Consider the following 130,100-nt stretch of genomic DNA (forward strand, 5'->3'; position numbering starts at 1 on the left):
AGGAAAAACAAATGTGTTTAAAAGTTAAGTTACCATGGAACTAAAGGAAATATTTTCTACAGCTAGAAATCTGACTGAGAGACAGTACACAAAATTATAAACAGGCAGTTCTTCCTCTGAGGGTGTTTTAGTCAGCTCGGCTGCCATAACAAGTCACCACAGACTGAGTGGCTTAAATGACAGAATTTACTTCTCAGAGTCCTAAAGGCTGGGAGGTCAGAGGTCAGGGTGCCTGCACAGTCAGGGGCTGGCGAGGCCTCTCTCCCGGCTTACAGACAGCCGCCCTCTGCCTGTGTGCTCACATGGCTGTTCCTCTGTGCGAGCTGTGCTCGTGGAGAGAGAGAGCATGCTCTCTGGTGTCTCTCCTTCCAAGACCATTGATCCCATCGTGGGGGCCCCACCCTATGGCCGCATCTAACCCTAATCACCCCCAAAGGCCCACCTCCAAATACCACCACCTTGGGGGTCAGGGCTTCAACACAGGAGTTCTGGAGGGGCACAAACATTCAGTCCACGGCAGAGGGAATCCTCCAGAGATTAATACTGAGGTAGCTTCAAGTTCACATTCTTTTTTAAATAAAATATTTAGAAGAGTCCCTTTGCTAGATGATATAATACAGAGGACACAGTCCTGGCCATCAGAGAGACATGTTCTTGTGGGAGAAGACAGAAAATTACTACAAATCAGTGCAACAGAATTCTAAGAAAAGTGTATGCTGGCACTTATTCAAGTGGAGGGGGGACACAGGAAGGGATCTGAGTCTGGAACAATCAGGAAATGTTTCTAAAAAGAAGTGAAACTTAAGCTGAGTGTTGGGGAAAATAAAGTAGAACTAGTCAAGCGTGTGGACCACCACGGCGTGGGGGTGCTGGACACGTTGCCCCCCACAGATGAAGGGGTGAGGCCAGACAGGAGGCTAGAGGAAGGACACCAGTCTCTAACATAGTTCCTGAATTCTCACCCTCAAGAGAGATTTATGAGCTGAACTGGACTGAATCGGTACACCAGGCTCAGAAGTTTGAACTTTATCTCAAGGACCATGCAAAGCACTAAATTTTAAGCAGAGAGGAACAAGAAACGACTAATGATTTAGAAATATCCCTCTGGCAACAAAGTGGAAGAGAATGGCTTAGACACAAGTTTGGAGAATGGAGATGGATAGCCAGTTTACAGGTTCTCCTAATAATTCAGAAGAAAAATGACGAGATCCTGAACTAAAGCACAGACATTTATTAGGAAAATAAATCAGGTACGTATTGTCAAACAGCCACTTGGCTATGGGAAACTCTGTAGTCAGCTATAAACTGTACCTGGCTCAGGTAAGTCACTGACAGAACAGGTGTCTAAGGCAACCGTGTATCCTGGTTTGTCTCCGACAGTGCTGGATTTCATTGGTCATCCTGGTACAATTACACGTTAATAGCACCCCTTTTGTCTTCGGGAGTGTCCCAATTTGGGTAACAAATTATCGAGCACCCCATAGTCACCCCCTCCCCCAGCTCCCTGAATTTCTGGTCAGAAGGCCCTACTTTAGACATCATTCCTTGGATCCCTTTTTCCTTCTTTTTCAGATGAGTTCACCACCTTGCACCTCCTAGGCCATACTTTCAGTCACCAGAGCAGTAAGCTGCCTCTTCTCTCTGGATCTGCCTTTTTATAAGATTCTTTGGGGGCCGGCCGGTCCCATGGCGTAGCAGTTAAGTGCACGCACTCCGCTGCTGGCGGCCCAGGGTCAGATCCCAGGCGTGCACCGACACACCCCTTGTCAGGCCATTCTGTGGCGGTGTCCCACATAAAGTAGAGGAAGATGGGCATGGATGTTAGCTCAGGGCCAGTCTTCCTCAGCAAAAAGAGGAGGATTGGCATGGATATTAGCTCAGGGCTGATCCTCCTCACAAAAAAAAAAAAAAAAAAGATTGTTTGACAGTTATCCAAATCCCCTACTTCTGGCCACAGAAATTCTATGGAGGAGACACTTCTGTTCTGGATCCCAAACCTGTTTCCAAATCAGCTGCTTCTCCTCCAACTCATTCTCCCTTCAGCACTGGCTGAGCACCCTGGCCTTTAAAGTCCTAGCCACTTCACTGAGGGCTACACTGCCCTTCACTGCATCCTCTTGAGCCCAAGAATCGCCTAAACTAAAATGTTAAATTCCTTCCCTACTCTGCCGCACACTATCTACCTGGTCGTCTATGGCCAGAGTCTCCAACTCCTGTCACACACCCCTCACCTTCTCCACCGTGGTCAACCTTTACTGGACGGTGTTAGTGTGTCACAGGCCCTCTGCTCCTTCATTCAGACTAGCCAAAATGTAAAGAGGAGTTGTTTGTGTGGTGGGACCACATATAATTTTTATATCTCTTTTTATTTCTCCACTTCTTTGTATAGTTCAAATTTGCTACAATGGGTATTTTACAATGAAATAAAATTATTTAAAATAAAACAAGTCTACCTCATTCCCTTCACAAATTTGGACCACTATTTCCTCTCACCTTCCAAGTCCCACTAAAGGTACTTATGTTACGACCTATAACTTCCCGTTTACAATCAGATTTGGCTAGGATAAAAAGCTAGCCATTGTGCCAAGCTCTCTCTAGAGTTTTCTCATGAATTGTTTGGAGAATAGCTAGCAATTTGAACATAATGGCAAAAGAATCCTATTTCTGACAGTAAATATTTTTGATGCCTTGCAAAAGTTAAAAAAATTTTTTAAAAGTTTAATGGGAGGCCAGCCCACTGGCATAGTGGTTAAGTTTGTGTGCTCTGCTTTAGTGGCCCAGGGTTCACTGGTTCAGATCCCGGGTAGGGACCTACACACCGCTCATCAAACCATGCTGTGGCAATGTCCCACATACAAAATACAGGAAGATGGGCACAGATGTTGGCTCAGGGCCAATCTTCCTCACCACCCCCCCCCCAAAAAAAAATTAAGAGAATGGGTGGAGAAAGGGAAAATATCAAAGAGGTAAGAGTAGGTTACACTGGAATGTTAAGCGATACCTAGAGATCAGAGCATCATCGTGACTGTCAGAGAGGCAGCAGAATTCACAGACCACGGAGGCTGCAGAAATGGAGCCTGGACGAGAAAGAGCAGCAAATACACTAGAAACAAGACCAGGAGGCAACACGGCGTCCAACCAACAGGACGTTTTCAAGTGTGTGTATTGAATCATCTTTGTGTAAATTGATCACAGCTGTGATAACAATGTCCTACAATACATGTTTGAATATCAAATGATCAAAACCAGGACTCTTCAGTTTGTGCTCCGAAGCTACTGCATGGAGAGAGGAGGTGGCATAAGGAGGTACACAGGTAAGTCCCCTTCCCACTCCCTCAGCCAAGGGCTTTGCTACCTTAGGAGATAAAATATGTTTGAAAGCCACTGACCTAAATAACTATGTGTGTGTGTATCTGTGTGTGTGTATGTACACCAAGGGGTATGTATAACCTAACTTTTCATCTGACATAAACATAACTAAATATGGGCCACCTCAGCATATCAATCAGTGATGCAGGTTTTTGTCCTTGATCACAGGAAGTAGAAACATTTTATTGGGATGTTAAAAGTGTCTCTTTTTAATAATCTCCGATTCACGCTTCTAATCCATGTACAAATACACGTGGAAGCTTAATGAGCATACCATAAATAAGGGGTTTTAGATCCCTCCACTAAATAAGTTCCTTGAAGACGGGGGTCCCCACCCTCCCACTGCCTATTATGGACTTCACAAATTGGATGTTCAATAGATATTTCCTGGTTAAAAAGAAAAGACAGAACAGACTTGTAAAACACACAGGCAAAGACATTCTTTTGTAAAACCAAAAGCAACGTGTTTGAAGAGAAATATGTCCAGGGTTCAAGTTGAAATCCACAAACAGAGAGAGAGAATGCCAATTAGCAGGATAATGACTTCGCTTAAGGGCAGAACTGTAATAATGAAGTCTGCATACCACAGGCCGCTTTACAACACACGACCGTCTTAGGATGTGTAAAAACAGACCACGTCACAGTGCTCTGGCTTTATGTGAAGAGTCAGACCAGCTCATTACCTTCCAAACAATTTTGGTGAAAAAATTTCTCTTCCCAACCCTGCATTTTCTCTTTATGTTAAAACACACACACACACACCCTCTGAACCAAAGAGGCAGGGCTCAGCCTACCCACTGTCTCTGTAATGCCATTGTACATAATGACAATCACAAATGAGATGAGAGGCCTATCTTCGTGCAGTCTGCAGGAATTAAAAAAAGGCAGCATCACGGTCGTGTTGACTGGGGCACACATCGGACCTAATATCTCACTTGAAATTTTAGAGCACCAGGGAAAACAGCACCTGCGGTGATTTTGTGGGTTCCCCGAGAAGGTCAGATGGAGTGTGAACTTGTAAGCTCTGGAGAACTATACAGGGAAGACAGACCAAACTTACACAGGAAATGAAAGAGCCAGCTGGTGTCAGCTGTTTATTTCAGGAATATGACTGATGTTGTGAGGGGAAGGGTATAAGCCAAACAATAACTTGGTGATTGTTTCTCCAGCGTAATTAAATTCGTAACTGTAAATTTTGCATGTTGTTGTTTTATAAAGCCTTTTTAAAAGCACATAGAGTAAGAGAAGAGCAGCTTGGCTGCCTGTGGATAATTTTACTTTGATACCAGTTTGAATAAAACAAGAACCCTTTGATGGATTTATAACGTGACAGTGCAATTCGGGCATGGGAGGGACTGACAGGAGAGTGGCATGTAGGCCACGTACAGTGAGCACCACACCCACAGGGCCGCCTGTGTGGAAAGTGATTGAACAGGATCGTGGAGACATCAGCTCAGTGACACCCTGGCTATTTGTGAAGGAGAATTTCTCGACAGGTGGCATGAATCCAATCTGTAACCTTCAGTTTTTCATAATAATTTCACGAATTTAAAACACTATTCTTTGAAAAGTGCAGTCACCACAAATCTGAGATCACACCATATCCAGTACAGCAAGACACAACAGCACAGCCGGAGCAGCTGCAGAGTGCGGACAGGTGGGTAGTGACGTCCACCATGACAGGGCCAGGAAGGGTCGCCACGGGAGCCAACGCCACCATCCTGCTCCACAGTTTCCCTCACCCCGAGTGGTGCTGTGGGTTACTCCCTCCATACGACCCTCGCCATGAGTTGTCAGACTCAACACTTGTAAGTCTCCCTCCTATTCCTTTATCTCCACAAATTATTTCTCAATCCTCTTTCTCAACTTCTCACACTTCCAGTGTCCTCTCTTGAGAGCAGGTTTCCATCCTAGAATCAAGTGTCATCTTCGTCCTAATCACGGGAAATGATGAGGAGTTATTCACTTTCCTTCAATAAGAATAGTGTGAGAAAAGGATGTGAATCCAGGAAAAACAAGCACCAAGAGAGAAGAGTAAGTAGTCCCTTGAAGGGGGAAAATCCACCTTTATCCCCTTAGACAACTTCAGGTGCAAATCTGGACAAGGGTAGCCACGGTCCACGAGTATTTAAACACGGCCATAATATTGCAAAATAAAATACAGCTAATCGTCATAGATGAACACACAGGCTAGTTACCTTCAGTGAGCCTTTTCCCGAACTTGAAAAATGGATTTCCAATATTTACCATTAGGTTGATTTATAAAAAGCTCAGAGAGATTCTGGACCAGAAGTCCAGTGTCCACTGAAAACATTCATAGTCCTGACTTCCTTTCCAAACCAATGTGAAGGCTGCACAAGGTGAGCACAGACTTCTGTGCTGAGTTTGATATTCCAGAATGCTGTTTGTGAGAACTTAACAGATCGGTGAGACTGTGGGGGCAGGAGGTGCAGATTCTAGTGACAAGTGTGTCTCTTCTCCATATGGCCTTCAGGCGATGCCTTACTTCTTATGTTATGTTCCCCACTAGAGTTTCAGAGGCCCTCTAGTCACAGAACACACAGTGCTGCGACAAGCAGGCTGATCTCAGACAGCTGTGTACACCTCTTGTGCATGGGTGACAACTAACAGGGCACAGTGTCCAAGACTGTACCCACCAGTATTGGCTTTATTTATCGTGAATGACAAGATTTTTCCTGGCCCTATAAGTCGATCACCAACAACTACAGTGAAGAGTAAACAGCACACGCGTAAGAACAGAGAGTGATTTCTGCTTGAGAGGCAAGAGGAAGAGTCGGGTGCATTTCCAAGAACATTCCCAGAAGCATGATGCAAACCAGAGTAGGAGGCAGCCTGTGGTGGAGTGGGTTTGAGCAGCTGGTCCCCACCACTCTCCTCTCAGTCAGAACTTTTTAATTGCCACTTCCCTTAAGCCACATGAGAGTCTTTACAGGATTCTCTCAGCTCCACGGATTTCTATTCTTGGGACTGGGTATAAAGCCAGAAACTTGAGGGGACTCCTTCTCTTTTCTATAAATCACCAAGTAGACAAAAAGTGGGGCCCATTCACCACTTTTCTCTTCTCAAAGGCTTAATGTACATGGCTTCATCCCATGAGTTATGGGGAGAAGGCTTAGGAAGGTTGGCTGACCTCAGTAACTCTCTTTATGGTTTTATTGAAGTTAAACAGTTACGGTGGGCAGGTAGCAGATCTCCAGGAAGAGGGCCAGGAGAAAACGACAAAACCTCTCTGTAGAGGTCCTGGTCCTGACACACAAACACGGAACCCCAAAGAACAAACAAACCTGCAAGGTCGCAGTTTGATTCAATAGATTTATTCCAGAATCACAAATACAAAAAGTGATTAAAAGAAAAGAATAAAGTTTCTACGAGGATGTGTTGAACACAAACAGCTCTTTCATTGTGTGTAATCCAAGTGAAGTTTCATTATGATGGAACTATTTAACTTCCTGTACTGCTGTTCACCTCCTTAACGCTTCATCTAAGAATAACAGCAATTCAGACAACCAAGAAATTATCCACTGTGGTTTCTTAAGAAAGGTGAAGCTCTTTGTTGCTGAAATGCTCGTTTGTGTAGTGAATGACTTTGGACTTGCAGGGCAATGTTCACCTGATTATGTGGTACAATTGTAGGGTATGAGTCTAGCAGCAATGATTAAATCTTAAAAACAAATGTGGAACAATTGCTCAAAGAGCATGCGAAACTCCTTTGTGATTAAGTTAAGCAGGGAATGGAAAAATGCTGTATAAGAATCGTTGCTTTGCCAGAAATTTTTCTGGGAAAATCAACATATCTATCTTAGAAATCACAGCATCTCTAAATTGGAAGAGACCTTGGATTACATTAAGGGCAATCCTCTTTGGTGGAGGACCACTTCATTCAGGTTTGCCTGGGATTTTTCTGATTTTAGCACTGCAAGTCCCAAGTCTTGGAAAACTCCTCAGTCTTGGGCAAACTGGGATGGTTGGTCACTATATACTTTGGATTCATAAATCCCCTTGATGACTCGACCTACAAGAGACAACGTTCACAGGGTTCTATTCCTGATCATGAGTCAAAATCAGCATCCCCATCACCTATCCTTATTCTGTCATATGTAGCAAAATAAAGTGCATTCCATCGTCTGCCTGGTGGCCCCCCTGACTGTCTGAAGACCTCCCCTCTCCATCCCTCCATCGCTCACTTCCCCACTCCACTGTCTCTCTTCTCTGGGGTAAACTGACCCAGATCCTTCACCGCTTCTTGAGTGTCCTTGTTCACTGGCGACCCCATGACTCTCCTCTGGGTGAGCTCATCTGTCCCTCAAATGGTCACGTCCCAAACTGAGCTCAAGCTTCCACTCCCTCCTGAGCAGAGTCCCTGAGCCCTTCCCCTGTCCTGGGTGTTGTGCTCCCATGTGGACCAACGGACATTCCATTAGCTCTTTTGGCCACCACATCACACTATTGAATAACAGGACCATTTATGTCAACAGAAAGTCTCAGAGATTTTTCACAATGCTGTTGTTCAAAGCTCTGCCAAATATCACACATCGATCCCACAGTGAACCCATTATCCCAGCTCATAATTCCAGCTTTGGATCACAATTCTGTCACCCAAATCACTCACTCCCCTCCCAGGTTCATGCAGTCCGCAAACGTTTTCTGTGGGTCAACATCTGCAGTCATTCAAATCGTCGGCAGGATCAGGGTGAAGACCAGGTCACTAGTCAGCACACAGCTATTTCCTGCAAAAAGGCAGGTGTTCACACGGGTCCTTCAATTTGAAGTACTCTCTAGAGCTTTCCCTATTTCCAGATTTTAGAAGGGAAGTTGAAACCAGGGGAGTGCAAATACACCACAGCAACACTTTCTTCATTTTCATCCAGCAGCTTCCTTCTCCTTCACCTTAGGCCACAAAGACTCCTCCAGGCACTTCCAAACCTCAGTCAAGTGTGTATAACGGAGTTCCCACCAGGAGCCTGGCCCTGAGTGGGCTCAGCAGGCACCGAGCGGACAGCGTGTCCCCGACTCATCCTTCCCAGGTGCACAGTGGGGTCTCACTCGCCCACCCATCTGAAGTCAGGCATGGCCAGGTGACTTGCTGGAGCCAACGACACACATATGGAAGGACCCATTGCTCCAGCAGAAGCTCCACAAGGCAGCTGTGTGGTTTGTCGTGTGTCCATCCCACTGGTTTCATCAGGGAAGCGGGAGTCACGATGAAGCCTTTCCTTAGCCCAGGTCCCTGAGAGAACGCACGACCAGAACCCCTGCTGCCCACCCTGGATGCACGTGGAGCAAGAAATGAAGCCCCTGAGACTGTGGACGCCTGATCACTGCTCAAGGACTCAGCCTGCCCTGACTGTCACCCTGAGGATGCAGAAGAGAAAAAGACCCCAGTGCTGTTTACAAGGAGCTCAGAGAGCAGCTGAGGAGACAAATCACACCCACAAAATAAAAGTAGGGACTATGTTAGCAAGGAGTGAAAAGCTAAACTGCAAAGTAGAGAAAATGAGCAAATAAGATATGGTGCGAAAGATGCGTCACCAAGACGACACATTCCAAGGGTATGGGGAAGGGGCCCAACATAGGCTCACGGTTCTCAGAAAACATTTCATTTCCGTGAAACAAAAGAAAACTTAGGATTATATAATTTATTGAGAAGTATTATAGGAAATGCTTCTACAAATATGTTGACTCTTCTTTTAACTATAATCTTAAGTTATGGGGCCACTTGAAGTCTATTTGATTTTAGCCTTTTCAACAACCAGCACTAATAAGGCACTTAGTTTATTTAAATGGAGGTATGATAGGTCTCGGTCCTTCAGAAATTGGCAGATTTAGCACTTTATTAGAGCTAGAAGGGTCATCCTTTACAGGAGTTTTATAGGAAGCTTGGCAGTTTTGGTAATGCAGAGAAAACGGAGCAGATCTTAGTACCCACTTAAAATATGATTTACTTTATTTCACAGAAAGAGCCATTATTACAAGCATGAAGGTAAATACTGGCCTTAATTGAATACTCAAGATCCAATATCAATTTCGATGATCTTGCAAAAATATGGCCTTTTTTTCTTTTTAAAATAAATTCAGCCTCTCTTTTCTGTCCTTGTACAGGGATAGAAGGATTTGGATAGTAATCAGAATAGTCATTCACTCATTCAGCAGAGATTTACCAGGCACCTACTCTCTGCCTGGGACTCCGCTGGCTGTTAGCTATTGATTGATGAGGAACAATCAAGAGTCTGTCGTCAGAAAGCTCACAGTCCGGAGGGGGAACAGCAGAGCATGGGAAGTGGGGGGACTTTCTAAGCAGAAGAAACACGTGTGTTCTCTGCCCTGAAGCAGGAAAGGGCCCTGAGTGTTCCAGGAGATCTAAGTCCACCACGTGTCAACCCAACGTGGTGAAGGAAAAGGATGGTAGCCTGAGACAAGGTTGGAGCTGGGTCGTCAGCAGACCACGTGGGCCCTGTAGGCCCTGCTAGGGATTTTTTTTGTCATTTTTCCCAAAATGTCCTCAGAGTTTTGGACAGGGAGTGCGACACACAATTTCCATTTTAAGAAAGTCACTCCTACTGTGTGAAGAGTGGATTGATGGGGATTAAGAGGAACTGTTGTAACAGCCCAGGCAGGAGATAACAGTGACGGGGATTGGGGTGGGAGCATGATCTGTATTTGAAGTAAACGTTCAGGAACAGGTAACGGGATGAATGTGAGGGTGACAGACGTGTCAGAGAGAACGCCCAGGTTCTGGCAGGAGCAACTTCTGTGTTTTGTGCCATGAGGAAGAGAAGAGGAGGGGCCAGACCCAGGAGACGCCCGAGTGAGGCTGTGGAGCAGCAGGTGGATCGTCGGCCTGCGGCTCAGCAGAGCAGAGTGGGTGAGAGAGACAGACGTGGGGGTCACGAGCTTAGTCTCAGGCTGTGCAGAGGTTCGAGGGGTGTAAAATGGCTGGGGTCTCACACAACGATGGGAGCGTGGGTTACAGGACAGGATGGGAATGTGGGTTTGGAAAACGTGAGCAAGATCAACAAGAGTTCTTGGAGCCAAGAGGAAACTGAGTCAGAAGTCTAATGATTTAAGAAAATAACTAATTCTTAAATCGTTTGATTCAACTCCAGACCTACAGGAGAACATGGAAAAGTCTACACCAAGACAGTGGCCTCTCTCTCCTGTACCCCGCCCCACATCACAAATTAGCTTCATTTTCAACTTTTCTAAGTTTCGTCTCCCACTCAATGACTATTTTTCAAAAAGAATGACATTTTTATCACTTCACAAGCTTTTACTCCCCAAGCAATCTTGAGTAGAGGAATGCTCCTCAAGTACCAAACTGTGACGTGTTCGCCAGTCCACGGCAAAACGAGGAAACCGGAACCACGGAACAAACATACGTCATCACGAGGTGGCCAACCACCGTTTCCTGGGAAAGATGCCCCTTTATTCTGAATTAATGTCAGTCCTGCCCTTTTAGTATTAAACCATCCTTCCTTTTATGAAACAGTGGTGATAGGAGACATTTTTAATGTCCTTACTCGGCAAAATAAGAATCAATAATCCAATGTATGACTCCCTTTTTTTAAAATTGTACCCATCTGTGAAATCCAAAATCAGGAGACAACAAGAAGAGAGAACAACAAAGTGCCCTAGAGAAGCATAGCTCTCGGCTACGCGCACTCCAGCTGAACAGCTCCCTCTGGGACACAGCCCGGAAGTGCCCAGGATCCACACTGGAGCCTCCGCAGACGTCGCTAAACACCATGGACATCTGAAGCTGTTTCCAGACAGTCAAAACCACAAATGTTAGGGTGGGTGCCCTTTGTCGCCACAGCTGAGTCACCGTGCAAAGGCACAGCAAGTCCTGCGCTCCCCTCGGAGCTGTAAACAGGGCCCAGGGGAGCTGGTTTCTCTCTCTTGAGCTCTTTGATCCACGAGGGATCTCGATGCGATCAAATCAACCTCAAAGAGACTGTGCTGGTCATTGGACAGATCTGAAGACGATCTGGGGAAGACTTGCTATTAAGGAGTTATTGGTAATTTTGTTGGGTGTATTAATGTCGTTAAGAAAATATTCTTAATCTTTAGAAATGCATACTGAGATGAAATTTATGACATTTGGGATTGTTTTAAGATACTTTAGCAAAAATGAAGTAGATAAACCAAATACAGCAAGCTGTGGAACACAAACTCAGATGATGATGATGCTACATTTCATTCCCTCTTTACTTTTATGTATGTTTGAAGTTTTCACAACAGGAAGTTTCCAGGAAGGGAGGGAGAAAAACTACCCTCCAACAGCCTTATCATCATTTCATAGTGAGCTTAAATGGAAGGAGGTGTTACGTTAAGTACACGAGGAGCCCTCAGACCCAGGGGCTCCAACGCCCGCTGCCTGCGGAAGCCTGTCGATGCCTCAAGGTCACACGTGGAGACCCAAGGACAGCCAACCAAGAACAGCCAACTGGGCCTGAAGCCAGAGCCATCGGTCGTCTCCTCCCCGCGCTTCGCCTTCTCCCCGTAAAAGTCTCTCCGGATCCTGTGGGTGGACGCTCCTGACACCTCCGGATGGCGCTGCCCGGTGAGGGTCATGGTTGCTCAGATAACCTCAGAAAATGTTTACCATGCCCCAGTTTCTCTTTCAACAAAAGGCAGGTGGGTTAAGAGGAAGTTTGTGAAGCCCACTTGGGTTGGTCTCTGTGATACGCACCCTCACGGTTCATGGTCCACTGGGGTGGCTTCTATCACCAGGGCTTTAGCGAGGAGGGGAGGCAGACTCAGGTTAAATCTCTATTTCCACATGGAAACCAGGAAGAGAACTAATCGGGCCATTGGAACTATTTTGGCTGCTGAAGTTCATCTCTCAGCAGACTAAAAACGAACCAATTATGCTGACCCCTAAGGGCTGTCTCTCAAGCCTGGGAGGCGGCATGGGCACTGCTAGGCCTGTATCCTCTCCTCCAGGCCCCTCTGTACCTGCCCTGCGCACGGGCAGCTCCCAGCGCCCTGACCCAAGCCCGCTCCATTTCCCGCCACCCAGGTAAACAAACACAGATCCTGCCCCGGGCAGAGACGGAAAGACAGAACTTCTGTCATCACATCCAGGAAAGGGCAGGATGAACCCATAAAGCAACCAATGACTCCAACAGCCACCTAGAGCCCCGTGACACCAAGGCTCTGTGGAGGGGCAGCAGATTCCTGCTCTCTTCCTGCACACCTTCTGTCCTGCACGGCCAGGCTCTCCTCTTAAACACCCCCTTCTTCACATTTCATCCCTGCTCCAGAACAGTCATGGGCGTCTGTGCCTCAGCCCAGCACGGTGGCTCTGAGGGCAGGCTCAGAGCCAGAACCGAAAGAGTCACATCTCGGCCACTTAGTTGCTGGGTGACCCGGGACTGGGCCTTAACCTCTCTGTGCCTCAGTTTCCTCCTCCTCCCTAAAAACAAGGATAATCCCAGGGCCGCTGAAGATGAAATGTGTTAGCTCAAGTGCGGCACTTGATAACGTTGGCATCACTACAATAATCCCAGGCAACTCACGCGACTACTGACCCCGATGCAGGCAGATCCCCGTCCCCTTCTCTCCCCGCCTTTGCCTGATGCTCTTCTCAAATACTCTCCATTGTCCCTACAAATCCTCCCCACCTGTCACAACCCAGCTGAAGCCTCACCCCGTCCCCACGGTCTGCAGCTGCAGCCCCTCAAATCTCCTGCTGGCTTCTGAGGTGTTTAAGTGTAACTTCCACCACCTGGACATTTTTAGGAAATGAGTCAATAAGTAATGCTCTCATCAGAAAACAGGCAGCACCTCAAAAAGACAACCACAGGACTATTTATGGAGCAGTGGGCAGGGTTAAGGGAACACAAAGGGACCAGCAGCAGGGTGCAGCCATCCCCCAGGCCCGAGGGGACGGGGAGCTGCTCCCGGGAGCCAGCGAGAGGCCTTAAAGGAGAGAAACAGCCACTGCCAAGCCCCAGGGAACAGGGGGATCAACACCCAACCTTTGTCTCTGCCACATGCACAGTCTCTCACAGGTCATTCCCGTTGGCCAGAGCCCAGGCAGAAGCCAGTCTCCCAGGGATGCAGAGGAAGGTGGAGAAAGGAGCTGGAGGGCAGATGGACACTAGTCAGCAGACAGTTTGTTCCGAGCTAATTATCACTCAGCGGGGGGGTGTGTCTTCCGCCTTGTGGCCCTCACACGTGGGCCTCTGCAAGAGTCACCGTGTGAAAAGGAAAAAAGCGTGGACCTTGAAACCAGAGGCCTGGGTTAGAATCTACAGCCTGTCATCTACCGGCTGATGACCTGAAGAAGGTAATTCAACCCTTCCCTGTTCTCTAACTACTACTACAGTCCTTAGGGCTGAGGCGCTAGCTCGTACACTTCTATACCCAGAAATGCTGAAAAATCAGTAGGAACTGGGCCGGCCCCATGGCGTAGTGGTTAAGTACACACGCTCCGCTGCTGGCGGCCCGGGTTTGGATCCCCGGCACGCACATTCGCACCGCGTGTCAGGCCATGCTGTGGCGGCGTCCCACATAAAACGGAGGAAGATCGGCCGGATGTTAGCTCAGGGCGAGTCTTCCTCAGCAAAGAGGAGGATTGGCAGATTTTAACTCAGGGCTGATCTTCCTCACAAAAAAAAAAAAAAAAAACAGTAGGAATGTGCACCTTGTTGATAGAAAGAAGGTTTCTGTGAATTCAAAGTCATTCTCAGCCACTTCAGGATTTGTACGGTCTTTGCCTTAAGCTGGCTTGTCTACTGAGGAAAGCAGGAAGATATCCAAGGACTCAGACTTCAGAACCTTGCAAGTCACAGTGCAGTCCGGCAGCGTCACGGTCACCTGGGATCAGGCTCCACTCCCCCGTCACTGGAGTCTGAATTAGCAAGACCTCCATGTGATTTGTACGCACATTACAGTTGGAGAATCCCTGCTTTTGAACTAAAAGGAAACCCAGAGACCATCTAGATTCTGGTTACACCACCTCATTTTACAGCTGAGGAGCTGATGTGCAAAACAACATCAGTTATCCAGACACCAGGCAGATGCTGCCCCTTCACTAATCCTACGGGCCTTTCCGGCCCCTCAACCCCTGCTACTTCCCACATTATAGGTGAAGTGGCTAACTATTCCCCTGCTCTCCCTTGCAGCTGCGAGCAGCTACACGATGGTTCTGACCAGCGGCATCGGCTGGGAGAGTTTTCTGTAAGTCTGCTTTCTTAGGAATGTGAGCCAGACAGGGATCATCATCCTTCCCTGTTCATTCTGCCTGAGTAGCCATGCAGTCTGGAGCTGAGATGACCGTCTTGTGACAATAAAGCCACAAACATGAGGGTCAAAGGGCCACAAGCTAAGGGCTGTGGAAGAAAGACCCAGGGAACCTGGTCCTGAAAGACATCATCAGCTGGCGGCCGAGTCGAGCCAGTAACTCCCTACTTTAGCCTTCTTCTTGTGTAAAAAAATAATCAACCAACCTCTTCATGTGAGATGTCACTTGTCGAGTTTCCTGTTACTTGCAGTCAAATCCATCCCACATAAGGTCACACGGCGAGCAAACGGCTGAGCCAATATGAGGACCCAGGCCCCCGATGCCCAGCCCAGAGATTTTTCCTGTGCCTCCTTCACTCATTAAGTCAGAGAAATCTCCTTCCTGACTAAAGTTTCATGAACCACATGGGATCCAGAAGGACAAGTTCTCGTGTGAGGAGGCACCTGGGCAGAGGAAGAGACACGTCATATAAACTCCTGTAAAGTTGACAGTGAGATCTTCAGGGCAGACAATTAGTTTCCCTCTAGAAATTCTACATGTGTGTGTTTACCCAACTTTTACAAAGGGAGACCATGAAGAGAGGAGGGAGTGAAGAGCGGACAGATCTTCATTGCATCCAAGAATCTCCACTGACCATCTGTGGACCGCGTGGTACTTGATACATAAAATTTAAATAAGTGCCAGGTACAATTGCTGTTCAGTGGTGCCACCAGCAACGGTCACGATGATTCATCAGGTCTACACATTCCCTTAATACGGACTCAGTGAGCTGTAAAGACATGCATGTTTGTCTAACCACAGGTTGCTGTTACCAAACTTACCTTTAAAAAAAATCAACAAAATAAATGGGCAAGAATTCATTAAGTCAGAGAAATCATAATAGAAATGAAACGGATGGCACACCCAGAAACAAGAAGACCTCTCAGCAGCTAGCCTGCCCATCAGAGGAAATGCCACCTCTGGCTGAGCCCAGGGGAGCTTCTGAGGACGACAGCCATCAGGGAAAGGGCAGTGAAACCAGCAGACTTGCCTCCTCCCCGACACAGAGGGGCTTCTGGAGCTAAGGAGGGTCCCAGCTGGGCTCCTGCCAAAACCAGTCTACCATTTTCAAGCAAGTAAAGTGAGTTATTAGACACTGACACTCATGAGCATTTGGTTTTTGTAAAGCTACTTCTAACAAAGCACTGTTCATCCTGGCTGCAGCCTGGTCACCTTGTTCTGTCCCCCACTTTACAGACGAGAAATTGGGAAGCATACTCAAGATCACACACCAACGAGGAGAAAGAGAAAACTCCACGGCCCCTGTAGGGTCGTACCCTGCTTCTCTGACCTCACGCGACCCTCTCCCTCTGTCTCCTCAGCTTCGGCCACCCTGGCCCGGCCCCAACACCCTACTCACTCCGTGGCTATTCTTACCTCTTCATTCTGGTGTCAGGTCAGAAGTTATCTGTTTAAGAAGTCTTTCCCTCACCCCTGCCCCAGACTAAGCATCCTTTTGACAAGCTCCCACAAGGCTGTATACTTCTTAGCACTTGCAACTGTCATTAACTAATCAATTGGTTGATTGATTAAATGAATTAGATAATGATTTGTTTACTCTCTGATGTTGGCACCAAGGGGTGGCTTGGTGTTATGCTGGTGATGTCTTTGGCCGCTGGACAGTCTCCATCAGCTTTCCCTTATCATCTACCCCAAATAGACAGATGATGTGAGAGGATACCAGTCACTAAGCAACACAAAGCCCCCTTGAAGACAAATCTCTACGCCACTCCCTTCCTCTCTTAAAACCAGACTGAAGCCCCTATTCCCTCCATGTAGAAACTTTAGAACCATTTTTTAATGTCTTTCATCTGCTACAGTAAGAGCTCTAGGAAGGCACGGACTATGTCTTGTTCACCCTTGAACCTCAGCACCTAACACAGAGCTCAGCACGTGGTAAGCAATCTAGTATTTGTTGAGGGAATGAATGGATAAATGAATGAACGAATGACTTAGTCCTTCCAGATCAGTGCTTTCCCACATTTCACTCTGCCTCCTCCCAGGAGAAGGCTACAGAAACTGTCGCTCTGGACATTCTCTTCTTCAGATCTTAGATGTACAGCCTTGGAGGGATCAGGGGCTCGGACAGGTGCAGCCCTGACAGACAGTTCTTGGTTATGGCTTTAGGAAGAGGATTCATCCCACACTCAGTGTCCTCCAGGGGGTGCATTCCCTCAGCTGGCAGAAATGCTGAAATGCTGGAGGTGGCAGGGCTGAGCACGAGCTTCCCCGCTGCCAAGACTGAGGGAGCCACGGCACCGGGACCCCACCTCACGTCTGCAAGGAAGCAGAAGCAGGCCCGGGCTCCCCTCAAGCCGTTCTCTGAAGAGAAGAGGGAGAGCACCCAGACCCAACACAACTGACTCTGGGGGACAGAATGTTTGAGGGCCTGGATGACCTTCTCTTCCTCCAAGCTCTCAACGTTGGGAAGAACAAAACTCTTTACGGCCGTTTTCTCAAAATCACTTGGAGACACTGATTTAAAAAATAAACAAGAAAACACAGCGATTCCAGGACTCCACCCCAGACCCACTGAATCAAACCTCTGGGGCTGATCCAAGAAATCTGTGTTTTCAACAAGCTCTCCAACAAATTCTGATGCTCAAGTCTGAGACATTCTTAACTCGTGAGTCTCCTCTCAACCCAGGGCTTTCAGAGGCTGAGCACCGGTTTCGGCCAAGCAGGCCTGGGAAGAAGAGGAATTTCATGCGACTACATGAGAATCCACCCAACCTAGCCTTTTCACATTTTCAAACTGAGCATAAAAGTCACCACCAGTGGCAAGTGGCCTGGATCGTGGCCCCTTCAGCCCTCCCAAGCTTATCCTTATCACTGTCAGGGTGTCTCTGACCTGCCAAAGGGAGGGGAAAACTAAAGGATTAGGACCTGGGTTTTGTCTCTTAAAAACACAGTTCAAAGTGCCAGATTAGATCTGGAGGGCACAGGAATGCGGTGGTTTGTCTTTGTTTATTTTGAGGAAGGGCAGGGACATTTGGGCAGCTAAATCCCAAAACCAAGACAGAATCACAAAGCCTGTTTCCCAGGTGTCTTGTCTCTTGTGAGCGGCCCTCTCAGTTGACGCTGGCTCCAGACCAGCCTCGTGCCAGAGCAGAATCCCCGCGAAAAGTGCCCACTGTCCGGGGGGCCCAGAGCCGGGGCACAGCTGGTCCAAAGTGCTGACAAACCTCGTGGACTCTTTTTTCTATAAAAAAAGGACACTTCTGACAAATTGATGACAACCAGAATCCCTCTCCCCAACACCTCGAAAAAGCACATAATACCCAAGATTTTTCATATAATTTCAGGGGTGCACAGGCTCCCTGGAGCCCACCCACGGACCTCTGCCCAGGGACCCCAGACAGGGAACCACCATAAATAGGATGGGGATTAAGAACCTGAAATGTCTAGGGTTTTTGATCAACCCATGAGGAAAGTCAAGGTGGGGATGGGTCAGGATGGAGAAGGAACAAGTTGTATGCATTCTTTTTATTCATGTTCTGTTTGTTAAGGGAAATTTGGCAGAAACGTAGATATATGCAATATTTAATTTTCTGGTGCTTTTATTAATCTAAATTAATTTTGTTATTTTAGGGACATTAATAACTGATTATATAGAGTTTAATCTACTCATCAAATAATCATGCTTGGTAAATTTAAAGGTATAATCTTCAAGACAATTAAATATTTACTAGTCAAATTTACTTTAAAACATTTTATATTTGTTGTAGGGTATGAAACTTCTAGACTTATTAAGAATATAGGTTTGTGTTTTGTGATTTTATAAAAAGTACCCCAAAACTGTAAACATTTTCTTGGAATAGAGTTACGTCTCTTTTTTTTTTTTTTTTTTTGGTGAGGAAGATTGTCCCTGAGCTAACATCCAATGCCAATCCTCATTTTTGCTGAGGAAGATTGGCCCTGGGCTAACATCCGAGCCCATCTTCCTCTGTTTTATATATGGGACGTCACCACAACATGGCCGGACAAGCTGTGAGTCAGTGCACCCCCAGGATCCAAACTCGTGAGACCCGGGCCGCTGAAGTGGAGTGCACACGCTTAACCGCTATGCCACCAGGCGGGCCCTGAGTTAGACTTTTTGTTAATCCTTTGTCCATCTCAAGCTCACATGTCCATGAGGAGGACAGGTTCTCTTCCCCTGCATACTCCTGAGACTTGCCTCTCTCCTATTTGTTGGAGTCTTTTGGGTAAGCAGCGTCAGACACTTACAGGAAGCTCCCACCCTCACGGGGTCGGTCAGCTATCTGCCGGCTCTGTACTGAATCTCAGGAGTCAGCCCACCAGCAAAGGAGGTGCTGGCTCTGTCCTCCTTTTCCTGTAAAAAGGTAGTGGCTCCCTGGACGTTGTAAGCCTGCATCTGTACCATCTGCCGTTGATTCTAAGACACACTTTTCCTTATGGACCACTGAGAAAGAGCAAACGCTGTCTATCAAACTAGGACACCATGTCTTCACCACAGTCCTCCGCAGACACGCAAGCCTCTCGCTGCTTCGACGTTCCCTTCGCCCATCTGAGATGTGTCTGTAGTGTCTCCTGTCATTGGCTGGCTGGTGATGGGCCCCATCGTGGAGCTCAGTAAGTTTCTTCTACCTGAGGGCTGGCTCTTCCTCTCTTAGGTTCCAGAAAGCACTGGGTGTTGCTTTGCAAAAACTATGCAATTAACGTGTTCATTCCTCCAACCATGCATATCTGCCTCACCAATATCCAATTAAAGTCCCGCTGCTCTGCCTGCGTCTTTTTGCACACATGATAATTTTTCTGTCTCTTTTTTTCTTGTGGTGAGGAAGATTGGCCCTGAGCTAACATCTGTGCCCATCTTCCTCTACTTTATATGTGGGATGCCGCCGCAGCATGGCTTTGCATAGGTCCGCGCCTAGAATCTGAACCCTGGGCCGCCAAAGCGGAGCGTGCGAACTTAATCACTATGTGACTGGGCCAGCCCTGATAATTTTTCATTTTCATGCCAACTTACAGTGTAATCTCTTTGAGGACCTTTGAAATGGCAATTCAACTCAACACCCACAGTAACAACAATGCACTTAATTCAGCTGCAGCGATGACAGTACGAGCAGCTGTGGCCAAGTTTGGGCATATTAACAACCGCACCTCCACTGAGCCAAGCGGGCACCACCAGCTGGTCCCCAGCCATGCTGGGAGGTGGAAAATGCGCATTCCAGAACCAACGAAATATGGTTCCCTTTCCCCACCCCGTCCCCCCGTCTGAACATCGCTAGCAGACCAGCAGCCATAACTGGAATGAAGAGGAAAATAATTTCAACTAAGAAGAGGATAATGGTAAAAAAAATTGAGAGTCTTTTCACTGCCCGTAATGTTCGGACTCATCTCCGTTACTCTGTCTTAAAGTGAGGGACTCAAAGCTCTCTCTTCCCTGCTCACCGGCCCAATGCCACGTCCTTTAACGTGCCCCCAGGGGCAGTGTCGCACTACACCTTTCCTCCCTCAGCTTGTCTCTTTCTTTCCCTCCAATAACCTGGAAGGGGAAGCAAGTGACCGACTCGTAGTCCATCCACCACTGCTGGTACCACGACTTCGAGTCTATGATAACATTCCTTCCTCTCATTTTTGTCATGATTCCCCTTAACAACTTCATTGAGTAGTTCACATGGGAAGAGACTATGATTTTTCAGATGATGAAACTGGAAAAAAAAGCATTGAGTGTTGGCGGGGACACCAGTGCCACACTCAGCTCCCCCATCTCTCTCGTGTCAGGACCCCCGCGTGAAGAGCCCACAAACGGAAGACATGGTTATTGAGGTCCCGGAAAGGGTCTCGCATCACAAGCCCACTCTCAAGAGGGAAAGGACTTATTGTGGACTCCTAGAAGCTGAAGTCTGCGGAGACATGTCCAATCTAGTAAATACTCACTAACAAACTGCATACAGCACCACAGGGCAGGATGCTGCTGGAGACTCGAGGACGACAGTGGCGGTCCTGCCCCAGGGACTCGTCATCCAGACTGTTCTCAGTCTGAGACGGGGAAGGGGCAGGGAGGGCACTGACCCGCTTATGAATCAGGCGGCACTTACAGGCCCCAGAAAACCGTTCCAGATCCACACACACACACGACCCTGCGAACAGTTTCCTGGGCTTTGTAGAGCTCCTGGACACTGGCGGAGTCGCTCGTGTGTCCCATAGCATCCGGCCACAAAGCACCCGTGGATGAGCTTCTCCTCACGGTTAGTCTGCCCAAGAGACCACGCCAGTGAGGCAGCTTCAGAAGGAAGCGACCGCCTGCCTCGGAGCTCAGGTTTGCTTGATTAACATCTGACCCCCAGAGAGGAGGCTCCTCCTCGAGAGGCTGCGGACCCACCTGGCAGGGACATCTCCAGCCAGGGCTACGGCTGTGGGAGTTTCTGGCGTTTCTGAGTCGGCCGGTGGTTGGGGATTTTCCAGTCTTTTAATTCTCTGAAAAGCAACCAGAGTCTTCATTTTAAGTCAGGATGTGGAAGTGTCACGAGTTGCTGGGGCTGACATCCGGGACGGAAGCACCGTCCTGGCTAGAGCCAGAGTCTGCATATCACTTAAGGACACAGACACTCCGGCTCTTCCCCCATTAACTGGTGACTATGAATATGGGGCTTCTGTTCTGTCCTCCTTCCTCTCCTGGAAAGGGGAGAGAGGTCCCATCCTGGCTTTTCTTTCTGACCATCAGGCCAGAACCACAAGGGTCTGTGGGACTCTGACCTTGTGGCCATTTTCCTGTTTGTCATCCCTCTTCTGTGGGTCCCTGTGCTTCAGGGGACCCTGCAGGGGAGGCTCAGACACGGCCTCTTTCAGAATTCTGCCACTACTACAGTAATAATAGTAATAATCCGTAGTGCTTTGGATACCTCCACTATTATTGTAACTTGATCCTCACGATCCCCCAAGAAAGTGTATCGGTCAGACCCCAGCAGGAACCAGACGGCACAGTCAAGGAGTTTAGTTGGAAATTGTTTAAAGAAGGGACTATTTACAGAGAGATATCCATAAGAGTCCAATCAGGAGAACAGAAACTACACCAGTTATTTCAATAAAAAGAATTAGTTTAAAAGAGTAGGAGATTTTTATAGGAAGGACCCAAAGTAGTCGAATTAATAGGGACAGAAAGCAGAATGGCGGGTGCCAGGAGCTGGGGGTGGTTTTATGGGGACAGAGTTTCAGTTCTGCAGGATGAAGTTTCACAACAACATGAACACAACACGACTGACCTACACTCAACAGTGGTTAAGACAGTAGATTTGATGTTATGTGTTTTTTACTACAATAAAAAGAAAAAAGGGTTGTTGATCTGAATGTGTGAAAGGCACACGGAGGTCACCCAGAAAAATACCGTGAAACAGCAGCAAGCATCCAGGGCGAGAACCAGGGAAGAGCTCGGGTGTCCAAGCCCCGAGTTCAGGGTGCTGCCTGGCTAGTGCAGCGAGCACACGAGGACGAGGATGAGGACAGGCCAGAGCCAGAGAACAGCTGGAGGCCGACCCGCTGCTGCTGCCACTGCGGAGGGACGGGCTGTCGTGAGGCGACAAGCCAGGAGGAACAAGCAAGGAGGGGCCCAGGTCCCTCCTCCTCGGCCGGCGGGCTCCCTGTCACACCCCCTGTGGGCAGAACTGAGGGTGCAATTTGCAGAGTCCCAGCCCAGCACCATGGAGCAGGGCACAGAGGGTGAAGAGCTGAGCATTAGCTTAATAACGGCCCCACGGGCGAGGGCAGTTAAGGGATTGCTAAACAAGCAGCTATGGGACAGGGGAGGTGGCTACCACGCAAGCCTAAGGCAAGAGGGGAAGAAATGGTGGTACCTGAAGGTCGTCAGGGTCATGGCCAAGGGAGAGGGGCTGCGTGGGAGCTGGAGCCCCCTGCCTGATCCAGGGCTGAGTGAGGAGGGAAGGGGCAGGGGTGGGGGGGGGGTAACCCCTGACCTCTCTCTCCTCCCACTCGCTGAGCTCCTGAAACTGCACAGCTTGGCCAGACAAAACTGGAAGCCGGAGGCCAATACGTTTAACATTCACTTAATGAAAATGGAACCTATTATATCCATTTATCTGCATCTTCATCTCCCTCCTAAGGCAACAATAACAAAAACAATGAATTAGGCATCTCCCCTAATTAACACAGATCAACTCATTCTTCCTAATACACCTAACAATAACTTCGCTTGAAGGATTTTATGTTAAGCGTGAAAAATTGGTAACATTTTTCAAATCTGTTGAATGACTAATATATGCCACAAAAATACTTGCTTATTGGTTTTCACAAACACCTGAACGTAAAGAGCGGATTAAATTCTTATCACCTCCTTTGCTTGCCAATGGTTGAGAAATCACTTTGGCTTCAGGTTCCTTCTCTAAAACAGGAATGATAATAATACACATCTCATAGGATTGTTATGAAGATGAAATGATAAAAAATTGGTGAAATAATTGTAGAAAGGTTGGGTTTTATTTTCTATTCCCGTCAGTTCTCCCTGGATCTCAAGGTTCTTTAGAGCAGCAGCATCACCATCATCACCACCATCATCCCCACTACCTTCATCATCACCATCATTCTCGTCACCATCACCACCATCACCATGAGCATCACCTTCATCATCAATACCATCATTCTTGTCACCACCACTACCACCATCGCCATCATCACCATCATCATCACCATCACCTTCATCGTCACTACCATCATTCTTATCACCACCACCACCACCACCACCATTGTCACCTCCACCCTCACCACCATCATCGCCATCACCATCACCTTCCTCATCACTGCTATCACTGTCTCCACCACTGCCACCACCACAACCACCATCATCATCATCATCACCTCCACCATCACCATCATCATCTTGTCACCATTGTCTTCACTAGTATCATTATCTTGTCTCCAGGTCCTTGCCCTTGGAAACTTCAAAATTTTATGGAGCAAAAAATCTTCTTGGAGGGAGACAAGATGTGGGATTTGGAGTCAGGAGGGCTGTGTGGAGCCCTGCCTCTGCTACTGACAATTTGTCAGCTCCTGAGTTTCCGTTTTCTCACCTGGTAAGCAGGAACAGCTACCTGCCTCTGCTGAGTATTCTCCCTTTGTCCCTCCGAATCCATCTCTGCCCTTTGCTGTTCTATTCTGTGTCTGTGGAGGATGACCTTTATGGACTGAATTGCCTACGCTCTCTCGTTGGTGTATATGGTTGCATGAATATTGACAGAAGATGTAGAAAATATGTACACCAAGCTTAAGTTATCTGGATTAAGGGAGAGGAGGGGTGGAAATATTAGGTAAGAAAAAAAAGATTAGAGCAAAATGAAAAAATATATTTACATCTAAAAACATTATGCTAAGTAAAAGAAATGAGACACAAAAATCATACCTAAGTATGACATCATTTGTGTGAAATTCTAGAAAATGCAAACTAATCGGTAGTGACAGAAACCACGTCAGTGGTTGTCTGGGGCCAAAGGTGGAGGGAGAGATTGACTGCAGGAGGGTACGAGGGAACTTTCTGGGGTGAAGGAAATGTTTGGTATCTTGATTGTGGTGCTGATTACGAGGTACACACATTTGTCAAAACTCCACTACCTGTACTTCAATGGGTACAGTTTATTAAACTATGAAGTTGATTAAAAAATAATCATGGCATAATATAAATGGAAGACATATCTCATAGCATTCTGGATGTAATATTACTGTAAATCTGCACAACCTGAACGTACACACAAGGACCAGAGCTGACCTGGCCCGAAGAGCGTTCCCAGAGGCCTCCTACTATTTTGTGTAAGCGAAAAACAGAAGACGTGAGCTGAAGAGGGCTCCTGAAGACAGCCTCCCAGCAACGCCAGACTCGCTGACGAAGGTGCCTCCTATGGAAACAGGTTTAGGAGTGCTGAAAGGAACAAGAGGAAACAAAGAAAACTCTGTAGGGTCCTGATGGGTGTCTCATTGTAAAATAAAGAGTTCTATGCACTGAACTGTTGAGTTATACTCAGGCTTAGAGGGAGGAGGGTGGTCTCAACGCCATTGTGGCAAATGAGTCTGCTAACCTGCCCAAATTTCAGTTTCTTACTTTACAAACTAAAAATAACACTAGCCTGCCAATACCAAGTTTTTAAGACCCCAACTGCTACTGAAAAATAACTCCAAAGACATGAGAAAAACGTCTATTGACTCAAACACAAAACGTGTTGGACTCATCAGCCTCATGCTGCTGGTCAGGAGATTGAAAACAACATAATCAGCGCCCTGAAGCTACGGAGCTAAGCAGAGTCCACGCTCTCTGCCGGGCCGGGGACTCTCATGTGGCTGAGTCCCAGAAGCATCTGCGCAACTTTAAAAATCACAGACTCCTGAACCCGACCCTTGGAATGTGACTCGGTGGGCCGGGGAGGCGGCCAGAGCCGTGTGAGTTCCACAGGTGACTCGGACAGTCAGCTGATGTTGAGAACCGCTCTGCGAGGCCCTCGCCGGGTTTCTTCATGCAGCCCAGCCATTCCAACACAGCCTCTCAGAGCCCCCTCCCCATTCTCTGGCATCAAAGAAGTTTGGGGTATTCTTTCAGCACCATCCCCCACTCCACCACCTTAGGATCTCAAAGAAGCGAAAAGCAGCTTCCTCATCCTGAGACTGGACACACCTGAACTAGGGTAAAGGGGACAGCGAGACTAGGTGTTGGGGACACAGGTCCACGTTCCACTAAAAGGACTTAATCCGAAACACAATCATTTTGTATCTTCTTTTCTACCTCCTGGGTACTGGTGGTGTTAGGTAAGAGATGGTACCTGAGAAGCCCCATTGGCGCCTTGTACAATCAAGGCTGAACGATACAAGACAACTTCCTGACCTGCCTGTGACCCTACACGTTGGCCTTGAGGCCCAGGCTTCTCAGGAGCAAGGCAAATCGGCTCTTCACTCATTCTTTCAAAAAAAAATTTATTGCCTGCCAACTATGTGCAAGCTGGGGACACTGTGGGGACAGACAAGGTTCCTTCGTCCCTGTCTTGCAGTCAAGCTAGAAGAGACAAACACGAAACAACAGAACAAAAGACGGTGTCAGATTACCATCACTCTAATGCAGGCGTTAAAAGTATGTTGTGATGAAGAGTAAAGGCAGGAGGCAGGACACGGCTGGGCAGTGAGACGGCGGGCAGTCGGGGAAGGCCTCCCTGAGGGGTGACATCTGGGCTGAGTCTCCAGGAGAGGAAGCTACAGCATGCAGGGCCCAGAGCGGAGCCTGCAAATGGAAGTGGGACAGCTGAGGTGTGGCGGGAAGCAGGTGACACCCAAAAGGGACTCTGTACAACAGAGCTGAGTTTATGAAACTAGCAAGAGAGCGCGCAAGACCCCAGGGCCACCCAAGGAGGGGGAGGCAGGAGCGCTCCTGGGCTGATGGGGCAGAGGGAGGAGGGGCTGCCAAGAGATGAGAGGCCCAAGGAGCTGTGGGCCTCGGTAAAGGACCGAGGCCAGCCTGCGGTGACAGAGCCGGGAAGGAGCAGGAGGAATAAACACCTTGGACCAACATCTCCTCCCACCCTCTGCTCTCCCGCCAGTGCTCCCAGTGGCCAATTCCAACAGGAAACGGTGGGAGCGTCCACTGATGAATTCACATGGTCAGCACAGGGCACAGAAAAGGTGAGAAAGGGTGCAAACTGGTCTGGAAGGGCAAATGGGAGGTATCGACCTAAACAGCAGGTGCAAAGGCCTGAGACGGGACAGAGCAAAGCTTGTCCAAGGAACAGAAGGGCCGTGTGCTGAGCTCAGAGGACAAAGTACAGGATGAGGGCAGCGAGGAAGAGGCCCAGGTCGTGGGGCCTCAGATGCCATGGTGAGGTGCTGGTACTTCATTCTGTGCCCGACGGGGAGCCTTTGGAAGGTCTGGATGGGAGACATGTCAGTGTCTCACAATTTTCAGGCCTGCTCGCCTGCCATGGGCGCAGGCGCTGCAGGAGCAGGAGGCAGGAGGCAGCCGTGCCGCAGGGCGGCCCAACTCCAGCCCGTCAGCCCTGCTGGCTCCCAGCTCTGCGCTCAGGCCTCGGAGAACAGAGGAAGGCCTGGGGATACCACAGACCCTCGCTCGCCCTGACTACCTCTCTGAGTTTATTTTCATGTGGTCACCCTCCAGGTTGGCCAAGAGGCCCTTCACAGAGACTCTGGGAGATGTCCCAGTGTCCCTGATGTCCCAGTGTCCCCAATGAGAGGCCAGGAAGGGGCCCTCTGCCTCTGTGTGCCTCCAGGTATCGAAGAGACCTCTCTCTCTCCCAGGCTGCAGCCCCAAGGGAAGACCAGAGTCCTAACTCACCATCTACCTCCTCTGTGTCCTTTCCCTGTCTTCCTCCTCCAGAAGTCTCTCTGGGCAGAAGAAAAGGCTTCAGGACCACAGGCCCATCTTCTGAGCTCCAGCCTCACCAGTGAGCATCAATGGCAAAGAGTATAAACATTTCATACATTATGGCAGAAATTTATCATCTAATCTTGCAGTCTTGATCCTTGCTACATAAATGGGAACTAAAAACATTTATAAAATCCTTTCTCTCTCTACAAAGACTAGCTTTCAAGCCTATTGTCTTTCTGCAGAACTCTATTTTTGGAACATCAGAAGCCAAATCTTAACTCTTTCTTTCTGTTTGCATTCTTTTACCCCCTCTCTGAGCAGGTATATTCAAGGAACAAGAGAAAAGCACATTAACTTTTTCCAAACCACTGCCATCATTACACCTGTTAGGAAGCTACCTTAATGGCCCTGGTGAGAGAGAAGCGGAGCCTGCTATCTGGTGGAAGTGGGGTAGAGAGAAGGAGGGAGAGAGAAGAGCAGGCAAGTGTAGGAAACACTTCAGAAGTAGAACTAACAGAATTGGCTGATGGATTAGATGGTAAGGGGTGAAGAAAATGGGAACCCAGGAATGACTCCTAGGTGAGTACAGACACATGGTCCATTTTACTGGAATCGGATGCTGGGAAGAAACAGGTCTGGGGTGGGCAACGCCCAAAACAGGATTCTGTTTTGCACCTGGTAGATCTGAAATTCCAATCAGACACCCAAGGGATAACGTCCAACAGCCCACTCAGAAAGGAGGCCAGAGACCATGATGAAGATCAGGGAGCCAGCAGTGCACAGACGCCATGTACAGCGCGGCTCACGTAGGAAGACAGGCTCCGTCCGTGCACAGACCGCACCAGGGCTGGGGCTCCTGCAGGCCACCCCACGTCAGGACAGAGGGAAAGTCCTCACCGACCCCACCCGCCTCGAGCAAGCTCTCAGATCCAGTGCAACGTTAAGGTCCGCACTCAGGTACCACAAACCCATCTCGATTTTAGCATTAGCCACAGACGAGAGAAAAAATGTGTATGTTGGAACTAGGTCATCATTTTTGTACAGGCTTTTATCCCAGAGAAAGTAACAAATATTTATTTGGGATCTGTCATGGTGGAGAAACTCTCTGTGCCAGCCGGAGACCAACAAGAAACTCTCGATAGCTCTGACTTTTCCATCAACAAAAGATCAGCCCAGAAGCCACCCTGAGGGAGGCTCTCTTCAAAAGGACCTATGGTTTCCTTTCCGGCCACACACTCTAACATTTTTGTTGCTGGATAGGAGTAGGAAAAAGAATGTGTAGGCCTCGCTAACCTAGTGGGGGAGAGGCAAAGTGGAGCCATGGGGCGAGGGGAGTAATGCTATTTACAGACAAACAGCCCCACCTGCTGAAACAGATGTCCATCTGGGCTCCTTCAGTCAGGCTTCTGAAAGAGCAGGCACCTCCTCTCTGTAAGGCAAGGAAGGCTGACAACCAGAAGACAGATGAGCCTCATAGGGTTTAGGGAAACCTATGCGAATGTCACATCAAGAAACCAGGAAAATAGAAAATGATGAAGAGGACATGATTCTTCAAAATCTACTGTTTATGTAGGTGGGGGAGGGGGAGGAGGGGGAGGGGGAGGAGAGGAGAGAGAGGAGGGGAGGGGAGAGAGGGAAGGGAAGGGGGGGCAGAGAGGGGAAGGAAGGGGGGAGGGGAGAGGAGGGTGGGGAGGGGAGGGCAGAGCTCTTTTTCAGGAATTCTTGCTACTTAACTATAACCCTCTTCCTCCCTCTGGAGGTCAAGGGCATGAATAACATGTCTGTATTGTGATAGAAGTCACAGCTTCATTTTTCACTGCATCTTTCTTCTCTACTTTAAAATAAGCCAGTATTAAAATAAAAAGAAAAAATAAAGACAAGAAATTAAAATTCCTCTGGCTTTCTGGCACTTTCCACGTACTCTGAAATCTGAAGCCCCAGAACGTGGGGGTCTCTGTAAGCAAAGGCAGACCCGCAGCACCAGTCAAACGGCTGAGACCGGCCTCACAGAGGGCAAGGCCCCAAGTCGCATTACCCGCCTCATTCTGTTTCTCCAGACAGCTCCCTGTTTGCTGTGAAGACGGGCGGACTCTGCAGGACGGGCTTTTCCTCACAGCAGTGTGAAGTCTTTCCGGAAGGACATCATCTGGGCCTTGTTCCCAGTTTCCGTATTTTAACAGGACCTCACTGTCGCCAGGCAACTTTGTACTCGGGGTGTAGGCGCGCACACAAGTTAAACTGCCTCATAATTCTGATGACTCTGCGCTGGCAGCAATCACAGAACTACAGGTTGTCCACCTGGATCCAGCAGCTGAATTCAGGAGACATTCAAGGAGCCAAACACAAGGACCCTTAGTAGAGCCAGTTGCTCAGGGTTTCCACACGGCGCTTCAGAGCCGCATGGCGACTCCCGGAGAAAGTGTCACTTCAGCGCAGGATTTTATAGCACGGACACCGCCAGCCTCTGCGGGAGGAGCAGGTCTCAGAGCTGCCGGTTCGGTTTGGGTGACGGTGTTTCATAAATACACGGCTAGAAGGTAAATTCCTCTGGCTTTCAAGATTACTGGTGCAGTAATTATTCTTTCAGAAGAAAAACCCCAATCGGCACCCTCAGGCAATGAATAGACAGCATGAGACAAACCACACCATGACAAGGAACAAAAAGAGCAAAGATGGATTTTTTAAGGTGATTTCATGCAATTTAGTATATGATAAAAGTGACATCTCAGCTCACTGGGGCAAAGATGGACTTGTCAATAAATGGTGCCAGGACAACGGGGAGCCATTTAGGTAAAACGGTAAAATCAGATCTGCATGTCACCTCATACAAAAGAATAAACTCAATGTATCAGATATCCAAATGCAAAAAATAAAACTATACAAGAACTAGAAGAGTAAATTCCTCTTCAATCTGAGTGTAGACACAAAGAGTTAAAATACAGAGGCAATAAAAGAAAAGATTGATCATCTGACCACATAAAAATAAACATAATGCATGGCAAAAAAACACCATAAACAAAGGCAAAAGACAACTGATAAACTGGGGAAAATATTTGCAATAGACCTATCACTAAAATGGAAACAGCTCTTGAGAATCAAAGGAGAACGGACCACAAACCCAGTAAAAAAGGGGGAAAAGATATGAAGAAACAATTCACTCCTAAAAATATAAAGCGGCCCTTAAATATTTTTTTTTTAAAATGTTATAGTTAGAGAAACGTAAATTAAAACAACAGTGAGATACCACTTCTTATCTATCAAAGTGGCAAAAACTAGAAAGTATGATCATTCTGTGGGGAAATACTCTTGCACACTGCTGGTGGGAATGAAGATGGGTACAACCCTTCTGGAAGGAAATTTGACAATACTTAAAAACTTACATGCACTTAACTTTTGCCCCAGCAATCTCACTTTCAGGAATCTACTCTGAAGATAAATCTCCAACAATACAAAATGAATATGCACAAGGTTATTCATTGCAGCACTGTTTGTAATTGCAAAATATTAGAAGCTACCTAGATGCTCAATGCCATACATAGGAGAGTGGTTGCATAAACAATGGAGTATTATGCAGCTATAAAAAAGAATGGAGATCTCTGTGAATTTACACGGAGCAACTCTCCTAGGATGTGTTACATTTAAAAAGTAAAATGCAACAGAGTATCCATAGTATGCTACCCTTCATGTAGGATGGAAGGGGATATGAGAATACACAAATACATTCACTGTACAAAAGAAATGCCAAAACGCTAAACCACAAATTAATGAGACTGGTTGCCTACAGAGAGTGAGTGAGAACAGGGCAGAAAAAATGGGGAAAGAGAAACAGAGTAGTGATGGGGGTAGGGAAACTATTCTGAGTATATTTTGTTTCAAATAACTCTGACTTTTAAAACCATGTAATGTTTCACACACCCCAAAAATAACCCCCAAAATAAATAAATGATTAACAAAAACTATGAGGTGTGGGAACAAACAGTAACGAATACACTTAACTGTGTTACAGATGAAAACTATAACCATGTGAAGGAGGTGGGGAAGCGAGAGCTCTCCTAGGAACAGGATTTGGACTACCTGCTGTGAAAAGCAGCAGAGACAAGAGGAGCTGTGCACAAAGTCTCCTTAGTCAAGGTGTTCTTCACGGGGTACAGTTAGCAATTCTGAAGTCATCTTGTGTGAATACTGGTTTTGAACCAATAAGTAAACATATTATGGACAACGGGAGCCAGGTTTCTCAAAGAAAGACATTACAAATAAGGAAGGGGGCGGGGTGCTGGAACGCATCCTGTAGTATTGGACTGGAATCGGAGATATCAATATGAACTCGTGGTTGTTAACATGCGTCCAGATGGATAGCTATAAAAATGTGTGCATGCATGGGTAAATATACATACATGTATCTCCTGGCTCTATGCTCTGAGAGGGCCAGAAGCAATGAGCACACCCAGCTCCAAGACCTCGGTTTCTAAACACCATTCCCCAATAAATGGAACCAAAGCTCATGGAGAAACAGTAGATTCCGAGCCTGGGGCAGGAAAAATAGAAGATGCACCTGGAACATCTTCTGGCGCCAGAAAGTAAGGAAGTGCTCAACACATAGGGGCACGCTGAAGGGACACAGGCGTCAAGTGGAAGGAGCTCCCAGCGGCCCAGGCGGGAACACTTGGATCAACAATATACATATGACAGTGATGGACTGTACTTGTGAGTCCAACTTAATAAAAATAAATTAGCATTCCAATTAATAAATGTGGAAGGAATGAGAAAATAGAAAATCACCATTTGGTAAACATCATACCTAATAACCGTTGCAGAGAACATCTGATAAATAAATGAAAAGCAACAGGATATATTGGACTACACGAGGAAGCCATTTGATGTAAAACTAACTCATTCAGCCTGACTTTGTTTTTCCAAAAGGGCTTGACGTGGCCTGTTGAGCATGCATTGAACATCTGCTTTAAACATTTACTATGTCCCAGACAAGAATGACGCCCTTAAAGACAGGGAGGTAGCTTCCCCCCATATTGGCATTTCATTAAGGATAAGCATCTCTTCCTGGAAACTGAGGATTAATTACTGACTTGCTGTGCTCACCTTGTGACCACTGACCTGCTGACCACCGACCTGCTGTGCCAGCTACGCACCTCATGACAGCAGTAAAAGAGATAGTCCCGTCATATGTGACATATGCTCTTTATTCCACAACGGTATATAACCACTCTGTATACCCCAGTTCTTTGGTGCCCTTCCTTCCCGAAGGAAGGAAGGGCTATAGTCCTCAGACCTGGCTCATAATAAACTCACCCCAATTTTGATCTATAGATTGATTATGGATTATTTGCATCAACACATCAATGGATGATAAAATCAGTAGGCAAAGAATTATAAGAAACAGGATATTTGCAGAGTCTCAAATATCTCCCTACAAGATACTTACTAATTACAAAGGGGAAATTGTCACCTTGCAGTGCAGAAACCCAGCCTACAACATCTCAGTCAACTGATCCAAGTGGACATCACCAGAAATAAAACACGGCAGCATCATGTCCCCTGATGTGAGGCACTGAGATGGGCACAACATGCCTATTCTCGCAAGAAAAAGAAACATCCCACTCTAATCATGAGAAAATATCAGATAAACCCAAATTGAGGTCGAGTCTACAAAATAAGTGACCAGTACTCTCAAAAGTGTCAGTCATGGGGCCGGCCCGGTGGCACACAGTTAAGTGCGCCCACTCTGCTCCGGCGGCCCGAGGGTTCGCAGGTCCGGATCCCAGGCGCACATCGACGCACCGCCTGTCAAGCCATGCTGTGGCGGCGTCCCATATAAAGTAGAGGAAGATGGGCATGGATGTTAGCCCAGGGCCAATCTTCCTCAGCAAAAAGAGGAGGATGGGCAGATGTTAGTTCAGGGCTGATCTTCCTCACAAAAAAAAAAAAAAAAGTGTCAGTCATGAAAGACAAAGAAAGACTGGGGAGACTACAGACATGACGGCCAAATGGAATGCGTGAGCCCGGATTAGATCCAGGACCAGAAGGAGTTCTTCAACGTTAGTGGGAAAACTGTACAAATTTGAATAAGGTTTATAGATTAGTTAATAGTAGTGTCAATATTAATTTCCCTATTATTCTGTTGAATAAGTGTAAACATGAGAGAAAGCTGGGTGCAGCGTATATGGGAACCCTCTGTATTATTTTTACAAGTCTTTTCTGTGAGTCTACACTTATTTTAAAATAAAAAGATTTTTAAAGGATTAAACAAACAGTGGTTCTGTGACGTGAAAACGTCCACGTGGCACACTTCTGAAGGGTAGGACGGGTGCAACATATCTTACAATTACTGGGTCCAACTCTGCAGATACTAGTGTGTCAGTTCTGTGGGAAGAATGCTGGACACCAGAAAAAACATGAGCAGAACAATATTTTGTTTAAAACATCATAAAATAAAATACAGCCTGCTTGTCTGTTGAGCAGATTTGGGGAAAAAGGAATAACAACGTGCTATTCGTGCTACTTCTCTTTTCAGAGATACAACCACAACTTCCTAGGCAGTAAGTGGCCACTACATGCATGCCATGCGCTCAGAATTGGGCTGGGTCCTAAGTTCACAAAATTTTACTGGACACCTCTTATGCACCACTGTAAACCCTTCTGGTCCCACCTCTTGGAGTCAATGCCTGCAGGGCTAGCCTGAACCAACAGGAGGCAGAAACAATGGATGAGTGCTTCCCCGCTGTTTCCCAGGCAGACAGTTCTGAGACACATTTAGAAGATCCCATCAAGACTGAGCACTAGTCACCCATGGGAATGGACAAATCAACAATGCATCACTCCTTCCCTGTTCAGTTCCCCTGACCCCTCATTCCTGCTCAATGGGGTCCCTTCTGAACAAGCTACCTGCTCACAGTCTTTGTCCTGGGCTCTGCTTTGGGGGTGGGAGGGGAGAGCAGGGCAGGGTAGGGTGTGGGCGAAGGGACGGTGGAGACCCAAGCAAGAAAAAGGTACAGGCTTGCCCTCCAGTACAAGCTGCAGACACAAACATGAGCAAGATACCAGTCAGTAGGAAGTTATTACCAAGTGCATAACAGAATCCTAAAGACGTCTGCAAATGAGAACTCTACCCAGAGACAATCTGTTCTGATGGAGGTAGACTGTGAGGCGACCCTTGAAGGAGGAAGACGCTGAGACAGTGACAGAATAAGCTGAGGGGACACTCCACACCCATGGAGGGACAACCAGGAACCAAAGCGAGTCGGTTTCCTTTGTGCTGCGCGGACAACGGACTGTCCGAGACCTCATCAGCACCATTACGGACTCCGTGTAGGTGAGCCCCTAGAGAAGGCCCTCATCAGCCATCAAAAAGATGAAAAATAAAAGCATTTGATCTGGGAAAGAAAAAGATGTATTCCAGGTTTGTTCATATGAAATGTAAGTGCGATACTTTTTTTAAGGGAGAGATTTCTTTTGTGGAATACCAGATAGGAAAAATTTGGTTTATTTCTACAAGGAACAAAAAACCAGAGGCGCCTAAAAGAAATACAATCCAGCAAAATTTTCCACCAATTTGTTGGTAAAAATAAATTCGGCCCTATTGATACCTAAATGATTTTTAACAAAACGGCTGTCTAACCATTTGTGCCACCACAATCACACTATTCTCCTTCTGGGACACAAAACTTTTGTGGCTCTCTTCTGTCCATGTTTCCTTTCCTTATGGTGATGTTTGTTTGTTTTCTTTAACAGATCTGTTAGCTACTTCCCTTAAGAAGAAAAAATAAGAATTGTGAACTAAGGCTATACGGTTAGCCAGTGCCCAAGTCCCTTGCCAGTCTCTGACTTTTCAGTCAGCTGGAAAAATTGTCAACCACCAAGCATAGCGTGTCTTTAACCTGGTCTTCGAGAAATCGGCAAGGTTGTGAAGATTTCCAAGAGAGTTGCTTCTCCTGGGATGAAGGGCCCCTCCCAAGGGTGGTACACACACCCACAAGGGATTTTAGTGCAGATGAAGAGAGTAAAAATAATGTTTGAGTTAGAGTTTACTCTTCTCGCCTCCACATTTAACACACCTGATGAGAGTGACCTTTAAGTTCTAAATCCCAGCCTCATAAGACAAGTTTTCCTCTATATGTCAAATCACGTCGCTTTCATTTATCTTTTCCAGTTTCTCAAACTATGGGACCCAAGCTTTTAGGAAACCTAACTTCCACACACAGTTACATAGTTTGTGCACTGCACAAACGCACCTGGCCAAAGGGGATGTGAGGGCCAAGAAGGGTCGGTCCCAGGAAAATGCATGAATATAAATAAATACGCAATACTATACATACTTTCAGGGGATCCGAAACCCTATGAAGCCCAGATCACAAATTCAGAACCCCCTCCTCCATTCATTTCTGTCCAAATAAATGAGGTTCGAATTCTGTCATACTGACCAAGGATCTGTTGCTGAGTCAATCCCACCTTAGGCATAAAACTAATAACAAAGGTGTCGTTTTCAAGGTAAAAGAAATTTTATCTTTACCAAGTGAATTAACTATTTTGTCTTCTGCTACAAAACAAAGATTTTTTTTTTTATTGATGTTTTAATGGTTTCTAACATTGTGAAATTTTTGGGTTGTACATTTTTGTTTGTCCATCACCATATATATGACTCCCTTCACCCTTTGTGCCCACCCCCCACCCCCACTGCCCCTGGTAACCACAGTCCAGTTTTCTCTGTCCATGTGTTGGTACAAAACAAAGATTTTTATCCAAATAAGATCTGAAGACAATAACTCGCGGTATTTTCTCTGCAATTTCTCTTCTGCCCCATGAAAAGGTCACTCTCTGGCCTTTGTAAATTTAATAGAGAGCTAATATTATGGAAAGTATATCCAGAAGTAAAATTCTCAACATTTATAACTTTGTGATATCTACTGGATATCATTTTAAAGTTTCACTAAAATGGGTAGAATTTATCAATTGAAGTTGTCAGTTACAAGAGCTTAACTGAGCGGAATGACACAGGAACATACCCTTAGATCACATCTTCATCTGTCAAACCCAACTGATTTAACAAGAACATCTGACAATAAAAGGGAGGGACAAAAGCATGGCACAATTTCAGGATGCAGCTGCAAATCTAAACTCCGTTCTGTGCTTGTGACGTCGTCACCCCTAGGCTTCAGTATAAAGAAGGCCCCAATGTGACAGCTACATGATCTTCCACAATAAAAACGTATTGTTAATCTCTGATTTTCTCAAAACACTACTCAAGTGATGATAAAGAACTGTTTTTCTTTAAGTGTAAACCCAGAATACCAAAAAGAACAGGAGAGTACTTCTGTTTCAGGCAATTTAGCGGAGGGGGCAACTTGAGAAAACTCCTGCGACAGATGCCCAAAAGTTCTGGATAAAATGGGTTTTTTTAGTCTCTTTAAAGTCGTGGCTGGGCAATTAATGTCCAAAAATGCCCAGGCCCAAAATGAACAAAAACTTGAATCCAGTGAGACAGCTAAGTACAAGAGCTCCTGCAGACCGCCGGCGCTCCTGCCCACCCCTGGTAGGCTGGATTTCTAGCTTTCTGGTCTTTATACAATCAGGGCATTGGAGAAAAAGCCTAGGGCCTAGGGTGACAGGTCAGATGAGATGAGGCCCGCCAACAACTCCCTCAGAGATAAGATAAACACAGAGGAGACAGTAGAGAAATTGCCTATTTTACCCAGCTCTGGAAGAAGGGAAAGTTTCCTCCAGGAGTTTCTATCCACAACCTGGCCCTGCACACGAAGACAAAATCTATACCACCGTCAGGTGTGAAAAACTCCAAGGTGAGAATTTAGTTTAAAACACTCCCAAGTGACTAGCAGAAATAAATGCAAATCGTAGAGGAACATATCTTAAAGCCACGCCTCCAAGAATTTACAGATAAGGTAAACATGAACTTAAGATCAAAACTCCTTAAGCACAAGGGAACAAATCAGCACACAGGCCTGACCCCGGACAGAACACCAACAACCACATCAGACTCCAAAGACTGGAAATAATAACAATGAATATATTTAAGTATAAAAAGACAGTACTTAAAGTATGAACAGGCAGATTTCATGAATGTCTAGAAATTTAAAATATATAATTGAATTTATATTTTAGGTTCTCAAAAAAGAGATGAAACAAGATTAGACATGGTTGAAGAAAGAATTACTATTGAAGATAGTTCTGAAGAAATTATTCAGAATGAAGAAGAGTAATAAAGAGATGAAAAATTAAAAAAGGGAATTTAATAGATACTGAGAAAAGAGGGAGAATGTTGAACATACTCTAATAAGACCATCAGAAGGAGCTAACAGATAATATAGGGATGAGGCAATATTCAAAGACATAATAGCTGAAAATTGTCCAAAACTGACCAAAGGCACAAATTCTTAGATTCAAGAATCCTAATGAATCCTAAAAAGCTTAAATAAAGAGATTCACACCTAGACACTACAGAACAACAAAAGGCAGATCTTAAATGCAGCCAGAGGAAAACAGATTACCTTAAAGAAATTAGTCTAACAACTGGCTTTCAAAATTCAGAAGACCTACTCCAGGAAGAAGTAAAAAGGGCCCAAAAAGATGGTCCATGATACAAAAACCAATGGCGAGCAACATAAATGGAAAATATATAGAAAAATCTAAACTAGTATTGACTGTATAAGGCAGCAACAACAATAATAATACCTAAATTGTGGGGTTAAATATAGAGAACTAAAATAAAAAATAATAGCATATAATTGGTGAGATAGACAAAAACAGTGATTAAATTTTGAATTTAAGTTAAATATGTTTGTTAGAATTTTTAGGAGAACTGCAAAAAACTTAAAATAGCATCATATTCAATGGGAAAGATGGAATTGAAAAAAAAAATGTTTAAATCTCCATTAATCCAAAAGAAAAGGGAAAAATATGTACATAAAAAGCAGGACACTTACAAAACACAAAATAAGATGGTAGAAAGAACTCCCAATATATCAGTAACCACAATAAGTATTCAAGAACTAAATTCTTTGGTAAAAGAAAAGGTCCATATCCAGCCACCTGTTTTGTAAATAAAGTGTCACTGGAAAATAGCTTCACTCATTCATTTCCAGATCTTCCAAGGCTGTTTTTGTGCTTCAACAGCAAAGTTGAGCTTCTCAACAAGGTCTCACTCTGGGTTTTCCTAATTATCATAAATCTTTCTGCCTATTTGTACAAGAGTGATTTGGACAAGCTTTTACTGTTCTGACTCTATTTCATGGAAATCACTAGAGGCCAACAGCTTACTACAATCTTCCGCTTGACTAGTGGCAAAACCTACTGACCCGGCAAGGGTGACAGCTATAGCAGCTAACCTAGTGGAGGCTTCTGCAGACTCAGGTCAGGGTCGTCTTCACGCTTGATGGCCTCTGATGCTGTACGATCTTTGCTGCTTGCTGGAAACACACATTTCTTAGCAAGTGGGTTTACCTCCTATGAAATTCTATTATTGTTTCTCTTCCACACATCTGCATTCATTGTTATCGTTGTGTGTGTGAGAGGAAGATCGGCCCTGAGCTGACATCTGCCCATCCTCCTCTTTTTGCTGAGGAAGACTGGCCCTGAGCTAACATCTGTGCCCATCTTCCTCCACTTTATATAGGATGCCGCCACAGCATGGCTTGACAAGCAGTGTGTCGCTGCGCGCCCAGGGTTCCGAACCGGCGAACCCGGGGCTGCTGCAGCGGAGCGCGTGCACTTACCCGGCCGGCCCCCATTGTTATATTTTAAATGCTGCTACTCTTCTTCTATTACCTGGAGAAGGGGAAACTCATGACTGTTTAACCTGTGTGTGTGAACAATCTACACTCCAAACTGATTTATTAGGAAATCTAGACTTAAACTTCTTTGTTGATGGATCAAATCTTAAGACTTACACAGAAAAATATCAAGAGAGAGACTATAACAGGTCTCACTCCATCTCTGGAATACGACGCCTTGCAAGAGGCAAAATTTGCCTAGATGGCAGAACTCATTACACTCACGAGAGCTTGTGGGTTACTTAGAGGTAAGACAACTGATATATAAACCGAGAGCAGATACACTTTTGGGGTAGTCCAAGATTTTAGAATGCTTTGGACACAATAAGTGTTCTTGATCTCAGAAGGAAATCCAATTAAGATCAGTTAGTAGATTAAAGAACTTTTAAATGCTCTAATACTTCCTAATGTGCTGCTGGTTATTATAAAGGTTGGAACTCATGCCCAAAAGGGATAACGCAACACTAAACAAAATGCTCTGGCTGATTACTGTGCGAGACAGGCATCCCTTGCTAAGATCCTAGCATCCATGAAATCCCAAAAGACCAAACCCTTGGAGAGGTTCAAAGAGGCTATTACAGAATGCCAGCAATTAGATCCAGAGTCAGAAAAGAGGTGCTGGGAGAAATGATGCAAATCTTATAAGGGTCACCTCTGGCACTCTCAGCATGGCATGCTGTAAAAAGTTTACATGAAGATACTCACCACAGTGGCCAAGGAGAAACTGGCCACTATACTGAATCAACATTGGTGTGTGTATTAGTCAGGGTTCTCCAGAGAAATGGAACCAGTAGAATATATATAGATATAAATATAAGAGGAGATTTATTATAGAAATTGGATCGCATGGTTACGAAGGCCAACAGGTCCCACGATCTGCTATCTACACACCAGAGAAACACGACAGCCAGTGATATAATTCAGTCTGAGTCTGAAGTCCCGAAAACCAGGAACTCTGATGTCCAAGGGGAGAGAACAGCCTTTCTGTTCTATTCCGGACCTCAAGTGATTTGACCCAAACTGGTGAGGACAAATTTTCTTTACCCAGTCTAGTGATTCAAATGCTAATCTCTTCCAGAAACACCCTCACAGACATGCCCAAGAATAACATTTTACCAGCTCTCTGGGCAACCCTTAGCCCAGTTAGGTTGACATAGAATTAACCATCAAAGTGGGGAAACTTCACCAAAATTGCTGGTGGTGTCTCTGATGCATGTTTCACGTCACCAGCATAACCCTGGTTAAGACTGTAAAGATTGAACATGGACAAAAGCGCCAAATGCAGGTCCTCTTTGAACATCTCCAAGTGGATTTCATACAAGTACACCTGCTATGGGTTTTAAATAGGCCCTGGTCATTGTTTGCTTATTCTCAGGATCGACTGAAGTCTTTTTCGCCAGAGAGCTCTGCTTCTACAGTAGGAGAAATATTACCAGACTTCAGGCCCCCAACCTGGGAATTCAAATCTCTCTCTCTAGTGACAGGGGCACCAATTTTTCTGGGACTTATCAAAGAGCTTTGTAAAGCCCTACCACTTACTCAGAAAGTCTGCAATCCATATTGCCCCCAATTTCCAAGACAAGAAGACAGAACAAATGGAATTCTGAAGCTCAATTTAGCAAAGGTCTCAGAGTCTCAAAGTTCTATGGTCTAAGATATTCCCATTGGCTTTAATGAATCCTCTGGGGTTCAGCAACTCTTGCCTTATGAATAAGAAACAGGTCTGCCCAGGCATCTAGGAATATCACATCTGATTCTAGGCCCCACACATCACTAGCAAGCAGACATGACCAAGTATTGTGAGGGGCTCATGCAATACACCCAGTCTTGTCATCAACAGGTATGAGCAGCCCTTCCTCAGAATCCTCCTCAACCTTGCACAACCTAAAACCCAAAGACTTGGTCTTCTGGAAGAGACAGTTTACTCAGGACCTGGTGAAAGCACACAACCAAACGAACTGTGGGGACTGCACACATTTTCCTTTGGGAGGAGCCACCCAGCTTCCCTTGGTTCCATTTCCCTCTAATGAAATCAGGTGATTTTCTGGGTAACTGGACTCAATTGTTTTATTAGGCAACTTTATAGATAGTGAGCAACACAAGGATAAGTAGCCAGAAATCTAAAATCCCTTATCACACCATATCTAGAAAAAAAGACTCCTGTCTCCACCAAAACTAATACTTGGGACCTTCTGTGGGAGCTAGCTTTTGTACCTGAACTTTTACAGATACAGAGTTTGGAAGAGAACAGGGGAAGAGATGGTACACATCTGGAGGCTGTCTCACTTTATCCAATTTTACGGGTAAAACACACTATTTCTTTCACTTTAGATCTGCCTAATTAGTGGTCCTGACAGTAAATTTTATCACCTGGAGCCAGACTACTCTTCATAAGTGGCCCCAAATCATAAAAAAAACTATTTGATAACCCCATAGGGGTATTTTGACCAAAAACAGATGACGGGGTGGCCAATGATGACTAGATTTGTAAAACAATTAGATCTGTAACACAAAAGTCTATTGGCTACTACTACTTGCAAACTGGACAAAGGGTTGTTACCTTGGTAAACGGACACCTGCCCTCAGGATAGTCTGACACCATCTCGGGTCCATTCTGACTCGTCAGTTTCCCCCTTAGAAAAAGAGATTAGAGGGCTGGCCCCGTGGCTTAGCGGTTAAGTGCACGCGCTCCGCTGCTGGCGGCCCGGGTTTGGATCCTGGGCGCGCACCGACGCGCTGCTTCTCCGGCCACGCTGAGGTCGCGTCCCACATACAGCAACTGGAAGGATGTGCAGCTATGACATACAACTATCTACTGGGCTTTGGGGGGAAACATAAATAAATAAAATTATTAAAAAAAAAAAAAAAGAGATCAGATAACTTAACGAAAAGAGAGAAATTGGGCCTTGATCTGAGAACTGAGACCCTAACACTCTCTGGGAATTCTGAGTTGTTTTTTCTTCTCTGGTCTCTTCACTTCACTTTACAAGGGGCCTAGAAGCAGGGAGACATCTTACATGCTACAGGTCAGACAAAAGCAGGAGAGCTAGACAGAGCCTCCATGGCTATCAAGTTCCACAAGGAACGCCTCATCCTAGAGGTTCAGGAAACTGAATCAAATAAGATCCCATCAGATACACTACTGGCAACTTGAGGGGCAGCATGTGCTGTTTTAGGGGGAAAATGGTGTGCTTATATTCCGGCAGACTCTATGGCATCTTTAATACTAAAGAGATCTGGAAAGCTAACAAAGAAATCACAAAAGTGGGTAATTTGGCTAATAATCCCATATCTGGTACAGCAGACTCATCACACTGGAAATGAAATCTGTTCTTCTGGGTTAATCTGGGCACTCTTGGCTCCTGGCTTAGAAGAACTCTACAACCTTGGATGATAATCCTTCTCCTGGTTATTTGTCTGTTATAAAGGGGCTCAGATGGGTGATGCAAGGTTTAAATGCTGCTATGCAACTGCTGTCCCATCACATGCTTAAACAAATGACCAACGAAAAGGACAGAAAAACCCCATTGATGCCACCACCTGGGAAACTTGGTACATGATCAGGACGCCATCAACAGCAGTGGAGACCTGGAATAAAGGCTGTGAAGTCACATCCCCATGGTGCATCCTTCAGCTCAGGCCAAAGAATGACAAGGGGTGACAGTGAAACAGTGTGCACCCACACAGCTTCCTGTCAACATCAATAGCTTCACCATTCACCTTCTTCACTCACATGGCATTAATATTCTAGGAAACTTTCCCAGAATGCTCTTGCACATAACTTTATTGTTCGTTTCAAGAACTTCCTTAAAGTCATTTATCTGAACACTAGACTACTCAACTTACCCTCCCTTCTCAGAACAACAGATTGCACCGAATGACTGTTTACTTTTCAAGATTCACTGTAAACTCTAGTCCCAAATTTGTCCAATCATAAACATGCCCTCAGCAAAAAACTCACCTTAAACCAGACCCCAAAAGAACTCAAATAACCTGCCTTTGCTCCCCCTCTCACCAAGACGTTCCTAAGACTCTGTCAATGTAGTGACTGTCCTTACCATAGTAAGCAATAAACTCAGCTTTGCTTAATCAATAGGATTACTTTGGTGTCATTTCAGGAAGCTAGCATTCAACAATAGAGTAGGAAGCTTAAATTATAAAGTATCATACAAAAGTCCCATATAAAAAAGTCTGCAGGAGGTGGCATGCTACAGGAGAATTTACTATGCTAACATTCCCCTCAAGTGTACTCTGAAGAACACTAATGCCTTGGGATGTTTAGAGGTGTTACTTTTAACAGGGGTCCTATATTCCAATAAATCTGGGAAATATCAAGTTGAACAAAGGTAAACTAGTGTGGTTGGTAAAGGGACTCAGTCTGCACTATGAACATTCAGGAGGAACATTGTCTACAGGCTTTCTCAAACTCATTTCACCATGAGGATCTTCTTCAGACACATCTGGTGGGACTAGTGTTCTACAGAGGATAACTTGAGAAACACTGAATTCTGCTCAAGTCAGCGATCCTAAGATCAAGTCTTAACTCCTCTAGCAGGTCTCTTGGCCTCTCTAAGTATGTTTCCTTATCTATAAAATAGTAACACTTGCCCTGTTCACTTATTAAGGTTGTTGTGAGAGTCAAATGAGATAACGCTTGTGAAAGCCCTTTGTAAACCCTAAAGCAATACACAGGAGTGCAGTGCTTTTAACGCCACCTCACATGAGAGGTGAGGTTAATCCACAGGATCATGGGAAAGAGTATCACTAGCGAAATGAAACAAGAAGTATTCTAACCAGAGTTGTTTTGTGCCAAGTTGGATAAATAGCACCACTGGATCTTCCTCTGGTGGTCTACCTCAAGATCAGTGGTAAACAGAGCTGAGTGAACATATTTGGCAAACATTTTTCAAGCTGCCGTAGTGCCGAGACACTAATGGGATCCATGTGAACATCACTTGGGCACTTCTCCTTGTCCCTATCCATTTTATAAGATGCTTCAACTAGGGGAAAAAAAGAAAGCCACAGAGGGGCTGGCGCAGCGGCATACCAGTTAAGTTTGCGCACTCTGCTTCGGCAGCCCGGGGTTCGCAGGTTCGGATCCTGGGGGTGGACCTACGCACCGCTTGTCAAGCCATGCTGTGATAGGCATCCCATATAAAGTAGAGGAAGATGAGCGTGGATATTAGCGCAGGGCCAATCTTCCTCAGCAAAAAGTGCAGGATTGGCACCAGATGTTAGCTCAAGGCTAATCTTCCTAAAAAAAAAAAAAGAAAGAAAAAAGAAAGCCACAGAACCCCAGTATGCCCCACTGGTCTTTATGCCTTAGCACCAAGCATCAGGTTCAATCTGATCTCCCTATACGAACAGGTGGAAATGTTACTGAGGCAACTAAAATTCGAGGATAATCATTCACCTTGATGATCCTATCTTTTCTCAACATGGACACATAGAAAAATGGGATGACTATGGCATAAGGGACACAGGAATACAAACTGTCCCCCAACAGATCTCCTATAAGCCAACAGCCCTTTTTGATCCAAGACTTGGGTCCTATATAACAACATGAACAGGGCATTTAAGTTCACAGTTGTAATACACGGCATGGCTTTCCCAATCTCCCCACTCAGAGCTTTGTGAAGTAGGAAGAAATCGACTGATTGAGACCTGAACCTTTACTTTCTATTTGTCTCCATGAGCTGTCTAGTGAAGAAACTTCCATTTACTCATCTCAGACCACATGAGTGGTTCCCAGACTTCCAAATTTTATGGTCCAGTAAAATTCTCCAAATTTAGGACACTCACAAGAGACTGTCAACTCAACTTTACTGACGTAAGGTCACTTTTTAAAATCTAGCATTTTTAATTTTAAAAACATGTTAACAGGTAGGATATAATCTCAGAATAAAGGATAGCCCTTTAATTTAATGAAAAACTCACCACATTGTCCTGTTTTGTGTACTATAATTTCTCTCTAAGCTTATATACAAGGGCGAGAACAAGGAACACATTTTTTTTGTGCAATTTGCATATCCTCAGATCAAAAATCAGCCTGAAGGCTGCGGCTATTTAACAACCTGAATTCATACATAAACAGTGAATATAATTAAAAATTTTTACACATAGTATGTAATTGCAAGTTACCAAGTAGTTTGGCTTCTCCAGCAATGAGGTGTCAAAGCAGGCACTGACAGAGAGCTCGGAAATCACATCATAAAAGTAATTGCATTCTTGACAGGTCTGTAAAATAACACTACAAAAATGGTTCAAGTTACAACGTAGTCACAGTTATTAAGCAGAATTAATTATTCAACCAGAATCCCCTTTCCTAAACATGAGATTAAGAAACATAACACATCAAGCTGTTCGCATGTGCTAAGTTACAACTGGCATTTTCTCGTTTAATCTTAAATCTCATTAATCAATTAATCTTGACAATAAACAAATAAGCTAAAAAGAGAAAAAGAAACATTCCAGAAGACACAAACACACCTCATCCTTTACTTCCTCCCCAAAGGGGGACAAATGGCAAATTCCTTCTTAGCACCTTCAAATTTGTATTGCTCCCATTCTCAGTAGAAGACTCAAGTTACTGTCAAAATTAATACTCAGGAATTTGCTCACTCAACACAAAATCCAAATAAAGGATTTAAAAAGCCAAACCAGGCTCTTTTAGGCTCAAAGCCTGATTTCACACTGAACATCTACACTTGAACTCAACACACTCTTTTTAGCTTCCAGAATTTCACTACCAGGTAGGTTTGCAGCACATGCCTGGCTCGGCCCATGAATTAGCGTCAACCACATGTATCAAGATTAACTCTTTTCTTCCTGACCTTGGACTGTCACCACGAGAAAAGTAAAGCAGAGCTTGAAGTGAGTGCTCAGATGATGAAACAGACATGGAACTGAGCTGAACCAAATCAAGACATCACTGTTCACAAGTCCAGAGAGGTGACAGCCACACTGATACTTTAGTTTCAAGTGACTGAAAAGCCATACTCAAGATGGTTAGATAACAAAAATTATCTCAAAGAACAAGATGTCCAGAGGTAGGATGCACTCCGCTCCATCAGGGCGCTAGCTTTACTTCTCTGAGATTCTCTTGGCTCCACCCTCCTGTTTATTCGCTTCATCCTCAGGCTGTGAGATGGCTACAGAATTTCAGCATCACATCCAGAAAATGGCAAACTCCAAAAGAAAGAGACCTTACCAGAAGCCCGACTCCTCACTGGCTCAAATTGGACATGTTCACCGATCATGTCAATCACTGGTTTGGATTACCATGTGTCTTAATAATCAACTCACCCCTCGTGAGCAAGGATGGCGTCAGTTTCCCCTGAAGCGCATGGCTGCAGAGCACAAGACGGAGACTTAGTATCTGGGTCCTGCTGCGAAGGGTGCAAATGTTGGGGCAGAGAAAAGGCAGGAGAGCCTTTTTCTCTCCTGCTCCCCCATCTCAGCAGACTGAGATGGGGGAGCAGGAGACACAAATTAGTGCCAAGTTGTGAAACTCGTTTCATTTCATAAATACGAAAATCAATGCTCAGAGGTGGCAGTCATATTCCTAGGCAGGGCAGAGACAAGACTTGAAGCCAGGTCTCTCGGCCTCTGTCCAGAAGTCTCCCCATAACACTACGCTTTGTCTCAAACTAACAATGAGTTTCAGGACTCAAGGAGTTGACAACCAGGTTTTAGAGACAACATATGAATGCAGTAATTATCTTGTTATCTTTAACTCAGAAATGACTTTCTTCATAAACTGAGTTCTAGAGATGTATTGAATTGCTCAGTGTCACTCAGCTGATTGGTATAATAAATGCAAAAGAAATATTACCAGACAGAATATGATTTAACTGCCAGAGGATGGATGTCACACCATCATTTATTTATGAAAAAAACGATTGTGGGCCATAAGGAACTTAGGGATTTGAGATGGGTCTTGAACCAACACACGGACCACGAGGTGTTCACGGAACAGCAGCTGATTTGTTCAAGTCGCTTCAGGAATGTTAGTTGGGTTGGGGCGAGAGAGATATAGTTAAGAGCCTTTAAAATTTCCAACCAAGTATATACTTGATTCGGTGGCACCAGAGAGACATCTAAAGTTCAGACAGTTTCTCAGGAATGCCCAGGTAGCAATATGTTAAATCTTCCTAAGTACTTGAGTGGATATATTCCAGTCTACTAGTAACCTCACTTCTATGACATGCTTTATTAAAAACACTGACACCAGGAAAGTTTTTAAAATACGCTTAAGTTATCCTTCAAAGTGAAGTATATCTTCACTGAATTTAAGACTATGACTCTCTTAATTATATGTAGATTTAAAAGAAGTTTCAGGGCCGGCCCCGTGGCTTAGCGGTTAAGTGTGCGCACTCCGCTACTGGCAGCCAGGGTTCGGATCCCGGGCGCGCACCGACGCACCACTTCTCTGGCCATGCTGAGGCCGCGTCACACATACAGCAACCTAGAAGGATGTGCAGCTATAACATGCAGCTATCTACAGGGGCTTTGGGAAAAAAGAAAAAAAGGAGGAGGATTGGTGATAGATGTTAGCTCAGAGCCGGTCTTCCTCAGCAAAAAAAACAGGAGGATTAGCATGGATGTTAGCTCAGGGCTGATCTTCCTCACAAAAAAATAAATAAATAAATAAAAGAAGTTTCAGATAAATCAAACATCTATTTGGTCAATTGACTTCTATTTTCATTCTCAGGATACAACCAGGCTGAGTTGTGGTACCACAATGAAAAACAGGCTTACAAGTCACGTCACACGGCCCAAGGCGTGGGGGAGGGACAGCAGATTCCATTAACGGCCACAACACTGCTGTGATCACCATTTCTCATTAATGAGTCAAAATAAACCATCAAGAGAGGAAATATTTTAGATACGTTCAAGTATATCATTTGACCTTACTACCTATATATTATCAAACTTCCAATTTAAATCTATTGTTCTAGTTGAAATGGTTTTAAAACAAATGCAAAAGTTGCTAGATGTGCGATGCTAATATATCTAAATCTGCAAGTAGGATATTCAATTCAAAATTTTACTTGTAGAATTATACAATTACTCAGTAGGACCACTCATTTAAATTCCATCCCAAATCAATTATCTATTAATCAAAGATCCACATCAAAAGTAATTTGTCAATCATATCTCAATAAAGCTGGAAAAAAATTAACTTAGTGAAAGAATTCTACCTTAAACTATCACGTTAAATCAGAACATCCTTGGTAACCCTAAAATGAGTTTAAATCTTCATTTGAAAATGTTAATCTCACCACAACATAATCAAGTCCAGAACTATGCCTTTTATGCCCTGGGCTGAATAAGGACACAACTGCCCTGGGAGATCTGCTTTCAAAGCATCGTTTATTGAATAACCTTGATTCTTCAGAGTACCCAATATCACAGACTGTAACTACTGAATTCTGACATTTCCGAACAGTCTTTGTTGCAATATTCTGATGAGTGAGATTTTAAGAATTTAAAATTTATATTCTAATTTAACATACAGACTGAATTTTCAGTACTTATACTGAAAAAAAGCACAAGATTTGAAATTAGAACTGGATTCAAACTGTCAAACTTATTTCCGCCATAGCTCACTGAGCCCGTTCACCTGGAAGATGAGTAATGCTTACTATCATATGCTCTAGTTAGGACTCAATGAATTATGACAGGAAAACAACTTAGCACAATGCGAGCAGGTACTCAGGGAATGGCAGCTATCATTATATACGCAGGAATCTTCACTGTAACTTACCAGTCTTGCTGATTATTTCTACTGGAGTGATCACATTTTATAACACGTTCACAGTGGAGCTGAACGATCATGGGGCAGAGTTCTCCAAGATGCTGACACTGCACTTTATTCCCTCTTAAACCATTTGTAGCAAAGCTGCCATGATGAGCCCCCTGACACCAATAATGGAAACACAAGGGGTCTTTAAAGATAAAATAATCCCATACAGTGTCTGTGAGCCTCTGATGTGACAGAAATTGATTATTCAGCTGTCTACAGCGACAATCCTGAAGAAATGCAATCTGTTTTCTGAAATATCAGGTCTCCACCTGTTCAGCCTACTTTTAATTTTCTGTATAAATAGTATTTTCTAATTACTTAAAAACTTGAAATTCATCATGTCATGTATACTAGAAGACTAGCAAATAGAATGCTTGATTAACGAGCACTATTTTCCTCTATCACCTCAAGGAACAGAAAAAGCTGTGAGACTCTAGCCTTGATGACACACACCAATGACATTTACAGCGACAACTATTGATCTGAACATTCTTAAATACAAAGTAAGCATTTCTAAATATGCAAATAGAAGTCACACTGTCTTCAGGTTTAGTGAAGTGCTTACAAAAGTTTATTTTGTGCTTAAAATATTTTTCTAAAGCATCACAAATTTATTACACATCCAAACTCTTCAATGATAGCACAGTCAACATTCTGAAGGACAGGCCTGTAAAGAAAACTGTTGTACATGTGACACTGTCAGTCTAATGGACTCACAGTAGCAGGATCTAGACGCACAGGGACATTACAGACATCGTCTATCACATAAGGGACAGGTATTCGGTCTCAAGTGTTATGGGTTTCCCCCTCTTGCAGCTAATACAGTTCCCTATTACCACCCCACACCCCCGCCCCCCATAAGGTGAAAACTCTGTTCTAACTCTTCAAGGAGTAGAAGTACACTCAATGTCCTAACCTGCTGCTTTCCACCTGTGAACCCACAAACAGAAAGGACAGCAGGACACAGAGTTTGTCCTTCCAGAAACATGAGAATGCTGTGATGTTTAAACATCAAGCACACTGACTGTACCATCAATTAGGAGCTCTGCATACATGAGGACAAATACACACTGAAAACATACACTGTGAAACGCTTTCTCCTGAGTAGACTGTAACTGTATTTTATATCAAATTAAGCTTCTGTGAATCTTCAAAATGTAAAATACCAAGGCTTTTCCACAACAGCAAATAAAAAACAGACGGTTCACTTTCACATCCAAAAAAAAAGTTCAAGTAGATGTTCAACAAGGACAACGTAAAATCTGAAATGAGTGGCCAAAATTTTAAATTATCAGTAGATAACTCTTCAATTTTAAAGATCCCTCAGAACACTTCAGTTTGAAACAAGAAAAAAGTACTATTTATTAAAATACAAAAAACATTTCCAGGAAATTCACCAATTTAGAAAATGAAAAATGTAACCCATGGTAACAAAAGTACAAATCACACACCGGCACAGGAGAACAGAGGTGGCAATGCCTGGACAGGAACCAGGACCCCCCACGCACGAAACTCTCTCGGTCAGCACACATCCCGTGTCATCCTGTGCAGAAGACTGCAACAAACCAACATCACTTTATTAGTCGCATAATGTAAAAATATGAGGAAATTTTGGACTCTATCTCTAAAGGGACCACAGAGCTGTCACTGAAATACACATTTCTTGAGACAATGGGCAAAGTTCCCATTTATGGGAAAGATGTTCTTTTTTTCACACAGTGAAACTGAAAAAAATTATATCAAATGAGAAATTTTTTCTCCAAAGTAATCTCCTTAAATAACTCAATAATGCAATATGGGAAATTAATTTTTCAACTCAGACTTGAAACAGGTTATTATTAAACAAACATACACATCTTATTGCTTGGCACCAGATTTTTCAAAAATTAAACTGTTTAAACCACCATGCTGTTCTTAAACCCAATTTCAAACTTTTTTACGTAGTACTACTGTTATTTTCTGAAGGTAGACTGTTCGACCTAACGACAATCTAGACTGAACCCAGCGATGTACAAGCAAGTCACAGTTTACTTCAAACGAAAAGAAACAATCAACCTTCTGTTTCTGTCAAAATCCTATCAAGATATTTATAAAAATTAACTAGGATTTATCTGTGGCCAGGGAAGGACCCACAGAACGTTGTCTGATGGCATTCTGCAGAAAGTCTGTGTTCGTTCCTTCTTTGCTTTCAGCTTCCTCTTCTGAAACATCATCTTCATCAGCCTCTTGTTCCTCCTCCACTTTTTTCAAAGGTTGAGAAGATTCTGGCCGTAATTTTTCTTAAAGATAAAGACCAGAAATGTGTTTTGTTGATGTATTAAAACCAGAGTAAAATCAATACACAATTCATAGGCCCATAAATGCCTTGGCATTTACTGATCACTCATATGTTGGATTTTCGAAAGAAAAAAGTTTTCTTCAAGAATAAGTGATACCATAAAAATAAAAACTGGTTTGGAAGACCCGTTTTACTTACCAAACTCATTCTAATTACCTACCTGTTCATGAACTGAATTGAAATTAATGAATCAGAATTAACGCTGTGAATACGGATGCTGTAAGAAAATATACTGCACCAAATGTAACTATCTTGTATTAACTTCCTATGAAATCTTCCAGTTAGTAAGTATACTGAATCAAACTTTAACTCCACCATTGTTTTCAGCTCCCAGGAGAACAGGAATCAGAATTTACAGCTGAAGGTTAGATTCCTACCCATGCTGTTTTTCACGTGGTTTGATAAATGTGCTTCCTCTTCCCCACATGTATTTTATTAAGGTAAACAAATGAGAAAATATACAAATCTTAAGTGTACAGCCCAGTGAATTTTTAAACATGTACACACACATATACCCTTTCTATGTTTTATAAGGCATGCTGCTAGTTCCCTCAAACTTAGAACACACCACGGTACTGAGACACAGCGCACAGAATGGGGCCAATGAGCTTTACTCTGCTCAGTGATTCTGGACTGCCCCTAATCCTAGGCAGTCCCGAAAGTGGGGGAGAGTGGGGTAAGGTGGAAGAAGTCACCACGCAGTGGACAGTCTGTGTCTGGTCTGCCTGTGTCCGTTTCTTGGGTCCACCGCCCTTCCCTGTGCTGCATCCCATCTGTTTGTGATGAGCACTGTAGTTACAGCAGTGGTTCTCCACCAGTGCGATTCTGCCCCCAGGGAACACTGGCAACGTCTGTACAGGCTGTCACAACTGAGGGGTGCTACTGGCACCCAGTGGGATGCTGCTGAACATCCAACAATGTATGAAAGACAGTCTGCCACAATTAAGAATCATCCAGCCTAAAAGGTCAACAGCAGCGAGGCTGAGAACCCTGGTTTACAGTAATTCTTCCAAGAAGTGAGCCCTTTACACAGTGGAGTGCACAGAATTTTTCCGAAAGGTGGGTGGGTGCAGGGAGAAACTGCAGTTCCTTCTTGCTCTGGGATTCTGAGCTGTGGCTTTCTAGAATCATTTTATGCTAAGGACTGGAAAGAGCAAAAAATGGAGCAAAGACATGGAGAATTGGACAATTCAGAAATATAACATCATAACAACATTTGAGCCCCAGGATCCAGCCAACTGTGCCCTCAGACTTCCCTGCTACAAGAACCACTAAATTCCTATTTTGCTTAAAGCCAGACTGAGTTGGGTCTTTCCTAGCAACTCAAAATCTAAGCTGAGCACGCAAACTGGAAAACAAATGATGTGGCCTGCTACAGAAGGGACCACATCACACTAGTGTGGATCAGTATCTACCAGCTGTGTCACAGATTACTTAAAAGACAAATCTGTCGTTAGGTTTAAGGTTTTTGAAATGAAATAAATATAAAATGTACACTCACCAACTTTTAAACTGCCTTTTAAGTAATCTGTGCTTACATTTTTTTCCTACAGGTCAGTAGCCCTTGGTGGGTAAAACAATCCCCTCCCCTAAACACGTCCCTTTTTAGTATCGATGCAACAATCTAAGAAATGAAGAGATAACCCATCAGTGGTTCAACAGACAGGCTCACGGTTCGGACACCTGCACAGATTCCACTCCAGGAGTTCTGACCTCAATAAATCCCAAGTCACGAAAGGCAGTGTTTAAGGAGGGTGTCAGGCCCAGAGTCTGCCACCATTTCTGTGATCCTGGAAAGACAGCTGGTCTCTCTGAGCCTCAGTTTCCTCAACCACGAAACAGGAAGAGTGTCACTGATGCCGCCCACTTTAGAGAGCCGCTGAGAAGCAGACGGCACGACGGAGAGTTCTCACAAACAGCTCACAGGAGGGCTGCCATCACCATGTAATTTTTAAGATTAAAAATACATGACTGGTAGGTAATTCTATTAAGACAGAGAGCAGCGAATACTTCTAGTTATATAAACTCATCCTGTAGTACAGCACAGGGTCAATGCCAATCCTCAATCAGCTACGGGAACTGCTCTTCCAATATCCTACCAGAAAAACTTAGACTTGGTTAGCACACAAAGAAAAATCCTCCAGTGTGTCCCTATAGTAATGAATTACTCAAGAGTGGAATATAGTTAACTTTTTTGACTCAAGTATATTCAAATGGATCCATGAATACCATAGAATTTTCAAATAAATTGATATCAGATCGTATTAAATATCTATAAGTTATATAGCAATGTTAAAATTCTCCACATTATAAATGCCAAGAAAATAACTATGTTCCGAAATCCACCGGGCTGTCATTCTTACATGAAACCTATACCCCCTCCCGCTACCAACACAAACCAGCACTCCATATGTAGAAACCTAAGCTGGAACGGCAATGAAATCCCGTCCCAGAAATGAAGGGGATAAACATTCACAAACATACTTACTGGAAGGGTATGGCTGTGGTCTGCGCCTTTTTGAAGGACAAAGGCAATCTGCCACAAAGATCATACACTGCAAAAATAAACGTAAGTAAGTCTGAACGTATAGTATACAATAAAACTAGTGCAACTACATTAAATTGTCAAATTTTAAAATATTTTTCTGCCTAGTACTCTGAAAACGAAGTACTCACAAGTCCTAAAAACAGCCCAGAAAGCAGAGTTGCTAAAGCAAAAACTGTATATGATCCCCAAACTGGTAATCCAAGGTCTTCAATAAAATAGTTGTGCCAAGTCTAAAATCAAAAGAAAAAATAAACTAAAAACCTGATTGTTTTTTAAAAAATGACAGTGTCAAAAATGTTTACTGGAAATAAAGTGTTAGCCCATACCCGGATCCACATGGAGAGCTGGAAGAGTGCTGACATACTGCCCATCCTAAAACAAGAGAGAGATGACTGAACACTCAGGAGGACGCACAGCTGTGAAGCACAACACGTGTGTGCATGTCGGCATCTCCTGTTTGTACTGTCATTTCCCCGACACCACAGACTTCACTGCTGGCATCAGTCAAGATTAGTGAGACATCACTGATTTCAAGCCTGTAATAGGAAGGCTCATTAATGAAAATTAAGTTTCTGAATTGTTGTCACTATGTGATGTCCTCAGAAATAACACTTGATAATTTTTTTTCCTTTTCTCCTACTGCTTTGACGTTAACCTTTTTTCACCTTTCATCTGATGATTTCTCCAATAACACTCTAGTAACAGATGACAAGCTCTATGGACCCAGCTGGTTAAAGTTAGGCTTATGTAAGCAAATGGTAGCTCTTATTCACCCTTACGACCCTCCAAAGAATGAGCAGACAAGGGGGGCTGAAGGAGGCCTAACAATTACCCCCCTTTTGTATTAAAATTAAATAAAACTTACAATAGTATTAGTTTGATATAGTTTAATGATAAACAATTACATAGGAAATAAATGCTAAGTCATCATATAAATAAAGATACTTATTTTCACATAATTAAACCCAAGTAGTTTAGATGGGCAGTTACAAAAAGGTATCCTCCAAAAATGAGATGGGTTTGTGGGTTCCCAATTGTCTTTCCTCTAGCAGAAGTGTTGCCACCAACACATAAACCAATTCGCACATAAACCAAAGCTCCTGCGTGCTGGATGACCTAACCTGACTGCCCATCACTGGGTGGGTGGACCTGCTGGGCCAACACTGAGAGTGCCCCTCACTCAGTCCACCAATAAAAAAGGTATGGACTGCTGCCCTGAGGACTCAACAGAGACTTACAAGCAATGCCCTTCCTCTACCAGAGAGGGTAAGCTTCATTTATGAGATGAGATTTCAAAGAATAGAAATCAGTTACATTTCCAGTTCAACAGAAAGGGACTTTAACCGTGTTGCTTCTGTTGTTTAAAATGCACAATGGGCCAGGAACAAGGAACTGAAACATAAGCACTGTGCACCTCACTGCAGTCTGCACTAATCACACTACCAGGAACACTGGGCGCCTGAACTGGGCTGGGCTGGGGCTCAGTGGGGGAATTCTGACAGCTAAAGGACAATTCGATGCAGAGGCTTTCTCAAGAAGGGGGGGGGGGGAGCGGAGGGGGGCCGTGCTAAAGATAAACTTCTATTTCAAAGTCCTGCCTAGGGCTGCTCTTTTCCCACTCCCAGAATCCAGAGCACTTTTCCCTCCTACACTCCTGGAGTCCCGACTCCCCCATCCTCCAAGGGCAAGCATGATGAGCAGACAGGAAGAGAGAGCTTAGCCACAGCAGGATGAGTCCATGGTGACCTCAGCAAAACTCACTATTCCCAGAGGTCTCTCAAATGACGCTGAGGACTTGCACCCCAACGGCTAGCCGGAAACATGCTTGCTGTCCCCAGCCCTTACTGCTCCAGAGCGAGCTACTATGGAGAGATGCGTCTACCCTCCAGCTGTACAGGAAGCTCAGCATCAGGGTCACTGCGCATCACACGGTTCAGTCACCAGACAGGCGGAATGACTCAACCACATGAAACCGGGACCTGAAATCTAAGCGGCATGAGTACATACACGTTTGAGGGCTCTCATTCAAACATTAAGCTCACAGGACAGCTTCACCCCTTACACTGCCCACATGCTTAGGGGGATTATTTAGTGTTTAATGATCAAATGACCGTATCTAGAGTGAAAATATTCCTGGAAAGGCTTTCAACTTAATTCTGTAGAATGCCTCCTTCTAGTTTAACAAGGATCCAAGTATCTGTTTGAGCTTGAAGATAAAGTCAAACTAAAAACATCACATAGTAAATCTGAATATACCTTAAGAGTCCAGGAATTAAAACTCAGTATGAATGCTTTATTTACACGAAATATGGTTAACTGTTTCAATTAATCCTGAAATAAAAAGACAAAAAATCCCTTATACTTACAGAACAGAACCAGGACCAAACCATGATGAAATGGGTCCAATATTCTTCCACTCTTTTTCACTTATGAAGTTTATGAAGTCCTTCTTAGTCCTCGGGCCCTGATAGCGCCTAAATTCACCATCTTTACAACTCAAGAGGATCAGAATTCAATATTAATCAGCACCAAATAAACTTTGTATGTTTTGCTAATACTTCAAGCTCATTTTACAATCAATCCTAACATTCAAATCATTAGCAATGCACAATAGCAAATTATGCTAATTACCTATTCATGACACCTTAGCCCCAAATTTAACTAAACAATGAGGTTATATTTTTAAACAATCATAAGCCTTAAGACTGTCACTCTTCCAAATAATAAAACTATGAAACACAGTAAGTAGTTAATTATATGTCAATTATATCTCAATAAAACTGGGGGGAAAACACAGTAAGTATATCTCAGCAAATCACTTTAAGCCTTATGTGTAACATACACGTGAAAGGGAAGACTACAAGAAAGACTGGAGAATTGTGTCTGGCACTTATTATTAGCTATTGTTAAACTCTGGGTTAGAACTGAAGGCATTTTTCTGGTGTCTTCGGTCACGACTGCCTCCTCTCAGCCACCACGCTTTAAATCAAGGGAGGTATCTGGTGCAGTGCTTCCCTTCTGCCAGTTTCAGTGACTCTTTTAAGCCTGCTCTGCGTTCTTCCTGACGTCAACCTCCTCCTTCCCATTCCCAACGCATGGAGTTCTGTCCCAGGGTCATAAGTGCTCTCCCTGCTCCCACACCTTCACCATTTCCCAACTACCTTCAGTAATACTGCCAGTCTAATCCTACTTCATTAACACTTGCATTTTTATCACTTACGTGCAAAAACTTTCAATAGCTCCCTCCTACCTATAGCCGGGCTGAAGGATCCTCTATCTACCCAGAGCCAAAGACCACAAGGAAGGCTCCACTCAAAAAAAATAAAGTTTTGTGGAGAAAATGGCATTTGAGCTGTTTTTGAAGGATAGGTAGGATTTCAACAGGCGGAAATTAGGGGATGGGCGTGATAAACAATGTGACTAAAAGGAAAAGGGCAGGATAGTCCAGGTTAAGTTCAGGAGGTGCTGAGAAGGTAAAAGGAAGGGGGGAGACTGATGACACCAGTTGAGGGGCAGGTGGGGAAGGACAGAGTGAGGGTGGGAGGCACCCTGGAGACAGACCAGACCAGAAACAGACACACAGGGAGGAGGGGCGAACAAAAGGCACACAAACAGGGGGGAGGAGACAGACCACACAGAACTACCAGCTCCCTGTTTTGCTAACTTCAAAGGAGGAGAGAAGTACCTCCTGGCATTCCACCCACCAGCCAGATGAACATTAGGGTTCAGGGCAGGTGCAGGGACTGGAGATTTCCTAGCCCCACTAGAAGATAAAATCCAATTAAAAAACCTGACACTAGGGATGCCCCTCCCCCACCCCCATCCCCGGCCCCCGCCCCCCACAGCCTAGTGGTTAAGTTCAGCACACTCCACTTTGACGGCCCAGGTCCACGGGTTCTGTTCCTGGGTGTGGACCTACACCACTTGTCAGCGGCCGTGCTGTGGTGGCGACCTACATACAAAATAGAGGAAGACTGGCCCAGGTGTGAGCTCAGGGCAAATCTTCCTCAGGAAAAAAAAAAAGAAAAAAAAAAAACCTGACACTGAAGACTACATAGTCTTGTCCATTCTGATATAACGCTCAGCCACTTCACCTTCTACTGTCCCCAGGGTAAAGCTATAGCACTTTCTTAGATTTTTGAACATATCATGTCCCTATTTATGCCTGCTTATGAGAATGTCCACAGGATGACATGCTTACTTTGCACCCTTCTGAAAATTCTACCTCTAAGGTTGGGTTTAAACCTCATATTCTCCAGGAACCACTCCAGCCCAGTGAATGTTCCCTTACCAAACTTCCTGCAGGACCTACCACAACTCTGGGCTCATAATCACCCACTACGCTGAACAGTATCACACCACTTCATGTGAACATCATTGTTCACAACAATTATAAACCTCTGAGATCAGGAACTGTATCACACATCACTCATCTCTCTAAAGATACTAAGAGCAAAATAAGCCTTCTAATACACTTACTGAATATAATGCTCTTTAGACACGATCCAGGCCGGAGGCCTGCTATGCTGACTGCACTATGACGTCGCCTTCTGCATGAACTACAGAATCTTCAAACACTTACTGATAAATGGTGGGAAGAGCAGTTATGATAAATCGCCCACTCAGTCCTACAAAAGACAAAGATGTGAAGGTAAGACAAGAAAAAACACACAGTAGGTTTGATATGGGGCAAGCACTCACTACTTAAAAGTTAATTCTCAATTATTTAATACTAACAGGGAAAAAATATGAAATCATATCTAGAAATAGTTGAGCTTTGTAACAAACAATGAAAAAAGTCCCAATTATGTACTTAAAGCAACTTTAAAAAAAATGACTGCACATTATCTAAATAAAAGTTATGTAAAGCTTGACTATTAAAGATATCTGTGAATATATTTTATATATGTGTGGGTGTGTGCGTATATATATACATACACACTTGATGGATTACACCACTGTGTGATAAGACAAGTGATGAGCCACGGAACAGCACATATAACAGCAGTCTTAGAAAGGTCTAACATCAAATGAAATTGCATTTGACATTTAAAAAACAGAGGCAGAGTTTAAGGTGTTGTTAAAAATGGAAAATATTATGCATCTTTCATAAGATGGACAATTAACAATAGCAGCTAAAACTATTATTAACCACGTGTTAAGCACTAATATAACTGAGGACTAATCTCTCCATCCCTCAGTTTTCTTATCTGTAAAATGGGGGCACTACCCATCTCACAAGGTTGTGTAAGGATTACACAATAAGCAAGACCTGTAATAGATACGTGCTCAATAAATATTAGCTATTATTAACATCTGGGATGGGGGCAGAGTCATGAACCCGGGTTTATTACAACCAACAGGTAAGACGAGGCTGGTCTAAGACAGAAGCATCCTTAAGGGCAGGGCCTGCCACTTGTCCAGGGGGCCAAGTCAGGAGTGCACTTGACCCCACAACCATGAGAGCTTTGTGATTAAGAGCCCATGTCCTCAAATCACAGGTATTAAATTTGGAACGTAATTACAGAGATTCGGATCACTTGTCAGGGAACGTGTCCTTGACTGTACAAAGAACCTCAGCCACATGCTCCTTATTCTGAAGCCTGGGATGGATGCAACTGATGGCCTGGTCAATGTCTGCCTGGTCCACCTGTTCTAGGACTTCTCAAAGGCATCTTACACTTGAGTCTGGAGACCACAATGCAAAGGGAAAAAGATCAGCGGCAGTTATGTGGGGAAGAATGGGGGGAGGCAACGTCTGCAAGGCGCCTTAGAGCAACACAGAAAAGTAATGAGCTGTACACACAACCAGGAATCTGCTTTTTGCAGCCGCTGCACACTGAGCCCCCATCAGGGAGGTCAGTGACTCGGCTTAACCAGCTGCAGACAGCTATGTTTTCAAAATCTAATGAAAAGGTGAAGTTAAGACCATGTACCATGGAAAACAGGATAAACATATGAACCCAATCTGCAAAGACACAAAGCTAACCACAGACTTACAGTACCTGGCTGCTCCGTGACATCTACTTTTGCAACATTAACCTCAAGATCTTCTCCCCATTCAGCAAAACTTTCCCATTCTGGTTGAAGATTCTGACAAGCAGGACACCATGGAGCATAACTAAAAAACATAGTTTTAAAAAAGTTAAGCATCCAATGACCATACCGGGATAAAAATTCTAAAATGCGTAATTTGTGAAGAATATTTTATACTGAAAACAAAATAGCAAAGTGGTTAATTTTGTAAAGATGAAAAAGTTTTAAATGTGGGTCTAACACTCTGGAAATCAATGACGATCAGGTAAAAGCAATCCTGAGAATAAGTTCTTAAGACACAAGGGCTTTTTCACATGCAAAACTGCTCTTTAAAAACTACTTAAAATGTGGCCACCAGAAAGCTAAATGCCAAATCTAGAGTTCACCAGTTCTAATAATTTTAGTCACAAATGCAAGGTGCCAGTAAGGAAAAACCAGGAAGTGCCAGGCTATGGTGAGCAAGGAAACAGTGTGCCATCTTAAGCAGGGAACCACCACTCAGCTCAATTGCCACAGGGGACTGCCTGCCCAGTACAGCCGCTATTCTTACTTAAAAGAAGCTGAAAACCTGCATTTTTATGTAAAAATGTTACCTCAAAACTTAACCCACAGACACAAACATGAGGCAGGCCAAACGAAATTCTTCTGGCCAGCCCTTGGTCAGCCTGCTTCCAAGACCTCGGGTTTACAAACCCACGGCCAAGCATATTAGCATCCTAAGTACTCCTCTGGTGTTCAGCATCTTTCAAGTCCCCGATTTTTCCCTAGGATTTGATTTTTCCACTTTACTGTGTGCTATCTTACAATTTGCCTCCTCTTTTTTTTTTTTTGTGAGGAAGATCAGCCCTGAGCTAACATCCGTGCTAATCCTCCTCTTTTTGCTGAGGAAGACCGGCTCTGAGCTAACATCTATTGCCAATCCTCCTCCTTTTTTTCCCCCCAAAGCCCCAGTAGATAGTTGTATGTCATAGCTGCACATCCTTCTAGTTGCTGTATGTGGGACGCGGCCTCAGCATGGCCAGAGAAGCGGTGCGTCAGTGCGCGCCCGGGATCCGAACCCGGGACGCCAGTAGCGGAGCACGCGCACTTAACCGCTAAGCCATGGGGCCGGCCCTGCCTCCGTTTTTTTAATGGAACCAGGAAGAATAAAGCCTACATCTAAACGCAAAAGTACAGTTTCTGTACTTCATTATTTTTTCTTGACTCATTCATGAAAATAACACTCCTCAAAGTAATAGGCATTGTGGAACAAGACTAGAACCATACATAAAAGCCAAAGCCCACAACAATGAATTGCATTAAATGAAAACATCCCTATAACACAACTTCTGATCAGGATAAGTTTAATGTAGAGAACTGACTTGTAATAAGAGCAGACTGTCACTAGACTACTAGATCCCTTTTTCAGGTTCCTTTTGTTTCTTAGGTGCTTTTTAAAGACTTAACCTCAAAACCAGTAGGCTATAAGGGAAAAAAAGAAAAAATTCTATGGTTTACTCAATTTCACACAGATGCTCTAATTTAAACCCCTAATACTTCACTTTTGACTGCTGTATTTACACAGTTTGATCAAATGAGTGAAAAAAAATCTCCTTGAGTAATACTTGACTGTATTTTGCATATAAATTATAATCACTATTGCTTGACACATTATTTATGAAACTGAATATTTTGTGGGCACAATCTAAAGCAAGTTACTCATGACAACGAAAACCAAATGCTGTCACTGGTTATATTCCCTCTCCCCTGCAGCTTCAATGATGACTGAAAATTCACTTACTCAGTACAGAGTATATGCACACTGTACAAACATTTTCCTCTATCCTGTCCTCCAAATAAACGTCCGACGCTTTTTTTGATTTTACAACTCAAGAGCTACTGATCCGGCCTTCTGGGTTCTCCCCTGCGGATGTCCACCTCCCTCCTTAACTGGCAACCCAAGCCCCAACCGTACAGGAAAACAGGACTTGAACCTTGTTAAAGAAGGGGAGGGAGAGTCCTAACAACAATTATCGCATGCCTACACTGTGTGAGGGTCGGGAGACGAAAGGAAGCCGGTATAGCTCTACCAGGACAGATGACTTAAGCCCTTAGGTCCGTCTCTCATACCTGTCTTACAGAATTTGCTGAGAATTAAACACGATAAGGTATGTCAAGCGCTTAGCGGCGTCTGGTACACAGCGAACACTCAATAACGGTTTCTTGACGAGCCTCGCTAGCACCACCAGCTTCAACACCGCACCGCACCACCGCAGCGCCTGAAGCAGAGGCACACGGTCGGCCCTACCGCTGCCGCAGGGACACTATCACCGGGCACGTAACTCCTGAGCAGTACCGACGGCCGCCGGGCGCCGGGGAGCCGACACCACACTCAACGAGAACCGGACCTCGAAACGCCGTCCCACCAGAGGCCCAAGAGCAAACCGGGACACCCAGCACACTGCCAGAACACTCACTCCAAGGAAAGGGGAGAGGTGGGGCAGAGAAGAGCAAACAAGAAAACGATAAAGGCAACGAAGGTTTACAAATAGCCCAAACCGAATTCTCTCGGCATTGACAACAGAAACAAAAAGAAAGCAAAAATGCACGGCTCCGGAGTCGACATCCCCACACCGCAGACGGACTTTACAGAAGGAGACAGAGAACAGGAGGGTCAGTCTGGCGGCCGTCTAGCGGCGGGTCTGAGGTCCCTCGGAACACCCCGCGCGGACCGCCGAGGGAACCGCGAGCCCACGGGGGACTCGGCGCGCCCGCCACACCCGGCGGGGGACCCAGGCGGCCGACGCCGGGGTCTATGAGGGCCGGGGTGAGGCCGGAGCGAGGTCGGGCGCGGACCGGGATGGACGTGGAGCGGGACCCCGCCCGCCGCCCGCCCGCCCGCGGGCCCCGGACTCACAACTCGATCATCCACTCTCCTTCCAGCAGCTCTCTCCAGTTCTCGTCCGTGACCACGCGCACGTCGCTCCGCCGGCCGGCGGTCGCGGGCGCCAAGCAGAGCAGCAGCAGCAGCACGGCCACCGGAGCCCGCACACTCCCGGAGAGCGCCATGTTGCCACCGCTCCTCCCGCCTCTCCGCACTTCCGCCCTCGCGGCCCGTCTGCTCATGCGCAGAATCCCGCGGCCCGGCGCGCGCGCCTTGAGGATTCTCCCTGCGCAGTCGCGCGAGGCCGGGTGCTGGAGGTGGGTTGAAAAGTTAGGAGGGAGGCGCGCCTACCCCTAATGCGCATGACAGGAAGGCGGTCCCCGCAGGCCGCCATGCGCTGCGCAGCCCGGGAGGAAAGGAGCGAGCGGGGCGAGGTTGCGGGCCGGGGGGCGGGGCCGCGGGCCGGGGGCGGGGCTTCGGAGAGTACCTGCAAGGTCTGCGCGTGATCTGGGCGCCAAAGGCTGGCACGTGGACTTACTGGAGCCGATGGGTAAGTTCCAATCAAATGCCCTTCAAGTTTTCATTTGTTTCCTTCGAAGATCCTCGTGGTAAAGCTAGTGGAGGTTTACATGAGTCAAGACGCGGGTTACTTCTGGGGGGTGGCAGACTGGGAAGGTGCGCAGGGACCCACGGGGCACGCTTCATGCCATCTTGTCTCAATGGTGGTGTCAGTGTACACGCGTGTAAAAAGCCACCGAGCTGTGCACATTACATTAGTGCACTTCAGGGTGGATGTCATCCCTCAAGATGGGGATTTTTTATTTAAAAAAAAATAGTAGCCACAGAGACGCTAGATTGGAAATTCAAAATGGAAAAAGACAGAGGATCCTAACCAAGATTTGAGATCTTTCTCAAGCTTTTGTAAATACAAATGAAATCAAAATGTGCACTCTTAGAAAGAATTAATCAGTCAAATGAAAATAGTTACACCTGGGGCTGACCTGGTGGCATAGTGGTTAAGTTGGGGGGGTTCCACTTGAGTGGCCCCAGGTTCTCGTCTTCGGATCCCAGGAGCGGACCTACACCACTCATCAGCCATGCTGTGGTGGTGTACCACATGCAAAATAGAGGAAGATTGGCTCAGATGTTAGCTCAGGGGGAATCTTCCTCTGCAAAAAAAAAGAAAAGAAAAGAATTACATCTGCTGTCCTCACATGCTGTCCTAGAGTCCCTCCAGTCAGCCGACTTCCTCATCCCCACAGAGGACCCTTTCTAGAGCCCAAGTGACCACGTGTTAACAAAGCCGGGGGTTTTTTCTCATCTTACATGATGCCAGCAGCCTTCCACAGTCCCCACACCCTCCTTGGAACACTTTATTGTCCTGACTCCTGCGGCCTCACTCGCTTGTTTTTTCTTCTTCCTCACTCACTGCTCCTTCTGAAACTTCTTGGTGGTCCTCCTCTACTTGACTTGCAGACATTGGCTTGCCCAGGATGCTGTACTGACCCCTCCTTCTCTATATCCAGACACTCTTCCAGATAACCTCAATCCTGGCTTTAAAAGCCATCAACGTGCCTGTCGTTCCAGCCCTCACCCTTCTGGGAACTTCAGCTCTTTGCTGGACATCTCCTGGATATCTAATAGGCAGCTCAAACATAACAGGGCCCAAAAATAAAACTCCTGATTCCCCTCTGCTAGTCTGCCGTCTCAGGAAAAAGCCCCAAGGTCTATAAAAATTTACATTTGAATTCTTTATTGCCCTCTCTCTCTTCACCCCCTCCTCACGTACTCCATCAGCAAAGTCCCATAAACTCTACCTCCAAAACATATCCTGAATCTGACCCCTAATTTCCATCTCCACAGCCAACACCTTCGTCCAAGCTTCTATCATCTCTTGCCTTGACTACAATTATAGATTCCTAACTGATCTTCCTGTGTCCTCTCTTGCTTCTCCAAATAAGATCCAGCCATTTCTCCTTAAAACCCTCCAAGTGCTTCCCACTGCACTTAAAATTAATTTCAAACTCCTTAAGCTCCTTACTATGGCTTAGGAAGATCCGACACCTGCCTAACTGCTACCTTATGTGGTGCTCGCTCTCCCTTCCCTACCTGCTACACTGTCAGACTCACTCTCACACTGAGAACTGGCATCAGCTGTTCCTAGATTGCTTCTCCAGTGGCCCTCACCTCACTCCTTCCTGTCATTGATCTCAACTTAAATGTTACCATCCCTCACCACCCCATCTAAGGAGCCTCCCAGTCATATTATCCATCCTATTAGTCCACTCTAATTCTCTGCATAATATTAAACTGAGGTGTTTGTTTGTTTATTATCTGATTTCTTTCCTCATCCAATAAGAATGTAAGTTTCATAGCAGTGGAAAACTTCTCTGTTTTGTTCACCACTATAATCTTCAAGGTTTAGTGCCAAGCCACTGTTAGAACCTGGCGCATAGTAAATGCTGAATACATATTTGTTGAATGAATGAGGAAAATCGTGATTATAGATCTGCCAGGCTTTTATTATAATGTATAGGCTGCATTGGTAAAAAGGGTGTAAATATATTCTTATATGTAATATGGAGATAATATTTGACATTTATACCTCATAGGGTTGGTGAAAGGATAAAATGAGTTTATGTTCATGAATATTCTTTTTAAACTGTAAATCATTCATGATAATTTGTTATTAAAATTTCACTTTAAAGGAATTTTTTATATTACAAAAGAAATGCAGGCTTGTGACTAAAATGTGCAAAGTGCAGAAGGTTGTCAAGTGAGAAGAAATTTCCTCTAAAATCTTTGCCCATCTCCTGCCAGAATTTGCACCCCTTAGGCAACTGCTATTACATTTTCTTTTGTATGCTTCTAGAACATTTCTATGCACATAAACTATTCTTTAAAAAACGCACACACAAATGAGCTCATATGTCAATTACTAATCAGTTTTTTCCACAATACATATATATCGACTTAAAAGAATTCTTTTTTTTTTTGTGAGGAGATCAGCCCTGTGCTAACATCTGCCAATCCTCCTCTTTCTTTTTTCGGCAGAGGAAGACTGGCCCTGGGCTAACATCCATGCCCATCTTCCTCCACTTTATATGGGACGCCACCACAGCATGGCGTCAGTGCACACTCAGGATCCAAACCAGTGAACCCCGGGCTGCCGCAGTGGAGTGCGTGCACTTAACCACTGTGCCACCGGGCCGGCCTCTCAACTTAAAGGAATTCTAATGTAGTCTCTGAAATATATGCCTAAAAGTATAAATATCAAGAAATATAATATCTATATCATATCATGGTGTTAATAATTTATTATATTAATAATTATTAACCATTAAGATTAATGCAATGTTATAAATTAAATAATATCAAAATAATAATAAATAATATAAATATTAAAGAATGGTACTCTTCATCTTTGGTAGTATTTAGTGTATTATTGATATTATCATTTTTCTTATGCTCCGAATGCTACCTTATTCTCAATTATAGCTTGTATGCAGACCAGACCATGTGTACTCTTTGACCACTGAATTTTATTTAGCTTCTCTGTATGAACCAAAATACATTCTACCATGCATCATAAGTGTGTTCTGAAATTAGTGCCACTCCATGAAAGGTAAAGGCAGCTTAGTGTAGTGATTAAGTGGATGGACTCTGGAGCTAGACTGGGTTCAAATCCTGCCTTTACCACTTAAGTGCTCTGTGATCTTTGGCAAGTTGCGTAACCTCTTAGTATCTTGGTTTCTGTGTTTGTGAAAAGGGGTAATGATTGTCCTATCTCGTAGAGTTGTTATGAAGATTAAACGAATTAGCATTTAAGTGCTTAAAACAGAGTGAGTCAGTTCAAGTCCTCCAAGAAATAGATAATTTTCAGAGTGTAAGTTTTCCACTTCTTTTATTAAATTTATTCTTAAGTATTCTTTTTGATGCTAATGTGAATGGAATTGTTTTCTTAATTTTATTTTTGGTTTGTTCATTGCTGCTGTATAGAAGTACAATAGATTTTGTATATTTATCTTGTATCCTGCAACCTTGATGAATGTGTTTATCAATTCTGATACTTGTTAGTGGATTGCTTAGGATTTTTTATACACAGGATGATGTGATCTACAAGTAGAGATAGTTTTACTTCTTCCTTTCCAATCTGGATGCCTTCTATTTAATTTTCTTACCTAATTTCCCTGGCTAGACCTCCAGTACAATGTTGAATAGAAGTGACAAGAGTAGTCATCCTTGTCTTGTTGCTGTTTTTAGCAGGAAAGCATTATCTTTCATCATTAAATGTGATGTGACTGTTTTTCATAGATGCCCTTTATAGGGTTGAGGAAGTTTCTTTCTATTCCTAGGCGGTTGTGTATTTTTATCATGAACAGCTGTTGAATTTTGTCACATGCTTTTTCTGCATTTATTGAGATGATCATGTGCTTTCTGTCCTTTATTCTGTTGCTATGGTGTATTATATTAATTGATTTTTGGATGTTAAATCAACCTTGCATTCCTGATATAAATCTCACTTGGTTATGGTGTTTAGTTCTTTTTATATATTGCAAGATTCAGTTTGCTGTATTTTGTTGATGATTTTTACATCTTTATTCATAAGATATATTGGTTTGTATTTTTCTTTTCTTGTGATGTCTTTGTCTGGTTTTGGTATCAAGATAATACTGGCCTCATAGAATGAATTTGGAAGTGTTCCCCCCTTTTGTATTTTTTGGAAGTGTTGTGAAGAATTTCCACTAATTCTTCTTTAAATGTTTGGTAGAATTCAGCAGTGAAGTCATCTGGGCCTGGGCTTTTCTTTGGGGGTAGTTTCTAAATTACTAATCCAATCTCTTGTTATAGATCTACTCAGATTTTCTATTTCTTCCTGAGTCAGTTTCGGTAGCTTGCGTCTTTCTAGGAATATATCCATCTCATCTAAGCTATCTAATTAGTTGGCCTACTGTTGTTAGTAGTATTCCCTTATAATCCTTTTTATATCTGTAAGATCAATATTAATGTCTCTTTTTTCATTCCTAGTTTTGGTAATGTGAATCTTCTCTCTTTTTTGCTTGGTTAGTTTAGCTAAGGTTTGTCGATTTTGTTGATCTCTTCAGAGAACCAACTTTTAGTCTCGTTGGCTTTCTTTATTGTTTTTTTATTCTTTCATTGTTTCCTTCCTTTTGCATGCTTTGGATTTAGTTTGTATTTTAAGGTGGACAATTAGGTTATTGATCTGAGATGTTTCTTCTTTTTTCAATGTAGGCATTGCACCTCTAAGTTTCCCTCTAAACACTGCTTTAGCTGCATCTCATGACTTTTTTATGCTGTATCATCATTTTATTCATGTCAAAGTATTTACTAATTTCCCTTTTGACATCCTCTTTGTCCATTGGTTATTTAGAAGTGTGTTGTTCGTTTCCACAAATTTGTAAAAGTCATTCTGTTATTAATTTCTAATTGCACTCTATTGTGATCAAAGAGCATACTTTGTGTGATTTCATTTCTTTCTAATTTACTGAGATTTGGTTTATGGCTTAGCTTACGGTCTATTCCAGAGAATGTCCCAGCCCTTGAGAAGAATTTGCATTCTTCTGTTGTTGGGCAAAGTGCTCTACAGGTCTAGGTCTAGGTAGTGTATAGTGTTGTTCAAGTCTTTTAATTCCTTGCTGATCTTCTGCCTAAGTGTTCTCTCCATTATTGAAAGTGGGTTATGGAAATCTCCAGCTATTAATGTTGAATTGTCTATTTCTCTCTTCAGTTCTGACAATTTAGTTTCATGTACTTGGAGCTCTGTTATATATATCTTTATAATTGTCATATATTTCTGATGGATTGACTCTTATTATTATAAAATTTACCTCTTTTTTTTTTTTTTAATTTTTTGTTTATTGCAGTAACATTGGTTTATAACATTGTAAAAATTTCAGGTGTACATCATTGTACTTCTATTTCTGCATAGATTACATCATGTTCACCACCCAAATACTAATTACAACCCATCACCACACACATGTACCAAATTATCCCTTTCACCCTCCTCTCTCCTCCCTTCCCCTCTGGTAACCACCAATCCAATCTCTGTCCCTATGTGTTTGTTTATTGTTGTTATTATCTACTACTTAATGAAGGAAATCATATGGTATTTGACCTTCTCCCTCTGACTTATTTCACTTTGCATTATACCCTCAATGTCCATCCACGATGTCACAAATGGCTGGATTTCATCATTTCTTATGGCTGAGTAGTATTCCATTGTGTACATATACCACAGCTTCTTTATCCATTCGTCCCTTGATGGGCACTTAGGTTGCTTCCAAGTCTTGGCTATTGTGAATAACGCTGCAATGAACACAGGGGTGCATGTACCTTTACAAATTGGTGTTTTCAAGTTCTTTGGGTAAATACCCAGTAGTGGGATGGCTGGATCATATGGTAGTTCTATCCTTGATTTTTTGAGGAATCTCCATACTGTTTTCCATAGTGGCTGCACCAGTTTGCACTCCCACCAGCAGTGTATGAGAGTTCCCTTCTCTCCACATCCTCTCCAACACATGTTGTTTCCTGTCTTGTTAATTATAGCCATTCTGACGGGCGTGAGGTGATATCTCATTGTAGTTTTGATTTGCATTTCCCTGATAGTTAATGATTTTGAACATCTTTTCATGTGTCTGTTGGCCATCTGTATATCTTCTTTGGAGAAATGTCTGTTCAGGTCCTTTGCCCATTTTTTAATTGGGTTGGTAGTTTTTTTGTTGGTAAGATGCATGAGTTCTTTATATATTTTGGAGATTAAGCCCTTATCAGAAGTATGGTTTGCAAATATCTTCTCCCAATTGTTAGGTTGTCTTTTCGTTTTGTTGATGGTTTCCTTTGCTGTGCAGAAGACTTTTAGTTTGGTGTAGTCCCATTTGTTTATTTTTTCTATTGTTTCTCTTGCCCGGTCAGACGTGGTGTTTGAGAAGATGTTGCTAAGACTGATGTCGAAGAGCGTACTGCCTATGTTTTCTTCTAGAAGTTTCACAGTTTCAGGTCTTACATTCAAGTCTTTAATCCATTTGGAGTTAATTTTTGTATATGGTGTAAGGTAAGGGTCTACTTTCATTTTTTTGCATATGGCTATCCAGTTTTCCCAACACCATTTGTTGAAGAGACTTTCTTTTCCCCATTGTATGTGCTTGGCTCCTTTGTCAAAGATTAGCTGTCCATAGATGTGTGGGTTTATTTCTGGGCTTTCGATTCTATTCCATTGATCTGTGTGTCTGTTTTTGTGCCAGTACCATGCTGTTTTGGTTACTACAGCTTTGTAGTATATTTTGAAATCAGGGAGTGTGATACCTCCAGCTTTGTTCTTTTTTCTTAGGATTCCTTTAGCTATTTGAGGTCTTTTGTTGTTCCATATAAATTTTAGGATTCTTTGTTCTATTTCTGTGAAAAATGTTGTTGGAACTTTGATAGGGATTGCATTGAATCTATAGATGGCTTTAGGAAGTATGGACATCTTAACTATGTTAATTCTTCCAGTCCAAGAGCACGGAATATCTTTCCATTTCTTTGTGTCTTCTTCAATTTCTTTCAGAAATGTTTTATAGTTTTCTGTGTACAGATCTTTCACCTCTTTGGTTAAGTTTATTCCTAGGTATTTTATTCTTTTTGTTGCAATTGTAAATGGGATGGTATTCTTAATTTCTCTTTCTGCTACTTCGTTGTTAGTGTACAGAAATGCAACTGATTTTTGTATGTTGATTTTGTATCCTGCAACTTTACCATACTCGTTTATTACTTCTAAAAGTTTTCTGGTGGATTCTTTGGGGTTTTCTATATATAAAATCATGTCATCTGCAAATAGTGACAGTTTCACTTCTTCCTTTCCAATTTGGATCCCTTTTATTTCTTTCTCTTGCCTGATTGCTCTGGCTAGGACTTCCAGTACTATGTTAAATAGGAGTGGTGACAGTGGGCATCCTTGTCTGGTTCCTGTTCTTAGAGGGATGGCTTTCAGTTTTTCACCATTGAGGATGATATTAGCTGTGGGTTTCTCATATATGGTCTTTATTATGTTGAGGTACTTTCCTTCTATCCCCATTTTATTCAGAGTTTTTATCATAAATGGATGCTGTATCTTGTCAAATGCTTTCTCTGCATCTATTGAGATGATCATGTGATTTTTATTCTTCATTTTATTAATGTGGTGTATTACGTTGATTGATTTGCGAATGTTAAACCATCCCTGCATCCCTGGAATAAATCCCACTTGATCATGGTGTATAATCTTTTTAACGTATTGTTGTATGCGATTTGCTAGTATTTTATTGAGGATTTTTGCATCGATGTTTAAAATTTACCTCTTTATATCTGGTAACATTTTTTGTTGTATAGCCTATTTTGTCTGATATTAGTACAGCCACTTGTTGTGACTTTGTTAAATTAACACTTGTTACTAGAGCCCTGTGTCAGATGGTGAGCTGCAGTTCAACAAAAGACCACAAGGGAAATTAAAATAGAAAAGTTTGTTACAAGTCCTGGAGGAAGTACTCAGCATGGCTTGAGGGTCCACACGGGGAGGTCAAGGCAGGGTGCAGGCAGAGAGAGAGGCAGGAGCCAGGGCACATGCCTTTATTAGGGCCTGTGGCTGGAGCGCTTTGGGGTTCCCAGGCTAAGGCCAGATGGGTCAATTCAAACCAAAGAGAGCTTTGGTAAGCTTCTCCCGCTTCTTATCAAGGGGTGCACAAAGTGAAGGCCCTGCGAGGAGGGAGTGCTGTTTATCATGAGGGCTGTTGAGGGCGTCATATCAGGAACTTGTGACTCTGCAGGCTGTTATCTAGGGCACATGCTCACAGGAGGGGTGTGGCACTTCAAGGCCCCTGCGGCTGCTTGGCCACACCAAGTGGACGCCGAGGCAGCAATATTATGGAGTGACTGAGCTAAATTCTCTGACAGCTACACTCTCTGTGAGATAACATCCTTAGGTGGTCTCACGGCTCTTTAAGCCAAGATTAATTATTCTCTTTTCCCATCTGAATGCAGAAAGGCAAAAGTAAGAATCATTCTAAATTTATGAGGTTGGCTTTAAAATTTAACTTTAAAGAAGCTGATTAAATATTTTATAAAGTTCTTGTTCATAAAATGTTTAAATCTAGCTAGATAAAATTCTGAAAGTTCAAAGGGATACTGTCACGTGAAACCCTAAATCAAAGTTAACAGAGGAAAATTTGGCCATCTGAAGGGTTACTAATCACTGACATAATTACTTGGCAAGTTGCAAGTGAGCTGTAGCTCAAGATTAGCTTCCTGTGTGTTATTGCAGTTGTCCAAAAGGCTCAGGGAAGCTAAAGCCACAGACAGTAGACTTCAATTCTGAAGTCTGGTCAATTTCAGAAGGAGAAAGAGAAGTGTGTGCACTCAGCGTTAAACTCTCTGACACAGGTAGCAGCTCTTCCCACACAGATGGCCCTAGGCGTAGAAGGGATCATAAAAGACACAGAGTCAGAACACCAAGAAATGCTTGCACTGGACCAGGACAGTGGTGGTTATCTGAGCTCCATGGGTCTCACAGTTTCCCTGCCCGTGGGAACTGGCAGTTAATACAGAGCAGCATTGCATATTAACTTGTATTTACCTATTGTATTAATTATAGTAGGTTAAGTATCAAATGTTGTAAAAGTACACTGATATACCACACTTACACATAAGTGTCTGTCTGAAATTCAATAATTATAGAAAATGACCACTTTGTTGTTGTTATGGATGAGTGTTTCTGTTTCGCCAGGGTTTGTATGTTGAAGCCCTCACTCCCCATGCAATGGTATTAAGAGGTGGGCCTTTGGGAGATAATCTGGTTTAGATGAGGTTCTGAGGATAGAACCCCCATGGTGGGATTAGTGCCCTTGTAAGATGAGGAAGAGACCCCAGAGCTCCTTTTCTCTGCCATGTGAGGATACAGCAAGAAGGCAGTCATCTGCAAACTGGGAAGAGGGCCCTCACCAAGAACCAAACCTGCTGGCACCTTGATCTCAGACCTCCAGGCTCTGAAACTGTGAGAAATCAGTGTCTGTTGTGTAAGCCCTGTGTCTGTGGTATTTTGTCATGGCAGCCCAAGCTGACTAGGACAGTCATTTAAAAATTTAAAGGCAGGGGCCGGCCCGGTGGCGCAAGCAGTTAAGTGCGCGCGCTCCGCTGCGGCGGCCCGGGGTTTGCTGGTTCGGATCCCGGGCGCGCACCGACACACTGCTTGGCAAGCCATGCTGTGGCGGCGTCCCATATAAAGTGGAGGAAGATGGGCACAGATGTTAGCCCAGGGCCGTCTTCCTCAGCAAAAAAAGAGGAGGATTGGCGGATGTTAGCACAGGGCTGATCTCCTCACACACACACAAAAAAATTTAAAGGCAACAAGTCAATATGCTTTTGGTTTTAATATTTCCATTCTGTATAATATTTGGACCCAATAGGTATAGGGGCTTCTGTTTTTACAGACGCCTAATGTATTAGTTGTCTATTGCTGCCTCAAATTACCTCAAGATTTAGTAACTTAAAACAATAAACATGGTCTCTCCCAGTTTCTGCATGTCAGAAATTCAGGAGAGGCTTAATTCCTGGTGGTTCTGGCTTAGAGTCCTTCGTGAGGTCATTGACAAGATGTTGATCGTGGTACAGTCATCTGAAGGGTTAGCTGGTGCTGGTGGATCCACTTCCAAAGTGGATCATGTGTGGCCGGCAAGTTGGTGCTGGCTTGGGGTAGGCTTCAGCCCCTCTCCATGTAGGCCTCTCCATGGGCTGCTTGAGGTCTTCATGGCTGGCTTCCTCCAGAGTGAGCCATCCAGAAAGCAGGCAGAAGCAGTGATGTCGTTTATGACCGAGACTTGGAGGCCGTCAGTCACTTCAGCAATATCCTGTTGGTCTTAAAGGTCAGACTCAGTCATTGTGGGAGAGAACCGCTCAAGAGTGTGACACGAGCAGACAGGGATCACTGGGGGCCGTTGTGGAGGCTGGCTTCCTCACCTAAGAGCTCCATTGGAATGGTCATGATAGGTTAGGTCTGGTGGCCAAGAACCTGGTTCTAGAGTCGGACAGACCAGCATTCCAATTCTCATTACACTACCTACTTACTCTTCCTAGTCCTGTTTCCTCATCTGTTCTGTGGAAATGATAGCTCTATCTCATAGGTTTCCTGTAAGCAGTAATGAGATAATGCACACAGAATAATCCTTTCTGTCAGATCATGTCATTTCCCCACTCAAAATCCTCTAGTGGCTTCCATCAGCCTTAGAAATTCAACTAGTCTTCCAGGTTCTGGCCTCACTACTAACTGACTTAGCCACTACTACTACCTACTACTATTACTACTGCCACTACCGCCACCGCCACCGCCACCGCCACCACCACCACCGCCCCATCACCACCACCACCCTATCACCACCACCACCACCCTATCACCACCACCACCACCCCATCACCACTACAACCACCCCATCACCACTACCACCCCATCACCACCACCACCACCCCCATCACCACCACCACCACCACATCACCACCACCACCACCCTGTCACCACCACTGCCACCACCACCACCATCACCACTACCACCCCATCACCACCACCATCACCCCATCACCACCACCATCACCACCACCACCCCATCACCACCACCACCACCCCATCACCACTACCACCACCCCGTCACCACCACCACCCCATCACCACCACCACCCTATCACCACCACCACCACCCTATCACCACCACCACCACCACCCCATCACCACCACCACCACCCCATCACCACCACCATCACCACCACCACCCCATCACCACCACCATCACCCCATCACCACCACCATCACCACCACCACCCCATCACCACCACCACCACCCCATCACCACTACCACCACCCCGTCACCACCACCGCCACCACCACCACCACCAGCATCACCACCACCCCATCACCACCACCACCGCTACCACCTCCCGCCACCACTACCACCTCATCACCACCACCACCACCCCATCACCACCACCACCACCCCATCACCACCACCACTACCCCGTCACCACCACTGCCACCACCACCACCATCACCACTACCACCCCATCACCACCACCATCACCCCATCACCACCACCACCCCATCACCACCACCACCACCCCATCACCACTACCACCACCCCCACCACCACCACCACCACCCCATCACCACCACCACCCTATCACCACCACCACCACCACCCCCATCACCACCACCACTACCACCCCATCACCACCACCATCACCCCATCACCACCACCACCACCCCATCACCACCACCACCACCCCGTCACCACCACCACCACCCCATCACCACCACCACCCTATCACCACCACCACCACCACCCCCATCACCACCACCACCACCCCATCACCACTACCACCACCCCGCCACCACCACTGCCACCACCACCACCACCACCATCACCACCACCCCATCACCACCACCACCACTACCACCCCGTCACCACTACCACCCCATCACCACCACCACTACCACCATCACCACCACCCCATCACCACCACCACCACTACCACCCCATCACCACTACCACCCCATCACTGCCACCACCACCACTGCCCCATCACCATTACCACCACCCTGTCACCACCACCACCACCACCCCATCACCACTGCTACCCCATCACCACCATCACCACCACCACCACCCCATCACCACCACCATGGCCCTGTCACCACCACCACCACCACCACCGCCCCATCACCACTACCACCACCCCGTCACTACCACCACCACCCCCCACCACCCCCATCACCCCATCACCACCACCACCACCGCCCTGTCACCACCACCACCACCCTATCACTACCACCACCACCCCCACCCCCCACCACCACCACCCCTATCGCCCCATCACCACCACCACCACCACCACCCCCCACCACCACCACCCCCTATCGCCCCATCACCACCACCACCACCACCCCCCCACCACCACCCCCTATTGCCCCATCACCACCACCACCACCACCACCACCACCCCATCACCACCACCACACTGTTACCACCACCACCACCACCACCCCATCACCACCACCACCCTGTTACCACCACCACCACCACCCCATCACTACCACCACCCCCATCACCCCACCACCACCACCACCACCCCGTCACCACTACCACCACCACCACCACCCCATCATCCCCACCCCATCACCCACACTACCACCCCATCACCACCTAGCCTGGCTGCTACTCTGACCTTGCTCTTCTCACTGTCCCCCTCCTTACTCCACTCCATCCACTGGCCTCCCTGTTCCTCAAACAGGCCAAGCTCTTTCCTACCTCACAGCCTTTGCACTTGCTGTTCCCTTTGCCTGGAACGTCCTTTCTCTATTTGTTTTCATGGATCATTTGCTCACTTCGTTCAGTCTCTACCTAAATGTCACTCCTCAGAAACCTTCCCTGACCATTTCTTCTACCCTGTTATCCCACTTCATTTTCCTCTTTACAGCACTTACCATGACTTGACATTATATCATGCAGTTGTTTGCCTGTTTTGATTACGTGGCTCTCCTTCATTAGTGTGTCAGTTCCATGGGGACTGTGTCTCCTTCACCACCTTATCCTTAGTGCTTACAAGTGTGCCTGGCTTACAGTGGTGCTCCATAAATGTTTGTCTAAAAATTAAATACTGCATGCAAGTGACTCAGCACATTGCCCGACCCACAGCGTTATGAGAGTTCAGTAAATCTTAGCTGACTTCAGCTTTGTCATCGTCAGCACCCTTCCCTTCGTCCCCTGACCACCTTCATATCTCACACGTGTATGGTACTTTACAGTGATAAAATTCCTCTGTCATTGATAGAGAATAAGCAATCATACTTTTAAAGCCAAGCTGTGGCTGCATAATCATAGTTGGAATGCTCTGACAAGTAGTGCAACTGGGGAGCGCGTGGGGAAGACTCGTTTCCTGTCAGTGACTCTGTTTTTTCGTATCGCCCTGCTTGAAAACTGGTCTTTTCCCATCAAATAAGCAGGACTTCCTCGGAACAATGAGTGTATTATAAACTGGTCATTTTATTCTTTTTTTTTAAAGGTTTTTTTTTTTTCCTGCTGAGAAAGATTTGCTCTGAGCTAATATCTTTTGCCAATCTTCCTCTCTCTCTTTTTTTTCCCTCCCCAAAATCCCAGTGCATGGTTGTGCATTTTAGTTGTAAGTCCTTCTGTCTTCTGTGAGCCACCACGGCATGGCTACTGACAGACGAGTGGTGTGGTTCTGCTCCCAGGAACTGAACCCCAGCTGCCGAAACAGAGCGCCAAGCTTTAACTGCTAGGCCATCAGGGCTGGCTCTAAACTGGTCATTTTAAATTCATTTAAGACTTGACTCTTCAAAGAGTCATTACTGGTTGAGCAGTGCCTTGGATCTTTCTAGGCCAAACTCGGAAGCAGAGGGTCATGTTTACAACTCTCTAGCTTTTGGAGTCCTCCTATAAGGTTAGTGACTTCTTCCACACACTTACCGTCCTCTCTGTCCACCCCCGCTGTCCCTAGCCCATCAGACCCCCATGCAGGGCTGCTTGCCTCGATGGTGCCTTCGTGTAAATTAGGAAGAGGCAGGCTTTCCTCCTGGCACAGGAAGCCCTGCAGGGCCCTGATCTCAGAGGGACAATGGCCAGGGCACCAGGCTTTGCCAACAGAACACAGGCCGAATTTGAGGCCCACTCACCTCTTGGCTGGAGGCCGAGAGCACAGGGGCAGGCCGTGGAAGTCTGCTCCCTCCGTGCTGCTCGCGGGCTGGCAGGATCTCCTCCACTCCTCCTGGGGGTGACTGCCCTGCTCGGTCGTACCGAACAGGACAAGTCTTCACTGGGAGGCCATCCAGCACGGTGGGGACTGCGCAGCAAAGTGCTTCAGAGTGTGGTCCTGCGGTCAGTTTGCTGACCCTGAAGCCTGCCTCTATCAGTTAGTAGCCTGAGACCTTAGCACGTTACACAGTCTCTCTGTGCCTCCCTCTTGGGTTATCACGAGGGTTACCTGAGTTAATATACGTAACACATACTCAATACACGTTACTTATTAATATAGGGAAGCCTAGAAAACCTGGGGGGTTCACATCGTGCCTCCGCATGCAATGATGAGCGCCTGGGTGGCAGTGCAGGTCCATGTGAGGACGCATCACTTCAGTGCCTTCCACCCACCGTTTCTGGAGTCACAGACGTCACTGAGTCATTCAGCAAGCATTTGAACACTGACTGTGCACAGTGGTAGACAAAAGCATTTAAAGAGACAACCTGCACCCCAGAGTATGTTCCCTAGTTCTCAAAAAGTCAGTCCGAATGAGAGAACGCTATTTATTGTCCTAAAACAAGTGTGACCCTATCAGGAAGCATGGCGTCAGCCTTCTATTACTGGATGGACTCGTGCTTTAGGGACAGATCGTCTCTGAATTCGGGCTCCCTCACTTATTGGCTGTGTGGCCTCGTGTGAGTTACTTACCTTCCATGAGCCTCAGTTTCCTAATAGGTGAAATGAGGGGAGAAAGTTGCGAGGGTGGGGAGTGAGATAATGTTTACAACGAGAGGGGCCTGGCGCACAGGAGGTCAATACTTGACGGTAGCTTTGTCCTTGTCTGTGTTTTCTATGATCATCATCTAATTTCCACCGTAAAGATCCATGATGGCTCCTGGTAACCCACATGCTAACGTCCAGATGCACCGCAGTCTGGGCCTTTGGGATCCTGGCCCATCCGCCTCTCGACCCACTGCCTTCACCACGAACCGTACAAACACCCGGAACCACTCGCAGCACCCAGAACCTGCAGTCACACACACCCTGCCTCTGCACCCACTGTCCCCTCCTTTGAAATGGCCCCTCTGGCTGCCTCTGCCCAAGGAGCATAAAACATATATATTTAGTTTACAAAATAATCATAAAATAAACACATACTTACCCCCAGGTTAAGAAACAGAAAGAGAAGGCACCTGAGCGCTCCATGTTTTTTTAAAAATCAGCATTTGTGATATTTGTATTTTAAAAGCATGGAGGATAAAATCTTTATGTTTATGTACTACCTCTGCCATGAAGAAACCAAGGACCGTAATTGTGGCCTAAAAGCCATAAAGGCTCCTAGTCACTCTGCAGAGATGCTGTTAGCGATTAGATATTCAAATGCAATTTGACCAATGTAATATTATGGAGAAAAAATAATAATATTTCAATATTTTAAATTTAAGCAGTTTTTTTGTTTCTATGTATTGCTTCTTTTGAAAATCTACGGCATGTTTCCTTTGTTTGAAATAAATATGGTGGGTTATTTTTTTTATTTTGGTGTCTTTTTGTTTTTCCTGACTGGTCACAAGGAGCCACTAGGTGGCAGAGGATGCTTCTTTTGATTACAAGGAGAAAACAAAAAAAAATTTAGTGGGAAACAGATGAAAACATGAAAGCATCACGCTACAGACTTCATAGGTTAGTGTGTTGCGCTAGGATCTCACAGCCCCACAGTCAGCAATTCGGGCCTATTGGCTATATTGTAGTAACAACAGCACCAACAGTAATATCAAACCCGCGAACGTTTATTGAAGGACTGCCGTGTGCAGACACCAGACCACCGTGCAGACACCAGACCACCGTGCCCACACATCATGCTGGTTAACCCTCACGGCAGCCAGAGGAGGCGAACACTGTCCATCTCACTTTTGCAGAAGAGGAAGCTGAGTTTCCAAGAGAAGAAAGAATGTGCTGACGACATTGGTAAGTAGCAGAGGCCAGATTCCAGCCAGGTCTGCAGGACTTCAGAGCCTGGGGGATTAACAGCTTCACAGACTCTCAGCACTGGGAGAGTATTTAAAATATTCTGCTAGGATTAACCACTCTATGATATAATTAGTTTTAGACATGTATTGACTTCAGATATTTTCTAATATTTTAGATTTCATGTTAATATCTGTGACCTTAATCCTTCAAGACTTTATCAAATAGAGTTTATTAAAGATTTTACAGGTGTGTAGGCCCAACCTCTTATCTTTTCCCATTTAGTGACTGTTTGAACCCAATTCCTACTCATCATGTTTAATCCATTCTCTCAAAACCTCCTTTCTATGATGGCTGTATGCCAGGAAAAGGCAGTTTATGAATGAAAGCCGGTTTTTCCCACAGTGTTTTGTAGATCTTTCTCTAGCCAAAAGTTGTTAAGTTCCCTGCAGCAGTGTGATTGACAAGAGCCATATTATAATGGTGTCAGTGTACACATGTAGAAAATAAAGTGACGGAGTCATCTAATGTGCTCATCTTCAGAAAACTACACCATATTCTAAAGCCTCAACCTGACAGAAGGCATCCTTTACAGCAAAGAGACATTTTTCTTTATTTCCTAAATAATATTTAATAACTATCTTAAAGATACAAGGGAAAAGTGAGAGATTATGGAGACAGTATTGGCTAATGGTAAGCTTTGTGGCAGTCTGTGCCTGTTTTCTAAATCTGAAATAGGGCAGTGATCGTGGAAGGATGTCACAGGACCACGTGACCCGTCAGAATCTCAGAGGCCGGGCCTCCTTCTAGTTGGTAAGTTAGGTATTTATCCTTGTGTTTCCTTTCTACTTTTCTTCGGAAAACAAAGGTGGGGGAGTGAAGGTGATATCCCCTGCCCACACAGGTGTTATCTTAATAAAGAGAGAGTGTCCCCACGTCTTCATGTTCCTGGGTCTGAAGGGGGGTGCACGCAGCAGAAGGAAGCTTACATCTCAATGTCTTTGTTACTTGTTAGGTTCTGACATTATCCTCAAATCATCCAGATTGAATGGTGATATCTTACACTACATTCATATAATGCCTTACAGTTCAGAAGGAGCTTTCAAAACATCAGCTTTTTTCACCTTTAAAACCATTCTTTAAAATAGACGGGGGAAGAAGCACACAGATCTGAATGGCCATCAGTAGTTCACTGGATGCTGGTAGTTTGTGGGATGTTAAACGTGATACTTATTTGTATTATTATTTAAACCAGATTGTGGTGTTTCTTATTTTTCATAATAAAGATCTTCAGATTATAAAAGGCAAAATGAAAAGTCAAAAATAGTACTCCTTTATTTGGCTTCGTTTTTAAAATATTCAAACTTTATGTTGGTCAGACTTAAATGTCTAGTATGGCTGTACATTTTTTTTTTTATTTATTTCCCCCCCAAAGTCCCAGTAGATAGTTGTATGTCATAGTTACACATCCTTCTAGCTGCTGTATGTGGGACGTGGCATCCGCATGGCCGGAGAAACGGTGCGTCAGTGCACGCCCGGGATCCGAACCCGGGCCGCCAGCAGCGGAGCGCGCGCCCTTAACCGCTAAGCCACAGGCCGGCTTTGGCTGTACATTTTAAATGTGCCCATAAGTGGTGAACGTATATAATTAAGAACTTTTCTAAAAATGAAACAAAAGTAAATAAAACTTTCAAGAATCCAATTTCTTAGGAATTTTGGAGAAAAAGTTGCTATAACACTGATTATAAATTTTACTGATAAGTAAATTTTTAATATTATTATTTCCTTCAGCTGAAGAAATAACAGATGTATGTTAGGGTCAGCAGTTTAAGGCTGTTTACTGTTACTTTATTGATTGATTGATTTTTCATAACTGGTTTACAGGCTTCTTTTTTTCCTTTTTTTTTTTAAAGAAGTTGTGTTTACCTATAACAATTTTGAGAGGCTTCTTCTGTCAAAAGAGATCTCTGTTCTATATTACAATTTAAAATACTGTGCATTTAGAATGTAGTTATCGTATATAACATTATTTTAGCCTACTTATTTCCTCTAGCTGTTGGACAATATTCTCTTCCATTCATTCATTGTTTGGGACCAGATTATTGCCTGCATTTCTGTGTTCTGCAAGGTTTGTATATGTATCGTTACGTAACAAAATCACTAAAAGTCAGCGGTTTTATATATTTGTCTGTACCTTTCTCCCCTTCTCTGAACCTCTATCATGCCTTCTGTTTTTCCTACTAAAAATAGCTATTTTTTAGTTACCTAATAAGCATGAAAAGCCACTGCTCCACTGAAAATAGTAGTGTAGTTTTAAGAAAAAGGGGGCAGCCTTGGCAAAGGCACCAAGGATGAGACATTTCCTACTGTATGAAACTGCGTGCCCTTCCCCGGGTGCTGGAGTAAGTAAGTGGCTGCTGTGACAGTCACATCTCAACACGTCAGTGGCTTAACACGATAGAAGTTTGTGTTTTGTTCTCATGTAAAGACTGACGAGGATGTTCTGGGGTGGAGGGCAGCCTTCCCTGTGGTCATTCAGGGAGCCTGTCTCCTTCCCCTCTATGGCTCCACCATCTGCTAGGGCCTCAGATTTCTCTGCTGGACCCTCTGCATCCAGCTGGCAAACAGGGACCAATTAGATTTGGAGGATCACATGGGATATTTGTATGACAGGCCTGGAAGTGGTCGACATGGTTCCGCCCTCCTTCCATTGGCCAAACCTCCGTCATGTGCAGGGGAGGCCAGGAAATGTCCTTTGGCCGTGTGTGCAGGAGGTAGAGGACAAGGTTTTGTTGGACACGTGGCCATGGTCATAGTCCTAGGAAAGAAGTTACTTTCAGCAGCCCTTTCACGTCTTCCTAATGCGGAAGCAGTTTAAGCTTGGGACTGCAGGATTTCCAAGCCGCATCCCCGCCCTGCCCTGGTGCCTCATCTTTGAACCTTTAGGGTAGACCCAGGAATTCTGTGACTGAGAGGTCTCACGTGTTGTGTGGCTCTGGGAGGCTTTAGAGCAGACAGAGGTTGTGCGTGGGCATCGCAGAGGGAAAGTGGACGTGTGGTAGCCAAGCAGGGCCTCAGTTGAGGTGACTTGGCTGAGGGCACTGCCCGGATGCCAGCACGCGAGCTCGGCCGCCACCTTTCCAGCCCTCCTCTGAACCCGTTTCCCCCTGCCTTTGGCATGGCCTGGCCGCCCCCTCTGCAGGCAGAGAACTCGTGGTCAGTGTGGCCAATATTCATGAGTGGAATGAGAACTGAGAAACTGAACAAGAAAATGAATGAGGTTATAGGTTCATTAAGCAAATGTGTTAACAAATAGTTTAGTGATATTTGAAATAGATTAAAACATTGTTTTTATCCTTATGCTGTGAGGGACACTTGTGCCTAGCACTGAATTTGGTAATTGGGTTGTTTGGTTATTGACAATTATATTCAAGGGCTAGTCCCAGTGGCCTAGTGGTTAAGTTTGGTGCACTCCGCTTCAGCAGCCCAGGGTCAGTTCCCAGCTGCAGACCTACACCACTTGTCAGTGGCCACACTGTGGTGACCCACATACAAAATAGAGGAAGATTGGCACAGATGTTAGCTCAGGGTGAATCTTCCTCAACAAAAAAAAAAAAAAAGAAAATTACATTCAAGTGCATTGATCACCTGTGTAATCTTTGAAGCTCACTGAATATAAATTTGATTTGATGGTTTAGATTTGAATATGTCGTAAATGGGCCTTAATCCTTTTTATGGAGATTAAGAGAAACCTCTTCCGTTAACTTGTTTTATTGTTGTTACCATGGAGACACAGGAAGCACAATCTTCATAAATTCATAACCCAAATGAATTAGCCTCCAAGCAATTAACGTTTTTATGCATTTATTCACTTCAAATAATTTTTGAAGTGATTTACATTTTTGACAAAAATGAATATGGATTTTTTTTTACTTGCTCAAGTTTCATAAATATGCAGCCCAGTTTCATAGGTTATAAATATTAGTTCACTGGAATATTCATTTTATGAGTCTAAAGTTATTAATTAGTTCATCCAAAATGTCACAGCAAAAAAGAATGTAATGGTATAAATTGCTTTTCTCAGTTACAGATCATTACAATGTGCAATTATAATGAAAAATCTTATACATAATATCAAGCTTAATGTTAATATTCTATTCTAAATTGTCTAATATTCTATAGGATATATATTCTGTTCTAAATTTTAGGAGAATTATTATTATTTCAAAATATATACATAAAATGAGAATGACTACAAGTCGGAAAGTAATTTGCTATTGTCAGTTTAGTGTCAGTAACAGTTATGACCACCAATATTTCATTAATACTCATAACAAACTCTTTGCTTGAATGATTTTTCCCCCTAAAGATTGTGTCTTTCTTGCTTAGAATTATGACCCACTCAGAAGTCTCTGTGAGGATTCTGGAGAAAATATGGATTTTTTCTGAGCCAATAACAGCCCAAATGACTGTTATGATTCTATAAATTTATTCATCTTAGCCAGAAATGACCTCTTACACTTACGTTAATTTAAGAAGAAAAGTTCACACTGCTGTTCTCCCCAGGGAATACTCGACGAGTCTGCATGTTAGCTGGAGTTCCCCCGCAGCCCCTGCTGGGTGCAGAGGAGAAGCAGTGCGTCTTGGGGTCCCCTCCAGCCAGCCTTCACCCCTCCAGGCTGGAGAATCACTCACTCCCCCCGAAGCACTCTCCCCACTAAAGATCCAAAACGGTTTTTGCCACAACCGGTAATTAGAATGTAAACAGATGTGAATTTGGGGTCACTGGGGGCTGTTTGCAGTCTGAACTCCCCACCGGAGAAGCAGAAAAGCTTTGGAGCCGGAGCGTGTTGTTCCAGCTCAGGCGCTCACAAATTATGGAGCCTCAGGCAGATCACTAAACTCCTCTCTCCCTCAGTTTCCTCTTAAGGTAAAAGGGGGATAATAAAAGTACATGTTTTATAAGCAGTGCTGTGAGGGCTTGTATCTGTTTGCAAAAGCCAATTGTTAAATTTTCAGGAATTTTGCAAGTTGTTAAACACAGCCCCTATTAAAAATTAAATTATACTGTATTATTTAATAAATACGTTGTAAATCAAAACTCATCACTTCCTAATTATTTTACTATTATCTATGTTTTCGAGGTTATTTATATCTATTGTATCTGTATGGTGCAAATAGCACATAACAGTGAACTACTGCAAATTTCTGCCCAACTCCTATGTTCAGTGACGTCAGATGGGTAGCTTGAAGTTGGCCGCGGTGGGAGTATTTACACGTGGAAACTGGCAGTCACTACAAATCTGGCTGTTTTTTTGAGAGCTGGTTATTAAACATTTATCAGTACACCAGTACAGCACTGTTCATAGTGCTTTTAGGACTTGTTCTAAAAAAATATGTTAAATATGTTTGTTATTAAATATGTAACGTATTATATATTAAAATGTAAATATGTTAAATGTGTGCACATATATAAAAACATAATAGCATGGTTGGCACTGTGAGTTCTCAAATATGTTAGCCATGGTTATTTCCGAGTTGTGTTTATTTCGTATTCTATATTCTTCCCTCCCTTTCTCCTTCGTCCTACTTTTTTCTTCTTCCCTCCTCCCCTCCCCTGACCCCAAGCCTGAAGCAGTGGGTGTGGGGAGACACGACCATACCTGGAGATCGTTCTAGCTCCCGATTCTCTCCTCTTCCCCTCTAACCCACCCCGCCACCACCAGATGAGAGACCTGTGTGTCTGATACACTGGATCCCAGCACTGAGCAGTGAGCCGGCCGCGTGGACCCTCGAAGGATCCCTGCTCTGTGGGTCCCCCTGAGGGCGGCAGGGAGGGGCTGCAGGAGCCTGCAGGACACTCTGTGGTCTTCCTTCTGCCCACTCTGTCGTCTTATGACCCAGTTAGTCCAGAAAGTCAGCTGCAGTCGGGAGCTGCTGCTTTCAACACTGTCCCCTCCCCAGACCACCCCCCAGAGTCACTGGGAAGGTTAGAGAAGTGACTTGGTTAAGTCACCAGAAGCTGCTGTCAACAGCAGCAGATACTCTTCCACATGGTGACTTGCTCAGGTTTTCGTTTGTCCCCAGTCCTGGAAGCTCTTCCTCTCTGCCCTCCTTCTGTCTTACTTGCCGGGTCCAGAGCTCTCCCGTGCAGGGATTATTGTCAGCCTGGCGCTGGTTTTCAGAATCAGGTGTTCATCCTGTTTGTCAATTTAATGACCTGCTTTGGCTCGTTTTACAATTGGAACTCCCTCTGCCCCGTGGCCTAATTCAGTTTTCATTAACATGCCTTTTAACGAGGAACTTGGAGATTCGTTTCACCATGTCTTGGCTGCGTTCTATTTTGAATTGTAGGTTACCATTTTGCCCTACTTCAAACTCACGGTAACACCTGAATTTTGAGTTGCAGTTGAGCATATAAAAATACCGATTTGCTGTGGTATAGCTACCTACAATTATACTTTTAGTAAACAGTCGTTTATAGATTCCAGGTTCAGGAGGATTCTCTGCGTGGCTTTTTCACAATCCACAGTGATCTTCCTGTGCTCCTTATGATCAAAATAGTTCAGCGTCTGTAACTGGCTCTTTTATTTATGCCACTGGGGCTAACTTATCTAAATATGTAAACTTGTATCTTTAAATAATTATAGATAAAAAAATGAAATTCTGAGATAAGTCTTTTCTTTTAATGACCTAGTCCCTTAAAAGTTAAAAAAAAAATCAATTGAATACTTTCATTTCAATTTTCCTGCCCAGATCATCTGAAATAGACTATGGATTGGCATTAACCCACCATCTGAGGCAATTTGGTGGGGTTTTTTTTAGGTTAAAGGTTGCCTTCTGCAGGGGTAAGTTAATTGTCTAATGCAGCCGCTGGTATTGTCCAGCTGCAAAGCAGATGGTGCAGTGAGCAGAGGGCGGCTGTGGCGTCTGCCCCGTGGTTCCAGTGCCTACAGTCCACAGCCACCCTCTCTCTCTGCTAGGGGCTCAAAAACGTCCCCTTCCATCTCTGCCTCCCCAACAACCTCAATAGAGATCTGAAATAGAAACTATCTTTTTGTGTAATAAAAGAAAACAGAATGACCTCTACACGTAGTTGAAAAAATTTCCTTAAGTTGAGGGGGGAGGCCTGGCTTAGGAGTCACCTGAGGAACAGGTGTAGCCGCATGTTTGAGTGGTGGGCCACCTGCCAGGCTGCGGAACCTGCTGGGGACAGCTGGCTGCCTGACACCTCAGGGTGTCACTGATTAATACATCACATGAAATACGTGAACATGGCTGTAGGAAATGGTGCCCAGTGTGGTAAGAAGCTAAATTAAAAAGATAGATCTGTAACTTGTTTGTTCTGCCTGGTGTGGCCTAATGTGAGATTTAAAGTTTATCATTTTGGAAGTATAAGTAATAGCTTTCTGTTCGCTTTTACTGAGTAAAGCTATAAAGCCTGTTACTTTTTCTGTTATACCATGAAGATCCAATGACATTAATCTTTCAAAATGTAAAATATCCTCCTCCATAAAATATAATGCAGTCAAACAATATTCTACCCAAAAGCACATCTCCCAAAGATCAGATTATCTCCTTAGTAAAGATTCTTCCATCCTAACCCAGAATGTTGTAGAATTACCAGAATTCAGGATTCTGTTTCATGCATGTGGTATGTATCCGAGTGTACAACTTCGTCTTGACTTCTCTGTCTGTCTCCTGGAAAGTTGTTCCTGTGTTTGAGGAGAGCAGGTTGGAGCCATTCGCAGCCGTCACATAGCTTTTTGAAGTGTGTTATGTCGTGTAAGAGATCTGTCTCCTGCCCTTACATCTTTCAGACAGGCTGCCAAATTACTCGTGGCGCCCTCCATCTTGAAATGCAGTTGATAGACATGGAAGGAAACGCTTTACAACTACTGTGAAAATGTTATAATTGGGTTATACTTTTCCTTTCCAAAGGGAAAATACTATTTAGACGTAGGAAATAGGCTGGGGAATACAAACTGAGCAGTGGGAGCAGCTGGATCCGTAAGACAGTGACAGTCTTGGTGATTCTCAGTGAAGTTAGAAACCTCTTCTCCAGGAAGGAAGTGAATACGGAAACAGCACAATTTTCTGCGTGGCTGCGATTCCGGTGTGGGATCGCTCCAGTTCTCATAGGAATTATTATTCCTGTGGGTTGTAATGATGGCTGATAGTCCTGGAAACCAGATGCGTCATTGGTTACATTGTTGGTTTGTGAACATTTATTGCAAGTGCCATCTTAAGACTCAAGTCACAGTCTGGGGCTGTCCTTCTCCCTCTAGCAAAGAGCCCAGGGGCCGGGATGAGACCCCTGGGGTTCGGGCAAGTTGAGAAGGGTCATTTGCCATGTACTCAAATGCTCTGTGGGCTCCAGTCTGGTCAGTCTGAGCCTCAAGACAGGATCTGTGGGCCTTCGGAGAGCAGCAGTTGGGATGGAGAGAGAGGAGGGAAAAGAAGAAGGAGCAGGCAGCCTGGGCCATGCAGCCGCGGTCCCTGGGAAGAGCCCATCCTGCTGTTGGACCAATAGCGGGGAGCTCGTGCAGGCAGGCCCGAGGGGAGGCCCTTTATACAAAGTCTACAGAACGGATGTGGGCACATTACTGACTCCCCGTGTAAATCAAACCCAAACTCCCAAACTAAAGACCTGCTCCTCTCCATAAAGTGCTACAACCTGCCAGTGAATCAGTGCGCTCCCCGTGCAGCATCAGCCTATGGTGACACCAGCGTTCGAGATAGTGATTATCATTCAGAGGAAGTCAAATAGCATTTTAAGGATTTGTTAGCTGCTCCTTTGTTAGGTTACGTGATTCCACAGAAATTCTGGTTCACCCCGATGAAATGCAAGGATTATTAAAATTAGATAAACTAAAAATAGTTCTAAAAACAAAAAAATTAAGTTAAAAGATGTTGCATGCCTCTTACTAAGGAGAACAGAACTCTACGCTGTGTTCAAAGGAGGTATCTCTACAAAAGCAGGGGGAGATATAAAAACAGAAGCCTGAGCAGTGGTTCACCACCAGTTTTGTATTATTTGGATTGAGAACAAACTGTGCCACAACATCTATCGTTAGAAAAGAACATATCCTGCCCGAATTGGAGAATGGGTAAAAGTGATTTATGAGGTACTTTTGAAGAAAACATGCTTCTGGAAAACAAATGAGAGATAATCAATGAAACAGCTGTAAACGGTGACTATTAAAATCCAGGAACTGGACAGATATAAATTGAAACGTGAGCACAAGATGAATAAGTGAGATAACCTAAGGTCGGTACTCGTCTCGAGCTCTTTGCATTCGAATGACCATCACTAAATCAGTCACTGCTCTTTTATTTTTCCAACATACGTAAATTGTAGCTGGCAGTGACCTAAGCTGGAAGTTATCTTGTCTTGTCTGTATTCAATATATTTAAAAACAAACTATAATAATCTCAAAGAAAAATCACCCACTAGCACGAGGTCTCTTAGCCACCTAGAACCTTCAATTTAGAAACATGGAGTCATCTGAATTGATGTTTAAGGACATGGTAATTTTTGTTAACCTGGAAGCTGGATTCTGAGATCAAGGATGTGCCGTCTACTAGCAGTAACTTCTGGGGTAACACAAGAGGTGTGTCTGTCTGAGATTGCATCAGGTGTTCAACATAGGAAATGCAGAGCCCATCCCTGTTTTTTTGAGTTGGGCCCTAGTAATGCCTTCCCTGGGCAGAGTGGACATGTGCTTCTTCATCACTCCCCTCATCTTCTCCCGTCACAGCCTTTTCCCCTGCCACCACCAGCCCATGTGGCCGCTGGTGCAGCATGTGTTAACATGATATGAAGAGCAGCAAAGAGTAAGAAGGAGCTAGCTCCAGCAGGAGGTGGGGACCAGGCTGCTCTTTGCCACAGGATCTGCTTCTACTCTTGACCTGCCGTTGGCCTGGCTCCTTCTGGACAAGACTGGCTGGACCAGAGCAGCAGGTGGGCTCTGGGCCTCCCCGCCCTCTGCCTTGGGTGCTGGATGCTGGAGGTGTTCATTCCACACAGAGGTGCACATTGTTCCCACTGTCGTTTAGAGGTCTCCACTTCTCCCCACTTCCACTGAGAGGGGCCTGCTGAGCTCCAATATGATGAAAACCAGGGAGCACACACAGCAGCTGACTACCAGGATGCCTGCCATGCCCGGGAGTCCAGCATTTCTGGTTTGGGAAAAAAAAAAAAAGAACTCTGTGCAAAATTGTTTAGCCAAGAAAAATGAGTATTTCTTTCTCATTATGGAAAAAAAAAAGAGTGCTAGACTTCAAATATGGTAAATGCATGAACTGGCCCAATCATTAATTTTTCTTAAATGACAAAGTAAATTTATACAGATTAACCTAGTTTTTCATTGACACTTCTTTCTGTTTGGAATTTTCATAAAGAAGTGAAATTTATTTTATATTTTACATTTATAAATGCATTTTATTAAAGTTTTCAAAAGATCATAATACAAATGGTTACCATTTTCTATAGATACAATGTGTAATAAAAATAATATACAATAGTTTATTTCTGTACTTAAGTACTACAAAATAATAACAGTGACAGAGAGCAATTAAATTAATCAAGAGAAATATAAGTACGGTTATCATCCATTTATGAGATACTATGTAAGGTATTTACATACTGTTTTCAATCCAAGGGTGTGGGGAGAAATCTGGACTCACTTAAAGGTTTAATTTTCAAAAACAAAAATAAAGCAAACAAAAAAGGATAAAACAAAGATTAAATAAGATTTTACATATCAAAATTGAGTGAGATTATTTAAGAATTCCAGAGTCCCTGGTCACAGAAGCCAAGAATCAACCTTTCTACTACACTAATGTCTGAACGTATATATTTCTTCTTGAAGTATATGGAGGGACACCCCACAAAAATTTTATTTGTAGAGTCTCAAACAATTATCTGATGACAATTATCAACAGAATTGGTATACCTTAGAATTCAAGGTCTTTGGGGGAGAAGGAAAACTATATAATAGTTTATTGTGCCATTTAATGCCACCAAATTAGAAGGCTTTATTAAGGTTATATGCATGAAAGAGCTCTAACTTAGCAAATGGGAAGAAAGGATCCTGTATTTTATTCAGTAGATTATATTGCATGCTTTTTAAAACTTTTTCTTAAAATTCTGTGTTTTGGTTAATGAAAATAATACCTACACTGCGTATGTGTTGACAGAGTCTGTAGAGATCTATGAGCCACTTGAAACTTGGTTTTGAAAGCTTTATTAGGCTCACCCACTCTTCACCTCACGGGGACAATTACTGTGAGCTGCTGAGTTCTGTGTTCACCCACGTGCCGCTTTTACTGAGTCTTCTGATAGAATCAGTGTGGTATTTATTGTTAAGAGCAGTGTTCCCTCTGCAAATAACACATGAAGAACAGTCAGAAATTACTAGCCACAGGGGCGTATGGATTACAGATAGGATGCCTTGGAGATTAAAGCCTTCCATGGGGACTAAACTCCCAGGACACACAGCCACCGCTGCCATCTTTGTTTCCTTCTGTCTCTTCCCACAGGCTCTGCTTTGCCTCTGACAGGAGAGCCCAGCTTTGCCTCCTGTGGGATGTGGATGGGTAAGAAAAGTCCAGCAAGTTTCAAATGCATCAGAAAACTGAAAATGGTTGTGAATGTGGCCCCCATACATTGTCCTACAGCTTTGTTTTACTGAATTCTTGAAAGAAGCTGTGGAAAGAGGGATTCAGTGATTACTTGAAAAGTTCAAGCTAGACATACAAAGGATTTCATGGAGGCGAAGTTGATTAAACACAGGAACTGGATGTTGAACAAGGTCGTGAGATAGCTATCTAATAGGTCTTTTTTTAATATAACTTTTATTCAAAATGTGACTGTTGTATGACATGGTAGCAATTTGACTACAGGCAGAATGCTGGATAATGGGTTATCAGATCAAAAATGTTTTCTTCAGTGTCTATGACTATGTAAGAAATCTCTTTGATCTCTCTTTTCAAAAAGCCAGGGGCCAGCCCCGTGGCGTGGTGGTTAGGTTCATGCGCTCCGCTTTGGCGGCTCGGGATTCGCAGGTTCGAATCCCAGGCGCAGACCAATACACTACTCATCAAGCCATGCTGTGCAGCATCCCCCATACAAAATAGAGGAAGATGGGCACAGATGTTAGCTCAGAGCCAATCTTCTTCAGCAAAAAGGGGAACATTGGCAACAGATGTTAGCTCAGAGCCAATCTTCCTCACCAAAAAAAAAAAAAAAAACGAGTTTCAAAAGGCCAGTAAAACATGCTGGTGTTCATAAGAGACATTCTAAGCATAAGGCATTTGGACCCTGATGTACCTACATTTTTTACCCCAATTGACTGCTGGGATGAATGGAACAATGGATTTCTCAGACTGTTTTCCAAACATAAATGGTTCAAAAAGGAAAAAAAAAAAATCCCCTTTTTCCCACAAGCAAGAATATCTCGCATTCCTCAGACTTAAAATTATCCCAGTCTATTTTCAATTCATCTAATCCATTCATTTGCCAAAGGATTATTTCCTCATACACCATAAAGTATGGGAGGAATGGATGAATAATGAAGTGAAGATAACTAATATTATGCTCCATAATATCTATAGTAAGAATTATAAAAACCACAGATTTTAAATGCTGTGCGAGATAAATATTCCTTCTCTCTACTCTGTGTTCCAACACAGAGAAAGTTAAAGTTGTACAGCTAAGTTGCTGCTTGAATCGTGACTGGTGACATTTTTGAGGAGGAAATGCCAGACTGTTTTATGAAGATTTGGAATGCCAGAGGAACTAAGGGAGAATCAGCACCAAAGATGGAGGAGAGAGAAATCCCCGTCAGGAAGAGACTGTCGCCTTCATTCACCTCCTAGTTACTTCAGTCAGAAACGTCTTCCGTTGTGCACTGACTTCGTCATCCGGTTGTCACTGCTCTGGGACTGAACGCTCAGTCCCTCCTACTCCGCACACAGTCATCCGTGTGTTACTAACTCTCCTCCTGGCCTCCCTCCACCTGCCCACATTCAGCCCCAGGAAGGAATTCAAGGTGAGCACTGTTCCCGAGGAATTATCAGGTTCCAATCTGTTGCCTTCAGGTAAGTAAATAATGAAACCAGCCACCTAGATAGTCACATCTTGATCGTGTCAACACTAATATCCCGGGAGAACCATATTAACTTTGTCCTGGGATAGGATCTGATCTTTAAAATTGTCTTAACACAATATGCTGTGTGCCAACATCATCAGCTTTGGTGGTTTCTAGTCCATTCTCTCCTCAAGCCCAGCCATTTGGTATGTTTGTAGATTCAAAGATTCATGCACCATCTTGTGTAATCAAGACACTTCAGAGTATATCCTGTAACTCAACTGGAGACATAAACTGATGTTTCTCAAAGTATCTGTGGTGAAAGATGATTTTTCAAAATGTCTTCACTGTCACAGACCAATGGTTTTGTAAAATACAATGAAAATGAATTACTAGAAAATGATGCTGGATATCAGCAAAATCAAATTGCTGTAAAAAACGTTGAAGAGCTTCCTGTCGGTTTCTGTACATACCCGTCACAAACCAGCATCGGTTCATAGCCCTGTCTCGTATGGCACTGTTCTCAGACATTCCTGTTACTTTAGCTCAGTCTTTTGTCACGCGTGTGCATCATTGTCATGCCAAGAGTGGCGAGGTGGGGGGCAGACCACCTGGGCCCACGCAATGCGAAGTTGTGTTGTCTGTAGAGATTTTTTTTTTTTTTAATCCTACTTTGTCTTTTCTCTCTCTTTTTTTTTTTTTGTTGAGGAAGATTGGCCCTGAGCTAACATCTGTTGCTAATCTTCCTCTTTTGTTCTTTTCTATTTTCCAAAGAAGATATACAGATGGCCAACAGCCACATGAAAAGATGTTCAAAATCACTAACTATCAGGGAAATGCAAATCAAAACTACAATGAGATATCACCTCACGCCCGTCAGAATGGCTATAATTAACAAGACAGGAAACAACATGTGTTGGAGAGGTTGTGGAGAGAAGGGAACTCTCATACACTGCTGGTGGGAGTGCAAACTGGTGCAGCCACTATGGAAAACAGTATGGAGATTCCTCAAAAAATCAACGATAGAACTACCATATGATCCAGCTATTCCACTGTTGGGTATTTATCCAAAGAACTTGAAAACACCAATTTGCAAAGGTACATGCACCCCTGTGTTCATTGCAGCCTTATTCACGATAGCCAAGACTTGGAAGCAACCTAAGTGCCCATCAAGGGACGAATGGATAAAGAAGCTGTGGTATATATACACAATGGAATACTACTCAGCCATAAGAAACGATGAAATCCAGCCATTTGTGACAACATGGATGGACATTGAGGGTATAATGCAAAGTGAAATAAGTCAGAGGGAGAAGGTCAAATACCGTATGATTTCCTTCATTAAGTAGTAGATAATAACAACAATAAACAAACACATAGGGACAGAGATTGGATTGGTGGTTACCAGAGGGGAAGGGGGGAGGGAGGAGGGTGAAAGGGATAATTTGGTACATGTGTGTGGTGATGGGTTGTAATTAGTATTTTGGTGGTGAACATGATGTAGTCCATGCAGAAATAGAAGTACAATGATGTACACCTGAAATTTTTACAATGTTATAAACCAATGTTACTGCAATAAACAAAAAATTAAAAAAATAAATAAATAAAAAATAAATCCTACTTTGTCTTTTCTCTCTCTTTTTTTTTTTTGTTGAGGAAGATTGGCCCTGAGCTAACATCTGTTGCTAATCTTCCTCTTTTGTTCTTTTCTATTTTCTCCCCAAAGCCCCAGCACATAGTTGTGTAGCATAGTTGTAGAGTTGTAGCTCTTCTATGTGGGATGCTGCCACAGCATGGCTTGATGAGGGGTGAGTAGGTAGGTCCACACCCAGGATCTGAACCAGCGAACCCTGGGCCGCCGAAGCAGAACACGTGAACTTAATCACTGTGCCACCGGGCTGTCTGTAGAGAATTTTTAAACAATCATAAAACTGACCAGAAATCAGTCTGCTTTTTGTTATCATCATTCGTCATTCAGTCATTTACAATCCTAAACAACGTCAGTGATGAGATACTCCTCCCTGAAAGAAACACTCCTCTCCCCCCAGAAACCTTTTCCAGGCAGAACCTACTGTTTGCACTTGAGTCAGTTCTATTGCTATACCCTGCATGCCCTCTAGTTTCTCCACACTGTTATCAAATAGGATGGACCACTTTATTGAGAGTCTGACCAACTCAGAATATAAATTTCCTCAATATATCTCTCTTTTTAACAGTGTTTTTAACAATAGCACTGTTGTAACTAGTTAGTTACACGAGTTAGCACTAACTAGCACTATCGTAACTAGTTAGTAGTTGGCTTATGAGATAACTATACCCAGTCCTTTTTCTCCAGTGTTTAGGTCTGTCTTAAATTTCTATTGGGGGAGTTTTTTTCATTTCCCCTAAATATACCCTGGGATTCTTTTCCCTTCTGAAATCTACCCTTTGTTGAATTAGCCTTCCAGTTGGTCTAAGTCAATGTGAAAATTGTTTCTGCCTCCCAGGGTCTCAGGTTAGGTTGCCTAGAAGCAGAGCCTGCGATAGGGACCACGGCAGGGAGTGCTCTTCGGGAAAAACCTGTAGGGGTGAGGGGAGGGGAGGGAGCTGAGCAAGGCTGTGGTCTCAGGCAGTCTAGCCTTGGCCTGATCCACTGGTGTGTGTGTGTGTGTGTGTGTGTGTGTGTGTGTGTGTGTGTGTGTGTGTGTGTGTGTGTGTGTGTGTGTGTGTGTGGTGTGTGTGTGTGTGTAAGAGGGTGTTCTGCAGTGAAATCACAATGCAGGGGTGTCCTCCTGTAGCAAACTATCGTTGTTGTTCCCAGGAGGGGAGCATGTAACCTCCAGAGCATCCTAGCCATGGGACCTGGAGAAGGTAGACGATATGTGTGGGTCTGGGACAGGTCGCCTGGTGGAGGACCAGCAACATTTACCACAGTCCACGCAGTGCACGCTTGGATCCACTGGCTTCCCACATGGGTTCACCCCATCTAGATACCACTTCTCTAGGATTCTGGTTGGTCACAATTTCTGGGGAAGCTTATGAGAGGAAGGATAGAGGAGGAAAGTAGATTTCTGCTGTGGCAGCTGGTCCCAAGGCTGTAACTGACATTCATCATCACCCTCCTTTACCACTCGTTCTAGATCCCCCTCATCCTTTGCTGGTATTTGAACTAGTCTGAGTGGCTTTCTTGGTGGGGTGACCCAGACCCACAACACTGAGGGGTCTGGGCTCCTCCTTACTGTGCTTCTTAGTTGGTGGTGACTGTACTGCCCATTTACAGTTAAAGTCGGGTGTGGGGGAACCACAAGATGCCTCAGTAGATCGCTTGAGTGCCCGGTAAATCCCTCGCACCCCCACGTTGTATCAGGCTCGCCTCCCCACAGTGATCAGGGCCAAGGAGGTCTGGCACCCCTTTGTGCCTGCTTGTCTGCTGGCACAAGGAGCCCACAGTGACCAGGTGCACCCGTAAGTTTAGTGGGGATCTTGATGCGCCCCCGTTGCAAACATCCCCCTGTGTGAACCAGGATTCCTGGACCCATGGAGCCAAAGTTTCAAGAATGGGAAGCTGGGGTCCCCAGGGGGTCCCTGGTAATGATGGCGCCGGGCCACTCCCACTCCTGCCCATTGGCTCCCCAGCCCGTGTGGTCCACCTGATTGGGCATGGTACCATGAAAAATGGCTTTTGATGTGCCTCTGGAAGGACAGCACCCTTCCTCACAGATTGTCTTCCTCCGACCTGGCACGTCAGCACTGCCTTCACACGTCCTTCCCTTGGCTCTCTCAAGCTGGCAGCTCTGCGTGATGAGGTGTGAGGCAGGGCCAGTGGATCTCATGCTCGTGTGTCCTTTGCCACCGTCTTTGCCATGAGGGACTCACCTAGTCCAGGGTGGTGTTTTCAGGCTCCTGTGTCAGGATATCAGACAATCTGTGAGCCTTTGGATAGTGGTGCTGCTGTGGCCCTGTGTAGGAAGGCAGACCCGTTCCTGAATCGTGTATCAGTCCTGATCGGTAGGAATTGCTGACCTTTTCAGGGCAGGAGGATCTGATGAAATCACCTGCCAGCAGGTAGCTGATATCTCTCCTCAAGGGATGGTACCACATGGGAGGGTCAGTTTGGGATTCTGTTGCTGGAAGGTGAGACATTCAGAGACAGGCATGGCTTGATCTTCTGTTGCGCCCAGGCATGGTCTCCATCTCTGCATCTGTGGCTACTCTGTTCTTGAGGCCATTGGGTAAGCACTGGGGTGACCAATGACAGGCTGGCTGACATCCACCCACCGGCCACGTCATCCTGTGTGCTTGGTTCTTCAGAGCTGCTTCTACAGTGGATGCTCTGCTGGGCATTAATGTGCAATGTGAAGATCTCACACCCTGTTCCCACTCTAATAAGACTGTCCACTTTCCTCTTCCACAGAACATTTCTGTTCCCAGACCCTCTCGTGGGCTGAGCAAGGGTACATATATACACACATTTTTGTATATGTTTTTTATATACATTAAAATTCGTGAGTTCACACCCATCTCTCTAATTCCAGTCCAACATCCTGGCACTCCTTCAAGCTTTCTCCCTTTCCATGTTTGTAACTCACTTCTCCAACAGTGAGAAGCCTGGCTCCATTATCCTTAATAAATTTACTTATGGGAGATTTACAGATTCATTCTATGTAACCTCACATTGCTGTTGTTGCCCCCCTACTTTGTGGATGCACTCCTCAGCCCACTTGGGCTCCAATACCCAACCCTGGTTCCTCCTTACAAATGGATGCTCCCTCATTCTGCTGAGGCTCTGACACCTCAGGCCAGGCTGCCTCCTGCATGGATGTCTTCCTCACCTGTTCATACTTTGACACCACTCATAGGGAGGGAGAGGCCTCACACAGTCCCTGAGCATGAACCACGTGGTCCAAACCACCTTTATCAGAGCTCAACAATGGGGACAATGGCCCAGATAGTGAGATAGTATCACCTGGTGTTTTCACCTTTGTTATTTTTTTCTTTAGCGCATAGCTCTCTCTAGAATAACTCATGAAGGGGACGGGGCAAGAGGAAAGGGTGATTGGCAGGGCAGAATTTGAGAATTCCAATACCATCAGCTCTCATGTTTCTAAAATTAAGCCCAGTAAGATGTAAAGGTAAAAATGGAAAAATATAGAATTGTCATTGTTGTGTGCCAGTATATGAGACATGTTAAATTCTCTTTATGGTAACAGATACTCCTTGAGTACTTATCTAAACATTCAAGTAAACACATCACACACCAGGTAGTCACATACACATCACAAAGCCATGTGTGATGGATAAGAACCACCTGTAGTAACAGCTTTTTAATTTCCATTCCACAACGTAACACCGTAATAATTGCACTCTTAGTTGTACTATTCCACATAATCCTGGAAATACTTCAGTTTCAAGAGAAAAGGGCAAGGGAAAACTTTCTCAAATGAAGTACTTCTTGCCGTAATAATTGTGTTTTCAGCATAAATGATGAGATTATGCCGATATCTCCCTGGCTTTTTTTTTTTTTAAAGATTTTATTTATTTTATTTTTCCCCCCAAAGCCCCAGTGGATAGTTGTGTGTCGTAGCTGCACATCCTTCTAGTTGCTGTATGTGGGACTCGGCCTCAGGATGAACAGAGAAGTGGTGCCTCGATGCGCACCCGGGATCCGAACCCGGGCCACCAGCATCGCAGCGCGCGCACTTAACCACCAAGCCACAGGGCCGGCCCTCCCTGGCTTTAAGAGCTGGAAATGGAAATTGAACTGCAGTTACTGCTGGGAGACCTGTCACGTAATAAAAGCAAGAGCAAATTTGAAGTGGGTTAAGGCTAGGGTCGCCAAATAAAACACAGGCTGTCCAGTTAAATTGAATTTCAGATAAGCAATGAATGCTTTTAGCACAAGTGTGCCCCAGACATTATGTGGGACATACTTATACTAAAAATTATTTGCTGTTTATCCAAAATTCAAATTTAACAGAGTGTCCTGTATTTTTATCTGCCAAATCTGGCAATCCTAGATAAGAAGAGAAGCCAAGAAAGTTCTCATCTGTTTGTTTTTCTAAAGCTATGGAACAATCCCAACCACTTTATCCAATAAAGAGATTATAAACCAGACAAAAACAACTGGTGCTAACTGGGAGTTTTTCCAGATGTTACGAGAATGGCCACACGGATCAAAATGAAAGAAACAGACTAGGGGAGTGTCCCAACCCTAGGAGAAATAGAGGAGGAGACAAACCAAGAAGACAGAAGAGAGAAGAAAATGCAAGGAAGAGTAAAGAGAACAAGAAAGGACGAGGACAGAAAGAGAGAGACACTCACAGGAAAAGGAAGATGGAGCCACACAGGGGAGGACGCAGCCATCTTCACCAGCTCAGCAGAAGCAGAGTGGAGCCAGAGCCCTCCGGAAGTGAGCCACAGGGCCATTCATCTCCAGCTCCAATGCAGAGATACCACCCATCTCAAAAATCATGATCAGGTGCTTATCAGATCAAGAATCTAGCTAACCTAGTGTCCCAGCCCCAAAATGGAGTAGCTGGACAGGCATTTATACCTGTGCCCTATAGTCAAGCCATAGGCCCAGAGTGGTTTCTTATTGTGAAAAAACCTTCTGTAGCCTGTGAAAAGCCTCCCTGTATCCACTTTCTCCAAAATGAGCCTCTCTAACTATGTAACAAACATCTCTTCTTTTTCATGGTTTAGGAAATTATTGCAATAAAATGTACTGGAATAAAGTCATAATAACATCCCAAAAGATCCTACCAATAAATCAGATATTTTGACACTACATACCACAAATAATATCCTAGAACTTCAGTTTCCTCTGTCGCAGAAGCATTAACATCCCATTTATCTTGTAATAGCAGCAACAGGCAAGGATATAACTCTGGCTGCAGAGGTTAAACAAATGAGGAAAACGAAGAATATCACAGAAACTTTAGAACACATGTGACCCAAATATTTCCCCTAACAGATAAAGAGACTAGCCACTAGGTCAACATCTTATGTAAGTCGAATTTTAAGAGGGTTAGGTCAGTTAGGAAATGGAGTAGCAGACCCTCTGGGTGTCCTGCCCATGCTCCCGTCCTTAGCGGCTTACTCAGCACGACCTCCAGCCACCAGCACCTCCTCTTCCCGTCGATGGCTGCCTCCCTTGCTTCTCTGTTTCTTCCCTCTCTGATCCCGGCTCTTTTCACCTCCCACATCAGCCGCTTGCACTGGACTCACGGTCTGCTGCTGGGGACCCAGGCCAAGGCAATCAGATGTCTAGAAGTTTGCTGTATCTCCAAATCTCTGGTCAATTATTAGAATGCATTTGGCTAATAAATCTCATTTTATTATACTTTGGTAATATAGTATTGTGCATAACAACAATAACTGCTATTTCTATCACTTAATGTTTTCAAAGAACGTTTATATATGTTATGCTAATTCAGTGTTCTTTCATTCACTTACGTTTTCTCTTTTAGATGAGTTTGGGAGTTAGTAAAGTATCAACACGGAAAGTGAAACTTTGCTATCGGTAGATGGCTATCACTAGGCCCTGAGGATCAACAAGGAAAACATAACTGCCTAAAAAAAAGGTGAGATGAGGCAGACCTAGAAGAGACTGAAATCCATTTAAAGGCTCTGGCATCATTTAAGTTGCTAGTTATTTCTTACAGCAGCCACATGGGCTGGGTTACCTTTGTCTGCGTCCTGCTAAATAGTGCTAAAAACTCTAGAATCAGAAAGTTCTGAGGTTTCTTTGAATTCTAAAACTTTGTTGTTAAGTAGCCACAGGAAAGTCATCTCGGTATGTCAAGCACTCCACTTCTCAGGCAAGAAAGGATTTAGGGAAGTTAGGAAGGAAAAGACACTTTATTCAAGTTCCCATGGGGTAGACAGTTAATATATTTTTGGCTGCCCTACTCCTTAGAATACTCTTCCTATTTTGGGAAATTCTCCATCTTTTGAGTCCTGTCCTTCCCTTGACAGAAGCCAGAAACTCTTTCCTGCCTCCCGTGAACTAGGTACCAGCCTGTGATATAGGCCACCCCAGTCAGACAGTCGTGCAGCCCCTCAGTTCAGAGACGGTGACCCACCGAGGCTGGTGAGACACAGATTCACTCTGGGGAAAGTTATGCATGGACATGGGCTTCCGGAGGCCCCGGGGCCAAGGCTCAGCCACATGCTGCAGTTTGCTTTCTGGTACAGCAGTGAGTGTGGAGTTCCCTGCATCTGGTGCCTCCATAGGACCATCCTGTGGCAAGATTTGCACTTCCTCTGGCTGTATAACGTGCAAAGCTGATTCTCTGTCCTGGAAGCATCTGTGTGCTGCCAAAATCATTTGCTGCCATTTCCTTTCTGCTTAAACCAGCCAGAGTGTGCAACTGAGAACTGACATACCCTTTATATGCGAAGCTACTATGGAGGAAATCTAAAAATGAATGGGATCTTGTCCTCAAGGAGCTATTATAACACAGTGGAGAGAAAAAAAGTAAATGACTACAATGTCCAGTAGCCTCTGAGGGGGCAGAAGAGTGTTGTACGCAAGAGTGAACCCTTGGAGCCGTCCTACCTGGGGTTCAAATCCTGGCCCCACCACTGTTTTAACTTTGTTTCCTTGGACAAGTTACTTAACTTCTCTGTGCCTCAGTTTTTAAATCTGTAAAATGGGGATAATAATATATCTTATAGGTTTTATGGTGGAGAGTCCTGATTATCTCCCCACATCCATTGTCTCCTTTCTGGGCACATGGCTGGTCAGCTCAAGATTACATTTCAGCCTCCATCAGAACTAACTCAGTGCAGCCATGTGACTAAGCTTAACCACTGAGGTGAGAGCAGGAGCGTTGTGTACGGCCCTGGCTCTGCTTGGTTAAAAGGAAATTCCTTATCCTGGACAAACACTCTTTCTTCCCTCTCCTCCCAGCTGTTTGAAAGTGGTGTTCATGGGTGATGCATGGTGATGGGGAAGCTTAACCCGGAGGATGGCAGAGCCGTCCTGCTAGCCTGGGGCGTGGTGATCGTGGAGCAGAGCCACGGTCTGGCTCTGCCTTGATCTACCGTGATATACAGTGACCTACTGTCACTGCCTTGTTGTGAGAGAAACTGCTGTCTGTTCGTCACGGCCCAGGTAGGTTAAGCAGCTGACCCAAGGCTACACTGAAAGTGCCAGAATTGGGGTTTAAACCCAGGCCTGTCGGCCACAGAACTCTACGTGAGTTTCAAAATACAAATGTCTTTGTTATTTAAACGTTTCAACTCATATAAAACTAACGCCGCCCTAATCAGTAATATCATCCTTGAGAATTGACAACTGTTAGGTTCCCTTGAAGGTCAGGAGAGTCCTTTCCACCCCAGGCTTCCTTATCCCATATAAAACTGAAATGAGCCGTCAGGGAACAGGAGGCGTGTGGCACGGCCTCCAGAGCTGGCGCTCCGGAGGTGATCACGGAGAGCAAGTCTGTGTCTCAGTGACAAGGCCGTCTGTGGGGTCCGCCCAGGAGGGAGAAAGTGAGAGCAAGGGGACCAACGGGCTGGCTGTCTGTCCGTCCGGGGGCAGAAGGAACAGGTGAGGCACAGGGAAGACGGGGAGACAGCAGTCACAGCAGGCAACTGCACACCCAGCACAGACTCTCTCAACCTTCGCCTCAATGGAATGTACAGATTTATTTTTTCCTTCTATTTTAATAGTCACTGAGACCTCCACGTCACCTCCTTGGGAGGTCATTTCTTTTATGTTAACAGTTCATATCGTTTCACTATATTCTGCCTGCACAGGATCTAGTCATTTAATGGTTCATTTGCTCAGATTGACTATTTAATACCTATACAGGCAGCTGCTCCAGGCTTGATTGCATATGGATCTAAGATGACTTTTGATTGACAGCTCTGCTGTTCAACAATAGTGGGGGACCTCTAGGGTTGCAAGGGAGGGGCAGGAGAGCACCCACTATACGTTTGACATTTTAAACATATAATTTTCTTTACTTCTACCAACTCATGACATTTTATTGTCCCAGTTTTTAGAGATGAGAAATTTAAAGAGGTTATATAACTTATCCAAGATCACAAATTTAGCAAGTGGAGGAACTGGTGTTCAAGGTGACGCCCATGACTCTGAAGTCTGTCCCTCATCACTCTACCTGTGCATACGCCCCTAAGGATGCTGCCCTTAGACTGAACCGAGTTTCCTCTATAAAGTGGGCGTGATAAAGGTCCTTCCCTCATGTACCTGGGTAAAATGAAACAATGTATGTCCCTAGCACAGTGCCTGGCACACAGTAGGTGTTGAATGTGCTTGGAACACATATGAATTTTCTGCACGCAACCATGAAATGCTACAGTTTTAACGGCATGTCATTTTGCACTGAAGCCAGAGATCTGTGAACCTGGCTGATCTGTCAGCTCGGGAGCCTCCCTGAGCAGGGAGTGGACCCTTGGACCAATGGCTCCATTTTGGTAGTAAGCGAAGAATTATCATATTAAGACAAAAAAATAATGTGGCAACTGACTTTTCTTGGTTGCTCCAGAAGGTAAACAAAAGCAAATAAGTGAAAGTTACAGAAAAGCAGACTCCAACACCATTTAGAGGGAGAAGTCCAGTTGTCAGCCATTTCCTAAGGAAGTAGCAGTCACTGAATGTGCCCAAGCTGACTGGGGACCACCTGACAAAGGTGGCATGTGACCGTGTCCTGTACTGGGCATGACACCAACGGCAATGTTCTGATCCAGTCTCTTAGCCGAGTTTTTATGGCTGTTTTGTAGGTTGGGGAGAAGAGTTCTCTTTCCTTCCTGGGTAATTTCAGGACATCCCAGCCTTGAAATTTATATGAATTATGCTTGATTGAAGACTGTTTTCTTCTTCCAAGCCACTTTTCCCATTTGTCTCTCCCCGCACCTTTTGAGGGAGGCACCCTGTTGAGCATCTGCTCCTGGATTCATGTCCTGTCCTCCAGCTATGAAGAACACCCCCGTTCCTGTGGGGGCGGAGGCTTGGCTCTCCTTTGAGAAATTCCCTTCTGTGCTGCACTAATCACACCCTCAGTACATTTTACATCTTATTTTTAGGAGCAAAGTATAAAGAATCCTAGCACCAGTTTCCGTGGCAACCCGCATCGCCCCCTTGCTTGTCCAGCTGTGCAGAATGAAACTCCACGAGAGGCCATTTCACATCCTGTAGAGGGGAGCCACACTGAAGGTGCTTTTATATGAAGGTTTTCTTCTAAGTTAACGGGAACCAGCCGGGAATCGGGTTGGGAGGTGGTGAGAGAAACAGCCTTGACTTAGAACTGGAACTGTTATGAGTCCCGGGCGTTCACAGGCTGCCCTAGGTGCCCTGATATTTTCCCACAGGGCATCATTTTAGACACAAAAATAGCATTTAGACCAGTGAAAACTAGGTTTGGATATTTATATCAGAGGAGTTTGTTGATAAGTTCCCCTTCCGCCTCCTCCCCTTGTGGGGTCTTCCTGCCTAACCTTCCAGGCTGGACTAGATTACACACTGACAGGCTTTCTGTGTTCATCTTAAGTAGCTCTTTCAAGCCAACTATCTCGGATCCTGGAGGGTTTCACCAAACCCTCCCCCCCGGACACAGTCAGAACAGCAGAGTCTCCTGGGCCAGGCCTGGGCAGGCCGGCAAAAGCAGCGCCAGGATTGGGGGACACCAAAGGACCACCGGTCCAGAGTAATCTCCCCTAAGGCCGTGTCGTGTCCCGGATTGTCGTAATAACCACTGCTTTGTGCTAAGTCGTTGGTTTCCATATGATTCTGGGAAATAGCAAACACGCTTTTAGGAGGAATAACATTGTATAATCAAATTTATATTTTATATTGTGCTCATAATAAAAAAGACATTTCTCCTAAGACCATTGGTATAGAGACCACAGAAAGGAATAAATAAATATGAATAAATAAATATGCCTAGACTATGCTTACACATCGATTCAGCTCCAGGTTTCCTGACGCCAGTCAAATGACCTTTTTATTACAATTCGTTATACGATTATCACCTGTTAAAAGAAAAGACACCAGTTTGTCAGGAGAGAGAGAGTTTTCTGATACTAAATTCTTGAAGGGACTTTTGAATGTAAGAAAGAGGAATGAACTTTTTTCAACAGTAATTTAGGAAAAGATGCAAAATCATTTTCCCTGTGGCCATTTAGTATATTGACCTTTGATAAAATTTGAGGTTATAACCTCAAAATAAAACTCCATAAAGCCACCAATGTTATACCTTAAACATTTAAGAGGCACAAATACGTTAACTCGATGCACATGAGCAGCTTAGCAACAGGAACGTTTGCAAGAGAGGGGCTCTAAGGGAATGTGATGTGAAAAGATGGATTTTGACAGGAACGAGTGGCAGTGAAAGCCATCTGTAGGGTCAGGTGAAATGTCGTGGGAGTGAGGCTTGCCATTGGGCATGGGAAGCTGTTCATACTAAAGAAGGAAGATGGACCACTAGGCAGAGGAGAGAGGATGGGCGGAGGAGGTGAGAGGGTCAAAGGTGAACCACACCTGCCTGCGGTGTCGCCGGGGGCCGTCCCCAAAACAGGCAACTTTGATGACACAATTTGACAGTTGCTAGCAGAGGGACAGCCATAATATCTCAAATGATTTTCATTTGGTTCTATTAAGCGTAAAGCACATTTGTTGTGGGTGAACTATGACTCTGAAAGTGGTCAATGAAAACTGAACCTCAAAATTGCACCTCTAAGAGGAAAATTTGTCCCAAAGCTTCCTGATTAACCTTCCTTCCTTTCATGGAAGTTTGAAAATAGCATCTTTGGGGTTTTTTGTTTGTTTGTTTGTCCCAGAAAGCCATTAGTAATCTAGAAACAAATAAGCTAAAACTCTAAGGCATTTGAGAAGTGGGCTCAAGTCCCCCCATACTGCAGCGTTGTGATTTTTCATTAGTGTATTATTCAAGCGGTATGTGTTAGCTGCCAGAAAATGTTAGAACTGGTTTCAAAAAATATAGCACAAATTAAATACTGACTTTAAGGAAAGTGGAATTAATTTTTTTAACTCAGACTAAATTTTCCCTTTACCCCTAAATTTTGGTAATGCTAAAATATCAGCAAAACAGAGTTAGCTTAAAACAGCAGGAGACTCTTATTTTCTGTCCCCTCACTTTTAAAGACGGTCAATTCTGAGAGCAGAAATGGACCACGATTTGTAGGGTCCACTCCCACATATGTATTGTAACGGCTGTAGAACTAGATCTGACGACCAACAGTGGTGCACTGTTGTGCGTATTTGTCTGTGTGTGTGAGTTAGGGGACAATGGTAGGAGGAGAAAGAAGTGGGGTTTATCCTTGAGTTTTTTTCTTTCCATTAGATGTAAATGCATCAAAGGCAGGAGACACAGTTTATCCATCTTGGCATCCTCAGTACCTAACACAATACCTTATATACAGGTGACACTTAGGACATATTTATTGTATGAACTGATAATAATACCAGTTCTTCAAAGCATAACCTCCAACATCCCAGAAAAATTCGCGCTGGCACTGGATTCGATGAGCGTTACTCTGTCGCAGCTTTGGAAGACTCGCAGTTCTAAGGAAACATGAGAGGGAAGTCAGAGCACCATCTCTGCATCTCCATGCCCCTCGCCGTGCCTGCCCCAGCAGCTGCTCAGCTCATGTCAGCCTCCTCTTATTTGGCTCTGTAGATAACTGGGGCATTTGTGGAATCTTTTCTGGCAGAAGTGGTTGAGGCTGGGGAGAAGCCGTCATAAGAGGTGCTGCGTGAGGAGGAAGTCTTGTCCAGTGCCCTGAGGGAGGGCGTGACCAAGACTGGAGCGAGTGACAGAACGCTGGGGCGCTCCTCAGGCAGCCTCACAACAGAATAAGCCCAGAGAAGCTCAAGGCTGGAGGCCTCCTCACTATTTCTCGGGCCCTTGGGTAACCCCAGAGGGTGAGTGTCTCCTATACCCATCACTGGAGTCATGGCTCCTTCTTGGCATTTCTCCAGTGGTAAGATCCATAGGAAACTTAAGCATATAATTTTTTATTAAATGTAGGGAATGGTAGGGTGGACAGAAGTTACTAATTAGGTAATTTCCCAGCACTCGATCCCATTGATTGAACTTGGCTCTGTTCTTTGGTAGAACTGACTGTCGTGTCACTTCTGCCCCTCCTGTAGCCACCTTTCCCTGAGAATAATTCACCAAGGGCCCTCTGGGTCCCTGCAGAGGCGAGGCTGGCTCTCTCCCAGTCTCTCTCTTTTCACCTGAAATGATTACTGGGTCTCTTAGTCAGCTTCCCAACAGCTACGTGGATTTGCACACAGAACCTCTTGAAAGTAAAGTTCTTCCTTCCTTTCCCGGGAAAATTCTACCCACACCTGGTCCCTTCTTTGTTGCTCCTCTGAAATTCTCTTATTCTTTATCTAAACGCCCCAAATTTCCTAACAACTCCGGCTTGACTCGGAGTTGACTTACCTGACGAATGCTAACACATTTGGTGGAGGACTTTAGCCCACTCACGTTTATTTTAACCACCAATATATTTAGTCATGCTTCTCACTTTTAATTTTAATTCTATTTTCCATGGTTTCCTATTTGCTGCTGTTTCTCCCTCTTTCCTGACGTGTACTGGATGACCAGGGTTTCTTTTTCTTTCTCTCTATAGCAGGCACACTTTTTCTGTTATGGCCAGGCAAGAAATATTTTAGGCTCTGTGGGCCACACGGTCTCTGTCACAGCTCCTCAGTTCTGACGTTACAGTGTGGAAGGAGCCAGAGACGGCACAGAGATGGATGAACGTTGCTGTGTTTCAATAAAACTTGATTGACAAAACAAGCAGCAGCCAGAGTCAGCCTGTGGCCGTGATTTACCAACCCTCGTTGTACAGGATTAGAAGTTCTGCATCCTTCCTTTTTAACAAACATACCTTGTATTAATAGAATATGCCTTCGACTTCTATGACAGGTGATCTAAACACTGTGACTTGAATAAGACAGTTGATTTCTCTAATTGTATGTGAGCAGTCAGGAGCTGCTCTGACGACACCACAGCCTCAGGACCCAGGATTGTGTCTTACTGGTCCTCTTCACTGATGTGTTGCCGTCATCTGTACTGCCATCTTCATCCACATTTCAGCCCAAGGAGAGGGGGAGCGGGTGCCCCTTCCTTTTCTGTCCTGTGACCAGAGAAGATGGGAGGGTAGACACTGGGGGCATCTAGCAGTCTCTGCTACAACTAAAACTTTGATTTTCTGATTTGCTTCAAGGATTAGTTAAAATCTATAATCCCTCAACCAATCAAAACGAAACCTTTAGCACATATTTATTTAGCACATTTAAAATCCAGTTATGTTTTTACTGCTTTTCGGTGCTGCACACCCCTAGTTAATAGATGTGACTGCTGTGTTGATGGTCGTTTTCTAAGATCTGACCTCCAAACGTTCAGGACAATTATTCTACATCTCTCTCTCCTAAAGCTTTAATATTTCTGCTTAGAAAGACCCGGGTTTAATGACTAATTTACATAGAGTTCCGTGTGTAGCGATGGACCACACGAGATGGAGTATCTGCTTTAAGGTGATGTGACGCTGGTAGGGATCAGCCTTCCGCAGACACCACATCGGTGCATTAACTCCCCGCTGTCCTAGCTGCTCTGAGAGCCTCAGGCATCACCCCCTTTGTGCATAACTTTCTGTTCACATGTGTGGGTGTCTGACAGTTTGTTTACATGCACACTGGGAAGAAAAGCCAAAATTATTTGGCTTGGCGTCATAAACTGCCTCTATTTTTGTTGTCTGCGTGCTCTGATTCAGTGCATTTTAATGAGTTTTTAACAATGCATGGATTTGAGTCAGAGGAACTGAGGAAAGGCTGGATGACACGCACTTATTATGGGGTATCAAGGGATGAGACAGCATCTGTTGTTTGCCATTCCAACAAGCCTTAAATTAATGCCCTTTCTCCTTTGGAACTGAATCGTTCTTATAGCGGGTGGGCACAAGCAATTTGGCATAATTTGGTGTTTTTCTTTAAGATGTTTTAACTCTGAAGTCCTGCTTGAGTTAATCTCCAAGTTCTGTCTCACCCAGATTTTATCAGCTTTCTTTGGGGTCCGGGCTTTGGAAGGCTTCTTCCCTACATGGCCGTTAGACATTTGTGGTTCACTGTGTGGGGAGGTATCTTGACCCAAGAAAAGGCAGACCAGAAACGCAAGACTGTTCTCTTTAGGTGCTGAAACAATCCCTTTTTCTGCACGCTATCCTGCTGCTCTCTGGCTTACAACATTGAACCAACAATGAAACAAACTAAAATCTAAAAGCATTGGCTTATATTAATTTTTTTCTTAAGTGAAAATATAATTTAGTCTCTCTGATTGAAGTCTCACTGAGTAGCCTCTATATCAGGGACAAACCAGTATATGTAAGCTGCCTGCAGTTTCTTCCTGCTGCTGGAGGTAGAGTTTGAATTTTAAGTTGCTAAAACTGAAAAACTGCTATCTGGGGGCCCAGAACCAATTTCTGTGTGTTAAAGTGGAAACTGAACTCTGTTCTGTGGGCAAGCCTTGGTGAGGTTTTGCATTGCAGATAGATGTAAAGCAAATAACTCCACATTAATTTTGGGATAGCCCTGAACCACTGAAATAGTACAAGCACAGATGCCTCAGACTGAGAGGTTTTTATTTAGTTTAGAAATAGGAACTAGAAATGTCTTTAGCAAGACTGTGTCCTTGCAGAAAAATGTCTTTTTTCTAAATATATATTTGAACTGTGTCCCCCAAGGGTAGTTGTTAGGACTGAATAACCTACCATTTGGTTAACATGTTGCCCATTAATTACGTGATTGCCTTGTAGTGAGGGGTGGGCATCAGACCACACTGAGTTTCCCCGTCAGTCATACTGGGGTGGGAAAAAGAAAAATAGGCTTTGGAATGATGGAAGGAGAACTCTGTCTGAATGGCTGAGAGGGGTGGGAAACTAGGCTCTTAGGAGAAAGAACATGGGATGTGCTATTTGTGGGACATAAGCAGGTGTCTGTAAATAGTGACAGATCAGGAGAAGTGACCTGTGGGGCCTCTGTGAAGGCGCATGGTCCATGGGCCCTACGTAGCTCTTTTAGCCCAGAATTTACTAAATGTACTCAAATAAGGAACTCCTCTGTTGCATAACACTTTTTAATATGCCACAGAATACTTTTCTGAAGACTACACCATGGGAAATGGTGTTAGCCAGACTTCCCCTAGCACGCATCGGGATCACCTGCATGGCTTGTTGGAACTCAGATCGCTCGCACCACTCCCACAGTTTCAGATTCAGTAGGTCTGGGGTGGGCCTGAGGATTTGCATTTCTAACAAGTTCCAGGGTGCGGGCTGGTACTGCCAGGACCAGGAACCACACTTTGAGAATGAATCACAAACTGAAATAGTCTGGTCCCTCATTTCTCTTCCTAGAGTAACACAAATCAAATCGAGAAGTACAGTCATTGAAATAAAGGCCATATATGACAACCCCACAGCTAACATCGTACTCAATGGTGAAAGACTGAAAGCTTTTCCTCTAAGATCAGGAACAAGGCAAGGATGCCCACTCTTGCCACTTCTATTCAACATAATACTGGAAGTCCTAGCCAGAGCAATTAGACAAGAAAAAGAAATAAAAGACATCCAAATCAGAAAGGAAGAAGTAAAATTGTCCCTGTTTGCAGATGATATGATCTTATATATAGAAAATCCTAAAGACTCCACAAGAAAACTGTTAGAATAATAAACTAATTCAGTAAAATTGCAGGATACAAAATCAACATACAAAATTCAGTTGTGTTTCCATACACTACCAACAAACAATCTGAAAAGGAAATTAAGAAAAAAAAAATCCCATTTACAATAGCATCAAAAAGAGTAAAATACTTAAGAATAAATTTAACAAAAGAGGTGAAAGACTTGTATACGGAAACTACAAAACATTGATGAAAGAGATTAAAGAAGACACAAATGGAAAGACATCCCATGTTCATGGATTGGAAGACTTAATCTTGTTAAAATATCCGTGCTATCCAAAGTGAGCTACAGATTCAGAGCAATCCCTGTCAAAATCCCATTGGCATTTTTTACAGAAATAGAAAAAACAATTCTACAATTCATATGGAACCACAAAAGACCATGAATAGGCAAATCAATCTTGAGAAAGAAGAACAAAACTGAAAGCACCACACTTCCTGATTTCAAAATATATTACAAAACTACTATAATGAAAACAACATGGTACTGGCATAAGGACAGACATAGAGACCAATGGAAGAGCATGGAGAGCCCAGAAGTAAATCCATGTGTATATGGTCAACTGATCTTCAACAAGAATGCCAAGAACACACGATGGGAAAGGACAGTTTCTTCAGCAAATGGTGCTGGGAAAACTGGACAGCCACATGCAGAAGACTGAAGTGGGACCTTTGTCTTACACCATGTACAAAAATTAACTCAAAAAGGAATAGAGACTTAAATGTAAGACCAGAAACTGTAAAACTAGGAGAAAACATATAGGAAAAGCTTCATGGCATTGGTCTAGGCAATGATTTCATGGATATGACCTCAAAAGCACAGGCAACAAAAGCAAAAATAGAGTAAGATGACATCAAACTGAGAAGCTTCTGCACAGAAAAGGATGCCATCAACAGCAGGAAGAGGCAATGTGCTGAATGGGGAAAAGATCTGCAAACCATAGATCTGATAAGGGGTTGATCTGCAAAATATATAAGGAACTCTTACAACTCAATAGCAAAGAAACTAATAACCCGATTAAAAAATGGGCTAAGAACTTGAATAGACATTTTTCCAAAGAAGACATATAAATGGCCAACAGATATATGAAAAAATGCTCAATGTCATTAATCGTCAGGGAAATGAAAATCAAAACCACAATGAGATATCACTTCACATCTGTCAGGATGGCTGTCATCCAAAAAACAAAAGACAAGTGTTGGTGAGGATGTGGAGAAATCTGAACTCTCTCTTGCACACTGTTGGTGGGAGTACAAAATGGTGCAGCCACTATGGAAAACAGTATGGAGCTTCCTCAAAAAATTAAAAATACAACTGCCATATAATTCAGTAATCCCATTTCTGGGTGTTTATCCAAAAGAATTGAAATCAGGATCTCAAAGAGATATTAGCACTTTCATGTTCATTGCAGCACTACTGACAATGGCCAAAATGTGGAAACAACCTAAATGTCCATCGTCAGATGAAAGGATAAAGAAAATGTAGTATATACATATAATGGAACATTTTTCAGCCTTAAAAAAGAAGGAAATTCTGCAATATGTGACAACATGGATGAACCTAGAGGACATTATGGTAAGTGAAATAAGCCAGGCACAGAAGACAAATACTGCATGATTCCACTTATTTTAGGTATCTAAAATAGTCAAATTCATAGAATCAAGAGTAGAGTGGTCGTTGCCAGGGGCTGGGGAGAAGGAGAAATGGGGAATTAGTAATCAATGTGTGGAAGTTTCAGCTCAGCAAGGTGAATCAGCTCTAGAGATCTGCTGTACAACACTGTACCTCGAGTCCGCGATAATGCATCGTACACTTAAAGATTTGTTAAGAGGGCAGGTCTCGTGTTGAGTGTTCTTACCACAATAAAATAAAATAAAAGAAGAAGTGGTCATTGAACTCGTACCATGAGCAGGGCATACGGGGTGTATTCTGCCCCGGAAACGCAAAGGCATGCTGGTAAAGAAGATCTCAGAGATGAAGATTTAAAATAGTCGCCCCTCACTTAGAGCAAGGTAAGTTTTAAAATCAATAAGCACTTATTATATTATCCAAGCTTCCTGGCTCTTTTGATCATTTTACAATTCAATAGTGTTTTTGTTTCAGGTGTAAATTAATTGAAAGGAGTTTTACTCGTGAATATTAGCTACAGTGAATTTTCTATAATCTTGCCCCTTTAAGAGCCCTTTGGGCATGCTGGTTTACGTTACCTCAGCAGTGCAACATCTAGGCAATTAAATCTGAAAAAACCCAGTCAGTCGTTAGGCGATTTGGAATGTAGAACAATAAACAACTGTTTTGTTGTTTGCTTTGGCTGAATTGATTAAATGCCTCTGAGAAATAGTAGAAACACTTCAGTTTGTATGACAGCTTTACATTTCTGCTTTCCAGTAATTACAGTCTCTGTTGAGCCAATACTTCCAAAGGAAATACTGTGAAATGTTCTGAATTGGTGTCTCATTTGCAGTATATTATTATCTTCATTATATTTACCTGAAATAGAGAATTAGCAAAAACAAAACCAAAATACAGCAGATTAGAAGAGCTGCTGGTCCCCGCCAACGTTCATCTAGAGACGTTGAACGAGCACCAACAACCACTCTACGTCTGTGAGGCCATTAGAAAGTGACGTGCGTGCATTGTTGGCCCACAGATTCTCATGTGCTTCACTCCACGTTGCTTTAGGCCTCTTGGCACATCTGCCTATAGCAAGGAACTTCAAGAGAATGTCAGGATCGCTCCTTCTGCCTTTCAAAGACTTAGCGAACATCCAGCCAGCCATCTTCTTATAACATGGGTCTTAATGACGAGGGTGGCCCTGAACTTGTCCTGCTCAGATACCGGCTTTGATGAGCATAACTGACTGTGGCCCTAGGAGCTGCCCCCTGAACGCAACATGGCATTTGCTCCCATCAATGACTGAGCATTTGTGGTCCTGTCCCTGTGAAACAGGAGGCCCATGCGCTGGGTAACACAGCTCGAGGACTCCCCATTGGCTCGCCTGAACCTCTCTTGGAGCTGCACTGCGGTCTTACTACCCAGCCTCCCTCCCCTCTCCATCCACAGGGGTCAGACCTTCGTTTCCATCTGAAGGCACTTTCTGCCTCCTCTGCTCTCTCCCCCTTTATCCTTTATGGGCCGTTACCCTCTCCTGCACATCTGACTCCATCTTGGCACCTGCTTCTCGGAGGACCCAAACTCACAGTGACCATGATTTTTATACCATCACACAAAACAAAATCAAAGTAACCTGTAGTTTATGAATGAATTTTAAATAATGGGAAAAATAATGCTGGGCCTAGAGTAAAAAAAAAAATCTGAAAGTTTAATAGTTCTCTTGTTAGGGTCACAAATTAGGTGTAAACTCAGTTGATACCTTCTGATGTTACATCCTTTGTACTTTGCATGTAGAAACATCCACAGCAGCACATTGCTGTGACAAAAAGTCTGGCTTCTCCTGGTGTGGACCCTTTCTTAATCAAAGATCATGCAGTCATTGAAAATTATCTTTCATATAAAAATGTATAGTCTTTGCTTAACATATTTTAGATCATCTTACTTGTTTCTGCTTACAAGTTTTTCCTGTTAGAAAATCATTATGAAAAGTACAGAACGTTACTTATTTTTAAATAAAAATCACCATTTCATTCCAGTACCCAAAGGTACACAATAACTATAGTTACCATTTTAGTGTGCGTCTGCCTATATGTTTTCTGTGCGTCCACATACGTCTACACAGTTGAGATAACACTCTGTATACAAATTTAGGATCCTGCTTTTCCCCATGGTATTAAATTTCTTTATAATACATTAATGGCTGCAGAATACTCCATTCTATGATTATCCCATTATTTACTTACCTATTCTGTTATTGTTGAAATTCAGGTAATTTCTAATTTTCTTGCTATTATAAATAGCCTATAATGAGCATCCTTGTTCCTAAAACTTTAGTCTGCATTTAGGGAGTTCTTCCTTTACGTGGACCCCTAGGAGTCTTCCTGGCTTCCTGGCAAGCCTGCAGCCTGAGAAGAACCCCACATCCACAAGGCATGTTAGAAGGACACAGTGCAGCAGTCAGAAGACTCACTGCCTCACCAACCACCTGGGTGCCCTCCACAAGTCTCTGCCTCAGAGTCCACAAGTGTAAAATCCTGGAGTTGTGTTGGATAATCCCTATCATTCCATCTGTGTTTAATATTCCTTAAACATTCACTTAATGGGCCTATCTCCTGCCCAGGACCATAACTCTTCCTTTACTCTTTAGCGCTGTATAGACACAAAGGAACACCACTAGTAATGGGTCTAGGATATTGCTGCCTTTATGTTATAGAGAACACTCAACATTATGTAGGACTGTGGTTGGTTCTGTGACTCTTCTCTCTCTAACTCATATAACTTATTGTTGTCTGTGTGTTTGTAAATTACTTTTGGCTTCTACGTGTTGAGAAGTATATTATAGCTGTGTGACCCTGCTCACTGAGCTTCTAATATTAAGCCAAGGCAAAGTGTTGTTCACTTGTTAGGTATTAAGATCTTACATTTAAAATTTTTCTTCCCTGCATTTACATCTGGCTCAATCTTCATTAAAAAGACTATATTAAGTGTTTCTCTGTGCATGACCTTGTGCTAGGAACTGCATTACAGGGGCGTGATTTTTGATGTCGAGGAGTTTCTAATTGAAGCATCACAACACTGAGGACACATCTGGACACCAATCTGAATCCCAGTGCCTGCCTGGGGCTGAGGGCTCTCATGGGAGGTCAGCAAAGGAGGGCTCTGAGGAATTCTGAGTTTGAGAGGCTGGAGCGCTGCAGTATTGTGCTACTTTGAGAGAAGCGGTGTGCAGGAAATGGGACTCCAGGACCTCTTCAAATGAAGTGGCAAATCTTGGAGTTTGCCAGAGAAGAACATTTCAAGATCGGGGGTCTAAATCAGGGAAGATATTTTTCCTGACAAAGGTGAAACAGAGCCGGATTGAAAATAAGTCAGCTACAGAATAAACAGGAATGATAGGATCTTAGGAAAGGCAGGTCTTAGTGAACGGCGTGCAAATGGGTAACGAGAGTCAGCATGGAGGATTAAGGCTAAGCATGTGGACACACTGAAATGCTTCCATGAGAAATGCAGTTACGTTCAGCTGCACTGGACCTGACTATGGCCCCTTCTTGCTTTTTATAACAACTGCTCTTTGTGAAATGCAGGAGATCTGGCTCTTTGCTCACATGTATTGTGGGCTTTACCTGGCTTTGCCATCAAGGACTCCATGAGGGGTTTGAGGAAATACCTTGTAGGAAAAATACCACCTCTTGCTACTTGGATTTGGGGTGGAGAGAGTGACAGGTACAGTTTTCAGAATACTAATATCACCAAGAATCAGCTAGTGCTAGGCTAGGATATGTTTTCAGAACAAGGATATTTTATAGGCTAACTGGCACCCAGCGTGTCATGCTATGCAGACATGCATTTAGGAGCTTGAAGCTCTAGCACAAAGCATGAGACAAGGTCTGGGGTGTGGTGGTTGAATTGGAGGGGTCCCAGGGAGCAGGAGTGAGGCTGCTGAGGGAGACAGAACAGGAGAAAGAAAGGCGACTTGGACTTCCTGAGCACCTGAATCTGAGGCTGATATGAGGGTGACTTTGTACTGCTGTGGACATCAGGGACTTGGTCCCACCGCAGACCCTCAGAGGAGCCGTGGAGAATGTGTCTCAGGATTGTCCCACTGACGGACGGGGAGGCTGGGGATTCATGCGCCACCTTCTGTTCCTCGTTCACTGAAGTTCGTCGCCTACTCCCATGCTTCCGGATCACATCCATCTGGACCAAGCAGCTGGAGAAAGTCCAAGGCAAAAAGCAGCGAGATGCCCTGTCGCATGGTTGAAGCAAGACATTGGCCATTTACAGGGACCGTGCACTGACCAGTGCCAGGGTCCCATCCCAAGGGCTGAGGGCTGAGGGGCGTGGTCCTGGGCCCAGGGAGGACATTACCACTGACTTCTCCGTGCTACCTGTGCCCTCGCTAGTGTGCGCCTTCCTGTGTCAGTGAAGGGACTGTCTCTTGACCCCCCGGGGACCATAGTCATCAGTTAGGCTCTCTGGTGTCACGTAATAAGCCAGTTCTAACATGTCCTTCTGACTCTTCTCTCCATGCTTCGCCCAGGCACTTGTGGCATTTCTGCCTCATTTATTGTAAGTTATTGCCATGTGCAACCATCAAAGAACCCAGCTAGCAGCCCATTAAGTATCCTTGTCAGGAAGTTAAATCCCGCACCATGGGAGGGTGCTCCCTGGTCAATAAGTGCTTCCCTGTACAACTTTGCATTCCACCCGCCTCTGTCCAACACCCTCAAGGTCCACTCCCACATGTGTTTCTAGGTTCCTGCCCATCCGTATTAGAAAGATCCCGCAGTTCTGCCAGTAAGAAAGCTGCCTGCCCCTGCAGCAGGAAGTGCTTGGGCTGTGCTGAGAGCTGACCCTGATTGTTACTCTGATGGCATTGGTGGGAGGTGGGGGTAGATCTTGAAAGGACACGCTTCATCTTACATCTGCCTCAGGTGAGGTCTGTGTCATCCACCGGCAAAGGGGGGCTGCTCTTCTCCAGCGAGGGGCATGTTTCTTCCCACCTGGAGGAATCTAGGGCTTCGTAATTCTCAGGTCCATCCACAAAATACGCCATCCCATGTCTCAGCATCCCGCTCCTTCCTTGTAGCGGCTCTGACCTTACCAAAGGAGACCTGTCGATGACCAGCATTCAGTCTCACTAACAGCACATCTCCGCTCATCAGTCAAAGATAAGCATCTCTTTAATGCTGCCATGTACACTTTCTGGGCTTCGTAACATGCCCTAATTGACAGTTATAGCATCTATGATTCTTTCTTTAAGGTTTCCAGAGCCGATAATAAATGTCAGCCTCCTAAGCACTAAGCTACTGTGGAAGTCAGTGCTGATCCTCCACTAGCGAGATGCTTAGCAATTTGACGATACAGCTCATCAGAGGTTCTTTACCCCCCACACATCATTGGCAGTGGGGTCCTTGTCGGCATCCCACCAGTTTCAGTGCCCATCCTGATGGTCTGCTATTTCTGGGGCCACTTCCGTTTCCAACTGTCTTAGCTTGGGTTCTCATACACCCATGTACTGACTGAGCAACCTTCCACAGCTTCTGCGAAAGCATTAAGATGGAGAAGGAGAGACACCATGCGTGCGCTTGAGGTGGGACGCTGCCCACGTGCATGGAGTTCCCATGGCTGTACTGAAATCAGGTGGGCCGGGAGTGTGGTCAGGCGCTCCAGCCATCTGCCACGAGAGGAGCTCAGGAAAAGGGACAGGGATCTTAGGACCTTGGATGATCAACCCTTGCCCCAAAACCATCAACTCAAGAGTAGATATAAAATTCATTAAAACAATCTCTCTAGGCGAAACCTGAGGAATACCAATGACTTAAAGCTGAGACCCCTGGAGAAAAGTCCTCAGCTTTCCCAGAGACCAGGAAAACTGGGAGACAGCTCAGATGTCTCGGAGTGAAGCAGGAGGAAGGGACGGCGTCCGTTCCACCTGAGTGGGACGGGACAGAGGCTGGAGGAGACCAGTCAGCGCTTCAATCCGCAGGTACTAATGGGGTCGGGAAGCTGGGAGTCCACGTATTTAACATTATTCTGGGAATAGTTTATACCCAGAAGGCCCTGCCGTTGTAGCAGGCGCGCCTTCTGCAGTCCTGTGCATGGGAGGTCCTGTGCAGCGGGGCAGAGCGTTCACAGCATCCAAAGCCCGTGAACGCAGTCTCATTCACAGCAGAGGAGACCCGTTCTCTCACCTCCAGCAAACTCGGGGAGCCGCAGAGCGTTGTGCAAGGAAAGCAGCAATGACACTGTGCAGGGAGCTGTCCACCTCGGGCTCGGTGTGGGGATGTTTGCTTTACTTATAACTTGGAAAGAAATAGCTTCCAGCTGGCGGCAACTATATGTCAGGATAGGCTAATGGCTGTAACAAACAACCCAAATCTCAATGGCTTACACCCACACAAAAGGTTTAATTCTTGCTCACGTCATAACCCAATCAAGTCAGCAGAAACTCAGAGGCCCGGGCTTCTTCCATCTTGTGGCTCCTCTGTCCCCTAGAGCCTTGAGTCCTCCACGGACCCTCTGCCTCCATCCAGCCAAAGTGCAGAGAGAGAGAGAGAACAAGGGAGTGTGGAGGACCCCCAGGGGGTTTGGAGACCCGGTGGGGACCCCCCAGGGGGTTTGGAGACCCCGTGGCCTACGTGACTTCTCTCTGCCTTCTTTTCCCCAGAACTAGTCACATGGTCCCACCTAGACACAGGGGCTGAGAAAAGTAGTCTTCTGTGAGCCCAGGAGGAAAGCGAAAGAGTTGTGAACACAGAGCAATGTCTCTGCCTCAAGCTGTGTTCTGTAAACAATTGCCCTCTCTCTCCACCAGAGACAAAACCATCACTGACGTAATCTGAAAAGCTCGATTCTTTACGTATTTCTAATTTTGGTTGAGAAATTACTTACATTTATGCTCTTATTTATTATTTCTCCCCGAGGGCTGAATAGGACTTGCTTTCTGGGCTACCTCCCTAAGCTCTGTCGATTCTGTGCCACGTCACCCTCAGCGAGGCCTGTCCTGAGCATCCCTTTCAAAATTGCAACCCATCCATCTCATCCTGTCACTCTAACTCTGCCCTGTTTTCTCCCCAAGACACGTCTCATAATCTCACATAATACACAGTTTACTTATTTATTATATGTTTTTGTGGAATGTCTTCCCTCAGTGAAATGTAAGCTCTGTGAGAACAGGGGCTTTTGTCTGATTTGTTCACAGGGGTATCCCAGTGCCTAGAACTGTGCCTGGCACGTGGTGGGCATGGAATTGTATGTGATGAATGAATGCACGAATGAAGGAATGAACAGGAGCCTCAGGCATTCATCAAGAAAGAGCCCAGAAACGGGTACTTGTACACCCATGTTCATAGCTGCTTTATTCACAATAGCCAAAAGGTGGAAACAGCCCAGATGTCCACTGAGGGATGAATGGATAAACGAAATGTTGTCTGTACATGCAATGGAGTATTATTCAGCCTTGAGAAGGAACGAAATGGTCCAGCAATCCCACTTCTGGGTATATATCCAAAAAAACTGAAAGCAGGGTCTTGAAGAGACACTTGCACACCCATGTTCATAGTGCCATTCACCATAGCCAAGAGGCGAAAGTAATCTGGCTGATGAATGGATAAACAGCATGAGGTCTATACATACAATGGAGTATTATTCAGCCTCTAAAAAGAAGGAAATCCTGTCACATGCTACAACACAGGTGAAACTTCAGGACATTATGCTAAATGCAGTAAGCCAGTCACAAAAAGACAAGTTTTGGCGTGTGATGTTCAGGGGGAAGGGACCTGGGACCAAGAGCAGTTCTCCTCCTCCAGGCCTAGTTTAGACCGGCTGCTGCCACCATATTCTCATGGCATCTTTCTTACTTTGTCCGTCCTCTGGGTGCTCGATCTTCCTTCTGGAGCCGTGTCAGAAGGAGTGGACTTGATTGGTCTATACGCTGACAGAGTTCAACCAGGACTAGAGTTCAACAATACAGATCAGACTGACCTGTATGATTGTGTGTTGATGGCCACCTCACAGCCCTCAGATGACAGGAGCAGCAGCATGGAGCCGCCGCCTCCCGTTTGCCAGGAGCCTCTCCAAGCCCAACGAGACCCCTGCAATTCTGCACCTACGATGGCCTCTGTAATCGCTGAGCTGCTCTCTATGGGCAGCTTCTCCTGGTAGACCGCAGATCAGCAGCTGACCCAGGTTACTCACTCTGTAGGCGTCTGTGTTGTGCTGGAGTTGAAATTTGCAGAGAATGGAGCAAATGGCCCGTCCAAAGGGTATGCTGAGGTGGCAGTAGCCTCTGAAAATTCTGTCCACAAGTTGTTGGAACTCCTGCTGGGAACAGTTCTTAGTGGGGAAAAAGTGGATGCGAGGCTGGCAGCTGGCAGAACCTGTCGCATTCTGAGGCACAGGCTCAGAAACGTGAGTGTGTCTGGGTCTCAAGAGGGGGCTCACCTCCACGGGACCACGCTGAGATTCTAGGGCTTCTGCTGGTGGATGGACCTCACCCCCAAGAACCATGTACCCTCATCCGCCGGGGAGGTGAGCCCCCAGTGAGCCGCCCTCCTTCAGCCCTTCCCCAGGGGTCTGCCCCTCCCCAGTTCCACCCACCACCTCTCCCCTCAAGCTTTGGAGTCCCTCCTCCTGGCATTCACCATGAGCATCTCATGCCTTTTAAAATGTAGAGATAACCAAGCAAGGTGATAGTTTAAGGAAAAAATATAGAATGCCAGAAAAGCTATTTACCCAGAAAATTTTTTCTCCCCATTTTTGTTTTTACTCAATGATGCAATTTTTAGTTTTAATTCCTGGTAGCAAACAGAAAAAAAAAAAAAAGCTTTGTTCCCCCTTTTGTGTTCTGTGTGTCTTTCTGCTAGACTGGAAATTGTGCAATAAGCTTGATGACGCTGTCTTTTATACTGCATTGTATCTTTTTCCTTTTGTAACAAAATATTTTTAAATAATAAAGGGGTGTGAGCTGTTAAAAACGAAAACAAAAAGACAAATATTATGTGATTCCACTTATATGAAATATCTAAAATAGTCAAAGTCATAGAAACAGAAAGTAGAATGTTAGTTACCAGGGACTGGGCAGAGGGAAATGGGGAGTTAGTGTTTAATGGGGACGGAGTTTTGGTTTGAGAAGACGGAAGAGTTCTGGAGATGGATGGTGGTGATGGTTGCACAACAGTGTGAATGTGCTTAATACCACTGAACTGTACGCTTAAAAATGACTAAAATGGTAAATTTAATGTTATATCTATTTTACCATTAAAAAAGGGAAGGAAGGAGTGAGGGAGGGACAGACCCAGAGAGGGGACAGCACTTATCTTGTGGACAGAAAAGAATCCCACTGACAAACCAAGGACCCCTTCTTTCAGTCGTGGATGGGACAAAAACAAGGTAGGTGTCACCCAAGTCTGCACCCAGCTGCAGCCCTCAACAGGCTCCTCCCCAATGAGTCTTTTCATCCGGCACAGAAAGTGCAAAAACAGGAGTACTGAGTTGGATTTTCATGCCTTTCCATCTTTTCAAACTCTGGTTGCTGCGTAATCGCTGTCATGTACTGAATGCCTGCTGTGAATGGGCACTCTGGAAACCTCACGCTGCTGTCAAATAAGTCTCACTATTCTCTCTCTTTTTTCTTACATAATAGTACATTGAGACTCAGAGAGGTTGAGTCACTGTCTGAGACCTTACAGCTGCTATTAATGGGTTAGAAGCAGGATTTAGTCCCAGCCGTGCCTGACTCCTGAACCCCCGTGCCCCCCCTCTCTTTCACTGAGTAACCGCTTGCAATGCCCTTCACTGGCTTGACCCCCACTGACAAGGGACCTGGTGCGGGCGTGTGCAAGCTCTGTTCATTTGACAGGTCACTGTGCTAGAAATATACGATGTGTGACCTTGCATTATGCATTTCCGTCTATTTTATAAAATGCCCTTCTGATTGTGACAAGAAAGCTAAACCGGAGACGACATTTCTTTGAAGGAGCCGGCTCAAAGTTGCTGCCACTGGCCCCACTGAATAGTATAAATTTAAAAGTGCGTGATTCCCATAGTGAAACTCAGAGAGAGAAATAGAAAAAGAGAAAAGAAGAAAAGATCCTCTTTAAGGAAAAATAATATATATAAGAGAAAGTAATAAATATAGATGAAATGATTTAATTAGAAATCACCATTTTGCAACCTTTATGTAATAATTGATTAAGGCAAAGATTAACACAGGATGCTAAAACCATTGGGTGAAAGTGTATTGGATAAGACGATAGTTACATTATTCAATTATCACCCCACAGATTCTTTTTTAATTAAAAAGGGAAACAAGATATGTTTACAATGAAGGTATCTGGCAGACACATCTTAACCAAGTGATCAAGATTTGTTTATCAGAAATAACAGAACAAATTGACATTCTGGGCCTCTGTCTCAGAGGCCACAAGGAGAAATACACGATATCATCTATGTAGTATTCTTGCCAAAATGTTTAACTGGATCTAATCATTAGGACCAATCCAGAATTGTGGTCCATTCTACAAGAAAACAGCTCAGACTCTTCAGAATGTTAGTGTCTGGAAAGAAAACAGGTGGAGAGATACTATTTTATATTAAAGGGGACTAAAGAGACATAAGAATCAAATGTAATGCATAAATCTGGATTTCATCTTGGATTTTAAAAATTTTAAATTTAAAATCCTTGGATTTAAAAATACAAAATGCCATTTTGAGGATAAGTGGAGATTTGACTATGGACTGTATGTTAGACGATATTATCAGGTCAATGTCAAATTTCTTGTGAATGATAACAGGTGGAATGTCATTGAGAATGTCATTGGGGATGGAGGTCATGATGTTTGCAACTTTTAAATGATTCAAAAAGAATATATTTTTATACATTATTTGTAGCATATGTTATATACATATGTAAATATAAATAAATGTACACAGACAGACAGAGACAGAGAGTAGAAACAATGACCAACCTAGTAGCGATGTGCATTCCTGGTGCCCAGATTGTGGTCTTGAAGTGAGATTTCTCACTAGAAGAAACCAAAGCTTCTGGAAGAAGTGACTGATTCCAGGTCTGTGGCAGCAAATACAAGATGATCCTGGGATATCTTGTCCACCAAATACCAAGGAAGTTATCAAAGACTACTAGGGTCACCTCGAAAAAGCCAACCTGAAGAAGGTTTCACTGGCCAAAGATGGGACAATTGCAGCTTCAATCGTGATGATAGTGATTTTGATGGATTGGAACAAATCAAGTACTGTGTTTAAATCTATGAGCTCATAATGGTATATATATATATATATAGAATAAGAATTGATCACCTTCAGAATGTGATAGGGCATCAATTCATTATCCTGAAAAAATGGTTTAAATAAAAACAAAGAGTCAAGGATCTATCCTGCCTTCCTCTATGAACTATACTCCTATACCAAATAAGAGATCAGGGGGAGTATCTCTTTATAATAGTATTTCAACTAACAAATGAAATAGAAATGATTAAAATTAGAACATCTCCACTTTGTAAACCAAGTGAACTACTAGATAAAGGCAGGAATCATCCACGGCTGCTAACATCACCCCCAGGGAGACAACCAGATGTGCCTCCTGTAGAATTGCCCAAAGGATCAAACAGGAGACCGATCCAGTCCCTAGATCCAGCTGCCAATTTGCAGGAAATACAGGAGACAGAGGAACATGCTGAGTTACACCGTTACTGTGCAATCAGAAAATCTAGACTGTGGGAAACTGCCGGTCAAAGGACCAGATGAAACGAGAAGAAAGACACTTAAAGACATCTTTTTTCTTTTTGTAAATGGGCAAGACTAAATTGTAATGTTCAGGGACATTTTATCACAATTGGCTGATAAAACTATTGGCAAAGCAGCAATTACTATAAAAGCCAGCAGGGAAGGAAGTGCTCATCACTGGGATGAGTCTTGGGAGGGAGCTTCTGAAGTGGGAGGCGAAGTTTTAGCTTTTGAGCTGGGTTGTGGTTACAAAGGTGTTCACTTTTATAAAAATTTATCATCATACATTTGTTTTATGTAGTTTTCTATATCTTTATTTTATATTCCAATAAAAAATTTGCTTTAAAAGAGGAAGATACTTAGAAGACGCAACAACCAAATATAGTATGTGGACCTTGTTTGGATCCTGATTTGAACAAACCAATTATAAAATATTTATGAGATTATCAGGAAAGTTAGAACATTGACTAGATCTTTGATGATATTTAGGAATTAATGTTTAATTTCAGATGTGATTATGCCGCTGTGTGTTTTAGGGAAAAAGTCCTTATTATTTAAAGATACACACTGAAATATTTTAGATAATGTTTGAGATTTACTTTAAAATAATCCATTGGGGGTAGAAACAGCAGGTAGGAGTATAAATGAAACCAACTGTCCAATGTTGATAACTGGTGAGACTGGTGGCAGGGTACGTGGGTGTTCATTATATTATTCCCTCTACTTTTGTGCATGTTTGAAAATTTCCGTAACAAAAATTTTCTTTTATTGACGTGATTTGGATGAGTAGTTCATAAGCAAAAAAAGGTAGACCTGTAAATTCTGTATGTGGATCGCACAAGCAGCTTCCTCCCTCTTCCGTTAACTGTTCTGAAAATTCTCCCTACATGGGACAATCGTTTAAGAAAATAAAAACTTCAGAGCTAGGTGTCATTTGTCAGAGAAAATGTCCCTGAATACCAAATATCCCAGTGCTGCTTTCAGGTCAGACTGGGAAAATAAGATATGTTTTAACTCGTCTCCGGCGGCCTGGAGACCGTGGAGCACAGGCTGAATTGCAGTGAGTGTCCGGTCCAGGAGCTGACGCCCAGATTGGTGCACCTTATAGGAGGACCTTCCTTCCCATACTCTGCAGAGCTTCAGGTCCAGACCTCAAATCTGTCTCTGAAATGCCTCCCACACTTATAGAACAGCTGCTCAAGCTCAAGTTAGCACCCGAAGTAAAACATAATAATAATGGGCTGTTTTCTAAGGCTTCGCTGCCTCCATTTGTCATGCTGGCATCAGCACCATATGCCAACTTGTGGGGCAAATTGAGAAGAAAATGTTTCTATGACCGTGCTGCTGATTTTAAAAATAAAATATCTAATGAGCCAGCTGTGATTAGATGAAAAAACGCTAATAATCATTTCTGCAATTTATTTCATCCTAAACAGTTCTTAAATATGACTATCTTTTCAAAACTGTGATACAGATATCGTACAGATGGCCCATTTGATGGGTTCTATTTTAAACAAGCCACCTGGGAGACTATTGTTCTTATCAAAAGGTAGGAAAAATAATTTATCCCAGGTCAAATGGACAGAACTAAAAATAAATTATGATTTTGACAAAGTGAAGTACGTTTTATAAGAAAGTGTTGTCAGTTCATTGGAGATACAGTGATTTGTCCTCCTGGAACTTGAAAATAAGGGAAATAAAGATTGACTTGAGTGTTAAACCATGTGATCAATATATGGTGATCAGACCTGAGAATGCAAATCTGCTTAGAGACCACGCAGCTGTCGGGTCAGCAGACCAGGCTACTATGGAAGAAGGAATCTATTACGATACCTAAAGAATGTGTTCATCCAAAGGTGTGTGGGAGGGGGTGATGTTGGTCCATCAGAGAAATACAGGAAAACGGATGTCACTAAGACAGGTGTTGGCTATGCATGTCTAACATTATTCAAGGGACAGCGAGCCTTAACCAACGGCTCTGAGTTACTGGAGCCTCACAGCAAAACCACCCTTCCTGTGAGCCTGATGCGTCAGCCTACGGAAACTCAAGGCGGAGGTTGCACACTGGAGTGCTGGACACCTAACCTGGCTCACAGGTGGATTTGTCTGTTTCTTGTAGGTTTTCTTTTTAATATTCAAATTAACTGGAAACATTTTTTTTAACGAAAATATTTTACATAAGATTCTCCTTTTATACTTTTCTTGGAAAAGCCCACATTCCCACGTGGCAACAATCAGCTAGTACTGAGTAAGAGCCGTGCACGGCCCCCACCAGGCACTTCACTCAGCTCTCTTACCTGCCTGGCCCCCGAGACATCTGCATCGGCCACCCCCAGCGAATACCGTCCGCTAGTCGGTTGGTCTCGCTTCCTGTGTTCCGAGTCCGTGCTCCTGACACATCCTCTGGTTCCAGCCTGACTTTCCTGGTGGGTCTCCTACAGGGAGGAAGTGAGCTGGGCATGTCGATGTGAGGACTCCTGCCTGTGTGACAGTTTTGTGTTTCATGGTGCAGTAAGTACGGCATTTTGATTCTACGTATCAGTCTCCGGTTAAGTCAGCCCTGGAGAGATGGATCCACTCTTGGTGAAACATCAAAACCAAATGTCAGGCTTCAAGGCTGGGGATCAAGACCCCGTTGCTGCTAAACTCACAGTGGCAAGCTCCCTGCTATGTCACTTGAGACTTTGAGCTACCCAATGTCACCATACGGAGTCCCCCACAAAGAGGACGTTTTCCCATTTTCACTTTATATTTAGAAGGTAATTCATGCTCTAATTTTGTTTTATGAATCACATTTTCTTACGTTATACTTTTGCATGTAGTCGTGTATGTGTGTGAAAAAATCCGAAAATGGGAGATAAGATTAGCGGAAGAGCATAAAAAATGAAAGTTTTAGTTCGGAAATAAAATGATCTTTGCCTTTCTGGCACTTCTTGCGGAGTGCTGGGTGTATGTTTTTGGTTTCTTTATCCTTTCCATCAGCATCACATTTCAGGTCTTTATTAATTGTGGAAGAATTATTGTCTTTTCTCACTCTCAGACCTCATCTTCTCTAGTTTGTTCATGGCATGGCCTCTGCAGTCCCCCACTAGCCTCCTCCATTTTATAATTTAGAAAATGCCCACCTACATATTAGACCTCAGTTGTGTCATCTGCCAGAAAGCAAGATAATTGGGAAAGGAGATCTTAAAAGCCCTTCCTACACATTCATACATCGCAGAGGCTTCACATCACAGGCATTTGGGAGACGCAGGTTGTCTGGGAGAACTTTAGAATGATTCACGCAGGAAACAACTTGAGGGAAGATGAGCTCTGAAAGATGCTCCTCAGCATGAGTGCTGCAATGCTGACTCATGGGACAACTCTCTCCACATTTCAGCCATAAAATTAGACCTCTCATTCATTCTTTCAGGAAGCAGTTATCCAGCATCTTCTACGTGCAAGTGACCACACAGACACCCAAAGCCAGTAGCTCGCGTTTCCTGAACTTAGTATCAGAGGTCGTAATGGTGACAACGACAACGATAAAAGACAAGGGCGTTCTCCCCTTTGCAACCACAGGAGTGATCTCTGTTGTTCTGTTTTCTGCTCTAGAGGATGGAGCTGTCCAGCAGCGTACAAGAATTTCCAGAAAGGGTCAGGTAGATCTATATTTATGATTTGTGTTATCCTTCTGGAAAGAAGTGTCTGAACATCAAATTGCAGTTTAGGGGCTGGCCGGGTGGCGCAAGCGGTTAAGTGCACGCACTCCGCTTCGGCGGCCCAGGGTTAGAGGGTTCGCATCCCAGGCGCGCACCACCACACCACTTGTCACGCCATGCTGTGGTGGCATCCTATATACAGTAGAGGAAGATGGGCACGGATGTTAGCCCAGGGCCAGTCTTCCTCGGCAAAAAAGAGGAGGATCGGCATCGGATGTTAGCTCAGGTCTGATCTTCCTCACAAAAAAAAACCAAAAAAACAAATTGGAGTTTAATGCAGACTGAAAGCTGGCAACCACTTAGGAAATATTTCTCAATATTGCTTCCAAATAATTTTAAAAACACACTAGACTGTCATAAACTCATTTTCTATCTCTGTCCCCCCAATATCATTCCTGTATCAGCATCATTTATGATTGAAGTATCTTAAAATGAAGAGTGAATATGTGGCATATTGAGAAATAAACAGATCTCTTAAGATTATGTTTTTTAAATCACATATGCATTTGATTAATCAATCAGCCATACATAAAAGGATCCTAACTGAGCAACTTCTGAGACCATCCACTTCTACAAAATGGAATACTTCCAAGGCTCACATTTTAGTAACTAAAATACATCTTCGGTGACAGAAAGAAGTGTTAGGGTCAATTTTAAACTAGGGTTACAAACTTTAAGCTTATTTTAGATCTTTCTTTCTAAGAATCAAAGAGAAAGAGAGAAGAACAGAAAAATGACCACATTTTTGAAGGACTAAATATTGATATTTTAATTATCAAATTGATAATCCAGCTCCAGTAACTCAAAAAGGCACATGTCATTGGCCTGGAAAGAGGTTTTATCCCATAAAGATGTTATGTTTCTTGCCTTTAATGTATATTTAGAATTTAGATAGAGACAGGAACATCAGAGATATGATTTTAATGGAAACGTTGTAAGTAGGATCTATTTTTTTCCTAAAATAGATCTGCTTGACTAAAAACTTGTTCCTTCTCCTGTAAACTCTGTCAGCAATAGGCCAGGGAATTTAGTAACCTGACAAATAGTGTTCTGGAAGCTATGTGAGATTATGTGTTGTTAAAACTGTTAACTTTTAAATGACAACTGTCCTATTTTATCATAGTGACAACACAATGACACTGTGAGTTTCCACATGGGAACCCTGTAATTAATTTTAAAACTGCCTTAGCGATCTACAGGTAGGCTTAGAGATCTGACAGCCAGAAGAACAGTTGATGGCCGCACAGAGGTGGGTTTGATATGGTGTTTTATAATAGAAGCTGGACGCCAAGCTTCACCCATTCTGTCGGTAACCACAGAACGACCCGAGGGAGAGAGCACCCACATTTACCTGTTCTACTCAGAGCCACTGCCGAGCTGCTCTACACTCGAAGGACAGAGGGCAGAGGACACCCCTGCCTGGAATTTACTTTGCAAAGCAAGGACCACAGTCAGTCTTTTCCACTCCAGAACCTCGGGCTTCAGAATTAGGCACTTAGGGTCTGTGTGACCTTGGCCAGTTTCCATAACCCGAGTCTAACATTTTTATCTATAAAATTAATAAATGTCATCTATAAAAAATACCCATCCTGCAACAACATAAGGCTGCCTTAAGCGTCAATGAGATACCAATGTGCCTGGTGGACGGTAAGTGCTCAGTAGATAGGAGGACTTTGTTACCCACCCCCCCACACACACACACGCATGCACTCACACACATGCGCACACACACACGCACGTGCACACCGTCCGCAGTGCTGGAAGCGGAAGCACAGAGCTGCCCCTGCTTTGCCTCAGCTCACGGACGTGGCCACCACAGCAGAGATGCAGCAGCTTCTGCTGGCTTCTTCCCAGAGGAGGAAGTTCTATGTTAGCAACACGAAGTGTGTGAGCCCCTCACTGACGTTGGTGAGACACCAAGAGGAGATTCCCGAGGAGGGTTGACTGGGGATGTGTGTGCCGGTCCCCAGTGTAACTGAGACCGCCTGTGTGCACAGAGAGACACAAGTGAAGACCACTTTTCTCCTTATGAATGGCTTTAAACTCCCCCCACCCCCGAGTATTTTCCAACTCAGGTCATTGCTTAAATACCACTTTCTTAGCGAGGCCTCCTGGGACCACCACGGTGAGACTAGCATCCCACCTCCCCCTGCTGATTCTCCTTCCTCAACATTTTCTTATTCTTCAGCCCCACGAAGCTAATGGAAATATTGTTTTCATGTTTATTGTGACTATTGCTTATTGTCTGTCTCTTTCAGCTAGAATGTAATCTTTTGGGGACAGGAATTTTCATCTGTTTTTTTTGCCCAGAACACTTGATAATTTGTTGAATGAACAAATAAGTAAATAGATGTATTCATATTTGTTTGTATATGCACAGAGAAACTCTGGATAGCTTCCTGAGAAAATAATAACAGTTGTTACTAGGGCAGGGACAGTGGGTGAGGTGGACTAGATGAACTGAGAATGGTGTGGGAGGGGGATTTCAATTTTTTATTTTTGAACTGTGAATATTTGAAATAAATAAGTTCATTTATTTATAATATTACATATAATTTCTGCACCCCCTTAACTTCTCTGTCAAGCCTCAAAATAGCAAATTTTCTTCCCGCTACATATACATATGCATGTGTACATTTCCTTTCTGTGTAAATGAATGTTGTAAGAAAAGTATGAAATTGAACATCAATTTCAAAGCAGAGATATTCTACTCATATACCGAATGTGACCAAGTCTTTGGTAGGGGCTTACTGAACAAAAGCAACAACAGAAAGTTGAATCCAAAGAGGAAGGCCAACCAGCAAGAGCGATGGTGACTTCAGAGGGTTTGATAAACTGGGGGTACATGATGGCAACCACTTTGACGGTCTTTAGTCCTGGCTCCCAGGGGTCACGTGATGGACAGTCCATTGTGTAGCAGATGGAGTGACCTCTGGGCTGGGATTCTCCCTGCTGAGCATTTCCTTGAGGCCGGGTGTGTGCTTCTAGGCGGCACCCTGCACCATTCCCATCAAGGACTCCTTGGTGCTAGGGCATCTGAGGCGAATGCCTCAGGGAGACTGAGAACACAAATATCAGATCTGCAACGTGCTGCCAAC

General features: G+C 44.2%; 1 protein-coding gene, 1 long non-coding RNA gene, 1 other non-coding gene and 1 pseudogene across 6 annotated transcripts; 2 read left to right on the forward strand and 2 right to left on the reverse strand.

Annotated features, from left to right (window-relative positions):
- Positions 1-49,156: 49,156 nt before the first annotated feature.
- Positions 49,157-62,605, reverse strand: TMX1 (thioredoxin related transmembrane protein 1). The gene is made up of 8 exons (XM_004436338.3): positions 62,433-62,605; positions 59,506-59,621; positions 58,083-58,128; positions 55,867-55,995; positions 53,827-53,872; positions 53,629-53,730; positions 53,441-53,507; positions 49,157-50,893 (listed from the first exon to the last, which is right to left on the reverse strand). Exons 1-8 carry the CDS (start codon positions 62,582-62,584, stop codon positions 50,715-50,717), a joined length of 837 nt encoding a protein of 278 aa, XP_004436395.1. The 5' UTR covers positions 62,585-62,605; the 3' UTR covers positions 49,157-50,714.
- Positions 59,253-59,386, reverse strand: LOC147917385 (small nucleolar RNA SNORA70). Its single transcript, XR_015551797.1, has one exon. It is a non-coding gene; the product is annotated as a small nucleolar RNA SNORA70 (small nucleolar RNA).
- A 280-nt stretch (positions 62,606-62,885) lies between the features above and the next one.
- LOC147917386 (uncharacterized) lies at positions 62,886-117,623 on the forward strand. Of its 4 annotated transcripts, none has more exons than XR_015549492.1 (4): positions 62,886-62,949; positions 78,965-79,133; positions 79,843-79,946; positions 117,353-117,623. It is a non-coding gene; the product is annotated as an uncharacterized LOC147917386 (long non-coding RNA). The 4 variants fall into 4 exon arrangements; XR_015549495.1 differs by lacking the exon at positions 117,353-117,623 and adding an exon at positions 90,678-91,378; XR_015549493.1 differs by lacking the exon at positions 117,353-117,623 and adding an exon at positions 83,700-84,276.
- Positions 117,624-119,218: 1,595 nt separating this feature from the next.
- On the forward strand, positions 119,219-120,609 carry LOC101393911 (cleavage and polyadenylation specificity factor subunit 7 pseudogene; annotated as a pseudogene).
- The last annotated feature ends 9,491 nt before the right edge of the window (positions 120,610-130,100 follow it).

Source organism: Ceratotherium simum, chromosome 3 (assembly GCF_057802395.1).
Source record: "Ceratotherium simum simum isolate JZ-2026a chromosome 3, ASM5780239v1, whole genome shotgun sequence".
Classification (NCBI taxonomy): domain Eukaryota; kingdom Metazoa; phylum Chordata; class Mammalia; order Perissodactyla; family Rhinocerotidae; genus Ceratotherium; species Ceratotherium simum.

What these genes read in the sequence shown, in the direction of transcription:
- TMX1 (XM_004436338.3), bottom strand. Translation starts at nt 62,584, where the DNA reads ATGGCGCTCTCCGGGAGTGTGCGGGCTCCGGTGGCCGTGCTGCTGCTG. An exon ending in TTTGGTCCTGGTTCTGTTCT is followed by an intron (nt 53,873 to 55,866) that starts GTAAGTATAAGG and finishes CTCTTGTTTTAG; the next exon opens with GATGGGCAGTATGTCAGCAC. An exon ending in AGCTCTCCATGTGGATCCGG is followed by an intron (nt 53,731 to 53,826) that starts GTATGGGCTAAC and finishes TTTTGATTTTAG; the next exon opens with ACTTGGCACAACTATTTTAT.